The sequence below is a fragment of the Netta rufina genome (assembly GCF_964035555.1).
Source record: "Netta rufina genome assembly, chromosome: 9".
Lineage (NCBI taxonomy): Eukaryota > Metazoa > Chordata > Aves > Anseriformes > Anatidae > Netta > Netta rufina.
Window position 1 is genome coordinate 26,708,623 of NC_140132.1, and position 124,585 is coordinate 26,833,207.

Consider the following 124,585-nt stretch of genomic DNA (forward strand, 5'->3'; position numbering starts at 1 on the left):
CCCACCTCTCATTAATCAAAGGATAATGACACTAGCAAACAGGCAGCCCAGGAATTGCCAAGGCCTGCTTCTGGGTTCGGGATGATACGATGTCTGCCTCTATATTTATAAAACCCACTTGTTAAAGTGAAACAGTCTGGAATCCTTACTGGAGTTTGCAAAAAGCAACAAAAAATCCAAAACATTCACAAAACCAAACACATTTTGGTCCAACTCCAGGAAAAAAAAGATCAGCCTCTTGCTTGTTTAAGAATGATGCGTTCTATCTATGCAGGTAACAAAGTTGAACTGGGACCTCCTAACCTCCTAGAAGGGAGCACGAAAAATGAGAAGTGGCCCTCAACAGCAACAGAAGAAAACTTTCTCTCTTTCTCTCCTTCCCATGAAAAGAATCAGGAGGGAGGATGATGAGATCCATCCAAACGTCACAGAAAGTTTTAGCTATTTAAAAAGCCAAAAGCAAATTTACAGTCTATAAATTGCTAGCACATGCAAGGCCATGAAAACATTTTTGGTACCCATGGATGGCAGGAAAAGTATAAAGCAAAGTTCTGGTGTGGTCCAAATTCAGAGGGGCAAAGGCACTGTGAAAATAAAATAGAGGAAATATTTATGGAATTAAGCTAAAAGATGCAACATAAGCTCTTTTTAAAAGTATCTAGTAATCTAAGCAAACTCTATTAGTATCTAAACAACAGTCAATCTCACGACAACTGAATTAGGTTTTAAAAGGACTAAGAACACCCTCAAGTATGTTGTTGGTATGCTGACTGTAAAAAGCTGGTGAATATTCTTACTGGGAGATACAGCCACAGGAAACGACAGATTCAATCGCTGTATTCTATGCCTTGGGAAATTCAGGTATGAGCTCCAACTTCCTGAATTAAAGCTTCAAAGCAAATGGCGTGGAAGGCCACTTCATAGTTCAACAGCCTCCCAGGAATCCTAATGGAGCCCAAGGGAGGCAAGGCCGCCCCGCTCGGCAGGGAGGTGCCACCCCACCCTCCACGACCCAGGAGCCGCCCCAGCACGCCCGTTCGGAGGACGCCGCTGCAGCCTCCAGCGGGGCAGCCTCCTGAGCAGCCAAACGCCAATGCTGGCGATAAATCTGGGCCTCTCGTAAACAAAGCTGGAAAATACATTATTTCTACAGGAACTCGGAGGAACCTGGAGGGAGGAACACAACTCCAAACTGCCACCTACACAGTCACGCAGGAATAAAATACGCCGCGCTAGTACTTACGATGGGGAGCCCGCCGCCTTCGCACAGCACAAACGCTCCGACACAGAACCCCCTCTCCCCCCCGGGCGGGACGCGCAGCCAGCGGGGGCACGGGGCGGCGGCACGGGGCGGCGGCGCTCTCCCGGAGGACGCTGCCAGCTGCTGAGGCGAGGCGAGGCGAGGCGCCGGGAGCACGGCGCTCCGGCCGGCAGGGCAGGGCAGGGCAGGGCCCGGCCCGCGGAGCCCCCGCGCTCCCCGGGCAGGCTCCGAGGGGGCACCGCGCGGAGCCCCGGGGCCGCCCCGGGCACTCACCCCGGCAGCGACCGCGCGTGCCGAGGCGGGGCGCGGGGCGCCGGCGCAGCCTTCGCGGCTCCCCAGCTCGGAGCGCCGGCAAGGGGCAGCGGGCGGCGGAACCGGGGCTGCACCGCTCGCCGGGCCGGGCCGGGCCGGGCCGGGGGCACCGCGCTCAGCCGCCCCCGGGGTGCCGGCCCCCCCCCAGCCCCGCCGCAGCCCCGCCGGGGGAGGGGGCGGGGCCGGGCCGGGCCCCTCCTGCCCCCGCCCCCCGGCGCCGGCAGCGCGGAGGGGAGGGGAGGGGGAGGAGGAGGAGGAGGAGGGAGGCTGGGCTGGGCTGGGCTGGGCTGGGCCGCGCCGCTCGCTGCAGCGCTCGGCTCCGCTCGCCGAGGAGGAGGGAGAGGAGAGGGAGCGCCGCGCCTCGCCTCGCCTCAGCCGCCCGGCCCGCGCCGCGCCGCTCGCTGCCCGCCGCCGCCCCGCTCGCTCCCGCCTCCGCCCGGCGCCGAAGATGGCCGGCTGGCAGAGCTACGTGGACAACCTGATGTGCGATGGCTGCTGCCAGGAGGCCGCCATTGTGGGGTACTGCGACGCCAAGTACGTCTGGGCAGCCACGGCCGGCGGCATCTTCCAGAGCATCACGGTGAGGGCGGCGGCGACGCCGGGCGATGGGGCGCCCGCGGGCGGGCCCGGGGACGGGGGCACCTTGCGGGGGGCGGGGGGGGGGGGGATCGGCGGCCGCCCCGGGGTGTGTGTGGGGGGGGGAGGCGGGGGGGCGGCGGCAGGCCCGCGCCGCAGAGCCGCTGAGGCGGGCCGGGGGGGGCCGCGGCGCGGCGCCGCCTTTTTGTCTCCGTCCGCCCGCGGCCGCGGGGGTGGAAGGCCGGGGGTGGAAGGCCGGGCCTGGGCGCGGGGGCGGGGGCCGGTGCCGGCGCGCGGGGGCCGCGGGAGGCGGCGGCGCGGCGGGAGAGGCCGCGCGCGGCGGGGCTTGCGTAGGGCTGGCTGCGCCTGGGCCCGGCGCTGCGGCGAGGCTTACGTGCGCGGCGTAGGCGGCGTTCGTGAATGCCCACCTCGCCGCTGGCTCCATGTTTTCCATCGCCAAGATGGCGCACTGCCATTGATTCCTCCCTCCCTCCCCTCCCCCAGCCCTGCCCGTCCTCCCCCCGCTGCCGCCCGGGCCCGGGCCCGGCTCCCGCTGCCCGTGCGGAGGCGCCGCGCGGGGCGGGCCCTGCGGCACCGCGGCCCCCTCCCCTCCCCTCCCCTCGCCTGCCGCTCCGCGCCGGGCCCGGTGTCGGTGTCGGGGCCGGGGCCGGGGCCGGGGCCGAGCGCGGCGCGGGGCGGCTGGGCCGGGCCTGCCGTGACTCTGCACTTTGCGGCGGCCGCCGCCTCGTGTCGCGGCCGGGGCCCGGCCCCCGCGGCGCCCCCCTCCCGGGCCGTGCCGCGGCTGCCCCCGCTGCGGGGCCGTGCCCCGCCCGGCAGGGGCCGCGGCAGCCGCTCGGCGAGGGCAGGCGCCGGAGGCCGGCACCCGGCCCGGCCGCGAGGGGCGGAGGGCCGGCCGGCTCGCCTGCGCCGTGCTCGGTGTCGGACCCGGCTCCTCCGGGCACCGAAAGGCGTTTGGCACTTCGTAAGTTCAGCCGGCCGGTGCTTCCGCTAACGACGCCTTGGTACCCAGCACCATGGCCGTGAAGGGTTTCGGGACAGCAGTTCCACTGCTTCCAGGGGCAGCAAAGCAGCGCAATGCATACTCCTGATAACAAAGCAGTGTGTGCTGGAGTACTTCCTGGTGGGAACGAGGGGAAGCTTTCTGTCTACTCCTCTCGGCCAGGGACAGGACGCTTTTGAAATAGAGATTGGGCGATAAGATAAAGTAGCGCTAACTCTGGACTTTTTTCTTTGACAGCCAGTAGAAATAGATATGATTGTAGGAAAAGACCGAGAGGGTTTCTTCACCAACGGTCTGACCCTTGGTGCAAAGAAGTGCTCTGTGATCAGAGATAGCCTGTATGTTGATGGTGACTGCACAATGGACATCAGGACAAAGAGTCAAGGTGGTGAGCCGACATACAACGTTGCTGTAGGCAGAGCTGGCCGAGGTAAGCGGGATTTAATTCACTCGTAGATCATTCAGTTAACAGTATGGGCATAGGCTCTGGTTACTAAGTCCAAAATCTTGTATTTAATGGTTAACTAATCAGGGTGGGTGGCGGTGGTCTGGCTGATTAACTAGATTTTTGCCTATGATTAAACACTTGTCCTGGTTCCCCCATGTGTGATCACGGTTGGGTGCTAGGCTGTGAAACGGTTGACGAGATCTCAGGCAAGAAGGACCTGGTTATTGCAAGATAGTTGGCAAATTTACTCCAGCAACTGAAGTTTACAGTAGAATACCATAGGGATACATTAACGATTTATAGTGAAATAAGCTTTTACATTGAAAATGTCTCAACTGAAAGTTTATTCTGCACAGAAGTGAATTTCTTGTATGAGCTACTTCCACTTGCCTTTTAACAAGTTCTACACTAACTCTTCTTGCACTTACTATTGAGCTCTCTGAAGTCTGTCTTTGGGGAAAAAATGCCTGTCCAATTTGGTATCAGGGAGAAACTTGCTTTATGCTAGTTTGTCTACTCCTTGTGCTCCTCACTTATATTCCAGCAAAACATGCTACTGAGAAGGCATTATGCTCGAATGTTTAAAAAAAAAAAAAAAAAGCCTCAAAATACTGGCTACAAGCAGTATGCATTGTGTTCAGAATACCTAGCTTATCTGGCTGTAGAATAAATTCATGATTACTGGACTTCTGCGTATAAAGTTTTTTAAAAAAAAAGGCAAAATTTGTCTGTAAGTTAAAGCCAGGTGGCAAGTGTTTGCAGCACTTAAATAAAACAAGCAGAGTTCTGACTCTGCTGCAAATTATGAAATGCTAGTGAGAACTGTCTGTCTTCAGCCTTTTCTGAGCAAATTGCTATGGAGATGTACAATCACCTGTAGGTAGGCTGACTGCAGTATTTCCAATTACACTGTGCCTAACTTGGGAAACAATTGGGCTTCTGAGAGAACAGTCCTTAGTGTGTCTGTGTACCTGCTAGTGACATCTGCTGGCAACTTGCAGATGGTGTGTACTGCTGAAGAGCCTTACCATGTTCTTGTTGGCAAGACAGCTGGGACACTTCATCACCAGAGTTTTGAGATTAGTTGGAGTCAGCATTAAAATCTTTGTCTTATGCAAAACGTGAAGCGTGCTTTATGGTCGTATTATTGCATGATAAGTCTTAGTCCAGGTCTGACCCTATGGATTTTTTTGCTAGCAATAAGAGTTATTCTGGTTCTTAGACTGACTGGCAGTGTCCACTGCAGACATGACTACTACCTTTTGTGCTCCTCAGCATCACAGTTCTTCTACGTGTACACCTACTTTTGTCCCTGACACCGCTTTTTCTCCCCCTTGTTTTTTAACATGTAGCCAGGGTTTCCTGGCTGGGCGATAGCAGATGGTAGATAGGCACTATAGTTCTTTTTTGAGGAAGTTGGTGGCATTTCTTAATTTTTATTTTTTTTTTTAAGCAATGAATTCATGGCTTACCTGAAGAATAACCTGTGCCTTCTCCCAGCCCTGTCTACATCTGTATTTTTTACAAGATTTCTGTAAAACTAGCTTAATACCAAAGTACTAGATCTTGAATTTGAGTGTTTATTGCGCTGCCTAAAACTTGCATTATTTCCTTGTCTAACACACACTTTTAAAAACTTTTTTCTTTTCTCTTTCAGTCTTGGTCTTTGTAATGGGCAAAGAAGGGGTCCATGGAGGCGGATTGAATAAGAAGGCATACTCAATGGCAAAATACTTGAGAGACTCTGGGTTCTAGTTGCTAGGCAGACTGTTAAGTACTAGGGGAAGATTGCTATTAAACTTTCCTGGCGGTGAGCTTTAAACCTTACATTCTGGAAACTTTATTAGCAATGCAGGGTGATGGGGTATGAACCTGTGTCTCCTTTGTATCCCTTTGTTGGTGGGGAAAGGTGTTATTTTTTTTTCTTTAATTCTGTTCATTTCTGTTTTGTTTCCTTGTGTACTCCAGCATTGGTTATAGTCATGGGAAAGGAAGGTGTCCATGGAGGGACACTCAACAAGAAAGCATATGAACTGGCTTTATACCTGAGGAGGTCTGACGTCTAAGCAGCCTCTCCCCATCCAGCTAGCAACTGTCTTCATCACCATCCAGTTGTGTTCAGTGCTACCAGACTGTAGATGGTAGTTTGCGTTTTTTATTTACCCATTTTCTAATGTCATAATTCCAGTTACCCTTTGTTCATTTGTATGTTAACCACTGTGTGTAACCAAGTCCCGTATTTGGCACCATTACTGCACCACAAAGATGATATGCATGATACCTTGAAAAACTATTGGGAGGGGAATATGCCAAGTGTAGGCTTTGCTTTGTCTTAGCAATTAGTGTATATTGACAACTAAAACAACTTAAATACTAAACAAGGTGCCGATTGTACAATCTAATTTGATTGATGCCTCTTCAGCACTTTGAGCAATTACACAGCTCACTAGTCTTCCTTTCATAGAGCATGGTTGGGAGGAAAAAGTGCATGCATATCTTTATTTCTGTCCCTTTCCCCTCTTGTGTTTTTGTTGTGTTTTTTTTTTGTTGTTGTTTTTTTTTTTTTTTAATCCACGTATGTTTGCTTACACCTATTTTTATAGTGCCTGGTTTGTTTAACCAATTTGCCACTCAAAAGCTATTAATGTTAAATTAGTTTTGTTGTTGCACTTCACTGTAGGTTTAAGTCTCACTTTTTCTTCATGATGTATGAAGCTTGTACTGCTTAATAAGTGCAATCGCAAAACTATCAAAGGGTACAGATGCACTTCCTCCCATGACCTTACAACCACCATCCCAAATGAATCCCCAGGGACATTCCATCTTTGCAATAGCTCAGGCACTTTTTTTTTTTTGCCAGCTCCTGTTCTGTAGTTAAATTGTAAAAGGCTGCCATTATGGACATTAGATATCCCAACATAACCATCTGGAGTGTGTCTGGTTTCAGTTTTTCATAGGACCAATTTTAATTTGCAGCTTGGGTTGTTCTTTGTTTTTTTTTCGTTTTTTTTTTTTTTGTTTGTTTGTTTTCTTTTTTTTTTTTAAATTAAACTACAATATCATTGTGGAAAACTGCCACCTTCAGCTATTCTGGGAGTGCTGACTGACTCCAGTCTTTCTGCCAGATTAGTTACTGGTTAAAGAGTTCTGCTGCTCTGAAGCCATTATTCAGATGAAGGTTGGTAGTTTGAAAGCTAACCTGTCAAAATGATGCCATTTCAAACCTAAATTCTTCATTCGGCCTGTCACACCCTTGCTGCAGAAATCATGGAGTGAACTGCCTTGTGCACTAGTCATTTGAAATGTCTGTAACCAAACTCTCAGTTCAGGCACGGTACTAACTTGTATGTCCATTTAAAGAGAACTGCAGAACTCTGTATACAAAAGAATAAATGGGAGATGGTATTGGTTGGAATAACTGACTTGGCTGTCTTGTGATGAATTTTTTAATATGTATTCTGTGCCATACTATTGTTTAAAAAAAATGAACTGTTGCTATTGTGAGATGGATTTTAACTGACTACAAGGGTTTCTTTTGAATGGCACTACTTTAGGGACATTCTAGTATTTGCTTCTATTGTTGGGCCTTGTGGATAATGTACAGATTTAAACAAATTCTTGTTGCTGATTTGTCCATTTCTTTCCCTGCACTTTGTTACATCTGGGATACAGTCTAACTCATCTGATTTAATATGCATTTCAAAAAATGCCATAACTATTAAAAACACCTTGTTTACAGACAGATGAAATAAATTTATTCCAACCAAACAAAACAAGACTGTTTGTAATTTTTCCCCCTCCAGCTATCCTCTGAAGCCTTTCCTCATTGCATGGCTGACTACTCTAATACTTGATCAAAGTGCAGTTGTAAGGTTTGTGAAATAGTAATAGTATGATAATACCACTCTAGTTAAAGGACAAAATTCTAAGCCTTTATAAAAGGCCTTTAATGTAGATATATCTAAATTACCAGATTCCTTTTGGCTACCTCTGCGTTTACCAGACTAAAGAGGGATTTATTCCCAGCTGTTCTACAGCATTTCCCATCCTATGAAAACGTAAAAAAAAAAAAAATTTTTTTTAAAAAGGAAAAACAGAAGCAAGAGGAGACCTCTGCCACACAATCTATTCAGTAGGATTAGAGCTTGCTCCCCTCTGGTAGGGAAGAGGCTTAAGGTCTGCCAGCTAAACAGTATCTGTGAGGCTTCTGGTGTGTCTGCTACCAAAGTACTCTGAAAGCATGAGTCAGGTGAAAGCAGTGTGCCTTTTAAGATCTGATAGTAAACAATGGGAATTTGAGGGAGGGGGAGAAGAAAGAAAAGCCCAGACCTTAGATAGAGGTTAATCTTCAGCTAAGGTGATGCTTTTCCTAGTCCCGACAGTGCCAGTTACTTGCTGCTTGGATGTTACCATCAAGATGCCATTGCTCTCCCCTATCTCTCCCTTCATCTTAATCTTCAGTGTAACCGTTGCACCTACTTTTGCTCCTAGCGCCCCCTCTAACTGAAGCCTTCACATACGCAATATTTATCTCCTCTGGCTGCTTGAGTGGCTTAGGGTCTGAGCTGTACCTTCCACCTTTAATGTCTGTTATAGTGCTACAATTGAAACAGACTAGAACAAGCCCACAGCCCAGAACAAGTTCACTTTTGGTAGTTTCTAATACAGAGGATGCAAACCTCTCACTTTTCCAGTGAAATTGTTATATCAGAATGTGTTTTGCTCTGTATCTAAATTTTGCCTAAACCAAACTTAAAATTGCACTTACATTCTTATTACAGGATTTTTATTTTTGATTGAAATTTTTCAATAATGAGGCCATCACATCAGGAATTACCTGTAATGGCACCTCAGAGGCAGGAGTAACATATGCACATACCAAGTACTTACCCTCCCATTCCTTATTCAACCTAATGTTTCTTTATGCTCAATCCCCTGTTCTGAGCACATGTCCAGAGGAGGCATCTACATTGTCACCTAGCTATAGCTACTACTTCTTGTGAGAAATCGTTGCTGAAACTACTTTCCCAAATGCTGTTCGATTTCCACAGCAAAATGGTGTCTGCCCACATTATTTTAACAGAATCTACCTGAAGTATATTTCTTGAATAGCCTGAATGCTCATCAAATTTGACTCCATCACGTTTAACCCCTCTACTAATTTCCAGATTATATACAACTTAAAAACAACTTAAATTCTCCAGTGCTAAGAGCTTAATTTCTGACACAGGTTCATTCCACATTCAAAGTTGTTTTTTTTTCCTCCTTGCAGAAAGGTACTAAAAGAGATACAATAAAATACTTTATCTTAGACTTTATCAGTTTAATTCTATTGACACAACAGTCACATGCACAGCGATGTACTTACTGCCCTTCTCTTGGTGATTAGCAGCATTAACTGGCAGGCTAGACCCTGAACAGTGTAATGTTCCGCAATATAGTCCTGCTCCAGCCAGTTCTGAGGTAACAGTTTATTAGGTCATACCACTACTCACAATTCACCACTCAGGAAAATTAATACAGAGAAGAGGCAGAATTGCTTTAAAGTTGGGGTGGGTGTGTGGGTGTTTTTAAGGGTAGTTCTAAAGTTGTTCACTCTTCCCAAACTCAGGAAGGAAGATAATTCACTACTGACCAAACTGCTTCACTATTTTAAGATTCACTTCTCCCTCCTCTATCCCTAGTTCTTTATGCCCCTGTATGGCACACACTGGGAGATAAGGGAGAGCTGGATTTATGTGCAGACTACCAGGACTTTACAAGCTTGTAATGCTAACTTCCAGGCCATTCTAATTAGTCCCTTACTTTCTCTGAAATAACACTTCTGAAGTTAAATGCCAGCGTGTTCACTTTCTCCATCCTAATCATTCACTGGCAGGTTTCAATTATACCAGCCACTAGGACAGCCTTTTAGATGGTCATTATATTGATTTCTCACTAAATTCATTTTTTTTTTATAATGAATGCTACTTAGAATTCTGTTAGATGTTTCTTGCCTCTACTGAATTTTAACTATTTACAGAAGAAATTGCATTTTGTTTTAATATTCTGTTCTATTATTTTACACCTAGCTGTCCCATTACTACTGTTCATTCAAACATTGCCCTGGAGCTCTTCCAGTATTATGTACTGGTTTGTTTTGCTCATTAAATCCTTTCTCTGTTCCTTGGTGATCTGTTAAGAAAAACACTTGTCAGACTTGTCACTTTTTCCTGTACTCTTCCCACCTCTGAAAATATGAGCACTTATCTTTCCTTTCAAGGGTGAGTTTTAATTCCTGTCTTTGGCATCTTTTCAGAGTAGTTTATTCTCCTTATGTAATGAAAGGTTTGGTTCAAACTTATAAGAAGCTATTTATACTGCTCATACAAATAATTACATTTTGTGATAACAGTCAATGATACTATGCTATTTTATGTAGACATACACCTCAGAGGACTCATGAAGCATTTTAAATTCAGACACTAGTTATACATGTAGCTATCTACTAGATTTTTTTTTTTCAGCTAGGTAACCAAGCATGAACCTCTTTCAAGTACCAGTGTGCTATTTGGAACATAGCTAGAGACCGAAGTTGGATTGATGGGCCTATAATAAAGGGAGGAAAAAAATTATATATAAAAAAAAAAAAGCAACTGGTAGTCAGCTGTTTGTGGCAAGGTGAGGAAACTATGCTCCTTCACATGGTAAACCAGGAGGTCATAGTCCAAAGAAAAATCCATATTTATCTCTTCCTGTAGGTTTGGGAAGACACTGCCTTTTGGGACAGAAGATTTATCCAGCAAGTTTTAATGAAATATACAAGTTATACTCAGAAATGCAGCGATTCCTTTAATGAAGTGCTGTTCTTTTCATTCACATCCCCACTGGCAATGGCAACAGATGAGTAAACTATCTGTGGTGCAAGGCAGGAGGAGGGACGTGGGGGAGAAATGCCATCTCAGTGTTTACTACCAAGGCCTGCTGAAATGAAATTTACATTAATAGCATTAGGAAATTGGATGGTTTTTTGAAACATACAGTAGGTTTGGGATGGAAACAGTATCACTTGCTGCCTGCATTTCTCTATAGGATGGAGCATGGCAAACTAAGGTCTCCTTTCACTTTTTGTCATTGCAGCAAATACTACACTCAGTGTTAAATGTAGCATATGTTAAGAAGTTGACTTCTGTTCATGGTTCTGCATCTCTTCAAGTTTTGGGGTGCCTGAAATGCAATTATGAATAAACACATGCACTCATTACATATTAACAGTGGGAAACCTATTTTAAGAAACATCTTACAGCTTAGGTTTTCATATTTGGTCTTAACTAGACATATGCCATTTGAGGTGGAATTTTACACAGCAAAATCTAATACATTATATTTACCCCATGGATTGGCAGTGGTTTGTATATTAATCATTATTCTTCATTATCCTTTTACCATGCCTCATTCTGAAAATGAAACCCTCTTTGCTGTTCACCAGTTCAAGAGAATTGATTTCCACTACCAGGTGTAAGGAAGGAGGGTATGTAGCTGCACTGCACATTAAGTCAGAAATAACAAATGGAAACACCTCACCTGTAATCTCCTCAGCCCAGGATTTGGCACTTTCTGACTCTCAGAACATAAACACTTAGTCTTCAGCTGTAAAGGTGTTGGCACAGCAGACAGGAAAAATGAACAGTACTCTGGCCTTATTTCCCCCATATAGATTACATGTATAGACCTGGACTGTTTCAAGCTTCTCATCAAACTAAATGAACAAAAATTGTTTACGATGTAGCTTAGTTCCACTGCATAGTGTTGATCAGTATAAGATTTGTACTGTGATACACAGTACAACAAAGGTTAATGTTACTAAGGGATGTTCACAATTCCATGTTCTGGATCTTTAAAAATACCTTAACCTTACATGGTAATAAATGTGTAAGTACACAATGAATGTAAGGCGTAAGTTAAATAAAATCCTTTTGATACGTAAAGTGGAAAACATTTATTAACATTCTGTCAAGCTTTCCTTATTCAAGGCCATATAAAAAAAATCTCTGCATTTTGATTATACATGTGCTGTTACTTTCTACATAGTTACAGAGGTATTATATATAATTTACTTTTTTCATGATACACTGGTAAGTACTGAGTTCTGTTTAATAGTTATAAGCACTCGTTTTCAAATCAGGTATTTGAAAGGAACAATTTTTTTTTTCTATATACATAATTTAGCAGATTAATGTAGCACAAAATGCTCTTTAGTAAGAGGTGTATGACTTGAGGATCAATAGAATACTTACCTAAAATTCTATGTGGAACAAAACCTTCCCTGTTTTAGTCACCCTCTCCCCAACTCCCACATCATCACTGAAAACCAGACTACATCATAGTAGCAAACAAAGCTAAATTAACATGTTACAGATGAATCTTACCTTGTGAACCACTTAAAACTAAACATATATATATTCTAAGTTTCCTTATCCTAGGAACTGCTCAACAGGACTGCTTAAACTCAACTAGAGTGGCAAACTCCAAAGGATTATTTGGAATCAGTGCTTTGAGATAAAAGTGGAATTTCTTCTGCTTCGTTTTGATACATCAACATATAGAATATTGATCTGTTCTACCTTTTTTTTTTTTCAGTAGTGGTGACAGCTTTTAGGCAAACTCTATACAAACATGCAAATACAGTTTTTGTTGGGCTTAAGGGTTAACACATACCATACACATAATAAATATTGCTATTGGTATGACTCAGCTGTAGCTACAAAAAGGATGAAAATTATTTCCAGCTAAATCCCATTTCAACAGACACTGACATTTAAAGTAGTCTGTGTAATATTTCTAGTTATATAAACTATTAACATTATTCATTAGCATTGTGAAGTCCAGTTAAACTGTTAAAGAACACATGTGACTGAATACCTGAATCAAAAATAAATCTATTTGTAATGATTAAACCATAGTACTACTACATGAACCGCTACTGAAGAAACCAGATGGATTACAAATTAAAATGTATTACCTACATAAATGTTTGTGAAGTATGACCTTAAGAACTCTTTTGTTCATACACTATTAATCAATAGTAGTCTCAAACAATATTTGTCACTCTATAATCCCTTTCATCATTGGGCTGTAGTTGAACCACTATACTTTCTTCATTTATTCCATTTTCTGCATCACTGCTATCAATATTGTCATTGTCATCTTCCTCATATTCTGAGGACTCTGTCATGTTCTGATGGGAGTGAGATTCTGACAAAGCCCCGAAGGACTGAGTACTAACTGAGGCTAATGGTCTAAGCAAGGGGGTATTTTCAGATACTTCATTTTCTTCTTGACTACTGTCTGTTTCAGAGTCAGAGTCTCCCTGAGAAGGGACCACTTTCTGCTTACAAACGGGACATGTTTTTTTTGTTTTTGTCAGCCAGGGGTCCACACACTTGCAGTGATACGCTGTTAGAAAACAAAATACAAGTACGTTATTATCTAATGAAAAAGGACAATTAAACCTGCTAAATTGTTTCTGTTTTAATTAACTTAAATATATTAGAATTTAACTCATATTGAGAATTTTACTTAAAAGTTTGTTGGCATGTAGACTGTATATCCTTATGTACAAAACACCTAATAGATTAGGATCTAGGACCTAATTATTGACCGTTAACACTATGACAAATACTGCAGTAAATACCCATTTCGTCTATTGAATCAATCTGAGAGCAGCCCTGCAATGGGCCATGTTTGATAAAATCATCAACATTGGCTTTCAAGTGCAGTCAAGGCAATAATTTGTATAGCTTCAGGCTACAGGACAGACTATACCCACTCATCCACATTGTCTATGTCACTAGTAATCGACTAAATTAAGTTTTATGGATTAATTGTCTTGGAGAAAGTAAAAGCTTAGTTTTATGTAAAAGGGAACTCTGAAACGTACTTCCCTATTAAAAACAGACATTTAGGGGACAGTGTCAAGCCCAGATTTTTATTTTATTTTTTCCATATGCATATCCAAAGAAAAATGCAGAGTGGTAATGCTAGCCTTTTTTCCTTTTAAAAAGAAAAAAAAAAGTTTACTCTTTTCCCAATTTGTGTATGTGCTCAGGGATATTAGCAAATGAAAAAATTTATAGATTTGTCAATAAACATATTCAACTACAATTTCTAGGCATGGTGTTTTTGATAGCTATTTTAATACAAATACCAGACCTAAAATACAGCTGCTTACCATGAGAACATGGAAGGATTCTGAGCTTGTCTCCATCCTCATATTCATCCAGACAAATGGCACATACATCGTATTCATCTCCTACAGCACATAATTGAGAATATGTTTAACATTAAAAAATTTGCAACAGACAAACACATGCATATAGGTTCTCTGTTAGTTTCATGGGATGAAGAAACTATTGGTCCTCCCTGACCTTGCAATGGACTATACTATCTTTGAAGCTATACTGTTGACTTTGCTATATTTCTTTACTTATTAGGACTATATTCACTTTCCATTCAGGTTAATAAAAATATTTTCAACTGTGTGAAGCACAATTATTGTAATATTCTCTCATTCTTATTAATAAAGACACAGTGGTAAAGCATCCACTTTCAGGCCAGTTAAAAAAAATAAAAATGTTTTCTCAGGAAGGATTATGCTGAACTTCTCAAATACAGAGGCCATGAAACTATCTGACACTGCCTTGGCTAACTGCAACATTTTCCTGATTCTTGCCATGGACTTGTACTCAAGGCCTACCCCATCCCAGCATCTGGGTCCCATCTTTCAATTGCACACCAGATCTGAACAGGTCCTCTGCGCAACTGCTTCATCTGCATCCACCGGATTCCATCAGGTGCAGTCCACCTGCTCCACTTCCCCAACAAGTTACTAGAGAAATTAACTAATGTGCTGATTCTTGCTCTCATCCTGGCTTGGGGCAGAAAGACAAGCCTACACAGTAGTGAAGACCAGAACTGCCAGCCCTCCCCAGTGCTCTGAGACTCATAGGGTTTCTCTGTGCATCTTGGAGTCTCTACTACTAAATTAGTTAACACTATGTTAACTAAATTAGTTAATTAGTTTCCAAGTTATTTTCACCTCCATGACTATGTGCCTCTCAAAGAATGTAAGGTTTTACATAATAAGATGTAAAGTACAACATAAAATGAAGCATCTTGCTTAGATAAAGCAAGTGGAACATCTTCAGTCAGCAAAATTCTCTTTTACTTGACACAAACACAGTGTTTTCAGAAACAGAATTATCCATCTGGATACAAAAAAAAAAAAAAAAAAAAAAAAACCAACACCAGAAAAAACTCTGCCAAGACTCTAGCAGACCTTAGGACTTGTTTTGTCTATTAAACCTACACTGCACTATGCAGTTAGGCAGATGGGTCAGTAATGAACAGTAATTAGATCAGTTATGATCCCACTTCCAGGAAAAAAAAATAAGCTTAGGAATAACTGGTAAACTGCAGAACCACACATACTCTGGAGCAGATTTTTAAAAGACATTCACATACCACTACTACCCATTATTTCTCAATCGTATGCATCAACCTCCATATAGATGTATATACATAAAAATTCAATATCCATCATACTTAAAAATGTCTTTGCTTAAAATTATATGTACTCCTACAGCCTATTATTTGTCACACATGGGGCTTCCCCCCTGCGCCTATACATGTATACAACTTTGGGCAGCTGACTGCCTGTAATTAAGTTCATTTCATATTTAAGCACTTAACCAAACAGCTCCACTAAGTCTCATAGACATAGCAACTCCAACATTCTGGATACTTTATCACACATTTAGGATCCTAACCTTTGACACGGAATGTAGGAAAACTAACTTAATGAGTTTTTAATTTTTTAATAGTATGTCTGCATATCTCTTTCTTTTCCAGCAGTCTATCTTCTTACAATACCTTCTATTCTGCCTGTGTGAATGGTTACACTACCATTTCATTGCTGGTAAGATCTAAAATCTTTTCATCCTTGGCCTAAATTTCATTTTAGTATAAAGTTAAAGTAGTTTGGAAATAATATATTTCTGAAAATAAGTTGTATTCTACAATACATACCAACTCACAACATTTCTAACCTATATTATTTCTAAACTAATATTCATCAGAGTATTCAGGTTTCCTAATGATGGAATTATCGGAATATTATACGGGTTTCTTTTTTTTTTTTTTTTTTTTTCCTAGGCTCACTTTTGTTGTAAGAACATCACAAGGTGTATCAACTCCCATTAACTTTTATATGGCCAAAATGTAGTCCTTTTGGTAGGGAAGAACCACAACTGCCACAAAACACCTTCAGTGTAAAAAATAGATTTTGGACACAGCTAATTTTTAAAAAAAATTAATTTTTTAAAAGTTAATTTTAAATTAACTTTTTTTAATTTTAATTTAATTAAAGTTAATTTTGTATCCATAGCAATTTGGTCAACCCTGCAAAGGACAAAGTGTTTTGTTTGTTTCCTTGAAATAAGGTTGACTAACACTGCACAAAAACTGTATTCACTCAAACTGAACATCTGTTTTACACAGAGAGCAATATTATTAATAATGTAGGTTGTCCTTATCAAGGGCAAAGACTGGTAAGTGGTTCTATCCTTGAATCCAAGCATGTCCCCTAACACGGTATTCATACCTCAACAAATCCCTGAGGACTTGTAGTAATCAATCATTTCAATTTAGTAGTCTTTCCAGCATTAGTTCTTGTAACAGTTTTTATGAATGAACAATTGGATGATAAGATGGTAACATTTAAAAATCAAAATGGAGAAGAAAGATTGTTTCTACTCTTAAGAAGCAGACTGCAATAGAGGTGGTCTCGGTGCAGTTTTTTTTTTTTTTTATTTCATTCAATAAATTAACTTGCTACAGCTTTATTTCTGATCTCGTCATTAGATATTGCATACAACAAATTATTAAAAAGAATCACAACAACAAATATTTTGGCGTTCAATTTCAGTCACTCTCGCCTTCATAGAAGCCCTGTGATTCAATGATGGGAACACTCCTCTAGATAAGCAGGTAAATTATACCCACAAGATATCTTTGCTTTTATAATCTCTGCCACATCAGGCAACATACATGCCATTAGTATTTATCTAAGTCCAGACAAATTATAGGTATGATACACTACAGTGACTGACTGTTGTCATCACTGTTAATGACAGAGCTGCAAAGAAATTTTGGGGAATTTCTGTAATGAGTTTTTGACATTTTAAGCAATGTTTTCATTTTTTACCCACACTATGCATATGATGTCCACTCTGCTTCTGTGACAAAATGTTAGAACTCCGCTTTGAGTGAGAGCAGGGTCAAAACACTTTTTTGTGTGTGCTTTCTATTCAAACTCTATTGTTTCAAGCATACTCAAAATTATTTCCAAAACCCCTCCATTTAGAGATATTTGGTATTATAACAGTGCGTTCTAATTAGACAAAGAACAATACACTTGCCTTTCTTAAATTTATGTACAGGAAGTTTCTTAAGCTGATCCTTCCTAAGCCGATTCCTTCTTGCTCTGTGTCTGTCTTGCACAAATTTTGTGATCTGGAAACAGATGTTAGACAACGTGAACAGTAACTTAAAACAATAGAAGAACTGTAAAAGTTTCTGTTTATGAGCCTTCATTGTAAGTTAGTTAAAAGGGAACTGTGGCTCAAGCTGAACCACTGCTTCCCTTTTCTCGAGGATGGACTCAAGGATGAAGCCAAACAAGCCTAAAAACATTCTTGATTACCACAGCACTTGAAACTGAAATGACATGCAATCTTTTTAGGAAAGGGAAGAAAAAAATAAGATAATGTTCTCAATACATAAAAACAATAGCCGTTGCTGTGATCCCCTTCTGAGGTCCACATACAGATGGCACATTTCAGGGCAAAACACAATCCATTAAGCTTGACAGGTTTTACTTACGGCAGTTTTAGATTATTACAGCTCTTTTTGAAGATTATTTGAAAAGAGTAATTATAGAAAAGAATTTTTCTTCAAAAATAATTATTATAAGAACTGTTTTCATAGTATCACAAGTAGTCTGGGAAGCAGGGTTTACTTCAAGCCATGTCACTTGCTGTCTTCAGCCATACTAGAGATTCTGTTTTCCATTTTCTTTATAGTCCTTAAGCCTATTTCCACTCAGTTTCTAGTCCTAACACAATGATTTTATTTTATTTTTTCAAATACAGCAAAGTGGCCTTAACCTATGCATACACGCTGACCAGTCTTTTGAAAATTAGAGAGGTACTACACACTTGACTACACTGTGGATAAGGTAAACATTAAGTGAATATTAACATCATAAACAGCATTAATCTCTCTCACTTTAGGAATCCCTGAAAGTATTGTTGCGCTTTCACAAAAGATTTAAAAAAAGACAGTTAAGTATAAAGGTACTCTTGGGAGGGAGAAGGGGAGAATAAATAACTTATTTATCCTTCTGCATCATACCTGTCCTTCATTTTTAAGCGTATTTGGAACTAATCTGTTCACTCAGGTTCTTTTTACCTCACCTACATGATGAATTACACATATAGACTGCAGTCTTTCCGGTATAATTCACTTACTAACAATGAGATAGTTTTGCATTGATTTCTTGGTTAAAAACAAAACTTTCTGAAAAGAAATGGGGCAGAAACCACAAGTGAACACGGTCAAGATCCTACCTGAAATCTCCCTGAGATCAAGTTCACTGTCTGCATTAAGTAAATGAATTGAGTAAGATTATTTTTGAGATTCCATAACAGGTTTCAACCAAAGTGTTTTTCACATGGGAACACCTAAGGGGTGCTTTTATTAAGTCTACTTTGAAAAGTATTTCAATATTTCAATACACTTGCATATTGTTCGACCTTTCAGCATACAGGATATTATTTCACATTGCATGTAGGGTCAGTATACATTTGTAAATAATACAGTACACTCTTGAAAACACTTTCAATTACCTCTTCCCCTTTTTTTCTCATGGTTTATTATAAGTTTGAAATATCAAAATCCATCTACACAGCTTATGTAATCTATTTTCAAAAACATCCAAATATCTGTCCCAAATACAAAGTGTTAGGTCAGAGGTTGGACTAGGTGATCTTGGAGGTCTCTTCCAACCTAGACAATTCTGTGATTCTGTACAGGCAGCCCTGACTTGCAGACATACAAGACAATATTCTCCTGTTTCCTGTCTGTTTTTTGTTTATAATGTGGTTCTAAGACACGGAAAGGACCGTTCATTTTCAGCACTGACTACCCGTTGATACTAACAGGAGAGAAATTCAGGTCTCTTAGAGTCTTTTGTTTTTAACTGGAAAATATTTCACAAATTCTGTATTTAGGAAAATAGATTTTTAATCACACTTTAAAGACATTCCCCTCCCCCCCTTTTTTATTTAATTTCCTCACAGTGGACAAGCAAGAAAATGAGAAACAGGTCTAAGAGCCTCTGATTTTCCTCACCAAATATTTATTTCCTTCTCTCATAGCCAATCCTGTCTAGCACTGGTTTCTTTCCTTTAGATTGCACATACAGAAATTCTAAATATATATAGAGAGAAGAACTATCAGTAAAGTACAACTTTCAAAATCACATTAAATGAAAAATTGTTTTAATTCAGAGTAGTAGCATGCAGATGAAAAAAAGCTCTTAAAAGGCAAATTTAAAATAATCTTTATTTATGGTTCACTTACTTCTTATTTGCCCTAAAGACAAACACTATAGAAATTTATTTATCTCACTCCTGTAACACTTTTACTGCCACTTCTGATGCACATAACTGCTATTTTCACAGTAAGGGAAAAGCATTTGCAATTCTAAAGAGAGGTGACCTTTCAGATGGATCAGCCTTGTGTTTGTTACGTAGCTTTTGTTCCTTGGTAATATGTTTGGTGCAAAGCAGTGTAAAATTTAGTTCATTTTCTGATGGGAAGATGACAGTTCTGGAATGCATTAGGTTATTTTTTTTTTTTGCAACTGATTTATCATCACCTAAAAACAAAAGCAGCTGAACTGGTTTAAAAAAAAAAAAAAAAAAAAAAGAAAAAATATGAAGAAATACCTTGAGAGTAAAACACATCTCTCTTATTCCTGAGTTTCCACAATGGTGCACATGAGAAAAGTCAAGCTGCCACTCCTCATGACTACAGTTCTCATATGTCCCCCCTCCTTCACTTTTTTCTTTAAATATAATCTAAATCTCTCTTGAAACAAGAAGTCCCATAAGTATTCTTACTGACTCTCTTCATTTTGTAATTAGTATCATTTTGGAAAATGATGGATCAGTGTTTCACAGTATTTTGATAGGATGCTTTGATACTCTTCTTCATTCCACTCCTTTGATAACCAGTACCTTGATTGAATTTATAACTCAGGTGCACTGTAAGCAGACAGCTAGTGCAGCTCAAGTCAGAATTCTAATGGTATCAAAACAACAGATGTTCACAGAACATTATCCCTGGTGTCTGCCCTTCCTTTGTAACTACCATCTCTCCAACCCTCAATCTGTTGACCTTCAGAATACAAAGACAGGGCTATCCTTTCTCCTAACTAACTGGGACAATGAGGAATGATCAAGGTTATCACCAGAAGGTCAGACAAAATATTGGTAGATTTTACATTTTCTCTAGTAGATAATGTCTCTATGCTGGTTCCACAAAGCTGCTGTAATTCTGCTTGTGCCTAATGTGCCCAGAATTTTTAATTAAATACATAACTGACAGCAAAAACAACACTAGCACAGAGAGAAACATTTCAAGAAGTTTTACGCAGCAGTTGACACATTACTTCATTTTTATCAAAAGGTAAATTCATAATTAAGTCAGATCAGCAGAAATTCCAAGAAGTGGGGTGCAAAGTATTCTGAAATAATACATAGCTATGTTCTTTTACCTTTTATAGGAAACGTCCCCAACTCTACACATAATATATATGCTGTAAGATATGTGCAGCATACTATAATAAGTTGTGAGCTTGCTGTCTGACTACTATACCTATGATAAAAAAACAGCACGAGACTTGCATTGTAGAACAGTGGGATCAACATCAAGAAATGCAAGGTTGGTGGAGTGGGACACATTCTCAACGTACAAGACCACAGGTTGCTCTTCATAGAATGAAAAGGGAAGAACTTGTGCAGTGGTAGAGTACCAGGAAGGACAGTTCTCTGGAAGTAGTTCTATGCTGGATAGAACATCCTAGAGACTCCTGACATCCCTTTGCCACAAGTTTGCGTCTTTATTTATTGTACTGAGAAAAATAAAGGATTACAGGTAAGCACAGTATTGGTATATACAGTACACAAAGCTTTTGTTGTTCCTTTATTGAAACCCTTTATTTAACTTCAGTAGGTGAGCATTCTATGATGATTTATTTGTGAGAAAATATATTATTAAAAGAAGAAACTTACCATAAATATGACAATGAGAATAAGGCAGATCCCTACTATTATTAGAAAAGGGATTAAGTAGTATTCCAAAGGAAGACTGAACTCTGGGATCAACACAACATGGCCACTGTAGAAAGAAAGAGAGAACAGTTTCTAAAACAGGTTAGAATTTAATGAACAGTGAATTAAAGAATAAATGCAATGAAAGACAAAAGTTCATCACAAAACACACTAAAGGAATGTCCACCTGTGTACAACAATGAATTCAGCTTACATTTACATAGCTTATTTTATCATTTTGAGTTTATACTTTCTTAGAACACTTTTTTGAGTTAGAACTACTTACTGAATTCAATCATAGATAAAACTAAAGCAACCAGCAAAATAATCTCATAGCTTTGTTGACAGCAGAATGAGAAAATATAACCCAATTATCAACAGATACTGTGATCATTCTTATTTAATAGAATCATCAGAGAACGATAAAATGGTTTGAGTTGGAAGGGACCTTAAAGATCATCTAATTCCAATCCCCCTGCCACAGGCAGGGACATCTTCCACTAGACCAGGTTGCCCAAGCCCTATCCAACCTGGCCTTACACACTGAAAGGGATGCGGCACCCACAACTTCTCTGGACAACATGTTCCAGTTGCCTCACCACCCTCATAGCAATACTAAATGTTCAAAAGAAACTCTTTACATTTTGGATTACACTGCAGGTTTAGTCTCAACTCATGAGGCATTGTAAAACAGAAACCCTTTTCCTCTGGAGAGTCAGTAAATTATAGTACAGCACCAAAAATCTTCGCAGAGAATTTGATGTTCAGATAGCTGGCAACCAGATATCTGAATACTAGCATTTATTGATACATAAGGAAGTAAACTCCCATTATTATTCTGTTGGCACAAACAGTCAAACACCTGAGAATGTACAATGGCTACAAATGTTAGCAATTCTATTACTACTACTCATATGGAGTCACACTAGTTTCTTATAAAGCAGTTTCACCAGCAAAGTATCTACTTATAATACAGCCTAGTTGTTACAATTAAGTTACTGGAAGGACATCAGAGACCTGAAAAAGCAAGATCATTAGACTAATACGAAATATATCTTTTCCATTCTATTCAACGTATATTATTTTTTAATAAAAACATCGTGACAACCTGTGAAAGTTTTAAATCCGAAAGCAGAAAAGAGCAGTGCAAACAGTCGTGCAGCCTTATGGACTAGTCTCAAATGCAACCTGCAAATTCACCTTGCACAGAAAATTACCAATTAAGGATGATTTAGAAAAGCTTCAGTAACTTTATACTATGAAAACCTATGTACTCAGAAAGACGCCCAACTTCTATTCACTTTCTACATTTCTGAGCAAGGAATGCAGTGGAGAGCACCAGGGAAATCAATAATCCCTTTTTCTGTGTCTCTTCCAGAGCAGAAATGCACTTTAAGTCAGAGAAAAGTTAAACACTGAAAATGTTTAAACTGACAGCCATTTAACCTCAAGCTATCAACCAATGAATTTCTCCATTTCAGTGCTTATATAGATACATTAGAATGCTACAGAAAGAATAGATTAAGATATACAATTCTGTCTTATAAATAGTTTAATGACTGCATTGTGTCCAACATGCTTTCAAGATATTTATTTAATAAAAAGATAAGCACTTAGCTTGCTCAAACTAACTTGCTTAGGAAACTAACATGTATTCTTACAATTGATTGAGCCCTTAGGTCTGTAATACATATACTCACAAAAACCTCTGTAATTTTTAGAGCATTGGCTAAACTAATATAATTAATGTTATATGAAAATAAAAGGAGAAACATATGATAAATATTAAGGTAACCCTCTTGCAGGAAAGAAGGTTTTCTGCCCATTGCTCTCAGATAATTAATTTTCTTCTAAGAATGCCAAAAATGAACATGGTACAGTGCCTAGATGAAAAGGTGTTGAATCTTTCAGATTTGACAGATAACTCCATAATTCAAGGTTTTAACATATTTTGCCCCAGTTGCAAAATCCTGAGTTACTCTTCAAATATAGGTAGATGCTGAAGGCTTCTGCACTTCACTCAGAAAATTATGTATGCAGAAATAGTTCAAACTGTGGCTCAATTCACATACATTTATCTACAATTTCACCTATTTAAAGATCAAAATTTTGTATTAAAGTTTGCTTTCATGCATTTTAAACGGCTACACAATACAAAATAACTGTTTCACTTTGTACGAGATAGAAAAGCAACTGTGTACTCCTTCACCAGACTGCATTACTCAGAGATAACCAGATTTTGTCACAACAGAAAAAATAAAGAGAAACAGCAGAAACAGAACATGAAAATTATATGGCTCATAATCATCAACGATAACCTTTATAATGTATGGTTCTCCTATCAGATATTACATTTTAAAATGTCACCATCTGTTCAGGTTCACAGAGCTGCTGTAGAATTACCACCATTAGCCTCTGAAGGACTATGAGCATACTCTAGCACAATTAACACCAAGATTTGTTCAAGTCATTCTTATGACACTGCATGAAGTCGAGTTGGAGGCCACTAACTAGCTCCATACTCCAGGGGTCAATAATGAGTCCAGTTGAGCATAACATCTTCATTTATCATCTGGATGATGGGGCAAAGTGTACTCTCAGCCAGTCTGCAGAAACTGGAAGTACTAACAGATCTGCCAGATAGATGGTTGTGCTGCCATCCAGAGACACCTGCATAGGCTGGATAGGGGCCATCTCTATGTAGCCTCATGAGGACCTCTCTACTTGGAGATATCCACAAGCCATCTTGGACATGGCCCTGGACAACCTGCTCTAGGTGGCCCTGCCCGAGCAAGGAGGTTGGACTAGATGACCTCCAAAGGTCCCTCCCAACCTCAACGAGACTGTGATTCTGTAAACAGCGAAGAGAGAATGAAGAAGGATCAGGGAGTAAAAAAAAAAACGTGGTAGTAGTCTGGAAATTACAGGATATTTGCTTCACCTTAGAAAAACTACCTTTTTAAGACCTAAAGAAATTTCACACAATCAAAAATAGTTGAGATTTTAAGGGACCTCCAGAGATCATCTGGTCCAGCCCCACCGTTAAAGTAGGGTCAGGTATAGCAGGTTGCCTAGGACTGTGTCCAGTTGGGTTTTGAGCATTTCAAAGGACCGAGACTCTACCACTTCTCTTTGGCGATCTGTTCCTGCACTCAAACATCCTCACAGTAAAACTAGTGTTTTTAATATTAAATTGGCATTTCTCATACTTCAACATGAGCATATTCACAAATTGATCCTGAAAGGCTAGTAGCTGATACTCTAGAAACTAAAACTTAATTAAATCTGATCTTTTAAAGATCCTTCTAAAATTTTTGAAATACTAGTGACCAGTAAACAATGTCAATACATCTTTCTTACAACTTAGGCAGCCAGAAAAAATGCATAACAGCATAAACTTATTACAATTGCAAAATTATATAAATAACAAAAATAAATAGTATTTCTTTTAATTATCCCTTGTTCTCCCACAATACTAAATAAATACCAATGCTGTTTCTCTCATGGACAATGCTTTCAGATAAAACCAAGGGATAAAAGAACCTCCAATACAAAATCTCTAGCTATACGTACTTCCAATCTAAAAAGGAAATTGGATACCATATACTGTTCAGCAACCCTGTGGCAGGCCTGTAGCTTTTTCAGCGCAGCTAGAAACCTGAAGGTTTCTTTAGTCCATGTAATCCACAAACAAAAGTTCTGTTCATGTTACTTTTTAACAGGATTCAGGGTTCCCTCAAAAGAGGCCAGGGTCCCTGCAAGGTTCATCTAACTTGGCTGTTCATTTCCCTCAACCCCTGAGCAGTACAGAATGGCTGAGTAATTTCACTGTGATTCTCCATTTTTCCCAGACCCACTCAAATCCAAGTAGCTTCTAAGGTATTTGCACATCCTGAGTTAGTTTAAATTGAAATTTTCTACTAGTTTACAAGACTGAAGGGCAGCAAGCAGAAAACTGGAAATGTAAGAGAGAGAACTTGAAACGTAGTATTTAGCTTTACATGGCATTTCTTCAAAAAAAATATCCAAAACACAGTATCCTTTGATAATGCAATAATAGGGTCAAATATATCAAAAAGCTCGTCAAAGTAGTATTCAGGAAGAAAGGGGTCAATAAACAGCACTCAGTACATATTCTTCAAAAAAAAAATTAAAAACAAAAATTGGACTGATTTCATCTTTGGGGTATGAAATCAAATACCACTGCAGTCACAAATGACAATAGACAGTTCCAAGAACTTTTATTTCACAGTCACAGTTTATCCTCCCTACTAAAATGTTTAGAAACAAGTGGGTGCTTAAGGTACACGTTAACAGAAGGTAAAACTATAGATTCAGTGAAATCAGCAGCAAATCAAGGCATTTACTTCTACAGGCACAAGGTTTCACCTAGAATATCCACAGCCTCTGTTATCACAACTCATTGCCTCCTTTTGATATTTATTTCAAATAAGCTATTAATCCAAAGAATAACATGACTGCATGTGGGGGGGTAACTTACCCCTTTTCATAAGTAAATTCTTCCTTAAGAGAATTTGCTGATGCCTCTCCAATGAAGACAGAAGGAATGTCAATCTTCTTTAAAATTTCAACTGTATAAAAAAAAAAAAAAAAAAAAAAGGATGAAAAACAGTATTACACAGGCACTGTAAGGGCACTCAATGTAAGATTTGAACAACGTGACACTATCACAACATAAAGATATATTTTAATTTAGTTACAGACTGATGCACATGCATGCTACTACTTTATGTCATATAGTAAAGTGGTACTATTTTTCCTACTGAGTATCTATGAGCTTTATTGCAGGTATAGAAATCAAAATTCATAACGGAATATTACCTTACAAAGGGAGCATACTATTACAAAGGGAACATAGAATACATACTCTGACAAAAAGAGGTATCATTACAGTAAGTTTAACCAGAACATCAATCCTTACTTAGAGACTTGATAAAATCACATAGCTTCACTGATTTCCAGAATTTCTGTGAACTTACGATCTGGTACAGTAAATTTTAATCAATCTTTCTTCCCTTCTTTTCACCCTAAAAATGAATGAACACCCTGGAAAGGTCAAAAAGCAGAAAGAAAAGAACAAACAAATCCCCTATCTTTACCTCAGTCTCAAGAAACTGTAGGGAACTGTTCTCTCCCCTTCCCAGTTACTAATGTGGGCAAAAATAAACTCAAAAGATGCAACTGAAATGAAAAACCATTGAAAGAAAAATACCACATTCTAGATTTTTTTTTCCTTGGCTTCAATTTGTGTTGATTTTGCACCTCTCACTTATGCTTCACATTTCAGGGTCAAAAGCATCCTAAGTTCGTATCGAAGTATTCTGGTTCCCCAATGCAAAAGCACACATGGCTTAATGTCACTTCACACTACCCCAATTTGTATTTATTGTGAACTTGCTCTACATTTGATTTCATAGTGAACCCTGAAAATAAGTTTTATGTGGGTTGGGAACTCATTAGAACTACTTCCACACAGCTTACTGGGCTACTCATCTTCCACTTATTTTGATGAAAGTTAATGTTCTAGTTCACTCTATGGTGTTTCTACTTTGATTTTTTTTTTTTTGTTCTCATTCATGTTCTTGCTCCATATTCAGAAACCTGAAGACACTAGACATAATAAAGAAACTCCACAGAGAAAGTCATAAGAGTGTTATAGACAAAAAACATACCATAAAGCAAAATCATTATTTTGACTAGATTGCAAGATGCTTTGAACATAACCACTCGAAGAAGGATAAAGTCAGAACAGCTAGCATCAGAATAAATCAGAAAATGGCATATTGATCTTTGAATTCTTTCTACAAATGAAAAACTGAAAAAATACATACATGCGATATGCATTACAGAATGGCCAAGGTTGGAAGAGACCTTGGAAGATCATCTAGTCCAACCCTCCTGCCAAGTAGGATTACCTACAGCACATTGCACAGTATGGCATCCAGGCAAGTTTTGAGTATCTCCACAGAAGCAGATTTCATTTCCAAAGGAGTATTCATAAGAAATAAAAGAATCCATTTGTTCAAAGGAACAGAAAAATGCACTCTGCAGTTCAATAGCAAAACGGAACCACGAACCATTAAGTAGTCATATTTTGAAGTTTCATTTACTTCCAAAAGAGTATTTTTCCCCTGTATTTCTACTTAACAGTCAAAACAAATAATTAACAATACATTTGCTATCTTCCACATCAATCATACAAATCTATCTCATAAATTCAAATTAAAGGTAAACCAAAGACACGGAGAACATACAAACTCAACGCTACGTTTAATACACAAGTATACATGTATGTTCTTATACGAAGAACTCCCATTTTAAAGCATTAAATGCAGGAGGATTGGGGGTTTGGGGCAGTTTTTTTGTTTGCTGTACGTGTGCTTTTGTGGTTTTGTTTGCTTGTTTGTTTTCTTTAGGTTAAGTGGTTTTTGTTGGCTTTTGCTGTTGTTACTGTTGTTTTAGTCATAGTCCACCATAATACTTTATACAGATTTTCATACTGTTTGCTCTGGTGGGAGAAATGATTTTCAAACAGGAGAGAAGAAGTGATACCTGTACTTACTGTCGTTGGATCCCATGCTTATGAGGTCATCAGAATCAACATTGTGAACTATAGCTGCCTTGTATCCAGCTCTCTGTGCATTTAAAACCTGTAAGCCATACAGAGTACTTATTAGAAAGAATACTGCTTCAAAATGCTACCTCAGTAACTGCTCTGTCCTTTGTAAGAAAAGTGGACTTTCAGGATGTTATGAACATTAGCACAGTTACATTTTCACTTAGAAAACAACAACCACATTTCAAAACAAAATCAGATAATTATTACACTCATATAATTATATGCTATTCTTCTATTACCTAACAGGAAGTATGATTGAATCTCCTTTTAGTTCATGAAAGTCAATCAACAAATTGAAAATCTCTTTTTCTTAAAGCATACTTTGTCGCCCCATACATCAGGTTCATTCATAAGAAAATCATGTATTACAGCCAAATGCAAATCATTCTAATTTTGTATTTTTAAAATAACAGCAAACACTCTACTTCAGCTGCAGATCAAAGTTTGTACAATACTTTACAATATAACATCTAGCTGTTGTACCGAATAATATCATTCTCATCCTGCCACTTGTTTATGTCTGCCTGTTTCTGCTGGGCAGCACACTGTCTCCTCTCCCCATCAACCAACTGTGACTCCATAAAATATCTACCCTGCTGGGAGAGAGGGATTTCTAAGCACAATTCTAAAGTCCTTGGAAGCAGAAGAAAAAAATAAAGAAACACCTTACCTTGGTATCAAAGTTGCACTCAAGCCTTCGAATTAACACAATAAAAACACTGGTTGAGTTGTCTTTCAGCGGAGGGGGGGCTATAGGCTCACAAGCATTCTCTGGTTTTGAATTTATTAGGAATCCCTGAAAAACAGTAACAGGATATTGTCAGCTTCATTTCTTTGGCTTAACAAAACAGCTGACGGAAAGAAAAACATACATTTTCATACAACAGCTAAATAAATTCTTACTATCAAATCAGTCCTATCATAACAAAATTTCTGCAACATCCCTACTTGTTTTTATGAGAAATTTTGTTTCTGCAAAGAATTAGCTAAGAAGAAAATACATTTTTTCCCAATTTTATCATCTGAAGTTATTAACTCAGACTATGTGCTACAATCCACTATAAGAAGGAACCACTCTTGCGTTAATACTGTGGAACTACTGTCCGCAGTATTTTAATGTGTGAAATCAACTATTAACACTAAATTAGTAAACAAAATAGCTGATTTACCATGATATGCAAAGCCTAAAGCTCATGAAATTTGCTACAGTTGAAAGATTCACAGAAGTATGAAATTCTGCAAATACCAACATCAAAGCAACGTTTGGATTGTTGTGATAGTTAACATTTCAATACTGAAAACATTTGGAGCAAAGTCTCCTAACCTACTACTTTAATATTTGCTAACAAAAATTCTACAGCTTCTCTCAGAATAAATGTACTTGTCTGAACACTGAAAGCAGACACTAGTCACTCTCCATGATGTGATTTCAACATTAGCTACTCATTAGAACTTTCTACCCTGCAACTGCAAACACTCAAAATACCGCTGACATAAAAATTTATGCAAGATAAATGACAAAGAAAATGCATACCAAACAACACTATTTATTTTAGCTCCAGAAAGACCAGAACTTTGCTGCTTCTTTTTCTAGAATACTCTTACTTTTTTGGTCAAATCTCCAAATCACCCAAAGAAGAGCCTCCCAAAAATAGGAGCCTAACACAGTAGCTGCTCTGCTCATCTGTGCACCATTTTCCAATTTTATGCATTCAGTTGATGCAGTGAAGACAAACTTATAAATGACTGGTAAGACCCAAAGTCCAATATTTTAGCGTTAGGAACAGAATCAGACAAGAGCGCGAATGTAACCACTTGTCTAAACAGACTATATTTTCTTGGAAAATAACTTATGTTACCAGCAATAGGTAACAGTACAATCAGTTACCTGTTCAAGTTGTTCTGTTCACCAGTTTTGCTAGGTACTATTAAGTTGCATAAACTACTTTAAAAATAGCTGCCCTTTGTTCATAGAGAATACAAATACCCATCGCTCAGAAGAATCAGTAAGTTTTTCTTTACTATAGATTTAGGAAGTGTTGCACTGATTTTGCACTTTATCTCAGTCATGCAGTTTGAAAATCATACTCAGTTTAGAAAGTCTTGCAAAAGTTTCTTTGAATTATTAGCTTTCATTTGTCAGACTCTGAACTTTAAAATTCTCTTCTGTAGCTTTGTATACATAGATATATAAGGTTGAACATTTTATTAAAAGGTGGGAGGGAGAACATTCAAAGTCCAAAGCCTGTCTGTCTGCTTGGAATTATTTAAAACATTAATATTCTTAAGTATTAAAAGGTTTTTCTTTCAGAAAACCACACACTGTCAAGACTAACGCATACCAGGTAAAATGGTTTGACAACTTTATTTATTTTTTTAATAATACATCATCACACAACACAAACATTACATCATTAGGTCAGTATAAGATGTTCTTTATCTTATCCCATTCAGTGTCACCTGGATCAGTTAGAAAGGAGCCACAGCTGTGGGCCACAGTAAGGAAAAGTGGTGGTGACCCTGGTGTTAATTAAGAGAAATTGCAAAACAGAAGTTGATGAGGATCCTTAATCTTTCAGTATTCACACAAGACATTCAAATCCAACAGGCACAACCTTAATGTACCAAAGAAAGCACATTCTGTTACTCTAAACAAATGGCAAAATTACAGAAGTAACAAAAATCCTTCCAGGATTTTTATTTGTTAACTCGTCCCTCCATAGAATGCTGAAGTTGAAACCAACAAGTGCTACACACTATCTAATGGCAAAGATCTAATATAGATCTTGTGACTAGCAGAGGCTAAATAGCTGAGTCTGAAAAATCATTTAAAAGCTCTGACATTAACACCTCAGACCGTATTAACAAGACTAATACCTTCTGGAGCATTACCAGCCTATAGCTCAAAGGCAGCAATTAATGCATCAGTGGATGGAATTTCATTGAGGATCAGGGTTCAACTCACAATGCTACTGTAAAATTCAATTTTGATGCTTTGTTTATGAAGTAAGATATTAAGACTTCAAAGAACTTTGCTTACTCATGTGCCTGCAAGGTTTACAGCAATGGTCACTCTGCATGGTAACCCTTGAGTTTCAAGTCTCTTCTGCTGCTGCTTGTTGAAAAGCCTAAGGCTAACACTAAGAGACCTTTCCACAAAACGCCTGAACACACCACCCATGTGAAACCTTTGCAGTTCATATTCCCAACAGATTCATGTTTAAATGTTTTAAAACTAGAATGAATAACCTTCAGATAAATATAAGTAAAATGCCAGAAAATAACAGTAGAAGCATGTGATTTGTTTTATGCAAATAAAAATCATGAGACACTGCACTACCATGGACTCTAAAAATTATTGCTGCAAACCTAGTTCAAACTCTTCCACAGTATTACCATTATCTTAGTTAGATATATCCTTGAGAGCTTTAAACTCTCAGTTTTCCAGGATAGATTTTATATTTATATACACACACAACTTTTATTTTGTCCATAGATATACATTATTCATAAAGTTTACCCAAAAAAAGAGAAGAGTACTTTTCTTTTGAGGAATAGATTTTTATAACACTAATATATCCATTTTAACAGAGAAGCTGCACCAGCAATCCGTTCTTTGCCAGTTTTGTGTGATGTTGTTCCTGTCACCAGTCTGTAACAATTAAAAGCAATATCCATTGAAATTTCCACACTGTTTTGCTGACAGCTAAAGTCAGGTTCCCAAGCTTCTCCTAAATCGTGTAGCAAACACTACTGAGGTTATCTAGTTTCATGCAAAGCATTTACTCAATTTTAACAGGAGCAATAGGTATGTCTAGAACAAACTGTATTCTACAAAGAAGTTACACACAAATCACAAAACATCACATTGCAGTTAAGTAAATACATACATAGAAGCCAAAGGCTAAACATTACTAGACTTTCCTTAATCTAAAAGATAAAATATAGCATATATTCTCAAACATCTTTAACCAGGGAGATGTTCTTCTAAGGACACAGTGAAAGGGAAGCAAGCTACTAATATCAAGCAACAGCTACCTGAATTCTTCACCAGTGGAACACAGGCATAAGTGACTGACTACTTTAAGAACAGAACCCAAAGAAAGCACCTAGTTTTAAGCTTTAGCAACAGTAATTACAGAATCTGACATGCTGTGTTTTACAGGATGTACATTAAAAAATAAATCCTAATCATAAGCACTGAACAAATATAAAATTTTCATCCTATTTCAATCATTATCATGACACTTTTAAAAATAATTAAAATCTTGATGAAGACAAAAGTTTCTGTATCTATTTAGCACTGGAACTCATTTTTATTTCTACACAAGTGACTGCACCTACCTAATAGATAAAAAGTTACTTTTTTTTTTTTTTAAATCTATTTTTGATGTATTAAATTAGCTCACTACTTGGGCAAATCACTTCATCAAGCTCTGTTTCTCAATTTAATCAGTAAAGAATTATACTAGTGCTACCTTCACTTCCCCCCAGAATAAAACCCACTGGGCATGAAAGCAAAGTCCTTTTGTAGCTTTATTTGCTGAGGAATTCTTATACCAGTTTATTCCTCTTGGTACCAGAGGAACACCACCAAGTTAAAAAGTGATCCAGCCTTGCACAACCACCTCAGCTTCATTTTCATTTAAGTAAGGCATGGAGAAAAATGCAGTGTATGTTGTTTTTTTTTTTTTTTTTTTCCTTGAATTCAACATAGTACACCAGTATTTGACAAAATACTTGAGCTACAAACTCTCAGCAACAAACTTACCTCAGAAGACATGCAGACTATAACTGAATTGATATTCATCTAGCTAGTAAACACTTTTCTAGCTTAACAGCTTACAGCATCACCATATACTTTTTTTTTTTTAATAAATTATTTGCTATCTCCTGTTTTATTTAACTCAGATAAAAGTGAGTTTGTCTTTACAGCAGTCATTTACTACTGCCACCAGAAGATATGAATGGCTACTACCTTAGCAATGCAGACAAAGCAGAACATGCTTTTTCATTGAACAAATGTAGCGTTATAGGCAACAATCTTATTTGTAAGTAGTCCTTTCCCATTTCACCTTGATTTCCCTTCTTTGAATTTTATTCATCAACACATCTTACTGCATTTGAGATCTATTAAGTACAGTAGACACAAAGAACAGGCTATGGGATTGCGTTTTAGTTTTATAAAATACCTTCAGGCCTTCTGCTGGTAGTCTGTAGCCAAACCTGGCAGGTAGATCATCAAAGGTCTGGGTTCCATTTTCAAAGTTATACTAAGAGAAATAAATTTTGAAGAAAATTCAGGTTTGCAACAAAAAGGAAATATACAAGTATAAATACAAGTAAACAATATCATTTTTTTTTAATTGAAAACATTTATCAGACATATGACCTTGTGGAACCATGTCAATGAAGTCACAGAATTACTTCCACTGGTCTTCCACTCACACAACAACATCATTCTTATGTAGTTGTCAAAACAAGAAGTTATTTAGTAAATAATAACCCTATATGATAAATCTCTTTCTACTGTCTACAACTCCAATAACACCGTAGTTGCAGAATAGAATAAAAGAACTTTAAGTAAAAAACTGAACGTCTTTTTTTTTTTCCCCTTTTGAATTGACCTGTATACAGAGAAGGACAAACAGCTTTTACCAAGTAGCTTATTGTAGGCAAATAAAAAACTCCATATGTTGTCATCCCCTCTCAATGCCCTGGTATCTATTTAGGTTAGTAACAGAAAACTAGATCTACAGTTTTGTTTTATACTAACAGTGTGCTTTCATTTCCAAATAGTGGAATGCTGTAAAGACCTTAAGTCTGGGGAAGCTTTTTCCCGCTTCCTCGTGACACCTTTTGTAGCAACACGAGTTGGCTACTCAATGGAGAATCCATACAATAAAAAGCTGAAACTGTACGTATGCTAAAATACACATTCATTATAAGTTTTTTAAAAAGTTAATTTCTCAAAAAAGTTAATTATACAATGAGTTGAATGCGCATCAGTTGTTAAGTTTTATTAATTCTTTACTGACTCAGCAATATTTAACTGTTCATGATATAATTATTTCAGCGGCTTGAGCACAATCCTACAAATACATGTACTTTTTTGGAGGAAGTTATACAAGATATTTTACATTGGCAATGAATATTGCCAATTTTTTTTACCACTTTTACCACTACGGTCACTATACTGCCTTACTATTATCAGCCTTACATCACAAAGATTGTTTAAAACTCTACTAATACGAAATTTAGTTGTCACAGAAATTAACAGTTACTTTAAAATACATGTCTCTAGGTGCTGCATACACAAAAACTTTACTGTCAACACCTCCAGCACAGCCATACATAATACTAACCATGGGAAGAATTTATTTATTTATTTATTACTTTATTTGTATACAGTTACCCTACAAGATAGCAACTTAAGTTTTGGTGTGGATGTCATCTAAATCAAATATGCATGGAATTCATTTAAGAGATTTATAACATGCCACAGAATACCTGTTCATAGTGGAATTCCCTTAAAGTCATTTAAGGAGTGCTTTCACTCTCACGTTATCAGAGCACACAACATCTATTATATCATTTGAAAACGTGTTCTATTTTTGTATTAAACTTAAGCATTAAAGCAACTCTATTCTAAACAACCTGTTACCAAATTTACAGTACTAATTCCTTAATAGAATAGTTTTGAAGAAGATTCAGTTCTACAAAGATTTCATCTATGTAGAAAAACTTTCTTATACTTACTGCTAAAATATCTGCCTCCACTGGTAAAAGATTCAGGAAAGCAAATAACTGAACAGTCAAAATAGTGTATATCTGAGTGGCAGACAACATCAGCATTCCTATTGACAACAGCATATTTTAATACCTGCAACAACAACAAAAAGAGTTAAGACATATAGCAAATATTTTCCTCTGTCATTTTATTGGTCTCAACTACAACTTCAATTTCTTCTAAACTATGCAAAAAGTTATTCTACATTTAATTTTGAGACAAGTAAGCTTTAATTTAGATGATTGTTTTAGAGAGAGAAATCTCTTTTGCTAAGGGCATGTAACCTCTATGGGTATACATGCAAAGAACACAAAAGTTATAGTAACACTTCAACAAGGGTTAGGCAGCTTATGGCAATGGAAGCAGTGTACAGGAATGAACTTCTCAAGTTGTTAATCATCCTTAGACATTCTTCATTTTAATCTTTGCTTCCTCTAACATAAACCCAAATCAGCAAAGTTTCTCATGTGCCTGGAGTGATTCTACTAAAAACATTTATTCTAAATAAACACTTGCAAAACCAGTGTAATACCAGCAGGTAACAAACAGCAACTAATTCTATTAACTTCAGCAAAATGCATGAATGTTTAAATGTGATTCATGATCTGGACAGCAACAGAGTTCAGTTTGATTCAGCCTCCTGTAAAGTGTGTGTTTTTGAAACCTTTTAAAAAAAGGAAGACAAACATTCTCTAAAGCATTCTTGTATGCTTTTCACAAGCTAGTGACATTGTAAGAAAGTTATTTCTGCTTTGTTGATTAAAAAAAAACACAAAACAAAACGCAACAACTTGTCTCTTTGGAAACTGAAGGGTGTGTTTACTAACAGAAACCTTTTTTTAAAGCATCTGATTTATCATTAATGAAAAGGAAAAAAAAAGCAAGGAAAAGCATTAAGAAGTAAAGCAATCATTTTGATATTTTTCCTTTTCCATACAAATAGATTTTTTCCATAAAAATATTAAAAGTACAAGTTAAGGGCCTGAAAGCCTTCCTTGTATGAGCAATAGTACATGCACCCTTACTGAAGTAATTGAAATTACCACATTAACCTCACAAAAACAGAAATGTGAGTGACATGGAACAAATCTGCAACATTTGCAAATATCAAATTTATTTTGTTAAAACTGAACTCATCATCGATGCACCATTTCACCAAAGTGCCAGCATAACACGTTCTGCATCAATGACTCGCAAAAATAAAGCCTCACCTGCATAAGCATTTTTAAAGCGTTATGAGCAACTGACTTTGCTAGATTTGGATTATAAAAGAACATATTTTAACTACGCTATAACCTAGACCATGTAGCAGCAACACTTCCAGCTACAGAACGTAAGAGACAACTACTGTTCATTTCTGTGTCTCATCCTCTTACAATCTGACTGCACGAGTCTGACTTCTTCAGAAGGACAACTTCAAGCACACAAACTTAGAGTAAATTCTCAATGGGATTCCGCATTATGATCCAACTGAACAACTGACACATCGTCTGCTGGACAGGAGATTCAGTAAGAATGACAGAACTCTCTCACACTGAAAACATATTCCGAACAAAGCTACTAACAGAGGGAGGCAACATTTGAGCACTTAAATACTTTTTCAGTCTTTGAAGAGGACCGTCTTTACAACAACAAAAAACCTCTTCAGCATAAGGACAAATAATGGAGAATTACCTTCCCACAACAGACTTCCACTCATTAACCTAGGATACAAGACGGCAGGTGCGTACAGCCTGATCATCATTAATTCCCCAAAAATCTGACATCAGAAATAGCCCCATGAGAACGCAGTAGTCACTGAGACCCAGAAGTAGCAGCAAGGAACTGAGCCCTGAGCTTACGCTTCTAAATACCCTTCCCTGCAAACTCACAACTTGATACCAAAGATAGGGACCCACGTTCTCCACTGGCAAGTTACACCTGACAATTTCTTTATGTAGTGTTGCTACGGTGATCAACCAGTCTTACAACAGACCCTGATCAGCTGTTTAGCAAGGAACTTTCAATTCCTCTTAGAGTTAACTACAACGTGATCACATGCAGGCAATCTCTTTAGAACACAGAAGTACAGAACACATTATTTCCCTTGCAAAGGCTCACATTTAAATGTAATGAAGTAAAAACAAACAAACAAACAAACAAAACCACCATTCAAGATTCCAACACACAAAACAAAAGCCATGTGATCCAGCAGACCTCCTTCAGATTACAAAACAAACAACAGTTGAGAGCTACATTGGTCCGCTGATGTCTAAGTCTCTCTAGCACTTCTTCTAGCATCACAGTAAGAAATTACTTGAAATGACAAAACGAAAGGAGTGGTACAAACCTTACACAAAATGACAGCAAATACGCTGGATACAGTACGGCTATACCAGTTACAACAGAAATTCAGAGACAAGTTATAAAAGTAAATTGCATGTGCTTAATACTAGCATTATCAGAACATCTGGATCTCCTCTAACTAGTTTTATTAGCAGAATTCAAAGTACTTCACAAATAATTACACTAGGTTGCCCAAATTGTTTACATCATTGCTGAAAACCTACCAAGTGAGGCTTTTTATATAAATAGTTTTACGTGAATTTCATCATACTGAAAATAGCTCATTCTGAAAATCATGGCTTTGTTGACTTCAATAACGAATTTGATTTAATAATAAATTAAAATTCATTATTACTATTGGAAGGGAAGGAGTAGTTGTTATTTTTGAAAACAACTCTTATGATTCTCACTTCGTCATTTAAACGTGATACTTTGGGAAACCTTCAACCTGTTAGGAGAACAGAAGTTACAGTCACAGGAAGTTGTCATAAATTACAAAATCTGTGAATTTTTATTTCTAAATTAAGATTTACCAGTTTCTCTTACGTGTCATTCCTAACAACCAGAATGTCAGTGAAACTGAAGGGCACCCATCCAAAAAAAGCCATCTTTTTTTAATATGACAGAAGTAACACTTATAACTATTGCAGTATTATAATCAATAAATTCAGTACATACCTTAAAATGCACAAAAGGCATTAAAATAATATTAAGTGCTGTTACAAAATACCAGACTCAGTTGTTCATGCAAAAAACATGCACGTGCAACCTTCTCCACCAGTTCCACACAAACATACCCAAGAACTATTGCCTCAAATACAATCAATAAAGCCCTACAACTCCTGAAATTCCGTGGTTCATTTATAGACTAGACACTTAATTGAGCAGCTTATAGCACAGCGAAATACAGGTGTATGTAATTAAAGATTATGTTGTAAACAAAACAAATGAAATTAAACTTCTGCATTTATCTTGAGCACTTTACAACATCTGTTTTTCCAGACTATTGACAGGGTTCTCTGAGCTACTCTTGGCATCTGAGACTGCTTTTGTTTTTTTCCCCCTACCACGTTGCATCCCAGAACTCACAAAACTATGGCTGAGCAGTTGCACACCACCGTCACAGGACAGAACAGGAACCTCAGCTCAGAACTGAGGAGGGGAATGCATTGAGGGCAGCAAGACAACCTTAAGTAACTACATGAACCTAGAATACCTCAGACAAGGCGTTTCCTTTGAAGATAAGGCAGCAAAACAAATTTCTGATTAAGCTTTTTACCCAAGTAGAGAGCATAACACCACTTCTCATCTCAAGATTTCACTGCATAAAGAACAGCAGTTTTTGAACACCAATACACCCATTCCCATATCAGAATATATAACCTGAGGGAAAAAGGTTCTTCTAGGTACAGTCCCTGCATCCTGTCAAAATACTGGCCTCATATCCACCAACATAAACAAGCCTTGGGAGTAAACATATGACAGAGAACATGAAGAAACTGCTTGTTTTGGGACACAGAGCAGACAAGAAAATTCAGAGCTTTCAGCAACTACCCTCAAACCAAGCTTCATCAAATGCATACAAACATCAACTATTCCAAAGTGTATTTTTCAGTCAACTCAAAATTTACTTCACAGCAAAACACGACAAACATCAATTCCTCGCCCACATGCTTATGCTCATGCTCCAGCTCTCAAGAGAACAGCTGTTCCGCTTTCATGGAAAAAAAATATATATATATTTTTCACATCTGTATTTACCAGAATGAAGTTATATTTCAGTATCAAAGGGGACTACGAAGCCTAAAGCTATTACAAGCATCAAACGAAGATGATAAAAACTCCGTCCCACAACAAAATCAGCACTAGTGCAGGCGGGGCTGCCACGCCAAAACATAGCCCACGAAGCGCACCTCCCGAAATGCCAGGGGCACAGCACAAAGTCACCCGAGTACCAGCGACAGCTTTCACGGGCACCCCCAGTACCTCGCTGCCTGCGGCTTCCCGTGTCCCGGGGCCACCGCATCGTTGCTGACCTCCGTCCCCCGCGTCTGAGGCCTGCCCGCAGAACCGAGCCCCCGCGCAAAACGGAACTCGGTGCTGCAGGGCCGGGGAGGCGCGGCCCGCTCCCGCTCCCGTTCCCCTCCGGTGCCTTTCGCCCTCCCGCTGCGCGCCGCGCCCCGCCCGCGGCCTGCCGAGCGCCACCGTCCCCTCGGCGGCAGCCGGGCCCGGAGCGCGCGGGGCCGCAGCGGCCTCCCCCCGCTCACCCGGTCCCCCGCCGCGGGTGTCCGCGGGAAGCCCGGGCGCCGGGGCGGGCGGCGGCCCCGCCTGGCCGCTCGAAACCGCAGCGGGCGGCCGGGGCGGAGGCAATAAGCGCTGCGCAACCGACCGACGGCTCCGCAAGCGGCCCGGCGGCCGCGACGCCGGGAGGGGCCCGGGAGGGGCCCGGCGGCCGCCCCCCGCCCCCCTCACCTGCGGGCCCGGCGCGGGGCCCGGCGCGCAGAGCCCACGGCCGCGCCTAGGCCGCCTCCATGGCGCTCACCTCCGCCCGGCGGCCGCGGCGGAAGCCCCGCCTCGCCGCCGCGCAGCGAGGGGGCGTCGGCTCGCGGCAGCCCATTGGCCGCTCGGGCCGTCACTCAGACGCTTCCGCGGGACGCTGCGGGGCGGGCTTCCGCGGCCCAGAGCGAGGCCCCGCCCAGCGCGAGGGGCGGGCGGCGGAGGGCGGGGCCCGGCCGCGCCCTGCCGAGCCCCGCTGCGGGCGGGGGGCGCGGCGCTGCCGGGCGTTGTGCGGGGGGAGCCCCGCGCCGGCAGGCGGCTCGCTGTGGCGCGGCGGGCGGTGTGTGACAACTGCAGGCGCCCCGCTCGGCTCCGCGTTGCTGCCTGCCGCTCCGGAGCGGTTTCACGGCGCCCGTGCGGCCGGCAGGGCAGCTCGGAGCCATCGCTCCCTGCGTTTTGCCGCGTGGCTCCGCCCCGCTCCTTCGCCGTGAGGCGGCGGCTCGGGGACCCGCCCCCGCCCTCCCCGGTCGGCACCCGGGGCAGGGAGGGGGGCCCGGGCGCTCCGTGCCGGTACCGTGCAGCACGGCGCCGTGCGGGAGCCGCGGGCTCGTCGCAGCGCGGCTCGCCGCGGGCTTTCGGCGCTCCTCCGCGAGCCGACAGCCGCCCCGCTGCCGCGGGAGGCCCTGCGGCACCCGGCCCGCGACGCCCCCCGGCCGCCGGTGCCCCGGTCGCGGCGCCGGGCCGGAGGAGCGCGCCCCGCGGGCCGCCAGCCCCCCGCCTCCCCGCGGCCTCCCCCGCGGCTGCAGGCGCGGCTCCTTCCGGCCCCGGCCGCGGGCGGCCCCTCCCCTTCCCGGGCGTGCGGGCGCGGAGATGCTGCTGGTGCTGTCGGAGGAGCAGAGGGGGCACCTGGGCTGCCTGCCCCCCCCTGGGCGCCGCAGGTCCGGCGGCGCCCCCGTCTCTGCGGGGGGGGCGGAGGGCGGGGGGCGGGGGTGGTTCGGGCGCGGCCGCCCCGGGCCAGCGCCGCAGCCGCAGCCGTGTCCTCTCGTTTCAGCCGTCGGCGAGCTGGGGCGCCTGGCGGTGGAGCTGCTGCGGCGGGGCGCGGCGCCCAGGGCCTGCGAGACGGCGGCCAGTAAGAGCCGGGGGGCGCCGGGGGGCGGGCCCCGGTCTGGGGAGCCGGGGGCTGCGGCGAGGCTCGGGGCGGCTCTGCCGGAGCGGCCCCGGCCCCGGCCCCGGCCCCGGGTCGCGAGTGCGCGGGCAGCGGCGGGGCTGGCGCTGGCGGGCGAGCGAAGAAGGAACGAAACGGGGGCGGCGTCTGCGGCCGGGCGCTGAGAGGCCGGGAGCGAGTGCCTGGTGCCCCGGCCGGGGGCCGCTGCAGCGCCCTGCTCTGCTGAGGTGAAGTGATACTATCCGTACCGATGTATTGCTTGGCGAGCTGCTGCGTGAGCGTGCTGTGTGTCATACCGTAAGAGTCTTTATTTACTTTTTTATCGGGGAGTGCCTAACGTGACTTTTGGTCCCTTGTGTTACTGCTTGAAAGGTGCTCGACTGTCCGCTTTTATTTCTTCCTATAAATATTTTGCCGGTTAGCTTTGGATAAATTTGCAGTTTTGTGTGTTGTCACTGTGGTGGCTTAGTAAGGAATTAAAAGGTGTTTATGCTTTCTTTACAGGAAAACTTAACACTGGTGTTGACACCATACAGCATGGGGTAGAAGGACTAATGTATCTTCTTACTGAAAGCTCCAAGCTTATGGTAAGGATACTGTTGTGCGGTATATTCAGGAATACACTCACGTGGTGTCTACTAAACAATTCTTGTTTCAAAAATACTGATGAATGGGGAAAATCCAGTACAAAATTCTGATACAGATATTTATTTATTTTTTTAATGGAAGTGGTGTTTCTTCTGTTCTCTTACTAAAATGATGCATCTTCGTGAATGACTTCAGAATTTGTATTCAGTGTCTTTGACGCTAAAACTTAGCATTTTTTTACTGTTTATAGCAAGATATTTACTGTTTATAGCAAGAACATTCGGTAATTTAATCTGTATTAGAGAAGTTTACGCTTCCCAATTAAGGTCTGTTTACATAACACAACTTTAGTGAAGATGTTTTTTGTGTGTGCTGTGCTAACCCCCTAGTAAGTATTCCTTTTGTTGTCTGATAAATTAGGCTTGAGAGCTCCTAACATCAGCAGTTCAGGTGGATGTAAGCAGATATTAAAAGAATTACAGCTGGGTAATAACTCCATTGGGATGCCTTCTTATTATTGATACGGTAGAGTATCATTATATCAATGAGAGTACATGGAACAGGGGTGCAGAGACAATTGCAAATTAAACTCAAGCAGACATTGCTCTGAAGAGTAGGTATGGAGGAGAATGAAATACTGCAGAATTTTGCCTTGAAGTAAGGAAACTTGACTGACAGATAAATTGCAGTGGTGTTATGGTAGAATATAGTTGATCACAGAATACTTTTACTGGATGAATGCACTGTAACATATGACTTTCTGTATTGACTAAATAGCTGCTTCCACAGTGATGAACTGAGTTCATCAGCACAGACATTGACTGCACAGAATCAGTTTCTGAGGACTATCCTGAATTAATACAATGCAAAGCCTTGAAATCGTGCCTGGTGCTTTCTTACACGTATAGATATGCAAATCATTTCAGAGTATTTATAACTTGAGTATCAACATAACATTAACATACTGTTGATAATTTGATTATGTAGAAATGTGCTTCATTATGGCAAAGTTCAGACCCTTCTATTGCATTCTGTTTTCAAATTTATCAATGGGCGAATTACGTGAATGATTTGTATTTTCCTAGCTATAGACTTGACCTCACACACTCCTGCAGGAAAGTAACTGTGCTGTACCACATTTATAGCATTTACTTACAGTTTTATTTATTGAGAAAGAAATAACGATTATTACATAGTTCTGTAGTAAGGCCTGAATTGTTAATTTCCAGATTTCTGAGATAGATTTCCAAGATTCCATTCGTGTTCTGGGATTCTCAGAAGAATTGAACAAATTACTGCTTCAGCTTTACCTTGATAATAGAAAAGAGATCAGAAGCATTCTTAGTGAGCTGGCACCAAAGCTTCCCAGCTATCACAGTCTTGAATGGAGACTAGATGTGCAGGTAACTTCTATTATTTTATTGGTAATCAGTATGTTTTACTTTGTATTTTTTAACAACACAAGCAACTGTGAAGATACAAATTTATGTAGTTTCAAAGTAGTAGAGGCAGCAGTATTTTCATATATTTAAAACAGGTGCTTTAAGAACGTTAGCATATACTAAATATATTTAGTCTTAAAGTGGATCGGTATTGCTTAAAGATAAAATGGAATAATTAAATAATAGATAATGTATATCTTTAATGTGGATGAATATACAAGATTTTTACACAGGCCTGCAAGCAGGTCCTGTAAACCTGCTGTGAATTGTTGATATGAAAGTTGATAACTGTCTTCTTTTTTTTTGTTGTTGTTATTTGTATCCCTACTCCCATTTCATCTATGCTATATGCAGCTTGCAAGCAGAAGTTTGAGACAACAAATTAAGCCTGCTGTGACAATGAAGCTACATCTTAATCAGAATGAAGACCAAACTGCACAAGTGTTACAAACTGACCCTTCTACCCTCGTCCACCTAATCCAGCAATTGGAACAAGCTTTGGGGGAAATGAAGACAAACCATTGTAGGAGAATAGCACGAAACATGAAATAGTATTAATTCATGACTGTAGTATTACTAAGCAGTCAGTGTTTACAAAAACATTTCAATAAAAATAAACATCTGGATCAGATGAAATGCTTTCCTGGGCCAGGATCTTGAGCCAGTAATTATAGGCTGAATATCCTCTGGTGCTAACTTTACGCACCTGCCTGATATGATAGGTAATTGCTTTTGCTTTACTTACATGTAGAAATTCATGAAATTTCATATAGAAATTTCATGTAGAAAGTCAGCATGTTATACGAATGTTATACAAATAATTTCTTTATCTCTAAATTAGTATAGCTCTACTTTAAAAGCTTTTATATATTAAGTAGAGCTGTCTCAATATTATATGGGACTGGGCATTTATTTTTACATTTACTAAGCATGTTTTTTCTTTTTTTTTTTTTTCCTACTGCACTGAAATAAAAATACCTATGCTGGTGGGAATGATACTTTACAGGAATGCTTCTTCCATCTAGACCCATGTATGTGTAGAACAAATCTGTGGGACTGCCGCCCTTGTCCTCCAAAGGGTTCAGTCAACTCAGGCTGGCTGTTAAACCACTTCTACCATTCTCTTCTGCCCAACACCTATTAATTGTCTTGGAAACATCTTCATGAAGCAGTGGTGTATGTCATGAAAACTTAGTTCCTGGCTTTCTGGTGAGACCTGCGCTTCAGGAAAACTCATGTAAGGTTAGGTAGGCAACCTTATATTTAAAAAAAAAAAAAAAAAGCATAATCAAGCTAATACTTCCATTTAAGCAAAGCTAGCTGTAAGCTCTACTAGGCAAGTTTATGCTTTCTACAGGTAGCAGTTACTGTAGAAAACTCAGTGGCCCAAGCATAAGTTAGCATACTGATTATTTCTATACGTAAAGGTGATCTGAAAAGTTGCAAAAGTAAAATTGTTGCTTATTACGCCAATTAAGAAAAGGTTTAACTTCTGTTAAATCACATCTTCCTGTTGTGATACAACAATTTTTTCCTCTACTTAGATAGCGCGCTTATAAAGGAAGACTAGCTAGTAAATGAAGCGTTTCTATTTCTTGGAAAGATCTCAAAAGGTTATGTTAAAAACTACTTTTCATTTGTATTCAAATGCAGTATTTTGTAGCTTTTGTGACTAAGGTCAAATAGTATTACTAATTAATGTTCTACTGTCACTAAGTATCAGAAATCCTATAAGTTATATTGGAGAGCATAAATAGGCAAGAGAACCTTAAGATACAGATTCTGGCAGAAACTATGTATTTATTGGCCTCCATAGTGACACCGTAAATTTCTGTGGTAATTGGGTTCCCGCATTCATAATGCATTCCCAAATGCATTATTTTCTCTTTATTTAGAAATGCTGTCTTCGAGAAACACTGCTTCAAATGAAGCCTGAATGGCAAAAGTGCTGTAATCAATAACAGTTACTATCACTTAACAAAGTCAGTTTTCTAGAATGCAACATTGCTTACTCTTAGTGGCTTTACATAGCATGTCTACAGTATGAACAATCTCCTTTCCCATACATCAATCAGAAATGCGTTTCATGTGCTATCTGTATATGTTGATTTTTTTCTTCACATACAGTATGTGGTAAATAAATATGATAAAAAGTTCCTTACTTGAGATTTCTGAACCATTATATTTTGTTTGTTTGTTTTGATGTAATTCACCTATATTTTCAGGTGAAATACAAGAATGGACTATATGTGTTTTCCCTTTACCCATCTCTTCTTACTATAGCCATAGTCTGGAACTCATGGCAGCAAAGATAAAAGCTTGGATACAAGTCTTAGAAGCTTTTTATGTCTTATCTCACTATTATCCTATGAACGTGAACACATTTGTCTTTCTGTCTCTTAAGCTTTTTTTTTTTTTTTTTTTTTTTTTTAACTACTGACAACTAGCTGTCATAGAGATAGTTGATGTCATGGCAGATAGTGATAATTTCTGTATATGTGTGTCCTGAAGCGTGTGCTAGAAGGCAATGGGAGGAATTGCTGATAACGTGTAAAATGGGTGGTTCCAAGTGGATTTTGTGAATTACAGTATGTCATTAGAAAGCCTGCAAATTCCCTTTCTTGAAGCTTATTACAATAGCATACAGGTAGATATTGCAACCCTGACTGGTGTTGTTTAACAAAAATGAGCTGAATTGAGGATGGGCAAGATAAAGCTTCAAAGCAAGGTGAACACTGGAGAAACTCACACTCTGGCAAAAGCTGGGAGGAGTGGCTGACATGCCAGAAGGCTGTGCTGCCATTCAGCAAGACCTGGACCAGATGGAGAGATGGGCAGGAAGAAACCAAATGAGATTTAATAAGAGCAAGTGTAGAATCCTGCACCTGGGAAGGAACAACCCAAAGTATCAGTACAGGCTGGGGGACAACCTGATGGAGAGGAGCTCTGAGGAGAAGGACCTAGGGGTCCTGGGGGATGTCAGGGTGACCATAAGCCAGCAGTGTGCCCTGGTGGCCAAGAAGGCCAATGGGATTCTGGAGTGCATTAAAAGGAGCGTGGCCAGCAGCTCAAGGGAGGTGATCCTCCCCCTCCACTCTGCCCTGGTCAGGCCTCACCTGGAGTACTGTGTCCAGTTCTGGGCTCCCCGGTACAAGAAAGACAGGGATCTCCTGGAAAGAGTCCAGCGGAGGGCCACAAAGATGATATGGGGCCTGGAGCATCTTCCCTGTGAGGAAAGGCTGAGAGACCTGGGTCTGTTCAGCCTGGAGAAGAGAAGACTGAGAGGGGATCTCGTCAGTGTATATAAATATCTGAGGGGTAGGCGACAGAAGGATGTAGCCAACCTCTTCTCAGTGGTGTGTGGGGATAGGACAAGGGGCAATGGCTGCAAGTTAGAGCACAGGCAGTTCCACACCAACATACGAAATAACTTCTTCACGGTGAGGGTGACGGAGCATTGGAACAGGCTGCCCAGGGAGGTTGTGGAGTCTCCTTCTCTGGAGATATTCAAGGCCTGTCTGGACGCCTACCTGGGCAGCCTGCTCTGAGGAACCTGCTTTAGCAGGGGGGTTGGACCCAATGATCTTTCGAGGTCCCTTCCAACCCCTACAGTTCTGTGATTCTGTGATTTGTTTTGTAGATGGTGTTGCATTTTAACCTTAAAACAACTCACAAGCATCAATTAAATTCTGAATATTCTGTGAGGAAGTTGAATGTATTACTATTTCATCTTTAGAAACCTATTAAGTTTGGAAGATATTACCTCTTATCCTTATTACAGAACTTGTTAATGTTTTTTTGTTTGTTTTGTTTTTAATTTAAATAATAACTTTGTCTCAAAGAATTGTGTACATCAAGTAACTTATGGTTTTATGAAGTAAGCAACTTGTGAATGGGTCCTGGCACTTTTCTGATAGGACATTAAATACAGGTAAACTTTGTGCTGGTGCTGACTTTCACATGCATGAACAACTAAAAGTCCAAGTATTTTAAGAGTAAGATAAATAACTTTCTGAAAAGCAGAGTTAGGCTCAGCCCTTTGCTATATGCTTCTCATTCATACCTCAGTTTATTTTTTTACTGGTCTAAACAGCAGAGGGCAGAAAGTTGTTTGTTTGTTTAATCAACTAAGGAGAAGTTTCACTACAAAATCAATTTCAAGGCCTGTTTCCCATTAAGATTTGTTCATAGTTTCAGGACTCAGCTTGGAGTGGACTTCACCTGTTGTTTTCCAAATTCATGATCAATTTTAAACTGAAAACAATAAAACTTTCAGTATTTAAAATGGCTGTAAAAAATACTGTTTAGTTGTTTTTTGTTGGTTTTTTTTTTTTGTTGTTGTTGTTGTTTGTATGTTTGTTTTAATGTTTGTATGTTTGTTGTTCTTTTTTCTTCAACCTGCTAATAAAGAATTTGTTAAAACATTTAGCCAAGAACATAATATAACCCAATTCTTTAAACTCAGGATGACATTGTTCAGCATTGTAATATATTTGTATTCTTTTAAGCATTGATTAAACTCAAGCAACAATGCTGTTCTTCCTCTTTTTTCTTTAATCTTTTTTTAATGAAATATGTATGATCACTGTCCATTTTTTAAAATATACTAAGTTTCTGATCAAAGTTTCAATCAATTCCCCAATCTGTGAAGCACATTTAGACTCTCCTACAAGATTTATTTTCTTGTACTTCTTGTCTCTGTCACACCTTCTTGCAAGCTTTTAGAGTACTAGACCGAATACTCTTTCACCTTTCCTCTGTCTTTCCAATTCAGTAGTTGTATTTTGCGTTGTATGAGGGAAACTTTTTGTTTAAACAGGTATGGAGTTGGTTTACATTAACACACATGAATCAGTACCTGATTTTTGGATCAGGCCTAGGGTTCTCATTTAACAGAAAACCTTTCAAACTCTAAGATTTTGTCTTAAAATGATCTTTTGAATTTAATATTGAAATGTACTAGACCTGTTTCAAGTATATTACTGTTGATGAAATGTGTCCATGTACAGACTAAAAGGTATAAATGGTGATTTTGTTCCAGTTTGTATAAGAGTGCCCATTTCCTATACTGTGACTTTGTAATATTAACAATGGATAGTGTGTAGGAAGGGAAGTCCAAGATTAGGAATGACCTGGCAAAACTCCATGACTAAAACTGTTGTTTTTTACTTATCTAAATAAACGGAAGGAAGTCTCCTGTCACTCTGTGTTTGGCTTTGGGATAAGGGTCTGTCATATTACAGCACAATTTTTGTTAATACTGTTGCTTGTTCTATTTTCAAGATAAATGTAAATTGTGTCAATTTGAGGACTGCACTTATGTCTTGAAATCTGAAATTTCACCCATCAGATTATTTGTATCAACAGAAGACGCTATTTTTTGGTGTAGGGTTCTGTGGTTTGATTTATTTGTAATATGGTAGTTTTTAAACATTACCAGTAGTTGTACTGAAGCTTGAGTAATGAGCAGACTGCTTTTACATGCATAAAAGTTCAGTTTGTACTGTGTTAATAGAATTTTAGAATGCATTTTAGGAATTACCCAGATCATCAGCACTATGACCTGCACAGCTTATGCTAGATACATAAGGACAGGCAATCCTCCAATCTATTTATCAAATTACTGGAAGTTTGTAGGAGGACCACCACTTTAAATGTTTGCATCCTGGTTCTCCCAACATGTAATTAATAATATTCAAGCTAAGATATTAGCTGTAGTGACCAAATATCCTACAAAACACGGTAAATACATTTTTTTCATCATTAAATATGTAAGAACCTTCCACTGATCTTACTCTTTTCCTTTGCCTATTTATTGCTTTGTCAAAAATTTTCCTTTGTTTTGTTTGTATTTATTTTAGTTTTGTTTTTCGTTTGGTTTTTGGTAAATGAAAACTTAAGTAAACAGGATAAAACAGAATTTCACTTTATGGAATCTGTATCTTACTCCAAAGTGTGTTTGTGTGTGAACACTCAAAGTAGTATTCCTCATATTGCTAACATACTTAAAATACCAGAACTGCAGAAGTTGAGGAACTGCTCTACTTGACCTTTCAACCATCCTGTGTTCATAGGTCTACCATAAGATAACCCAAAAAACTTCTGTTCCATTAGGTCTGGTTGTAGCAGAAGCCATGGCTATGTGTTTCAAGAAAATTTTAGAGAAAGCCCTCAGCTGCTGCTTACACAAAACCTGTTGTAAGCAGTAATAGGGTGTCAGAATATTTAGCCTGTTTCAAATTGCCCAGGAGAGCTACAGCAAATCACAGGTGTTCTTTATTGGACACAGGAAAGTCAAACTGGAAGACTCTCCTAAAATATCAAATCTGATTTTGATTAAACAATTAGCTTTGTTTCCTAACAAAATCTACATCAGACAATCCTCTCCATGTACATGCAGTTTTTATTACAAAAAAATAAAATAAAATAAAATAAAATAAAATGAAATAAAATAAAATAAAATAAAATAAAATAAAATTACTGAATCTTTCTGCAAGTTAAATTAGTTATGCTAGAAAATAATACTTTTCCTGCAGTTATGATTCTCAACACTGCTCTATGCTACTCTCTTGCTGAAGTTTGCAGGCTGGAGTTTTTCTTCCTCTATAACTACTCCTGTGCATTTTAGTCTCATTAGCTAGCTAATTATTCTGGTATCATCATCAATGTTCACATAGGGAGCCAGATGGGCATAACAGTTCCAGAATGCTGACCAGTAAGATCATACTGGTTGTTAACTGTGTTAAACAATTCCTTTCTTTCTGCAATTCTGGACACTTACTCTGAAACACCCAGAGCAGATCAGGTGTCAGTTTATTTTACATGAATATTTTAGGATTTATTTATCCCATAGAACTTGGACGAAAACCATCTTCCATATCTGTCTTGAATATCTTAGATTTCTAAAAGCTAGCTGTTTTACTATCCTTACAAAATTACCCCCATTTACACAGATGTGAATTTGTCTCCTAATTCATTTAAGTATGAAGTCAGCTGTATTAGCAAAGCTCTTTTCATCAGTAGTTTAAGCTACCTGAAACAAACCAATTATGGTATGCCTGTGTATTTTCTTCCACTATCTTCTTGGGAGGAGGCATGATAACCTCAGTACAGAAGCTGAAACAAGCAGCTCTAGTGTGGTGACATCTGACATGGCTTCGGCTGTTTGCAAACTAGACAGTACAGGTTTTTCCAGATCACTGTTCCAAACTGTTCAAGTGTTTGACTGACTCATACTGATGTGGATGAGCAGTGTTTGTATGTCTCATTCCACCAACTTTGCTGTAAGGAGAATAACCTCTGAGATACAAATATTGGTGTAATTTTTTGGTTAGCATAGCTGTTTCTGAAATGAATATCTGAGCAGTTATCTACTATAGATATTCACATAGCTTTCTTGCCAGTAAAGTTACATTAACTTACAAAACAACGTGAACTGAGCTTTTTTTTTTTTTTTCTTTCTAGCAGACTGTCTATGGTATAGGATTTGCTGGCTTGGTGATGTTGGCTGGGGAGATATGCTGACATAGCCGTTCTGGTGAAACCTGGTAATATATACCAGGTTTGTGTATTAAATAAACCACTTCAGAGTTAGCTACATAGGCTATGCATTGCATACTACGGAGGTACAGAGGTACCAACCAAAGTCTAAAAGCTGTTAGCTAGCTGATAAACAAATAGTTTTGAACACACAGATAAAAACAGAATCTTAAGCACCAACGCCTTTGTTAAAAAACACAATGCATTTACTTAAGTATACCTTTGCAGCAAGAAGTCCCTTGAAAATTAGGTAAATGTAGAACTATAGTAGCATAATGCAGAACAGCAATAGCATAATATATAAAAATGTCTAATAAACCATAAACAATTGCCATGAATGCAAATAAAAAATACTGATTTGCATGACAAACTACATGATGTTTTAGTTTTAAATATATGCCTATTAAGTGCATGTATACCTTTGTGTAGTGAAACTTTGTGTAACGTATTTAGTTTCACTTTATTTTTTGTTCTCTCTTATTTACTTTGGAGGAATATAAGCTTTCTTTTTATGTATGACTGCTCTTTGATAAAGTATATGAAAGCAAGTAGATGTAGTTAATCACCACTTAATGTCTCTTTGTACAGCACATACCCAAACAGAAGGCAGGAAGTGCACACACTTTTCCTGGTCTGCAGTGTTCAATTGTTACTTAGTTACCCATGAACCATCAGATTTTTCAAGGAAATCCTGAAAGTTTTCTAACAGATATCATACATGGATCTTCACCTATGCTGTCTTTCTCAGAAAAAATAAAATTAATGTATGTTGGGCTTTGGTACAAAGCAGCGATGGCTTCAGATTAAAAATGTCAACATGGTCATTTTCTTTAAGTCATTAGATGCTCATTACCTAAGGGTACATTTGAAAGTGCACTTACTTCTTCTGATCTGTTTGCTTGGCTTTCCACTGAAGTATAGACTGAATTTGCTGCTAGAAGAAACGCTACAGATAGGGTACTTTTGCAGGACTGTATATTTATAAATCCTTTAGTTAAACAAGAAAATGACTGTACAATTCAAAAAGATTTGGATAGCACATGAAATTGAGATAAAATAATGGTATGCTCTTATATTTTTATGACATATGATTCTGTAGTTAGAAAAAAGAAGTAATGATAAAGAGGCTATCTACATCGTATTTTTAGTTCGGTTCCTTTGTCACTTAATTCCATACCCACTGAAACGCCATTGCCTTCCATGGACCTGAGCATATTGAATCATTTCCTTTAAGTGCTGGTGGTCATATCCTATCTTTGTGCCTAAAGAAGGAAGTTATTCTTCTTTTAAAAAGTAATAAAAACAACACCATGAGAATTTGTTCTTATATTTTTAATCACTTTCAGACTAGTGAATGAAGATACTTTAGCCTATACCAAGTGGTACAATAGCAGCTAATCATTCTGTTCAGTAAAAAGTGCGACTGAAATACTAGTATCTGTCTGAAGAATTTTCTAGCTGTAATAAATACCTCTTACATTTAAAACAGATGGGCATATATTTACTGTTGAGATGCAATCCTGTCTCATGGAAGTGGTCTAGTTAATGTAGATGAGATCTCACCATGAACGAGATTGTCAGAGCATTGCCTTGAACAGACATGTCATTTGGAAAGGAATGTAATAGGCAGATGGGTGTGTCTTTACTCAAGGATACAGAGGCCTGGAGGAAGCATAAAAGCCCTTGTAAAAGCTGTATGAAAAAGCACTCATGCTCAGATCATTATCTGTACAACAGACCTCATATGCACATAGGCAATCATCTAATATCCAAGGGTTTTAAACAAGGAAATTGCAGAAAAAAATATCATATGGAATATCTGCATAATCCTGGAGCAGGTGTTGTAATTAGCACAGCTGTCCGAGCAAGTAAAATGCTAGCAAGTGGCCCAGTAAGGAAACACTAGAAGAATGGTACACAAGATAGCATGGAAAATTCTCAGGGAAGGGAAGCATGAACAAGTCTCAGGAGTACTGGATTTCCTGACCAGAAATATAGCAGATGTGGCAAAAAATACAAGGAGGAGATCTGCCCAGTCAATGGAAACATGAACAGGAAGTATAAGAAAAAATAAATAAGTGACAGAATATTTGTTGAAGCAAGGAAATGATGAAACACACAAGCAAGATACGTTCCTAATCCCGAGTTTATGTACAGGCTTACACTCTGAATCTCAAAATCTACATTTCCAATATTCAGTGTAACTGATCAAGGGACAAAGAACAGTCAAGAGCTGTGTACAGGTTCTAAGCTGGAGAAGCCAAGTGAATTTCAGAACAGTTGATACTTCTTAAGTATAGAAACAAACACAAGATCAGTTCAGAAAAAAAAAAAAAAGAAAAAAAAGAAAAAAAAAAGAGAGAGAAAAAGGAGAAAAAGAAAAAAGAATGGACCTACCTGAAACTTTTCTAATATAGATTCTGATTACTGAGGAGGATGTGTTCTTAGTTCTTACTAACCAGCACAGCCTGGTTTCTGTCCAAACTACTGAAACAAAATGAATGAAGACATGCATTACTGAAAAATGTTCTATGTAAGTACAGCCAATGTGCGATATCTCTATATGTGCAGTCATAAAGACACTGTATGCTTCCTATTGTAAAAATATGCACTGAAGTTGTAAAGTGTGTGACATTATTCCTTACAGATGCAGCTACTGAATTACTGATCACAGCTTTGGCTTCTAGCTTGGACTTACTGGACAGTGAGCAGGTAGTCAGAACAGATCCAAACAGAATCACAGTTGCATTTGCAGTATCACCAATGGATAGAGTTGGGAAGATTCATGAGACAACTCTGCTAAATTCATATATGTCAGCAAAGGGTTAAACCTTTTCTCATTTACAAAGGCGTTGTAGTACATGTCACTACGAACGTTTGCTCCCTTTTCCCCCTCCCGTTATGTGCCCCCATTGGCAGGTGATCACTAAATTATGCTACGATTTGCTTATTATGCTTGCTATTATGAGCAAGCTTAGTTAAGCATCGTCTTGCTCACATAATACTGCCCGTGAGTTTCCTGAACGATGGGTTAAAAACAAAGCTAACGAGGTTGACAGGAGTTCTCTCGGTGGCCTTAAGGTGACAACACGCCCGACGGATCCCTGAGCACGAAGGCGACGCTTTTCGCCCTGTGGCACGACGGCAGGGTGCGGGGGCCTGGGCCGGGGCCTGGGGCAGGCGCTCCCGCGGGCCCTCCGCGGCGGCCGTGGGTCGGGGCCAGGACAGCGGGCACCGGAGCCGCGGGCAGCGGGGTTGCGGCCCAGCGGGGCCCCGCCTGGCGCCGCCTTCCTGAGGGCCTCCGCGAACTTCGGCGGGACGGGGGAGGCGGCGGCCGCAGCGGAGCGGAGCGGAGCGGGAGCGGTGGCGCTGACAGAGCCGGGCTGTGTGGAATGCCCCTCGGGCCTTGCGCCGCCACGCCGCGAAGCCGCCCGCGGCCACCCCGCGGACCCGAAGTTTCCGAGGCCGTTGCATAACCGCAGGCGGGGCGGGGCGGGACGAGGGCCGGGCCGCCGGGGGGCGGGCGGAGGGGGCCGGCGCGGCCCTCGCCCCGCCGCAGCCCGGCGTGGCCCGGCCCGGCCCGGCGCGGGGGAGGGCGGCGCGCCGCCCGGGGGCTGACCCGCCCGCCCCTCCGTCGGCCGCCCGGGACTCCGCCGCCGTCCGGGACGCGGAGGCATTGTCCGCGGCGCAGCTGCCGGGGAGCAGCTCGGCCGGCTCCGAAGGGCACGGCGCGTCCTCGGCGGCGGCCTGCGGCGGGGCCGGCCCCGGCGACCGCCCGCGCGCCGAGGCGTCCGCGCTCGCCGTCGGGGCGGACGGGCGGAAAATGAACCCCGCTCCCGCGGCCCCGCCGCCGGGGCAGCAGGTGATCCACGTCACGCAGGACCTGGACACGGAGCTCGAGGCGCTGTTCAACGCCGTCATGAACCCCAAGCCCAGCTCCTGGAGGAAGAAGATCCTGCCCGAGTCCTTCTTCAAGGAGCCCGACTCGGGCTCGCACTCGCGGCAGTCGAGCACGGACTCGGGCGGCCCTCCGCCGCGGCCCGCCGCCGCGCAGCACGTCCGCTCCCACTCCTCGCCCGCCTCTCTCGTGGGCTCGGCCGCCGGGCCGCAGCACGGGCACCTCCGCCAGCGCTCCTACGACGTGACGGACGAGCTGCCGCTGCCGCCCGGCTGGGAGATGGCTCTCACGCACACGGGACAGCGGTACTTTCTCAAGTGAGTGCCCGCGGCGCCGAGCCGCCGCCGCCCCGGGGCGGAGCGGGCGGGCGGGGGGGCGCCGGGGCCGGGCCGGGTCCCGCTGCGGAGGGGTGGGGGGGGGGCCTCCGTGCGGGCGGGGCGCGGCGGGGCAGCCGAACGGCCCCGGCAGAGCGTCCCGCCGGCGACGTCGGGAGCTGGGTGGGAAGCGGCTCCGTAGGCCCGGAGACGGTTTGCGACCGCGGCGGGGGCAAGGCGCCCGGCCCCGGCGCCGGTGCGGACGAGAGGGCGCCGCTGACCCGGCGGCAGCCGAGCGGCCGGGGCCGGGGCCGCGGAGCTCCCTCGGGCCGGGCGCGACAGCCGGCACGTGGGCAGCGCGTGGCGGCCCCGCGAGGGCTGGGCGCAAGTTGGTCGCAAAAACGGGGGAGTGCGGGGCCGGGGGCCGTGGAACCCGCGAGGAGCCCAGACCTCGAGTTGCTCCGTACAGAGGCTGGGTCTTTGCCTCTCGCACCCCGAGCTGCCAGCACAGCGCGAAAACGCGTTCCTTCCCGTGCCGCCGTTCCGTACGCTGGTGTGTGCGGTGTGTAGCACCGGGAGCACGCTCCCCAGGGTCTGGATTTACCGGTCTTTCGTTGAGCTGGGGTATCACGTAAAGGAGACGTTGCTGCTTCGTACTTCGGGCGCGCTTTTCTCAGTAGAGCACGACAGAGAAGAGGAGGCTTGCTGGTAGGAGCACCGCGACAGACTGCTCACAAACTAGTATGTTACATAAATTCTTCCTAGGGCTTGACCAGCAAGCGTTTTCAAACTCTGACTGAAGATCAGATCACATAATCTTCATCTGCCATTCAGCTTTTGCCTAATATCGAAATGCGCTCACATGGTTTCACCTTCACCCGCTACGCATTTCTGGCACAGAGATGGTGTTTTCCAAACTGCGGAATTCTTGTTGCTTAGGCCAAAAAATGCAAGTCCCTTGTTAAAATAGCTATGGATAAAAACCGAAAGCATCTTTGATGTTGACAGGATTTGGGAAAAACAGCAATACTCTGATTAACAATATCCTTTTTAATATAAAATAATGTTTAATAGTGTGTCGTTTGTTACCTTATTCTATATAGTTTCCCCAGTTTCATTGACCCAACAGAACTTTTCTCATTTTTTTAAAAATTAATTGGAATAATGTATTTCTTTATTACTTGGTGCATTTTGTGGTAATACTTACGAATGAAACGGTCATGTTTGAGTTGCAGTGGTTTGCAAGCTATGTGATGTCTTTCAGCTGAAAATAGCATTTTCTGCAGAAATTTAAGATTGTTAATGGAAAGCATCATTTAAAACTGTGCAATATTATGTAGAGTTCACATCAGACAATGAGTTTGAAAATCCTATCTGGTCAAACCAAGCATACCTATATTGAGGTGCTGTCTGTTGGAAAAAAAAAAAAAAAATTATTTCCAGCATACTGATAAAGATTTGTTCAATAGTCATTAGCAAAAAAAAAATTGAGAAGGAAATGAAGAGCACATAGCCAGACTAGGTCCTGTTAAAGCCTTTAAGGTCTGCTGAAGTTTAGCAAGCAATTTCTCTTACTTGAACGTGTAGCTCATGTTTCCAAGAGCTACTAGAAGAAAGCAGCAGTGGTCCTCTCAGTCAGTGGTGAGCCATGGTTAGCGCTGTTGACCAGGAACCAGCCGGGACTTGTCGTGATCACACTCATGCATGTCTGTTCCTGCAGAAGTTTTCTGGCTGTGGCTGGAAGAAACATAAGTAGCCTGGGGACCACTCCACCCTGTAATTAAATACCAAGCCACAGAAGTGGGGGATGGAAAACAGACTAATAAACACACACTCGCTTACAGCAATGTTATCTAAAGCATTTTTCTCCGTGTGCATGCATGGGAAAAAAAAATTTAAGTGTGATTTATTTCTGATAAAAAAAGATTTCTGGAAAGACAGGCAAACTGCCTTGTGTAGCTCTTATGTTGGTAAGTGGGAATATCAGTTGCGTATCGATCCACATGCTGAGCTGTGTACACATATTCACTGAAAAGAATTTTTCAAGTATTACTTTCTACCGATTTGTTTTTAGGTGCTGCAACCTCATATTTCAAATGCAAAGACTTACGTTTTAATGTTTTCTCAGTGTGTGTACAGTGCTTCTTGATCAGGGTGTAATTTCATTCCAGAAGGTAAACAGAATACAGGGAGTATGGTGTTTGCACTGAACAGATTTGTGAAACTTGTTGCGGCTGTTATCTTTAATACAGTGTTGTTTTTCTTCAAATGTTACAGTGAACATTTGCCATTCCAGGACATATTTGCCAATGAAATTCTCTTCAAGGGGGAAGAAGGCTAGTCACTTTCAGTGTTTGATTTGCTTGACCTGTTCAAAGTTTTTCCTGCTAGTTTCTATTGGTGGAAAAGCTTGATTTGATGCACAGTCAATTTTATATTACTGAACAGGTTCAGCAGGACATTGAGACAAAAATTAATATAAATGCTATGGAAATACTTCCTCCCCCCCCCTAAAAAAAAAAAAGTTGAAGTGCCCAGCTCGTTTCCAAATGCAGTCCTTCCATGAGAGCAGTTCATGGTAGTTCTGCAGGGTCGCGATCGTTTTCACATTGATTTGCTAGGTGCTGTGGGGCAGAGGAACTTCTCCACCATGGGAGCCTGGTCATACAGTACAGGTGGGAGACGGGAAGGACAGTGCACAAGACCATTACCCTGCTGAGTTGAGAAGTGATGAAAAATTTGACACCTTCATCTATTCATATGACACTTACAGTATTGGTCCACATTTATGACCAACTACTAATGGGCAGGAGGCAGACCCCGGAAGGTGGGGCTCACATCAGTATAGTTTCCTTTGGTCTTGGTAGAAAAACAGTGCCAACCAAGAAGCCACGCATCCTTGCTCTTCTTGGAGTTGTGTGTTGGAGAGAGGTGTTTGCAAAAGAACAGAGCTTTTAAAGCTTTTCATGCATGCTTTGGGCAGTGTTTTTCCCCTGTACCTAGTGGTTGCTCAGGTGGGGTCTTGGTGGTTTCCTTACATCTGCTGCCCACGCTGCTCTTCTCACCAGTATTCCTTTGTTAAAAATAAGTTATACTGCACAAGACAGTTTTGAGATGCATTGCTACTAATGACGTCTGTATGGTATTGATGCATATATTTACTGACTTTTAAAAGTTCTTAACAGACAGGAAAGCTGTGATAAAATCACACAGAATAACAGAATTTCTAGGTTGGAAGAGACCTCAAGATCATCGAGTCCAACCTCTGACCACAAAACAAAACATGAGTTTTGTTTAATGGATAATCCAAAACACCACATAAACAAAATACGAGTTTGTTTAATGGATATTCAACTATAGCTCAACTTTCTGCCTCATTTCAAAGATTCTTAGGAAGTACTGAGTTTTGGGATGTACCAAATTCATGAGCTGTGATTGACAACATTAAAGTGCTATCTGATTGCTCCTTTAACTGGAGTCCGTGGTTCAAATTCTGTTTTAATAATGTTGTTACAAATCCAGAGAACTTCCTTAACTTTTGTGCAGCTGAGAATTGGCTCCCTTCTTATACAGGGCCAGCACGATGTATGGAACAATTTTGGCCTCTCAGTTTTGAGATAGGGCTAGACCTCGCTCTTGGCAAAGCGGGAGGGCTTGGGCTTTGTCTAGAGAAGTTCTAGTGCCGCCAGGTAGGAGGGAGGATGAACACCAAAACTCTTCAGGCATATGCAATTAGGTGATTCAATTCCTGCGAATGATCATTTGAAATACAGGAAGTACAAAAATATTAAAAATACTAAAAATATTTTCAGAATCATAAATTAATTAGTATATTTGATTTAGTAATCTCTGGTACTGTATGCAAGCAAGAAAACCAATGGAATTTGAAAGCTGTCTTTCAAAACAGAAATTTGCTCATTAGTTCATCGTCCTTGATAGGATTTGTGCCTGACGGAAGACAGAAGGATTTCAGAAATTCACCTTATACATTGTTAAGGAATAACTGTCTTATTTCACTGCTAAATATTTCTAAGTTTCTTATAAGGTAGGCATATAACTAAATTTGAATATGCTCCAAAAATTAGGCATCTATTTTTTTTTTTAAAGTACAGTAGAAAAGCAGAATTGGTAATCACAAGAATATTTAATAAGTTTTATTAATGGACTGCTGATACTGAAAGTCATTACTGGGACAAACTAATAAAAGCCACAGACACCAGACCATATCCGAGCTGTTACTTTTCAGGCTGTTCTGCTTCATTAGAATTGCATACCTATGATTCCAGTCAGAACTTGCATTCCAGCCATCACAGCTTTAAGTTTCTCAATTTAATATATTTGTATGGAGTGCAATCATATTTCATGTATGTCTTGACTTTTTATATAAGATTTAATTACTGTATTTGGAGTGTATATGAATATATATATATAAATGTATTTAAACAGAGCATATACACTTTCTAAGAAAAGTTCTGTATGACTAGCTCCTAAGTACATCATGGAACATTACTGACATGACATTTTTTTTCTTTTTTTTCTTTTTTTTTTTTGACTTGGAAGTTTTAATAGATGCATTTCCATAGTTGGTGCTATATTAGACCTGCAATAGATTCCACATTTAAAAAGTTTGTAATAATGTAATATATTTGTGTTTTTATCAAAGGAGCATATGGAAGCAAAAATACTCGGAAATAAAGGTTAATTAAAACGGTGTAACAAATGCATAGACAATAAATTAAATCAACTTGGTTTTGTTACTTTATGAACAAAGTGCAAGCTTGGATAATTTTTGCTGTTGGAAGTGAGACAGTTGTAGTTTTTTCTTCTTAGATGCTTCTCTTAAAGTAAAATGGCTGAACTGTTTCATTAGTTAAAATTTGCATTTTTCATAATCTTTAAAGTCCAGTTTCCCTTAAGTGAGTACACTTGCTAGCCTACTTTTTGGAAGTGGAGCATAGCCTTTTTTTTTTTCTGGTGATCAAGCCAAAAGTCACATTTGGTGTATGAAAAAGTTTTGACTATATTCGGGACTTGTGTATCGCTACTTTGGGAAGGAGATAAAATCATGTCTGTCGTAAAATTGATGCAACTCAAAATTCAGACCATACCATCATTCTCAGCACAACGGCGCTTATGAAGTGATGAGTTTTTCCTTTTCACTGACCTTCTACTGGATGCGGTGAACTGAAGGCCCTGCCATTTAACAGGAAGTTTCAGGCTCTTATCATACGAGATGTGATCCTGTGGTGAAACTTCTAATTAAAAAGCTGGTTGCAGGACATCATATCTGAGCCATGCATGTTAGAATATCTGATCTTTGTATTTTTCTTTAGCTAACATTTTAATAATTACTGGACTATGATCATTATTTAACCAATTTGGTATTTTTAACTTTAATGGTATTTTTAACTTCAAAAGTCAAGAACGAGTTTAAGCATTCATTTGCTGGCAGGAGGCAACAAATAGTATTTTCGCATTACTTTTAAAACTTTGTGCATTCAAACTAAGTGGGGAAACACCGGTGGTTTAGTAGATTAACAGTTTTGTAATTTAATATGCATATTAAAAATAATTATAAAAAAACACAACGTAAAAATGGACCACATTTTGGCTTATGAATTCAAATTTTTCGTTTTGGATCAAATACTCTTTTTAGGCTGTGACTGCATTTGTAGTCATTATATGCAAAGGTACATAAATGTGTCAAGCATGCAGCTTTAGTTATAACAACAATGGACTTGTAGCAGAAACCCAGTGAAATGTGAAAAATTATTTCTAGGATCTTTGGATGGTTCTTTTCAGAGTTGGGTCACATCCTGCTGACTGATACATGTCTATTTTAGATCTTGACTGAAGATAGTCAAAAGAACAGTTATAAGGTATCGCATTGCAGGCTGATTGTTGCAGATCTGCTGCAGCTGAAGCAATGGATTGTGTTTACTGACACTCATTGTAATGGTCTGTTTGAAAGTGTCTCTTCTGAATACAAGAAAATCTGCCAGGCTTATGCTTTCAATTTACAGTGAGGTTAGAAAACAGTTATTCATATGTTGACTTAACTTTGTGGAAATTAAAGTGTCTCTCTCCATTGATAGTTACAAAAGGTTGGAATAGATTGTTTAAAATCAGACTGAATCACTGGAGGAAATTTTGACATGGATAAATAACTTCTTTTGATATAAATTTATAAAATACTGTTGAAGTGAAAAAATAACCTAATTTATCTGTTGACATTATAGCCCCTCTTGAAAAAATAAATAAAATTAAAAAACAAAAACACTAAGGATCTGTAAGTCACCTTTTCCCTCTGAATTTGGGGATGGTAGGAATACCATCCAAACAGTAGGAATGGCTGCAGTTCAGTTTTCAATGACAGTTGATAATTATTAATTTTCTAATCCAATATAGTGTCTTTTTATGATCAATAGGGTGTTTTCTCAAAATCTAAAAACACATCAGCTGCAGTGCTTAATAAAAATTGCTGGTTAATATGCTGCTTAAAATGTTGAGCTTAATAAAGTCTGAGGGTGGAAGCGGATCTAGAATAAAACTGATTTGGGGATGTATTCCTCTTGCAAGGTTCCTGGGTTTTCTGCATTAGGATATGATCTACATTTTCACTTAGTCAGCTGTAAAGTGTCAGCAAAGAAAGCTTAATGCAGGACTGTGTTGACTTTAGAAGTGTTGCCAAGAAGGGTTCCTTTGAAGAAATATATAAGAAACTTGTGTGAAGGGTTGTCCAGACACGAAAGTTGTATTAAATTTAAATAGACATACTCCTAAGTAATTTAGGAAATCAATGAAAACCCTTCTATAGACACTGTTGTTTTGATGTAAAATTGATTGTATTGGACTGATGTACACTTTTAAGCTAATCAGTGAACAATTATTGTGCATGCAGAGAAGTGCAGTGGTTTAGTGAAATGTGTCTTAAATCCACCCATTAGTCTTAGTTTTAAACCCAAAGCTCAGCATCAGATCCAAACAATCACACATTCATTTCATAATATAAGATTAAAATATGATTGCTTTAAGCATAAATCATCAGAAAAGAATGTCAATTAGTGTACTTTAGAAAGATGTGATAGAATTGTGGTGTATGGAATGAATCTTGGTGTAGAATCAGGTGTTAATGCTATCGTGAGAACATTCTTCCCCTGTAGATGTTTTCTGGAAACATATGCAAGGGAATTGGCTTTATGAATGGTTTGGACTGCTCCAGATAGGAACAGCCAGTTGTTTTGCTTTCGTGCTGTTTGTGAGCTGCTGTAGGCGGCATCTAGAAGACAACCTGCCCTGCCCTAACCATCTTCACTGCACAGTCTGCATAGAGGTCAGCATGCAGAGCCAGCTGCTTCTCTGCCTGCCTGCTGTACACAGCCCGTCCTCACCAGCCCACACTGCTTGCTCCCTCACATCCTGCGGGAGTCAGCAGTATGGCCTGGGCTTGTCTACGGCTTGGGTGCTCTGGATGAAGGTAGAAACCTGTTTATTTCACTTGCTCTGCTTGGTTTTAGCCACATGTTCTTTGCTCTTATTATGGAGGTGGGAGGAGTACAAGAGCTCCTTTGTAACAGAGAATATTTTGTGCTCTGGGACCTAGCGTGACTAGCAGATGCAAATTGTGTGGAAGCAATTAGATCCAAAGGAAACGTCATGTGGGCTGAATTTCAGCATACAGTCTTGTGGCATTTTCCCCCCTCATTTCAGAGAGAGGGGGAGTGATAGGGGGTCAGGTTTTTGTTTGTTCTGGGGGATTTTGTTGCATTTGGTTAAGTCAAAGCCCAGACCCAGAGTTAATTCCTGCGGCTGCTGTGTGAACTCATGTTACATGGGATGCAAGGGTGCTGCACGGCACCACAGCGTCCCCTCTTCCCTACCTTTGGCCATTTCCAAGGTGGGTGTGACTGAAACTGCTGGGCAGGGACAGAGCAATGCCTGCTTAGAGAGCTGAGCAGAACATGACACATTAAAACTGAAGTAAAGCCTATAGTGCCTAAAGCACAGTGATGGAAAGGGAGGTGAAGAGGAATGAGCTGGCTGTCCTGCGCTTTCTGGTGGCTGGTGGCTTGTGCTTCAGCAGCTGCTGCCTCGTGTAGAAGGAGCAGGGCTGAAGTCTGGGCATAGCATGCCGGCAGTGGGAAGTTCTTTGTCTGCCCAGACCCAGTGTTCCATTTGTGGGTACCTCACTACTTTCTTGGCCAGAATGCTCCTTTCTTTTCATCGGGTACCAATCTGTCCCTAGTCCTTTTTGGGCTCAATATGCTGTCTGCCCTTCAGGTTTATGCGTAGAAGGATGCTTCCATTGATTGTCTTGAGTTTTTGCCCTACACTACAAGTAATCCTTTTTTTCCCCATCTGTGTTCAACTTTCCTGGTCTCTCAATTGCTGTCATTTTTATTAAATGCTCTACATAAACTATTTTTCAGCAATTGGTTGATGAGCAATGGTGTGTCACAGAGTGAAGCAACAGTCTTATGTCAAATGAATAGTTTGTGCAAACTACAGTCTATACCTGAAAGCTTCCGTAGAACAGAATTTACAGACCTATGGAGAAGGCAGCTTCACTGACTACAGTGTGTTAGATCTACAGACCGTATTTTCAAAGGTCACTTTGCCTAAAAAGCAATTTGTTTTTGGTTTAGTGGTTTTGGAGCCTCCTTTTGTGAAAAGAGAGAAAGAGAGAAGGAAAAAAAGAAGGAAACAAAGAAAGAAAATCCATTATGTGTAACTGTTTTGCCTAAGCAGACTTTTGCATATGTCAAGGTGCAAATGCGAATGTTGTCTTCAGAATTTTCTCAAAGTACGGTATTTTCGAGGGTTTCAGGAGTAAACGTAATTACCGCTTAGAAAGGCTTTGGATTGTCTTCTTAGTTGGACAGTTTGGACAAAAGTAGCCTCTCTAATCTCAGCATTTGTTCTGTGTGATTTTAGAGCCACTCCAGTAGGTACATTGTGTGGATTCATTTCTCTTCAGCCTCTGGCCGGAGCTGTGGTTCACATAGGTTGGATATTTGGGGAACCACACAAAAGCAGACTTTGCATAAGTAAATGACTGCAGCCTGCACTGTGTGGTCATCACTGTACAGCTTTGTGGGGAGTGTAGTAAAAGGTCAACATTTCTGAGCTTACAAGAGCAGGATTTAGCGTGGGAGTTCTTCACAAAAGTGGTTTTTTTTTTTAAATTTCATATTTGTTTTTGGCACTACATTTTCATAATCACTTCTGACATTTTACTCATTCTACTGTATGTATTCAAACAGAACTGTAATGGTTTTTGTCTTGAGAGGTGAGTTGTTTTTTTTTTCAAATATATGTGACAATTGCACAGGCATAAATCAAAAATGAGGATTTGATGTGTTGTGAAGTTACTGTGAAGACCATGAACCAGATTTTCATGCATTGAATAAACGCATGTAGGTGCAACCTGCAGCTCCTGCGAGTGAGCGGGCAGTCATGTGAGCAGGAGTGGTATCAGGATGCTGAAGACTTTGACATCCCTTCATATTGCATCAGGTACAGCTGGCATTTCTGACAGCTAGTTCTTTAGTGAAGATTTCCCCAGTTAAGCGATGATTTTTCACAGATGCTGCCATCACTGTATCTCAGCCTTGATGTCACCCAAGTGTTAAATTGTACTTTTAGACAAAACACTTTTTTTTTTCTTTTTTTTTTTTTGGTGGGGGAGGGAGCGAGGGTGACCAAGGGTTCTGCTTCTTCGTTCACGTTTTGTAATAAGCATTTTGATTTAGCCTGCCACTGAAAGACTTCATGGTGGTGGAAAATCAATGACACTATGCCACTGCAAAAGAGTAGACAATGTAAAGCTGAATAAAAGAGATTTCTACTAAGATTATTTACAACTCACTGAAAGTGGAACATTAAAAAAATTATGTTTAGGAGAAATTAAGGTTTTGTTGAAGATTCAACACTGAGGGTAGTCAGTGAAGGTTTGTATGTTGCAAAAGTATCTTCTGAAAGCTAGGAAAGATCATTTTCTGTGATCTGAGTTTCCCAGGGTTAAAAAAAAAAAAAAAAAAGACCTTTCTGAAGGTCTTTTATGAAATATGAAAACAGAAAAATCTTCAATCAGTCAGCACATTAAAAGAGAGGGGGAAAAACATGCACATTTCCAATTAAATAAATCTCCTGGTTATGAAAATTTCTGGAGGTACTGATTTTACTTTTACTTTGATTATGTTCTGTTTACATTTTTTTCATTTATGATTTGCTCTAGGTCCCCTCCTGCCCCCAAACAGAACTTTAAAAGGGCTGTTTCAAAGTTGTTATGACAACCTTGTAAAGGCCTCTGTAGACAGTTGCTACAAGGACTGTGGATGTGATCAGCTGCAGTGGAGCCTCAGCTGAAGGTCACCCAGCCAAAATTCTGTACTTTTTTCCAGCCTTGGGAATGCTTGTTATTGTTCCTTTTCCCTTGCTTTTAATTTACATCTGGACAGGGAAAATGAAGTTCTCTGCAAAGTCTGAGACATCAAGCAACAGATCATTTTTTAAGTGTTACACTCAGCCACACATAATGGGACAAATGTTTTATTTTAGAATTAATAGTTCAAATAAAAAAAAGTTCAAATAAAATAAAAAGCTTTCTTGTATGAAAAGTGCTTTTGGACTTGTTCTTTTATGACCGTTTATTTTATAAGTCAATGGAAGAAAAACAAGTTGATGCAATGAAAAGGCAGGAGCTTAGCTGTTCTGATAGGTATTTTAAGTGTCTTTATCATGCCTACAATCTAAAAAAAAATAAAAAAAAAAAAAAAAAGTGTTGCAAAATACCGAATTAGGTAACTTGCCAGTACAAAACCATCTCTTTTTGCAAAAGATGCTTTGTGAAATGAAATTGTCTAAGTGATTGTTGTACTAGTTTCTATTCTTGGAAATGAGAATTTTGATCCTACAGATCCATAATTGAGGCTTGGATTACTCTTGTGAGTAGGAATTTAACAATGCATTGTCAAGATTGAGTCCAGAAGGAGAGGACCCAGACCCTGCTGCTTTACCAAGGCATGAAGTGAATGATGTAAAACACGCTTGGTGGCCCAGGTGGGATGGAGCTAAGAGTGCATTGTGCAGGGACAGGCTGCCCTGCAGGGCCGTGGCTGGGGCTCACAGCAGCCCCCACCGCACTGCCCAACACAGCCCTGTGTCTCTCGTGCAGGGACCGCAGGACAGAGAGTGTGTCATGCTGCAGGTGGCAGTGCAGTGTGTCAGGACCCTGCTGGTGTGCTGCTGTTTTTGTTTGGAGCATGTGAGTCAGTGAGAATATGCCTTCTAACAGAAAGAGGTCCCCCTCAACTCTTCCCAAGGAGAAAACAGTCTTGTAACGTTGCATTTTGAATCGATGGACTTGTGTCCTTACTCAAGAAGGACTAGATGACCGTAGCTCAAAGCACACAAATCAGAATTGTGTATGGAGAGCCCTAGTGGAGTGACTCCCCTGTGGGCTCCAGCTCTCAGCATTCCCTTCTGCGTTCTGAGCAGTTGGCTTCCTAGCTGGTTGCCAGTGACCGTGACTGGACTTTGATTCCCCCTCCAAAAGCAGAGAAAGTGTGACGTGGAAGTCAGGAATGCCCTTCGAGTATTTGTATTCCAGCCTGTCAGTTCCCTAACAGAATGCCAATGTGCTCTAGTGTGGGAGATGCACTCACAGTGCACTTTATGCTTCGCTTTGCCTTTGGAGTCTGTGTGTAAATGATGTGATGATTTTAGAGACTGTGTGAAAATATATTTCTCCACTAGCTGTGAAGGATCAACAAAAGCACTTTTTAACCTTTTTTTTTAATATTCCACATACTGGTTCAAGCTTTTATTTCAGTTCATTATATGATACTGCCAATATTCCTCATCTAATGCAAATAAGGCTTCTCTAATCACTAGATGGTTTTCTTAGTTGCAGAGGGTAGTTCATGGTTTGAGGTGGTAAATTCTCCAAGACTTCTGTAGGTTATAGTTCATACTGCAAGTGCTTAACACTTGCTAATATGAGACAGAGGTTTATTTCGGTGAATTTATTTTTGGAATTTCCATTTTAAGTACCCAAAATAATGATTATTTTTTCCTACAAGAAGCTGAAGTAAGAGGATCTTTGTACTGATGTGTTTCGTAGCCAGCCCAGCATAGCATGGAGACTTCTTGGCTAGGCCTTTAACCAGATGTGCTTGGCTTTTAAAGTTAATTTAAATAACTCTGTTGACATTATGAATAATCTGTTTTTGTTCACCAGTGCCTCTATTTGTCTCACCCAGCTGTATCATGCTGTTAGATAATTTCTGTTCAACAATGATTACAATGTAGGATATTTTCCTCCCCAGGTTCAATTTTATTGTGAGGAAAAAAAACAACTCTTAGGATGCTGTAGTAGTTCTCACCTCAAAATTCTGTGGGTTATATTTGTCATATTTTCAGTGGATTTCTTTCAGAGGTGGAACACATAAACATAGCAAGTATGCACATAACAAATGTATATTTTCTCCTTTGGAGTATTGCGCTTCGTGAGAACAACATTGCTCTTTTAGGATAGGCAGAGTACCTGATTTCATGGAACTAGTTATAATTAATTAATGTAGTTGTGTTAGACCACTGAAAAGGGACTTCATAAATGCTTGGTAATTTTCCTGAATTTAATAATTAAGTAAATAGTCCATTTAGAGGTACAGTATTGAAATACTTACTCTAATTCATTCTACAGGTTTTTCTTTTAAACAGAAACAATTATATTGGACTTCTTAAGATCATGAGATAGAGTAAGAAAGAATAAAAATAAAATGAAAAAGAATAAAAATATGTGTAGAAGTTTTACTCTCTAGGTTCAAGAGCAAATACCATTTTAGCACTGAGAAGTACATAAAGTCTGGACCCCTGTTAGCAGAATCTCGAGTCGGTGATACAGGTGTGTAGAGGGGTTTAAGGCTGGCCACTGCCTTGGAGCATGGTTTACCCTGGAGGTGCGCCTGCAGGTTATGGGGCCAACCATCAGACTGCTTTTGAGTGAAGAAAATGTTAAATTCTCATCCATAGGTTGCTGTATTATCTTAATGAAAGCTAATGAAAAGCAGAATGCTTCAGCAGCTCGTTAGTCTGAGTAACTTGAATTGCTTGCCCCAAGATTAGTCATCCAAACTGTGAGCATATACATGTCTTTGCCATTCAAATTTTCAAGTGTGGTAAAATTACCGAACTGTAAGGGCTTCTTCACTGAGGCTTTTCTGACTGGAAAGACAACTGCTTTTAAAGCAGAAATAATGAAAATGAAAAAGGTATGTAAATTTTCCATCTCCAAAATCAGCACAGTATCATCAGGCGTTATGACGTACAGCTGCACATTCTCCTGCTTTTCTTCTGCATGTATTAGACACTGAAGGCAGTGCTAAGACAAGAAGAGATTAAAACTGACTTGAGTGTAATGGAAAGTGTCATCCAATCTCAAATAAGCAATTGGGGCCTTTGTAGCTTCCCGAAAAATCAAGTGTAGACCAGAAGTTTGAAAACTTCTTTTTTCATGTAAGCAAATTACAGGAGTGTTTTGTCAACTTCATTTGCTTATGACAATACATAAAAACAACCAACCAAAACCAAAAACAAGCAAACCAAAACAAACAAACAAAAATAACAACAAAAAAACCACCTTGTGTTCTTGGGAATGGGAAATCTCATTCATTGACAAAATATTGCAAAAATTAAAAAAAATGTTATGGAACTATTCAATGTAAATTCTGGTTTACTGTGGTCATTTTGTAGAAACATAGGATGTAGTTGGAATCTAGTCCAGTCCCCTTTTATTAGAGATAACTCCTTCATATAACACATATTCTTATATTTCGTAAAAACTGCTTATTTTTTTAAGCCTGCTCTTCCTGTTAAGATAATTGCAGAAACTTCAGATAGGAAGATAATATCCTGACTTTTCACAGTCTCTTTCCTTTTGTACCTAATGAGAATATTACATTATGATATAGAAGCCTACAAATTTATGTTCTACTTGTATACCATAATTCGGTGTACGACAGCTTCTCAAATAACTTTGCAGTTCTTTTCAAGTCCATAAATTGTAAAGGAGAGGCTAACTCTTAGTACATGCTAATACTCACCCAAATCTACATGTATATAGGAACTAGAGGAATGTTTTTTTAACCAGTCATCTGCAGTGACTTGATGATTTGTATTATTAGGTGTATTTTCTTCCTGTGGTAGGATATTCTCTGAAGACAGAGGGACGATCTAACTTTGGTTCCTTAAATACCGTTTACATGTATCAACAGCTAGATTTACCATTTCATGTGAATTGTTTCATAGAAGCAGAATTATTATAGCATTCCATTGGCAACCAATTTGATGCAGTTCAATGCTTCTGTGACAAGTGTCACAGAATATTTAGTGTTGCAGCATGAAAAAATATTTAGTGTTGCAACATGAAAATGTATGAACAGTTTATGGCACCAGAAGTGGTTTCATGAGCTATACACATCCAGAAAGCAGCTCTTGTGTGATCTGGGGCAGTGCTAGGGTAAAAGCAGTAATGCTATTCACGTCTGATTGTCTGCTTTTTTTAAAAAAACAAACAAAAGAAACTTGTATTTAAGAGACACATTAGATTATCATATGGAGCCACCTGTGTTGATTTTCTTGTCAAACAATTGCCAAAATTTGGGCACTGTAATTGCTTATGGTGTTTGGTGCCATATATTTAGACTCAAAAACTTCCCAAAGCATTCATGAAATTTTGATGTTTTGATATGCTATTTTTTAGCAGTTACCGCAGATCTTTCTTGTAACAGTGAATAAAATTATTGGAGAAAGAAGCATAATCTTACTTATAAAACGAAGATGTAATTAAGACACGGGAGCACTGCCAGTTACCATTCTGTGCTACTTTTCTTGTAGATATAGACATATGTTTGCATTTATCATAGTAGTTATGGGATACTGTCTGGTATGCTTTTCTAAACAGATGTCTTTTGCTGAGGATATTGTCTCATGAACATTTCCTTTTTCTGTCAGAATGGCCTCTATTAAGAACTGTATTTCCAGTCGTCTTTTTTATCTTGAAGAAACAAATGTCTGATTCATTTTCCTAGAAAAAACAGGAAGCTGTAAAGAACACAGACTGAAAAAGAAATGCATGCTATTACTCACAATGTAATTTTTTAAGAAAAAAAAAAAGAATGTTATTTGTCAGGCACTGATGGGATATTACAGTTTTACTGTTTTCCTCCTGCTGTCTGAACCTCACGTGAAAAACAATTTAAGATGAGCTTGTTGAAAACAAACAAAAAAGATCTGCACATATGAAAACCTCAAATTAAAGCAGCTTCAATACAGCAGGATGTGGTTTGAAAACATCCAGTCTTTGCTTCTTTGTGAGCTATGGTACCTGTCAGTGATGTTCAGTACTACAGCTGCACTATGACAGGTACAGATTCTGGCTATAACTAAGTATTTTTCAAAGCAAGAGAAAAAGAGAAAAATGTAGAAATTTGTGTTGACGATTCTTTCTGGCCATGTATGAGTTTGAGATTTTTTTGAAATGGAATTACATGATTAATGAATAAGATGTTCCAACTAATTTCAGTAGACTGAAAAAAGCCTGCATATTAATAATCATGTTACTAATGACATACTGTATAGCTGTTTTTGCTATTTGAACTTTTTAGAAAAGTTCAATCCTAAAGGCAAATTCTTCTCAGATTTGCATTAAAGAAACCTGCCAATCTGCTATTCTGGTTTCCTACCTACTGGAAATACCCACTAACATTTTGCACCCGTAAAAAGCAGAATGACTGCATGCTGAAAGTGGAATATAAAAAATCATGTTCTACAGTAGCCACTGCATTAGGATGATGCTGATAAGTATATGCAATTAGTAAGTGATGAGGTATTGATACTTTTGGGTATCACCACTACCTGTCTTGTACTCACCTTGCCATGCATAGCCTGGTCCTCCACTCTAGTAGCTCTGTTACTGTTCTTTATCCCGAGGGCAGTAGTCTTCCCTGCTCCAGTGTGTGCTGGTGGAAGTTCTCCCTGTAACACGTGTTGATGAAACTTAAAGATCAGGCCTTCTAGTTTAATACCCGTGACAGAGAATGGAAGCTTAGAAATGTAATAGGAATGCATCCTAAGAAAAGTCAAGCTAAAAGACTTCTGTTAATGTCATAGTTTTACCTTCTGACAGATACGAGGTGAACTGCCTAAAAGCTATAGTGAAATTGATATATTGAAAGCATGAAATTCAGTCTTTACTTCTGCAGATAAATACTCAGTGGGAAGATCATCTTGACTGTAATTAAAGAGTGCTTGCAAAGTGCAAAACCATCAGAAATTAATCTGATCCAATGAGCTGAAGTCTCTGAGATCTACCTTTGTGGTAATGCTGCAAGAAACTTTAGATTTGTGTTCAAATAAGGAGTGATGCCACTTGGCTTACAGTCTTTGAAGATTCATTGCACAAAATAATTCAAATACATTTGGTAGTTTGTAACTGCTGACAACCTGCATGACCAGTGCCAGCTAAACTGCCTCAAGCATCTTAATCCCAAGCTCCTAAATTGCTTTTAAGCTTTTGACTGCAGAACACAAATTTTCTCCTAATAAATACATTTGGCTACTTTTTGTTTGTTTGTTTGTTTGTCTGTTTGTTTTTCTTAGTGACTGTAAAAGGAAGAACAGGAAAAAATGTCTTAACTGAAATTGTTCTTAGGGTCACAGGGAAAGAGCATATCACTGCAAAAGTTCTACCTGATACAGAAATAGCATTTGACCTGACTTCTTGTTTGCATGTTATGCACGTCAGTGTTGCAGCTTGCTTTTGTAGATAGTGTTTCAGAACAGAAGGGAAATATTTTCTCTGAGACAAAGCTATGACAGTCATTAAAATTCTAATCAATAAGTGAAGTTTTACATAAATTACAGCTTTTTAAAGTTCTTGTTCACTGCTGAGAGATAAGCAGTTATGGTTTATTCTATCCTAGTATTCCTTTGACACTGTAGTTCCAGAGGGATCTTCACAAAGAAGGCAATAGAAATACTGTTCAGTTATCCAATATAAAGATAATTTTGACTTTAATTATGTGTTTGGAATTAAGAACAAAGCATGCATAAATCCTCATTGTCAACTCACATTTATAGTCCACATTTTAAATAAGCATAAGAAGTTGATGACAAAGCCATCTTTCAATATATTTTGTAACGTATTGTTAGTCCAATGTGAAAAATTCTATAATGTATTTTAGCATATTGGTTTCCAGTGGTTAAAACAGGACTGAGAGCTAGCTGATCAGCGTTCCATTCCAGTCCATCATTGAAGGATGATTGAATGCAACACTCTATGTCCAGTCTTTTTGTTGGTAAACTGGGAAATTTTAATACTAATTGGGATCTGGAGCTAGCTGAATTTGGCTGAGTCCCAGAGGTATTTAACTGGAAAGTGAGTGAACGATTATTTCAACTGGAAAGTGAATGGGAGATTATTTATTGTTGTAACTGGGTTGCAGGATTTTTATCAAACTGCCACTGAAATCGATGGATATGATCCATTTTCTTACTAATTTTGAGTCACCTTTAACAGATGTGTTTTGGGGGGTTCACATCTCTGTGAGATCAAAATAGCATTTTTTTTTTTGTTGAAATTACATATTTATTTGGTGTAATGACTAGACTCTGTCTTAGTCCTTAATCCATTAGCATTATTAAGCATCCTAGCATCCCACTTCTACTCTCTTTTACTTTTGCATAATGCTCATCTGTTTAAAATAATCTTAATGTAAAGCAAGATGGCAATCACGTTAAACATGGGCTAGGCATGCATCCTTGTTCTTCAGTTCACACAGTTTGGACTGGCCTTTCTTTTCTGTGTGGTCAAACCTCGCCTATCAAGTCAAATTAGGCCATAAAAATTACTACAAATTTAAATCCATAGTTGATAAATGACATGCCTTCTAACATGATTATATGCACGTGGAGTCCATGTTCTTTTTTATGTTGAATAATACCATTTTGTTAAGACAACTATGTACTGTAGGAACATATGCAAAAATTACTTGTTCTAGGAATAACTATCACTAGTTCTCTGAGCACAGAGTTGTAACTGAATTGGTTGGACTGAACCTGAGTTCAGTTCAACTGTTTGTTTTTGCCAAAGATGCCATTCTCCTGCTTGGGTTTTGTAGTTGGATGCCTCTTAGCGGAATTAGTTCTTGAGGCAGATGTATCTCAGTGAAACATAGGGTAGTTGTCATCCTTGTAGGCAGTGCTTCATGCTCCGTAGATTTAGCAAGCTAACTGTCTGCTATGAAATACACCAGTAAATGAGTTAACTTGTACAGTCATGGTCATACTGAACTCATCAAAGTTTAATTTTATTTGCTGCAAGGTGTACTGAATAACTTACTGGTCTTCAGCTGACTACACTGTGAAGAGTCTTGCTGGCATTTTAAGCCTTTTTTACATACTAGATGTCTAGCAACTTGTTTCCTGAGAAATAGAAGCCAGACATGCATTCCACATGAAAAAAGAACAGGGGGACTTGAAATGCATGTTTAGCTTGCAAGCAATTTTAGTGCCTGAACAGTTATGACATCTCAATCCATTTTTTTTCCCCTCCTTTTTCTTATATAATCATAGAATACCCTGAGTTGGATGGGACCTGTGACAATTATTGAGTCCAACTCCTGTCTCCACACAAGACTACCTAAACATTAAACCGTATGTTTGAGAGCATTATCCAAATGCTTCTTGAACACTAGCAAGAAGAACCTCAGTCATTTATGTTTATAGTAACCAGACCCATCAATCTCTTTTTTTGTTTTTTTCCATGAAAGTTCCTGATGCTTCATTAGGTCCAGTTCTTACTTCCCTATGCAACATTTATTTTGACCCTTTGTAAAATCCTTTAGCTCTATAGCTAAAACTGTCTTTAGTTAAGCTCTTGCATATTGTTTCCCTGGCTTGTTGACTCATTCACTGTACAAGATGAAGAGTTCACAGTTAACTAAATACAGCAAGATACTTAATTTTATTTCTCTTTTTGTGTTTTCAGACCTTACTAACTGCAAACTACAATTTGGTTTCTGTGATGCCCTTTCGTGAGTTGTGCCAGTCCTAAGGATGGCCTTGTAAACTTTCTCAATTTTTGCAGTTCTTTTTATGAGAGATTGCCTGTGAAGCAATGATTGAATCTGTAGGATGACAGCTTTGAGGTTCCAGGTGTCTCAGGTAAAGTAAGAAAGGAATTCATCATCTGGCTTTCTGATTTGAGGGCACAGTCAGACAACTACAAACTTAAAAATGTTCTAATTTAAAATAATATTTTTTTGTGGGTGACAAAACAGTGTTGCAAATTACAGGCACAAAATAGTCCTTTTTTTTTAGCAGAGACATTTGAAGTCAAGTAATTGGGTGGCATGTAGATTGTTCATTAAGTCTAGGGGATCTCAGCAGAAGCTGTCACATGCAACGTTCATTTCACGTTGAACGTGGACAAAAGACTGTTCTGTTTTTTTCCCACCATATGTTCACTTTTGGTAGAATAATATGCAGTTTTCCATTTCTTAAGATTTCTGTAAGAAAAAATTTGGTGTGTAATATTGTGGGGTTTTGTCTGTCTACTTGTTTATACTTCAGAGTATTGTTGCAGTGTTTCCAGAGAGCATACAGAAAAGTTTGGGGGAAACAATAATTATAGGGAAATACTATGGAAAGTTATTATTTGTCTCAGGTTATGTAATGACCTTTATGACTTTAGAGTCTGGAAGACCAGGAGAGGATCTACAGCTTCCATTTTGCCCAGGATCAGGAGTTTGTGGCAACAGAAAATAATCAGCTGCCATGACAAAAAAAAAACCCTGCAATTCTGGTTTCTTTCCTGTACCTGTTTTTCTTTATACATCTTATGTCAACAACTTAGTACATAATGTTGTATTATATGATGCAGTCTGTCTTAACAGGAGTTAGTATAAATACTGACACCAACTTTGATGACAGTAATAGCACAATATTTTACTTTGTAATGGAAGATAACTGTGATATTGCAAAATAAAAAATAAAATGTGTATAGTCACTTGAGCCCAGTAGATGGGTGAGACCGGAGCAGATTTTATGTGAGGTACACAAGGTAAGCTGGCCTTTTTTCCTCCATTTTGTGGTCTGGTTGGCAGTGTCTGCATGCTGCCCCTCCAGTTATGTGTGATCGGCATTGTCATTTAATGCAGAATGATTGTTCTTACCTGTCAGACAGGTAACATTCTGAACACTTTTGTTATTGTAAATTATGAAAGTACCAACAAATCATTAGATTTTATCAGATACATTTTAAAATAGTTATAAATAGTTTTAAAATAGTTTATTTTAAAAAATAATAGATACTGCTTTATTCCTCACCTCTGAATTCAGTATGCAAATAAAACATCACAAACCTTTACTAAGATGACAGAGCTCCTTGCAGGGCATATCCTTACTTGCATTCTCACAAAGTTTCTTTTGCCTCTTCGGAGTTTAATTTTGGTCAAGAGTTCATGTAATATTTTACTGAATTTGGATATTACAAATTCTTTGTCTTTTTGAAAGACCACAAAGGATTTTAAGGCTTTGAACTAAATTAAAATACAGTCTATATTTGTACTGTGACATAATTGCACCTTTATTTAATAGGAAGTCCAATTGAAATGCAGGGAGATTGTTTTCCAGGTGAGATGTTAATCCAAAATACTTCATTCCTACTGTATTTTAAAAATCATGTTTGAGAGACCAAATTTTTGTTTGTTTGTTTGTTTTGCAGCTTTAGGAAATTTACATAATTCTGTAGCACTGCCTTTTCATTTTATTTTTTTTAATTAGTGTCAGCACTTCTTGTAGCTGCAGTACGGCCTTCTAATGTTCAAAAGACAGTCACATTTTTCCTGAGTATAGGAAACTTTTTTCTCATTTCTTTTCCCTAGAAATTACATTTGTTAGCCAGGTTTAATATGTAAGCTAAACATAACCTGATCAGTCACTCTATTTTGCTTTACTAAATAAATAGGCTTAGGATCCGAGTCTTAACTAGTAAGAATTTAGTAACTATGCTGCTTCAGTATCACATTATTCTTTTTACATACAACACAGTATATTCCTTGAAAATATATGCAGCTTCTCAGAGTTGTACCAGTAATCCTCAAAAAAAGTGTGGGTTTGTAATTCTTAACTGAGCAGTGTACTCCTCTATAAATAAGTGGGATGCACCTATGCTGTTAAGTGATATTTTTGTACACTATTCTCAGCTTAAGGGAAATAAATCTTGCTCGTCCACATGTGTACTTAAAATTTTAAAAGATAGCTTTACTTTCAAATAGAATGTATATGATCGGAATATTATTACAGTGTCAGAATTGACAATTCCTTTCCAACTAAATATTATTTCAGACCCTGGTGTCACTTTAAAACGCTCCACTTATATACCAGTGAGCACCAGTGCAGAACTGTCACCCTTCTTCAGCTGAGGTCAACTATCAGCTAGCAAACATCGTATCTTTATTTTGGAAAGGTTTTGCTTGGGCAGAGATTTGGTCTTTTAACCAGATCCTGCTTTTCATCTGTTTTTGATGGCAAACAATCACATTTCCCAACCATTTGCAAACAGTGACTGTCTGGCAGGATTTCCTGGATACACAGTAGTTTTGGATTATAAAAGGACAACTTTCTGAATTCCAGCGATTAGTATGGTTATTTGTACGGCCTTTTCTTCCATGGGAACTAATCAGCTCATCATATGGAAGGTAGAAATAGGGTCCAAGAAAAATTCATCTGCTAGCTAATGACCTCCTCTGCCATGAATCACAAAGAAAAAAAAAGTAATTGAAATAGGACAGCTCCTGACCTTTTTGTACTAAATGTTCTGAAGAGCAGAAACTGAAATTTTAGGAATTTTTGTAAAACAGTCCTGAAAAAGCTATTTAGAACCTGATCCATTTTTGTGTAGCAGAATGAGGTACCTTGCAGCACATAACCCATGAGTTAGAAGTTGTGTGAGCAGAACACAATGGATAATCAGAACTGAATGCGAAAAGAAGTATTTATTTATTAAACTTTTTTTTTTTTTGTATTCTGTACTTTTGTATTTTGTATTATTTTGTATTTTGTATTTTTTTTTGTATTCCAAGCCATCCTTCAAAATTAAAAGCAAGAAGGTAATAAAAACATGTAAATCCAAAGATGCTACAAGAAACTAGACCAATTTTAATTTATTTCTTGTGAGTCAATTCACTGGAAGAAGCAGTGGGATTTCTCATTTCAGGTAAGAGATGAACCCTTCACCGGTGTTCCAAGGGCACCTTCTAGAAGGGTAAGTATGGAATAGTAGAGAAGATATTGATGAGAGCCAGACTTGATCCATTATTTTAATGGAAAATGTCTTCACATTATGAAAATGGGTGTGTTTCTTGAATACCAGGAGTCCTAATGTTTTTTTTTTTTTTTTTTTTTTTTTTTAATCTTAGGGGGAAGAGAAAAGAGTTATGCTCCATTTTCCTTATCACACAAAAGTTGATTTTGATTGATGGCTTTCCCACTTGAGGGGGAAATGTCAAAGACGTCCTGATATCCTCATATCCTCTTTCTCTGCCCATACTGTCCAGAGTATTTTTTTTTTTTTTTTTAACAATATGAATGCGATCTAAAAGTTTAGGGGTTGTATGGTTGTTTTTTTGGGGGTGGAGGTGGTGTGTGTCTGTGTATGTTTGTTTTAAATATGTATGCATTCTCCACCAATCCGGCTGATTTTCTGCAAGATTGTCATCTGCATGTAGTTAGCTAGTGACTAGCAGGCTGATCTGAGTACAGATGCTGGTGTGGGAGGGCAGGATTCTCAAACCTTGCAAAGATGCTTGGGCTGTACAAGTCTTTCACATAACTCGATGTCTGCATCCGCATGTACATTTTACAAGTTATAAAAGCAATTTAGAAATGTTACTTCAGCCTCTGACATGTAGGCTTGAAAATATGCTTCTTATTCTACACCGTACAACACTGAAAGGAGAGCAGGAACCAAAAAAGAGTTTGATGGTTAGATTCACAGCATAAAGCGCGCTTTCTTTCTTATCCCTCTAAGCAATTCTGTACTCTACCAAAGCTTCACTCCCAGTGAAATCAAAGGATTTGCTTCCAAAAACAGCTGGTGATCTTGTAATGCAACTGTGAGCTGTCATTTTTATCCATGTCTGCTTCTTTCATTAAATAAATCTGCAAAAGTGTGATGCATCTCATCAGTGATAAGTTGACAAAACTTCAGTGCTTACTATTAAAGTTACCCTTAGCACTTCAGTTTTCATTAAAAAAGAAACAAAAAAAAAACCCTTCTGAAATACTGGGAGATTAAGGGAGGTTTGAAATTTAATATAATTCTAGCTTCCTGTTTACCACTATTGTGGTAGCTAAATAGAAATGTAAAATAATTTTCTTCTACTGAATATTGATATCTGTGATTAGAAAGAACATACACAAGTGAAGCTTGTTGAGAAACATTGTTCATTCTTCACTTCTTCTAACTAAGTCTTAGGAGAAAATGCCCTTTCCAAAATAATTTTGCCAAACTAGTTCAAGTCTTATTGACAAGATTTGTATCTTGGTCTGAAGAATTAGGGATTTGGGGCTTTAAGGGAAAACAAACTGCTGCCGTGACAGCAGAGAAAATATATTTTAGGTCCGAGCTTTGCTCTGCATCTGTTGTGCTGTAACCATTGGCATCTGTGTTAAAATATAAAGACTGCTGCAGATGAAGTTCAAAGAGCAGAAGCTGTTCTGACTTTTTCTGGAGGTTAATAAATGTACTGACCTGAAAGTTGAGTTTGTGAGAATGATGTCTGAGTGAGAGCTGCAGTACCAGGAACTGCTTTGCACAAATGTGTGTATTTTGAGCCAGAGTTTTGTTTCCAGTGAAGGCAAATCATCTGTTTGGGAAGTGTATCCCTCAAGCCAATTTTTGTTATCATTTGGAAACTCTGACCAAGCAGAACTGGAAGAAGAAATCTTGTCATAGGAAAAAGTTAGAACAACTGCTCAGCATTTGTGAAAAGAAATTCTACAGGCTGTGGTAACCTCAATTTTTTGTCCTTTTATGAAATGCTGATCCCAGTTGTACAGTATCAAAAACAAAGATGAGACCACCGATGTGCCTGCTGTGAAGTTCGGAGTAGAAATTACTTTTTTTCTGTAGCTAAAAGCCTTCTTTAAAAGTGTGCTTGAATGAGTTGCATTTGTGCAATTGATTTGCAGATCAGTTGTATTGACCTTGAAGTGCTTTACAGTTATTCTTAAAATTACAAAGAGAAGACAGTCCATGATGGTTAGTTAAATAGCACAAATATCAGAGTTTTATTGGGATTATAGATAAGATAATGATAAAGATAACTCCATATATTTTTTGATCAAATATACACTGGTACTAGGAAAAAAATCCAAATTTTAATATACATGTACACCCAAAATGTACAGTGCTCTGGAATTGTAAATGGTGAATTTTCTGACAGACTCAGAAAGCACAATGTGAAATAAAAGTTTAGGCTGCAGGGAGCTCTTGGGCTGAATTCTGCAATGCCATGCATTTCTCTGTCTCTGGCTGATGCAGTGCGATACAACCATAAAGGATATTTATTCTTACGTCCGATTTTGTTTGAGGGTGTTTGTCTAACAATCTGTTCTTACATGAGGGAGATTTTGATTATTTTCCTATAAGGGGATTCTGCATAGATACAGAGCGTTCTTTTTGTTGTTAGTGATTTGTTTTGGTTTGGTTGTTCTTACTAGAGCACAGAATATGTTAAAATATTAAAGTTTTGCCTAGAAATGCCACCTTGATGGTAAAAGAATATTTATTAGATTGGGCTCCTCCTTTTCTTGTTACAAGGTAGCACCGTTCTATATTTTGTTTAGATATACCCTGATTGCTCACAAATATGTTAACTTTTGACAGAGGTTTTCTATTGGTAAGTAAAGAGTTGCTGTCACAACAAAAGATGGTTACAGGCCTCTAGCTCAAGTGGAGGACAGTTAATTATTTTTCATTCTGCAACCTATTTAAAAATTTCTGTAACTTCATGAATCTTTAAATGTCATGTGTCCCTTTCACGGGAGCATTTGTTTTCAGATTAATACATATTTCCCAAAATAAAATAAATATGTTTTTTAATAGAATCATTAATATGTATCTTTAAATATGAATGATACAGACATTTGTCAAGCAAGCAAATATGCATTAGCACCATTATATATTGTATACATTAAAAAATCCCATAACAATGTTCTCTATAATAGTTTCATTCATTACCCTTTTTTCTTTCTCTCAAGAACTGGGATTTCATCCAAATTCTAAAGGTTAAGTTGTCAATAGAACTCAAAGGGGTTTTGTTTCCATCTGTATAACTAGTTTAAAGTCTTTTAAGTCCCCAGCATATACTCACAATAGGATCAGTCAGTTACAGGGAAGCTTAGCAGGGCATTCTTAAAGTTCTCTTCATGGTAGCAAGTAATGTTGAAACTAATTCAGTAAAAGAGCAACTCATGTCATTAAAAAGTTATTTTAATTAGTACTTAACATGGGATAATAAATATTCAAATAATTATGTAATGTTCCGGCTTCAAGATTAGAAATTACAATGAACATGCAATAGGGAAACAAAGTCCATGGTTCAGTCCATTTAATAATTACATTGTGTCTCCTCGTTAAAACTTCATGAAATTTTCATGAAACATTATCAATGTCTGAAAAAGCAAGTGCCATGAATATTACTAGCTAAATCGTCAAGTTGAGCTATGAGGTTGTTACATGTTTGTGTGCTTCTATAGTGTTATCATGAAAGATAAAATCTTTTTCTTTCCAACTGTTGAAATAAGCAGTATAACTAGAATCACTAACATACAGCTTTAACCTCTTCAGCCTAATAGGTATTCTGTCCTCTCATGTATATACTGTGTGTATGGTCTTTTATAAAATATTAGTAACATTTTGGTTTTTAATAAGACAAACTTTTTTTGCTTTCCTGATTAGCAGTGAATACTGCCAGCCAAAAATTAAAATGCTGAATTTAGAAAACAATATTTAACAGCCATTCTGGAGGATATCAAGAAGGGCCACCCTGAGTGCTTTGCAGTGGCTATAAGCATGGGCTAACAAAATGAGTTTACTCCGAAGTGCTGGTGAGCACTCTGAGTGCCATAGGCATAAGTAGTATCTCCTATATTTAAGGGAGAGGAGTTGTAAGAGATTTTTGTAGTAAAAAACTAGTATAGCATGTGGTTTTTGATATCTGGTTTTGGTATAAAACAAAAATGTCACTGTTGACTTTCATTCATCTTTCCCATTCTGCCCTCTATCAGAAATTTCTAGACCAGAGCTGAGTATGAAATAGACTGAAAGTAACCCAGCTATTTCACAGTTCAATCTATTCTGACTGCAGAGTGCTGCTGAAAGGAGCAGTCCAGCCTTGACCTTACATTCCCTTCTGCATATTTCCAAACTTTTTTCTGCATTTTGTTTTGTCTAGCATTCTTGGGGTTGCAGGGTGCACCAGATCAATTTGTTCATCCAGCTGAAAAATAATCAGCAGGGTTTGTTTCTAGAGGTTCAACAAGTTGACAGAAGGGCTTGGTCACTTCACCTTGCCCCAGCATGGTCATTAGGCCTGACACAAAGAAATGGTGAGAGGGTTCCTGGAGCTGAGAACCTGGCGGGCTGTCCCCTTCCGTATTACGATGGCCATGAAGCCAATGTTATTCTGTTAGACAAACAGAGGCTACCTGCTTGTGCTTTTTTTTTTTTTTTTTTTTTTTTTTTTTTTTAAACCAGCCTGCTGGGGTTGAATTGTGACCTTAAGATGCCTCATGTATTTTTTGTGATCTAGAACCACAGAAATTGAGAACAGACCTTAAGTCTGTTTTTTAATTTTATTTGCAGTAGTCCACGTGTCCTATGGTCTGACCCAAGGGCTTGGAACATCAAGAAACACCAGTGTTAGTCAAGTCACTAGTGTTAAGAAGCAAGCACACTGTGACCGTCTTAATTTCCTACTTCAAAGTATTGTCCCATGAAAGGAGAATCTTACACATTCGTTGCTAGCCAGCACTGTGCCATATGCCTGCAATGTGGCACTTGAGGTAGGCCAGTGTCTATGTCAGACAAATTCTCTGTGCCTGTACTGAGCCTGTTGTACACACATATGTTTTACCTACATACTCCGTTGCCAACAGAGTCTGACTCATCCTGTCTAGGTTCTTGTCTGCTATTAGCCGACATTGTGTTTTTACAGTAACTCATTATTTTTCACATATTTTCCTATAGGGGATGAAGCCAATCTAAAAATAAATGTGTATTCCACTTACTCCACTTTTACATATGAATGAAAAAGGAAATAGTATTATTCTTCAAGTACCTGGAACAGAACAAGTTCTGTCAACATTTTTATATGATATTGAAAAAATGTCAGACTAGTGGAGAAATATTTATTCTGCAGAGAATATTCATTTTTGACATGGCTGTTACAGGTGATAAAAGATAAGGATATGCTAAATATTGTTTGTGAGGATCACAACTTTTACCCATTGTTTACTACAAATTGAATCATTAAATCAAGCTTCATGGAATCATAAAATGGCTCACGTTGGAAGGGACCTTAAAAATCATCTAGATCCAACCTTCCACTAGATCTGGTTGCTCAAAGCCCCGTGTGTATTCACAAGATAGCCTAAATAAAGGCTCTATTCTTTCATCCTCTGTTCATCTATTTTAGTTCGCACTGTACAAAAAAAGGATTTTTAATCTCCATCAACCTGCATGAAAGGGTGTATATGTTTGAGAGAAAGAAGCCTGGAAGGAGCATTTTTTTTTAATATTCTACATTTAGGGAGTATAAAGCAGATTTATTCTGAAAAGCTTTTATGTCAAAACTGTTTTGGATATAGAAACATATTTATGTTTATGGTGGTATCTTTTAACACAGAGTCTAGTGTCTATTTGGCACTGAGTGAAATCACTCTTCAGAATTCATTGTCTGTGGAAACCTGAATCAGCTGTTCTTCAACTCTCTCAAATATAACTCTTTGTGAAAATCTAACCAGAGTGTATAGTCCAAGAAGAAGGATCTTCCCTATGAACATTGAGAATGCAAGATGTATACTTTTTAAAAATCTTTTCTTTATTTTTCTTAGTAAGGATTTTTCCCATCTCACAATCTGCAAGACAGCTGACAAAATTCCCCAGTCTGTTTGGCTGCTTCCCTTTTAGCATAAAGAGTGGAATTTGCATAGGATCTTCAAAATAAACTGCACTAAATGCCATCTAGAGCTGATTTTTTTTTTCAGTCATGAAGTCAAAACCATAGTGAAAGGGACTAGAGTGTGAAATAAGTTTAAAACTAAAGCAAAGGAGAAAATCTAATTGAAATTGTGACTTAAGAGTTTTGAGGGAGCTCACAAGGTAAAACCACATGGGATGTTTATCTTAGTGGACGGAGTTGGAAAGAAGAAAGCTAGTGCCTTATCTTTTTGGCACAAGTTGTTGGAAGAGAGACAGTTCAAGCACAAGTTAGATGAGCAAAGGACATGGGAAGGGGAATAAAATGAGAAATTGCTGTGACGGTAGCTGGCTCAAGCACCTTGACAGTACTAAAGTTACAGGAAGTAATTTTGAACTGAACCTGACATACCAGAAAACCAGTGAAGGTGTTTGCAGATAGAACTGATCTTGTAAAAGATACTACTATAGAAGAAGTGCTTGAAAAGATGAAGGAAAACTACTCTAATTCAGTACTCCACTGTAGAACAGGAAATGATGGACTCTCTCCTTCAGTAGCAGTTTATGGTCTGTGCTAAGGCAGTTGACAAATTTTTTTGGAGAGCCATGAATGTACCAGGGCTAAGGTGTAAAGGAAATGATTGGTATTTGTCTTCTGGTCCAAGTTGAGATGCACCTACTAGGTACCATCGTAATTAATGAGCATGCTACCACACATTATTTCTCAGTCAGTGTATACAAGATGAAGTCTTAATTTGGTTTTCAAATTCACTATTCTTTTTTTTTTTTTTTTTTTTTAATGTAAATGTACTGTAATGAATCATTTCCCAGTCAAAGAGTTGTTGAATATTTGAATTAGGCTGATTTTTTAAAATAAATTTAATTCAGAAAATAATTGGAAGGAGTTTCTCTTGATTCTTTTTTTTTTTTTTTTTCCTCCACAGAAATGTGTTTTTGTGGACTCAGGAGCACATACAAGCACACTTTCACTTAGCAATTGCCCATTGTGTTGTGGGGTAATTGTAAGCTCCATTTATCCATTTATGCAGTGGGTGCCTAAAGATCCATAGAGCACAAAGTATCCTGGACATACCTTAGCTGCTGTTGTAGAAGAAATGAGAGTAATGGTAATAATACAGGTTCATTTCATCTCTGCCTTACCACATGATAATAGATTATAAAAGATGGTTGCTGAAAAATAGGTGAGAGGATTTTGCATGTTCAAAGGCAAGGAAATCCAACTGCTTGAGCCTACATTTATCTCCTTTGTATTTATTTTTGAACAACCTATTGTACTAGCTGAGCTGAGGAGATAGCAGAGGATGGGCATGAGCAAGGTGCAGAACTGTTGGTGATGTTACGTTTGGCCTCACCAAGCATACTGCAGACAGGCAATAACCTGAAACGCTGCTCGATCTCTCATGTCATATGAAGGGCTGAATGCTTGGCACCTGTGTGGGTTAAGTTCCTACACCAGATTAACAAAAATGAACATCATTTTTTCTTTGTTAGTTGTATTCCTGCTGCACTGGGGTCATGCTGAACATGTGATCACAGCTGCTGCTGTGGGTCTTGGTCTCTCAGGGTTCTGGGTCAGCTGCCTCCTGGCACTGGTCGTTGCAACCACCAGGATCACATAAAGCGGGCCAGAGACAGTAGTGACTGCCCAGGGAGAGGAGTCACTCAATTTTGGAGCCTGGGTGTGGTCAGCTGTGGGGCAGAAATGGGAAGCTTTTCTTGTAGTTACCAGGAGCATGTCTGGTTTGTGTGAATAGTTTTTTTTTTCTTTGTAGGCATGCTTTAAAGCAAACTTCTAAGGCACCAAAAGCTGATAAACATTTTCACTTTTGCTGCTAGATCTGTCATCCTACTTGTTGCTGAAATATTGTGTGGGTTGGATCTGGCTGTAGTTCTATAGCCAGAAATTGCATTTCAGTACAGTGAGCAAACACAGAACAGACTGGGATGTTGTGGCCCCAAGGTCATTCCTTTAAAATTTCAAGAACTGTCCATTTGTCCATTTAAAAACTGCTCAAGTATGTCTGCTACATCATGCAGTGACAAAGCATTTCTGATGGAATCTTATTTGAAAGCAAACTTCTTTTTTGCCTCTTTTTTGCTTACAAAGGACAACAGAGTGAAGTTGGGCAATGATTTGGTTCTGCGTAGAGTGAAGTAAGCAGATTTCCCAATGTTCAATAATGATGGAAGTGTACGTCTGGATGTTCCCCAACACAGTATGAGTTATCATCCTGCTTGGAGAAATTAATGAGTCAGAACATACAGGTTGTTCACGTTAATGAGTCATCAACTTCCCACTTGCCCTGAAGCAGCTTTACTTTGATGTAACTCAGTCACAAAATCCCCTCTCATAGTCCCTTTGACAAAGGCCTGATAAAGAACTCTATACAAGCACTACAGTGTTAGCTAAGCTCTAAGTTTGTGTTATTTCAGGTGAGAGCACGCTTATGGAATAATACATTTCAAATCAGTTCTTTCTTTTCAATTCTCCTTTTTAAATTATTAGGTCTGAATTTGCTGATACTAGAAAAATATACGGTCATGAAGTAGAACTAGATATTAGATAAAATATTAGAACCTAGCAGTTAATAATGATAATATCTAGTAGAATAATAATTATAATAATACCTAGTAGAATTAGATGCTAGATCTAGTATTACAACCTAGTAGTTAAAAAATGCAATACACAGCAGTAGCTCAAGTTCTGAAGAACATTCTCATTTCAGAGTGAGAAGCTGACACCCAAACAGGAAACATTTACCAAAAAAAGCCTTAGGTACAACAGGAGGAACAGAATCAAAAAATCCTGGTAAAATACGGATTTACTTAAATCTGAAGTATTGCTTTTTTTTTTTTTTTTTTTTCCTAATGAGGAGACACCATTAGGATGCAATTTACAGCTTGCCAAGCTTGTGCATCATAGGACTTTGTGGTTGCAAATGGTTTTGGCAACTCGGGGCAGTGTTTGTAATAGCATATCTCTGTCATACTTGACAGATAGTTGGTATCTCTTTCAAGTTGTAAATACTTTACTTTCTCTGATTTCAGTAGGAAGTGTTAACCCTCAGCTAAGCATTCTTGAAAATTATATTTTCAAAACTTCGCTAATAAAGACCCCCATCAGTTTTCCATGTGATTCAGAAAGAAGTTAAAATGAATGTCTCTTCTTTCCCACTGTGCTTAATTATGAGTAAAGACCTTGTTGAGAAATAGTCTGCTCTGATGCTAGGATTTATAATGATAGGAAAAGCAAAGATTGCTTGTGAAAAAAAAAAATTGAAAGTGAGAACTTCAGCATGTGTTTTGGGGCTACCTTGTCAAGTACTTGAATGCTCCCCAAATCAAAATTCCATAAAAACAAGCCTTTAAAGTTCATTACATTTCTGGTTAGCAGTTCTCTGTATCTCATACTAAAGCTTCAATTTTATTGGTTAGCCAAGATATCCTTAGAGTTTGGGGCTCTTCCTCTTTAGATTCATACACAGGTAATGGAGACATATATCTTCACAATTTATAATAAGAAACCGTTTCACCAATTCTTTCTCAAACTCCTAGACTGTTTGGATAGTATGTATTGATGATGAACAGAAAATGGCATGCAATAAAAGATTGCATTGGATTGCGGCACTCATAAAATTGGTCTTTTTCAGAATTGTTCCAACCTTGAGTTTCATGTTCATCTTTAGTTGAGCACTTGATACAAGAATACCTTTTTAAGAAAATGTATGTGAATGCAATCAGCATTTTTTATTCATATACATTTTAAAACAAAAAATGTGTTATTGTTCCATCTTGTATTTTCATAACAATTACAAGAGAAATTGAAATATATAATTTAATATATAATTTACATAACTTTGGAGCTATTTTATGAAAACCGTTAATCAATTAAAAATTTATTATAATCCACAGACAAATGTGCAAAAATTAAAAGTATAAGGAAGAAGAATTTTTTCTATAGTTGCTGTTTTAGGGAAGTGAAGGCAGATTCTTCAACAGAATATATCTATTAGGACTGAATGACAGAAAGATGTTTTCATAGTATTTATTAATGTTGACAGATTTAGTAGAGTGTCTTTCTGTATAGGTTTCACCAGCGTGCAAGTAGAGTATCTTTCTGTATAGGTTAATTCTGTTGCACCAGAATGAAATGCTTAAAGTGATTTATAACAATATAATTCCATTGTTAAAACTGGTAAAGCTATCGTACAGACAAGGCCTTAGGGGATACTTAGGTCAGAGTTTTAATTCACTGGTGCCTAATTCTCAGTGATACTGGAGGTTAAATGCTTAATTTTTCATCAGTACCAGTGTAAAGCTCAGATTCTGGAAGAAGCAAAAGTTCTGTAGTCTTCCAAGGCTTGTCATCCATTCAGTATAGTTTAGCAATGAAGACAAGATTTCCTGTGTATATTATTTACCTTTGTCTGAAGCTTTGTTTTCTGTCTCATTGTTACAGGCTATGTGATGTATGCCAAGAAAAAAATACTTATGGGATTAGTATTTCTAGAAATAATAAAATAAGAAACAGATGGATTGATACAATCCCAGATAAGGATGTTTAGTTGTTTTCTCCATAGTGTTGTTTGTTTGTTTTTGTGTATAGAATCACTTAAATGGTTTTCATTAGAATGAAATTTCACATAGAATCATAGAATTGATCATATAACCATAGACTGGTTAGGGTTGGAGGGGACCTTACAGCCCACCAAGTCCCAGCCCCTGCTATGGGCAGGGACACCTCCCACCAGAGCAGGCTACACAAATCCCATCCAACCTGGCCTTGGGCACTGCCAGGGATGGGGCAGCCCCAGTTTCTCAGGACAACCTGTGCCAGGGTCTCACCACCCTCACAGTGAAAATTTCTTCCATCTAAATCTACCTGCTCTCAGGTAAATTACCCCTTGTCCTATCATTACATGCCCTTCACAGAATCACACAGAATCACAGAATTTTCTAGGTTGGAAGAGACCTCAAGATCATCGAGTCCAACCTCTGACCTAACGCTAGCAGTCCCCACTAAACCATATCCCTAAGCTCTACATCTAAAAGTCTTTTGAAGACTTCCAGGGATGGTGACTCCACCACTTCCCTAATGTAACAAGTCTCTTTTTATCTTTCTTTTAAGTCCCCTCTAAGTACTGGAAGGCTGCTATCAGGTCTCCCCAGATTCTTCTCTTCTCCATGCTGAACAACCCCATCTCCCTCAGCTTGTCTCCACAGGAGAGGTGTTCCAGCCATCGTTATGCCTTCTTCTGGGCCTGCTCCAGCAAGGAGCAGAATCACCTCCCTCGACCTGCTGGTTGCACATTTTTGATGCTGCCAGGATACAGTTCATTTTCTGGGCTGCAAACACACACTGCCAGCTCATTTCCAATTGTTCATCCACCAGTATCCAGAAGTCCTTCTCCATAGGGGCTGTTCTCAGTCCATTCATACCCCACTCTCTACTGATGTTTGGGATGCCCTAGCCCAGCTGCAGCACCTTGCACTTGTATGCGTGAAATTATTTTTCCAGGCAGGATTAAACTAAAGAGAGGTAAAAGGGTGTGGTTTAACAGTCAAAAATCCTGCTTTTCTGCCACTAAGGAGCCGCATTCCCTCCCCCTTCATTGTGCAGCCCTAACAGCTGTTTGGATGAGGTTCCACCAAAAATAGAATTGGCAAAAGAGAAAAGAAGAAATTATTAGCCAAAAAAGCATCATACTTTCAAAAAAGCAAAAGAGTCCTGTGGACAGTACAGAGCTAGATGCTCTGTTTACAGCTGCTCAGTGTGACTGAATCTGGCCTGGCTGCTCCATATAGCAGAGTTACCGAATGTTTATAGTAGGCTTGTAAGTGGGAGCCATGGGTCATCTACTGGTCTTAGGCTGGTGGCTGCCTGTTGATGGATTTCAACAGTGAAGATCCTGAATTTTAGGGCAGCATTCTACATGCTGGTGTTTGAAATCTATCTGTAATGTTCAGTGTTTTACCTGCTGGCCTTTAAGGAAAAAGAGATGGTTCTGAATTTAATTTTATCAGTTCTAATACCCAGGAGGCTGTAAGAATGTAAAAATAAAATAAAATATTTTATTTTATTCTCCTATATAAACGAAAACATACTAGGTCAAATTCTGTTATCAAAGTATAAATCCAATAATTTGAAGTGGAGTGAGCCAGCACCCGTTTCTGCAAAGGTTTAATGTAACCTTTTCCAATACCTGTGTAGAAATAAAGGGAGAATGTTTACATAAACAGTGGAAATTTTGGCAGGGCAGAAGGCTGCTCTGGCCTGTAAGCAAGCCTTTTAGTTTAGAGTCTCAGTGCATTCAGTTAGGGCATTGTTGGTTTCCTGGTTCTGTTTTCTTAAGTTGTTAGCCACTTGGGGATCCCAGCTATGGCTGTTGAGAGCTTATCGTGTTTACACAGAAAAATTCCTGTGATGTTGTTAGTTTTTAATGCAGTTAAATCTGTGCAGATAGATCTATGATCCTTATGTTTTTGACCTTTTTTTCAGTTCTTTTTTATGTTAAGAAGTATTGCCGAACGGCTGATGCTGCCCTGCTTCTTACATGTGTGATTACAGTACAGATCGTTTTCTTTATAAAAAGGAGAAAAGAGGTGTTGAACAAAAGCAGTATTAGTTTTGAACTACAATTTCATGACCAGTTGCTTTGTATGGTGATTTGCACATTTTTCTCTTTTCTTATAAGTATTTCCCTGTCAGAACAGGCTGCATGAATTTATTAAGACCTTTTTGAATTTATATTTTTACTTCAAATGAAAAATAAAATCTGCAGGTTATGATAACTTCTGTTTAAAGTGAAAATATACAATCTAGGAAAACAGTAGATTAGAAAATACTGTCTTGTTCATAGATGCTAAATGATGATGTGTTTCTCCATGTTTTTGTGTTGCCTTAATTCTGTCTGCCTTGTGGTACCTATAACTAAGAAAAGACACACATTTCAGAGAAAGCAAATAGCAGAGCTTATAAACCTTTATAGGCTGGACATTTTGAGTAGGAATGTTAAAAAAAAAAAAAAAAAAAAAAAAAGAAAAGAAAAAGAAAAAAGGAAAGGATGGAGAATTGGTTCATGGAACTACATAGAAAAAAAATCCTTTACAGAACTAAAGCTCATTTTATCCTAATTTGGTCATCAGAAACAAAGTGTTTCCACATGCAGTGTTAGGTCAAATGTGTTCATAAAAGAGTAACTATAGCTTGATTGTGTGGCATTTCAAGTATATTAGCATAGTACTGTTCATATTTTTTTTGTTTTCAAAGTCACTATATGGACAATGTTTTGCTGACCTTATGATAATATCATAAGCACTATGTCAGCACTATGTAAACTGTATTGCTGAAGAATATTTGTAATGACTTCTGTCAACAAAACTCTGTATGTTCTTGTTTTTACTTTCTAAAGATACTCAATAAATACATTTTTTTTAATTATTTCAGTAGAGTGAACCCAGCAAGCCCGTATTAAAAATGCAAGACCAAAAAAAATTGTAGTTATGATAACTGACTACCAACTGCAACCAAGCACTCCTGATATCATGTTCTTTTCTAAATATCTGCTGTGCTGTGAGGCTGTGCAAAATTATTACCCACCTTCCATCATCATGTGTGGCAAAACTTCTAGTGACTTCAGTTTTTCAGGATCAAGGCCTAAGTGAAGATTTCTATCTCTTGATCAATATCTGGTTTTGCTACTTGCTGACCTATTTTACAAAGAACAGCAGATTACTTTTTGCTTTTCTCTATGCTGCATTTTCTATACAGTAATAGCAGCATTGAGATGTTTATATATAAAGTATTTTGTGTTATAAGTAACATCTTTCAATTCTTGCATGTAACTAAATATAAAGTGCAGAAAAGAAGGTAGCAAGAAAGAAACATTGGAACAAACAGTGCATGTTCTAGTGGTTCGTTAACTCCAGTTGCATGAATTTTGTGGTCATCTGAGTTCATTGAACAGATTTCCCAGCTGCATTCTGCCCAGGAGATAAAGGCCCTTTCTCTTGGATGCATCCCTGAATATGGTGTTTCAGAGCTTCTTGGAGCCTCTTCAAGGCTAGACAAGTGTAGCTTCCAGTGTGGAGTTCTTCACTGAGCAAGTGACTGTCCATTTATTCAGCAGGAGGTAGTCCAGGAAAATGATAAGGATGTTTTGAAGTCAGCGTGGGTCATATTTGGGCTACTAGGTAGTCTTGTTCTCCTTTCCTAAATGCTTAAAATGAAAGGATCCTCGAATTGTAAGTACAAGTTCACATGCATGACACTGCACGTGTTCATAGCTCTCCCCCAAATCAAAAAATGAGTGATCATATTTTATTGTCTTTTAATGTCCATGAAATAGGAGGATGTTAAAGCTGAAAGGAACTTTGGTGATAAAACAGAATTTCAAAGCTGACCATTTTGGTATTCTATTGTGTTTTTAAGAGCACTTCAGTTACTGCTCATTGTACGTGATTGGCAGTTGTAGTTAAAGGTTTCAGATTTGTAGTTAGAGTGAATAATATGTTCAAACAAGTTACTGATTGCTTAATAAATATTTTAACTTGTGCTTCAGATTTTCCTAACAGGAATTTATACTTTCAGTTTCTACAGACGAATGTTACAGGAGAAAAAAAAAAAAAAGTCTGATTTAATTTGAATGTTTTTTCATTAATTTAAACAGGGTTTACATGTAAAAAATGTTTGAGAGTGAGAGATCTGTTTTGATACAAGCTATGTAAAGGCAGTATTTATTTAATCATTAAAGCTCATGCTTAAAAGAAATGTTTCACTATTTGGGGAATAATCTTTTCTATTATATTTGTTTATGGTATTTGTGTTGGTATTCCAAAATTCATAGCTTTGATTAAGTGTAGCTTCTTTTTTTGAATTAAAATGCCAGAGAAACAAAACAATGGAACTTAAAAAAAATATATATAACTTTCATCTCATTTATACACAATTAGTACTTCAGAAAACATTGTCCAGTCTATTGGTATACCAGCATCTTTAGTTCAGAATGACATTTTATAATTTTGGATGAAAGATCATTTAATTGAGCGGGATACAAGAATTCTTGTGAATTAAAAAAGAAATGGTTTCAATGATAATAACAATGATAACAAGTAGTAAATATTCCAGAAGCTATGAAGAAATGAAGAGACTTAACTGCTTAGGACCTAGGGTTTAGACAAGCATAGAAGTGAAAGTGTGATCTTTGGTTGCAGTTTTGTAACTGTACATTAAATGTAAAATATTAAGAAAAGGAAATGGCCACAGACTAAATAAAGACCGTGTTGCTTTCTTCTGTTCTTTAAAAAATGTCTTGGGTTGAGGGGAGGTTGTATTTTTTTGTTTTTTCCTGCTTGTAATTCACATTATTTGGTAATACCACAGACTGACTGTAAAGAGTTTGGATATGTTAACATGGCAGTAGATGGAAACTTGCTTGTGAAATACTGGTGGCCAACTGAGTCTGAAGCTCTGAGGTGGTCACAGCGTTAATGGCAGTGCTACCATAGGTAAAAATAGCAATGCGAAGTTTTGAGTTAGAGTTCGGTAAAGATGAAGTTAGACATTGCTTTTATGAAAGGTGGATTAGAATGGTTTTCCATACACAGAGCATTTAAAAGTTTTATCCTTCTTTACATGTTCTACTAAAAGACTTTCCTCTTTTAAAGTTTTCTAGAAGGAAAAAAAAAAAGAGGAAAACCTATTTGAGTACAAAAAGTAATTTGTGATCTGTTGCCTGGTTAGTCAGTTGGGCAAAAAGCTGGATGTGCCAAGATGGAACCACATGCAAACAGAGCATCACTAGGTATATACCAGACCGGTGATTTGGTGATTGCTTTAAGGTGATTCCTTTGTTGTTTTTTTTTCTTATTTGTCTTTCTCTTGTTTCAAATCGAATACATGCTGATACTTAAAATCCTTGTCCTGTTAAGTTACTGTCTAAACTGATACATTTCAATGAAAACACAGTCCCTTCACAATACTTTATTCTGTAGCAAAAAAAAATTTGTAGAAATGACAGGTTTTAGTTACCTCACTGTATTTTTCAGTGTAATATGGGTACATGAGGCTTTATGTAACTAGAGTGGTGGGTGCATTGTTGACCCACATTGTCTATCTTTCAGTAAAAAATGTTAGTGCCTTTACAGAGAAATTAGCAGTTACACATTAGTCAATAGGACATAATCTGCCCCTTTTGGCAATGAGAATATATTCTGATATTCTTGGAGACATATGGACAGACTAGTTTTTCTGGGCTGGTAAGGAATAAAGCAATCAGATCTAGCAAAACACGTTTTCAAAACTCAGCAAAATGACCAACTATTGGTTCATGAATAATGGCCTTGTATATGAGTGTAGAGAAAAAGATGGCTAGATCAGGAATAAAATTTTTGGATAATTAAATAGTCTGGAAGATAAATGTCTATTACAGATTTTCAAAATCACAATGGATATCCCCATTTGTTCAAGTAAAAGTAACTGATACATGAGTAGCATATGAAGTACTAGAATGGCAAAGGGTAGAAGATCAAAAGAAAAAAAAGTTCAAGGGCTAAAGAAATGACAAGATGGTAGATAATTTCAAATGGTTTGGGGTGAGATAAGGGTAGAAAGATACAGGATAAGAAACACAAATAGGACTTTCATGGCATTATGCATTACCATGTATGCAATACACTTGGGCATTTTCTGTTAAACTTATGCTTTATCTTTACTTTCTCAGTCACATAGAAAAAATTACAACTTGGCAAGATCCTCGAAAAACAATGAACCAGCCACTGAATCACATGAGCCACCATCCCGCAGCTACTTCCACACCTATACCGCAAAGGTCTATGGCAATGTCTCAGCCAAATCTCGGTGAGTACTGGATGTCGTTTCTGTGGTGGAAATTCAAACAAGAAAGGAGGGCTACCTTTTACGAATTTGTTTGCCAAATTAATTTTTGGTCCAAAATAGGTAGCTCCGATTCTGCTATCAAGCCAAACAGTATGTTCTCTACTTTCTTGTTTTTTCCTTCTGCAGAGTTGGCAGCAAGTGAATTTGCACTGCTTGAAGTGTTTGAAGTTCTGACATTTCATGCATTTTATTTTAGAGCTTCTGTGAAAAAATTTTGATGTAGTAGTGAACATAGTAAAATAAACTCTTCCTGTGCTTTTTCATTCAGAGATGGTATAAAGCCTCTACAAGCCTACTATATCATTTTCAAAGCTTACTGCATTAAGTCCTGCATTAAGAAATCTGTCTCTAGTCTTTCCTGTGTTTCTTCAGGTTAGGGGTTGTAGCTGTTTTTGTTGTTTGTTTGTTTTGCATAGTTAGGTTCTGTAATGGAATCTACTTGCAGAATACTAGAAATTTATTTTGCAGTAAGAATTAACTGAAGACCTTCTGTAAGTTGTGTGGTTTTGTTGGTGTTCCTGCTTAGCACTTCAAGGTTAACTTTAAGCATCAACTTATGTTCATCTGAAGTTGCCTGTTATAAATCTTAGTGAAAATAAAACCATGAAAATTCTGAAAATATTAAAGAAAAAATGTAAATGGAAGAAAACCTTTTTCATGTATAATTAAGAATGACATTTTTTCTGTAATTTTTTGCTTCTGCAGCTCAAAGCCCAGTAGTTTTAACTTCTCTAGCTCTCAAGAAAATGAGGAACAGATAGGACAGCTTACAGGCTCAAGATCACAAAACTGGGTCAAATAGGCAGTCATAAAACCACAAACCTGATTCTTGTTCAAGTTAATTTTGTTAAGTGGATCTCATAATTTCATGATTACTCATTTGCAGTTCATTGGGGTTGTCTCTTCACATTTACCAAGAAAACTTGAGAAAACATTTGGTTGATGATAGTCACCGATAGCAGTAATACAAACTGCATTTTTATTTATGTCTTGAATTTATACTAAATATCTAGATTGTTCCCTGAAGCAGATCATTTTAGTTCATACTTTCTCTCAACAACTGTCCTGCTTGTCTGTATTCACTACAAAGGCATTGCTGGTTACGCTATGTGAGTCAGCACATAGCAGCAGGTGGTCATCATAAAAAAGCTGAGTGGTCATCGTAAAAAAATGAAGTAAAGAATGAAAGGCTAGGGTGTACTGTAGGCTGTCATACTACATGGCAAAACTAACAGTTGGTCTGCACGTTATTTCAAACCACAACTGCTTTATGTTGATCTGGCCATCCTAATTTTGAAATGGCCAAGAGGTAAGAGTAGAACAGGGTTTTTTTGTTTGTTCATACCATCTCCTCAGCTTACATTGACATCTGTTCACTATAATTAAGAAACAGAGGAAGTCCCGTAAATTAGCACGCTGTTCAACAAGCTTTTTCCCCCAATGCATCAATGGAAGTGAAGTGAGGTTAATCAAAGACAAATTGTGTACTGAAATACTTGCATATTGAAGCTTGGAGGAGGGTATTTCTCCTCCAAGAGATTTCTAATCATACAAATGATTAGAAATAGAAGCCAATATCTAATTAAGAGTCTGTTCTTGAAGGGACTTCAGATGCCCAACAGGGTTAATTCCACAGACTTGAAAATCTGTCACATCAACTACAGACAATATTTTATTCAGTATCCTTCACATTATAGACAAGGTACTGTTGTTGTTAGGTATTTATACGGTGCTTAGTATAGTGGTTCTGGTCTGCAACCAAATTAACTAAACATTAGCCCACTACAAAGATACAGAAATTTCCATAATGTCCATATTTATTTAGTCAAGAAAATATTTTATCAACATGTTTTGGTGAGCTTTTCCTTGTTCCTTTGGCTTTCTAAAGGAATGCTGTGACACTTCTTTGGAAGCAAAAAACTGGTTATGCAGTAGAGTAACACTTTCTGCACCCTGTTATTAAATTCAGCATCACTGTGCATGATTTTTCAGTCCACCACCTGCTTGAACATACCAAGTATAACATTATTTTTTTAAAAAACAGAACAAAAGATTTTATTTAGAAATTGTGGATATATATATAAACACTTACATATACATCATCACAATCTTGTAATTTCTGTGTGTACTTATAAGTACTTACATATCTGTACAGGATGCAGTAGCTTCTCAATTATTCATGTGACCGTTTAAAATACGTATGAGTGCAGTTTCTGGTGTTAAAGTAGAACATCTCTGTTTTGAAATTATCCTGGCCAAAAGGAGGGGGGATACCTTTCTACTCTTCTGTGATACAAAAGTTTAACTTCTGAAGTTGTTTTCTTGGGTCTGCTCAGACTCTGAACTGAGCAGCAATTCTTTGGTCTGGTGGTGAGACCTCTAGCCAGAAGTGATTGTGCCAACATCCTTCAGACATCAGAGGAAAAATGGAAACTGAATAACAAGTTAAACTCTTCTGGACATAATTTGTAACTTTTTAGTAATTGAAGTCTATGCATCTGTCTTTTGCCTTCACATTTTTTGGTACTGTAGGAATTTAAAAAGTTTTCTTTTGAAGATGTGCCACCTACAAGAAAACGATCTAAGTATTCCAGGTCTGCATGCTGGTCTGCACTTTCAATTACTAACACGTGCTTTCCTTGGTATTCTTCTTATAAAGAGATGGAAAATACTTTGTGTTCTGTACAGCTTGTTGCTTTGGTTTATAAACTCCTTTCAGCAATACTTGCTGGGAAGTGTACAAAGGCACTTATAAACATTCTGTCAAAAGCACAGTGTGGCTAAGTGATACCACATTGTAATATGCTTATGCTTGAGACAGAGAGAAACCTGTAGTGAGAATTCACTCAAATTGGTAGACATACCTTAAAAAATCTGCTGTACTTTTCTACATTCTTACTGCAGATCTGTTATTTCTGTTCTGAGCAAATGGCTTAGAACATTAGCATAATGGCTTTCTTATAACATTAGCAGTGTTTGTTTTCTCACCAACATTTAAAGCATTGCTTTTTAAATGTTGTATAACAAAGGCATCTGAAGGCATTTCTTTCTTTGATGCATCACGTTAAGTTTACGTAAAACTAATAATACATGGTAGGTGAGTTTCTGTGTTTACTTACAAAAGACCACAAAATTCAGTGAAGTTTCTTGAATGGAAAGGGAAATTTGTCTCTGATACTGAAAGCATATTGTTGCAGGTTAGCAAATACTCAGACTTGTTCGGTCTAACCTTTTTAAATATTTTACCTTTGTTGTTTTTCTAAGGAAAGGGCAAAATTAACAGCAGTCTTTTAACTATTTTGTTGTTGGAATGCCAGATGGAAAATGATCAGCCTCTGACTGAAGACAACCAGAAGCACTGCATTTTTTATTTCTTCATGAGTACTTCATAAATGCTATTTACTTCAGTTCTGAATCTGCACATGGATATGTTGTCTGCCCAGTCTAAAACATGGCCTTTTCCAACTGATTGATAAACTATTACGTACCTACTACCAGTCAGCTCCGTTAGTGTTTTAGAATCAGACCCTGTGTGGAAGGAGAAGTATTTGTGCAGCCTCGTTTTTGGCACCAGATGTAGATCCCTGAATTAGGAGACTAAGCTCCATGGGCTTCCTGTAAATGAAAGGAGGCAGAGAGCAGCTGCAGTGCACCCAGTTTAATGATCAAACTACTGCCTCACTTAAGTGACTAAACTGTTCTCTGTAAATGCCTAAGTCCAAGGTAAGGAAGCTAGTCTGCGTTAATGGCAGTCACTGGAAAGTCACTGAAAAGAGATGGCAGTATGTGTTTTGTGTGTGTGTGTGTGTTTTTTGGTTTGGTTTGGTTTGTTTCTTTGTTTTTGTGTAGCAAAATTTAAGGGAAAAAAATAGATCCTTATAAAAGTTTGTCTTTTGCAATTATTTTTAATTAAATTCTGATTGTTTTGTAGTTTTTCTCTATTCTACATTATGCAACGCTCAGAAACATTTTTATTTTCATCCTGATGCCTTCAGACTGTTTTAAAGAGATTTCTTTTGTCATTGTAGTTTTGCGTGATTGGTGAGAACAGCCTGATCTTCATTTAAATGCTTTTTAAATTTTACAGTTTGCAAGTTATTCTGAAAACAAACAAAACAAAACAAAAAGCTTATAGTTTTCTGTAATGTCTTCTGTATCAATTGACTTGAATTTATAGGTGTGAGTTACTTCAAAAACCTCGTTACTTAAAAACCTTAGCCATCACAGAACAATTCAGGTGGGAAGGGGCCTTGAGAGGTCTGTAACTGAACCTTGTGCTCAAAGCAGTCAGCTTTGAGGTCATACCAAGCTCCTCAAGACTTCATGCAGTCAGGTCTTGAAAACCTTTGTGACAGATTTGAGGTTCCTGGTGCAGTTCTTAGCTTTCATTAGACTGGAGCCTGGCAACATAAATAAAATGAGTGCTGAATGGTAGAGTTTTAGAATGTGTAATATGTACATAATAATAGACAGTGATTTCTGGCAGAGGAAGAAGGTTGCTATATATACTTTTGTCTGCTCTTGATACCTGCACTTTCACCTGATTATATAATGTGTAAATACAGACTGTAAGAAAAATAAAACATCGTGGCACATCTGTGGTAGAAGCTGGTAATATTATCTCCATTTAGTAGGTCAGGTTTTTCAGGCATAAGACAATGGAAGGCCCAATGTTAATCTGTTCATGGTCAACGTATGCATTGATTCTGAGATGAACCATACTAACTTACTGAGTTAAACTCCAAATGGAGAATTGTTTGATTTTTTTTTTCTTCCTACTGAAGAAGAGAAAGCTTCTTGCCTTAGAAGCTTACTCTGTCAATCAACTCTACATAGTTGGACCAGGGATCCAGAAGGGAGGTTAGACCAGGTGATCCAGAAGTCCGTTTCAACCTCAGCCATTCTGTGATTCTGTGATGAAATTCCACCAGTAGATATGATCCAAGTGATATGAGCAGGATACTTTTAACTATTAAATACACTGGTTCTGTAATGTGAAAGCCATTATGTATTACACAATAGAGTTTAATGTGGAGAATCTCTTACACACTGACAACTGTTTCTGTTCTAGAAATTCATCCACAAATCTAAAAAGTTTAGCTTTCAGCTGTATTGCTCTAGGTAATTGAACTGGGTCTGGACAAACAGGTTTTATGGCACTTTGCATCTGCTTTCCTTTTTTTTTTTTGAGTCAGTCAGGAAATCCAACCAATAAAACAATGCAGTATACCTGTTTAAGAGCAATAAACACATGAAGCAAGGTTTCCATATCCTGCCAGGATAAAAGAGGTGTAGCTACTATTGTTTGAAGATGATAAAATACAGTTCTGGTTACTGTGTCAAAGTGATCTGGAGATAGGAAACCCCTAAGGTGTTTAAAAACAGTCAGTATGTATTTTAGTGACAACTATCATACATTAAATGGTCTAGATTTTGCAATACATCGTTTGCATTGGCTGGAAGTGTGGCAACAAGTAGGTAATATTGACAGGAACACATTTTCCCCCTCTGTAGCCCATACCCACACACCACCTACATGGTGGAAAGGCTTCCTGTTTCAGGTCATTTTTAATTACCGGACATCCTGAAAGAAGCTGACACAACCCAGTTATGGTCAATGTGAATAATTTTGGCACCTGCTTCTGGTTAATAAAATAGTTCTTACAGGAGAGCTGGATTTGTTGTAGGGGACTAGTACATTCTGTGGGAATATCAGTTTTGCAACACAGCTCTGGGAAAGACTTTTCTTTGTTGTTATTTATAATTAAAACCAACAACTGATTTCAAATTGAGAATTTGCATGTGTTTTGAAGACAGAGGCTAGCAGCTATACAGATTAACAGAAATTAACTTCAGTATCAGGTAAATTAAATTCAGATGTGTGTATGACACACAGAATCACAGAATGTTAGGGATTGGAAGGGACCTTGAAAGATCATCTAGTCCAATCCGTCTGCTGGAGCAGGAACACCTAGATCAGGTCACACAGGAATGCCTCTAGGTGGGTTTTGAATGTCTCCAGAGAAGGAGACTCCACAACCCCCCTGGGCAGTCTGTTCCAGTGTTTTGTCACCCTTACTGTGGAAAAAGTTTCTTCTCATGTTTAAGTGGAACATCCTGTGTTCCAGCTTGCACTCACCGCCCCTTGGCCTATCATTAGATGTCACCAAGAAGAGCCTGGCTCCATCATCACACTCACCTTTACATATTCATAGACATTAATAAGGCCACCCCTCAGTCTCCTCCAAGCTAGAGACCCAGCTCCTTCAGCCTTTCCTCATAAGGGAGATGCTCCACCCCCTTAATTAACCTTGTGGATCTGTGCTGGACTCTCTCAAGCAGTTCCCTGTGCTTCTTGAACTGAGAGGGGCCCAGAACTGGACACAATATTCCAGATGTGGTCTCGCCAGGGCAGAGCAGAAGGGGAGGAGAACCTCTCTCAACCTACTAACCACAGCCCTTCTGATACACCCCAGGATGCCAATGGCCTTCTTGGCTACAAGGGCACAGTGCTGCCTCATGGTCATCTGGCTGTCCACCAGGACCCCCAGGTCCTTTTCCCCTATGCTGCTCTCCAACAGGCCAGTTCCCAATTTATACTGGTGCCTGGAGTTGTTCTTACCCAGGTGCATGACTCTACACTTGCCCTTGTTATATTTCATTCAATTTTTCCCTGACCAACTCTCCAGCTTGTCTAGGTCTCACTGGATGGCAGCACAGCCTTCCGCCATGTCAGCCACTCCTCCCAGTTTAGTATCATTAGCAGACTTGCTAACAGTACGCTCTATTCCCTCATCTAGTTGTCAATGAATATATTGAGTACCTTGTCCCATGAGATTTCCCCTAGCAGTTGGTTGAAAAGGCCAAACTTCGCCCTAATGAATTCCACGGTTGTGATTCTGGTTTGTATTCTGTTTCTGCCACATGAGATCCCAAACTCCACCATCTCATGGTCACTGTAACCAAGGTTGCCATCAACCTTCACTGCTTCAGCCAGGCCTTCCTTGTTAGTGAGGACAAGATCCAGCGGCGCTCCTCTCCTAATTGGCACACCCACCATTTGCATCAGGAATTTTTCATCAATGCACTGGAGGAACCTCCTGGACTGCAGATGGATGGCTGAGTAGGCCTTCCAGCAAATGTTAGCATAGTTGAAATCCCCGAGGATCTGTAATCAGGATCTGTAATCATAAGGCTGCTATCAGCTGCCTGTAGAAGGCCTCATCAACTTCCTCATCCTGATCTCGTGGTCTGTAATAATAGACACCCACAACAGTATCACCCATGCCAGCCTGTCCCTTAATTCTCACCCACAGACTCTCAGCTCACTCCTCATCTGGCCCTGGACAGTACTCAATACAAGTAAGCACTCATATAAAGAGCAACTCCACCACCTTGCTTGCTGGCCTGTCTTTCCTGAGCAGGACATAACCATCTATGACAGTCATGTGAGCTGTCCCACCATGTAATTGCCACCTCTGTAATTGCCACGGGATCATAATTTCCTGATTGAACAGGGATTTCTAACTCCTTTTCTCCTTTTGCCTATTCCCCATACTGCATGCATTGGTGTACAGGCACTTCAGGGAGTAAGCTGAGCACGATGATTTCACCCTAGGGACTGCATGGTCCTAAGACCTCATGGTCTCCCTCAGTGCTACAGCACGGCCCCACTGGTGCAAGCCCAGCTACAACCCTATCCATCTTCGAAGCTGCTTTAAAGTTCTCCAAATGAACCCTGCTAATTCCTGTCCCAGAACCCATTTGCCCCTGTGAGATAAACCTTTCCTGCCTATTACACAGATAAAGACCTTTACACCAGCAGCCAACTGTCTAGTAAATCTGAAATGTTAAAAGTTGATGTGTTTAAGAAATGTTGGTATTTTTTTTCAAAATCTAGCAGTTTTTAATTTCAACATCAAGAGGTTCCTGTTGTTGTAAGCATTTCCCTTCAGGGTTAATAATAATCTAAACACGTGCTAGTGAAAGACTAGTCATTTTCACAGTTGAAAACTAGATGGAATGTAAAAGCTAAAGATTTCATGAAACAATTGAAAGCAAAAAAAAATATTTAATACATATTTTAAATAATAAAGGTTATCAATAATTGGTCATTAACATCAATGCTGTCCTTCCTCAGTCAAGCATTCCCCACTGTTATTTGTTGTTTTTTATTAGGTGATTTAAAAGGAAGTACCTAAGTTCCTACATAGTCAATCTGTAAACTTCGAAATAATTTCCTGCTAAATCATAGCTTTGATGCTGCACCTGCATTTATTTTATTTTATTTTTTTAATCTTGACACATTGAAGACAGGAAAAAGTAGTTACATGTGCATATCATAGAAATGAACATTACGATTCAAACTGTGAGAAATTTCTGCATAGCTATTTTCTGCCCAGAAATCTGAATAATGGACTCTATATGTACTGGGTCCATAAAGAAAGTACAACTGCTTAGTACAACTTTTTGGTTTAATACTTCACAGATTTTTGGAACAAAATGCACTAGAACTGAAAAGCAGCATTTTTTGCTGACCTTGTTGGAAGGCTAATGCTGTTTCTGGGAAATAAGTGAAACAAGCAGTTCTTTGTTGGCAGAAAGAGAGAGAGACGAGGAGGGGAGCCTAGTCTTTTTTTCCTCACAATATCGTGACTAAGTCAAAATTGTAATATGGCTGGGTTCTTTCTTTTTTTTCTTTTATTTTTTTCACTTCTATAGACGTGGTTTTCATCAAACGGTGTTGTGTAAAGGACACCAGGCACTGGCCAGCTCATATGAATTAGTCTCTGGACTGCCCATAAACAGCGTAGAGAAAAAGATCCTGAATTGCATCGAGACACTTCTGACCCTAAAATCATAAAAGTTGTTACAATCCGTTCAACACGTGTGTCAGAAACAATTTATGCTTGCATGTTTTGGCTTCCATGACTTGCAAATTGTCTTGCCCACAAAATAATCCTTGCTTAGTATGTACCCAGAACTTAGTATGTAACAGAAAGGTCTCACACAATGCCAGAAAACCTGATTTGTTAGAATACCATTATTAATTTAAAAATAAATAAAACCAATAAAATAATTGTTTCATGTTTCATCTAACTGGAAAAAGGGAATTACATAGGACTAATCAAGATGTGAAATAAGTCTTCATAATTCCATGGACTGCAGTGCGACTGTGACGAAATACTCCAGGTTTGGAACTTAGCTCTACATTTTTATTCACTTTAATTTGAGCTAGAAAGTTGTGTAACAGCTGTTTAATGAAGAGACTTATTTCATATTACAAAACAAATTTGTTTCTCCCAAGAGAACTGAATTCAAGGGCACCTTAAATCAGTCTGCTATAAGGATGACTACTTTTGATCTGCTATGTTATATCCAATCTCCTTTACCACATGGTGGTAGAATTTTTCTTCTTAAATTTTTTGTTTGTTTGCAGAACCTTAGAAATCTTCCAGTGGGAATAGCAAACCCTGCCTAGGGAATTTAAGCTTTCTGAAGACGTTAGTTATCCTTGGACCCCTCGGAATCAGTCCAGAAGTTCTAAGGCCTCCCAAAACACAGGCTGAAAAGAGCTGTTAAGGCATTACTTATTTATTAGATGTGTCGTTGAACTGAAATTGGTATTCATATTGGGCAACCTAGTCTGAGCTTAAACTGCAAGTTTTTCTATTTTAACTCAAACTCTGTTATGTTCCTCATAATATTCTAATGTAAATTCAGAATTCAAATATAACAGAGCAGTCAATAATAAAGCCAAGTAAGTAGCACAAAAATGTGGCGTATGGTTATATCCTATGGAACAGAGATTTGTAGAATGTTGTTGTACTGTTACGTTGCACACAGCAGTTGGCACAAGACCTTCCTTTGACTTGGCTGGGCTCATTCAAACCTTCATTGACAAAGAGTTATCAGCTACATACAAAAAAGTGTTACTGGACTTTTCAGTACAGGAATTCACTTGAGAATGGTAAAAGAGAATCAGTAACAGTTTGGGCTAGTTCCAGGAAAAGCAGTGAAGTAAAAGACTTTTCCCAAAATAAGCTTGCATTTATACCACCCAGGGGTGGTTTTTCCATTGTTGAGATTATTTTTATTCCAACTTGTGTATTTACAGATTCGCTATTAATTTTAAATCTAGGCAATATAAGACATACCAAACATGCCTGAAGATATTTTCAGGTACTATAATTTTTCATTATGCCTATGCATATCATTGTAGCTTGCCTTTCAGAAAAGCAACTTATTTTCTTCTCAAAAATATTTTTCTTCTTGTTGTTTGAAGAACTCACATAGTAAGAATTTGAAAGCAGTGAGAACTCTTGGTCTTGTAATATGTGATCATACTTTGCCACATATCTTTTGAAGAGATTCTGTCTGGATGGTGGTTTTTGCCCAGGTAGATAGCTTTGTGGGATAAGACCTACCTGGTGTTACATACAGTGTTTCGAACAGGAAATATGAGGCACGGAAGAGGGTAGGGAAGGGAAGCTGTAGAGGAAAAAGAGGGGGAAGTATTTTTAAGTGATCATAAGTGTTGCCACAATTGTATGGTAGATAAATGTGACCACAGATTTTGTTGGTATTGATTCTGTAAAGAAAATGTCTAGAAGGATGCAAGTAATTATATATGAAAGCATGCATGCTTAATTATTAATTACTGTACTAACTAGGGTGTAATAATAGCAAGAATCAAATAGTCTGTTGAGACTTTCGGAATTGCCCTGTCTAAGGCAGTTTTAATTTGCATGGATTTGTAAACCTCAGTGTCATTTTCACAAGCATAAATTAGGTAAAAATACGTGATGATGCTCAACACAAAACGGGTCACAGAAAGAGTTTCCAGCAAAACTGAATCTTGCTTTTAATTTATTCTACAGAAGGTTCAACCATATTAAATGTATCATTTCAGAGCTTCCATAGTTTTTTTTGCCGCAGTGAAAGGAGGCAGTCATATTTTCTGTCATAAAATGTTGAGAAGCATACACAGGACCAGTATGATCAGATTGTTTAGCTTTACAATGTATAAAGATGTTTTCTGTAACAAAGAAGATTGGTTTGGGGTGATAATTTTTCATATTTAGCAAAATGCAAATCACTTGCTAGTTTATTTCGGTTTATGCCCAGATTTGTTTTGCCGTGGTCACTGTGTGCAGTCAAAAAGTTCGAGATATTAGACAACATCTGCAACCTCATCTCCGGTGGAGAAGCTGCCTCAGTGGAGTTGCACTATGTCCATTTGTCTCTAGATCTGGCTTCCTTTTTTATCCAGACATCACTTGGGTAGAGCTTAAAGATTTTTTATATTTGTTTTGAATTATGAGTTCCGGCGTCCTGACTGGAAGGTACTGCAGGCTACACCAGATCAGCTATATTGTACCTGAACTGAAAGTCCAGCACTTGACAGAAACATTTAGTGTCTAATGCATTTGCTGTGCTTTTGTACTGTGTTTAGCTGGGACGGAATTAATTTCATAGCAGCTGGTATGGTGCTGTGTTTTGGATTCCTGACCAGAACAGTGCTGATAACAGAGCAGTGTTTTGGCTGTTGCCGAGCAGAGCTTGCACAGTGTGGATGGAGGCTTTCTTCTTAACCCCACTATTTCCCACCACCACACACAGCTGCCCCGCCACCAGCAAGCTGGGATGCACCAGAAGCTGGGAGGAGACTGCTGGCTTGAATTGATCAAAGGGACATTCCATACTGCGTGGCCTTGTGCTCAGCCATAAAAGGCTACGGAAAGGAGGACGAAGGGGGGGACATTAATGGTTGTGGCATTTGTCTTCCCAAGTAACCTGTGCAAGTGCTGAGGCCCTCCTTTTTAGGAAGTGGCTAAACTGCCTGCCAATGGGAAATACTGATTATTTTTTTTTTTTTTTATTATGCTTTGCTTGCATGCACAGCTTTGGTTCACTTAATAAACTGTCTTTATCTCAATGCACATTTTTTTCATGCTTTAATTCTTCCAATCCTTTCCCCCACCCCGTTGTGTGGGGCTGGGGTGTGACAGGGTGGGTGTTTAGTTGCTGCCTGGGGGTGGCCAACCCACCATAGCATGGTGACTGTGATTTTCAAAGCTCTGGATGGCTTTAGTGCACATTCAGAACACATTGAACAACCCCTGCCCAGTAAACTCCAAATTGTTGTATTTGTCCCATGTACTCAGATGCAATGTGCAACATATGCACATTTCTGCCAACCATCTCAAAGCTTTGTATCCAACTATTTGTGTAATGGAATTGTTCAGTCCACTAAGAAGTCCTTTTACCCTTTCTTCATCTGTCAAAACTCCAGTGGCAAATGCCATTGTTTGCAGCTTGAACAGCACTACTTCATTAGGTTTTCTGATGGATCAATCATTCAGTAGCTTTAACTGCTCTGCCAAACTGCAGGATTTCTGGGCTGTTAGTTCATTTAGGAAGACTAAGAGAGCTGGAAGTTTTGCATTAGTACTGCCAGCACCTCTCTCTGTTGCCTCTGGATTTGTCTGTAACATGATGGCATTTCCTTTCTGTGCATCATTTATCTTGAGTATTCCAGCTACCACTAAGTCTGCAGGGAACCTGGAAAGATCACTTATCGTTGGTAAACTTAATTTATGTTCTTTGACCTGGATGTTTCTTTAGGTCTCCTGATTTTCTCACGTCAGAATTTCTTACAGATAATAGCTGTTGATGTAGGAAGCTGCAGTTTTCAGCACAAGCCTGTCTGTATTCATGTAGTATAGCTGTCTTTAACTTAGGAGCATCATGTAGCGAACCACAAATCTGAAACTGTGTGAAGATCTAGCCCAGGTCTCTTATGGTCCTCTCAAAGCTGGTGCTAATGCACTTCCACAGAATGAAGTGGGTGGCTCTGTGCTGCAGTCTGTGGGTTCCAGGAGGCTTTACTTGGGGATCAGATGACATCTACATTGCCTCTGGAGAAATCACATTGAAGGACACACTGGCATATCTGTGCTATACTCTCCAGAACTTCTGATTCTGGAAGCACATTGCAAAGAAAGTTTAGATATGTCTGCTTGCTTTCCACAGGCCCTGGAAGGATTTACTAGTGTGGGCTTTGCACCACCTACAGGTAATAAAGCTCTTTCTAGACCCAAACTAGGTATAGCACATGAGTAATCCATGCCTATTAGATATGGCTAGTCCTGATCTGCAGAAGTAATAAAATAAATCTGCACCATGACTAAACCTTACAGTTGGCACTTTCAAAATTCACTGTATTTCACTCCGGACCTATCTGGATGTTATCAATGCTGGATGCGATTCTTAACGCTATGAACAAGAAGAAGCTAAGCATGGAAGTTGAAGACACATTCCACATGCCATAGCATTTGAACTGCTGGTATAGAAAAGCTCTAAAACCTAACACATTAAAGGCTTGTTCATAACAATGTATATTGCCTTTCAGTTGAACTGAAGCAGAAGAACACTTGCAAACCTGCTGTTATTTAATTACACATCAGTTCATTCCCAGACTCAGCTGTTTTATTACTGTACAAGTAACATTTTGACCCTTCAGATATATTTTTAGAACAGCTGAATGCAGCAGTTGCTGTGGAAAGTGCTGTGGAATGTCCCAGATTTTAGTTTCATTTTGTTTTCTATAATGAGTTGCATAACAGTTTTACACTATTTTTATTTCCAGTTAATATTTGTTTTGAGCTAGGTTAGATTAATTTGCATTATGTGTCCATGCACACACACACAAACTAGACCTGTCTTTGCAAAAGTAGACCACCTGGGTCCTACGTGAGTCCTAAATTTGCCTGTGCAACGTGATCGTGATGCACTCAAGAATAATTCAAGTGGCACAGTGCTGTTATGTGGCTAATAAGATCTAATAAGATCAAAACCTGGGCCTTAACATCTGTGCATTTATAAGCTGGTTTTGAAAAAAAAAAAAAAAAAGTGATTTTATCACTGTATCAATGCTACATTTTAAGATAGATTTTGTCATACATGTACTTTAGAAGATACCTTAACAAAACTATCTGTACTCATTTGAAAGCACAGACACATGGCTTCTCTATATTTGCTGTTTCTGAGTCTATTCATAAAGTCTGCTGCTAAGATAGGTGTCCGGTATTGAAAGTGAACGAAGAGTTACCTGAATCCCTTTTTTTCTTGAAGCAGCGTATGCTGGAGAAAAATGTGGTGTCAGCAGGTTCAAATGACATCTGGTGAATTTGTCCCTATTACTCAACTCAATGGCTTTTTAGAACTCATTCCAATTAGTGGCAGTTTTGAACAGAGCTGTTTCTCTCTGGACGTATGTCCAGAGGTTTCAGACCTACAAACCTCTGAGAAGAAAGGCACTGACAGGAACAGGAGCATTGCCAAAAAACACAAATGGTATGGAGTTGGTTGAGGATCGCTCCTACCTAGTCCTTTGCCTTCTATATATCTCCTGTACTGAAACTTGTAAAAAATTCTCATAGCTGTAGCTTTATCAAACACAGATGATGTAAGTCCCTTTTATTGGAAGTAGCATGAATTTTTGTTGTTTCTTAGAAATATAACCACAGAAAAAGGATAACATGAGGAGGAGGAAGCAGATGAATGTGCAAGAGGTGATAGCAGTCAATAACCCTGGTTTCATGTGGAAGCATGATGTCATTTGTGTGGATGCAGCTGTTTGTGAGCCACACATACACTGAATCAGTAAGAACGTTATATTGCTGCAGAGCTGCTTTTAGCTTGGATTATTTATTGAGCTGAATTTGCTTCTGAAGCTAAAATGTCATGCAGCTGCACTCCCAAGTGGTTCCATAGTGCTGTACCTACGTGTTGCTGGATCACCCAGAATTTAAAAGTCAGTTCAGATCTATGTGAGCACATGTCAATAAATTCGTCAAATGAAGCAAGGCAAAGTTTATGCTGGCCCAATGCCTGTGTACCTGCTTTATTCCAACTGCAGAAAAACAAGCAACACCTAATTTGGCAAAAAACTAACTAGCAAGAAGTCAACCTCTCTCTTTTTTTTTTTTTTTCTTTTAATTTTTTAACTTGGGACTAGTAGAGTGAGTTAAGATCAATATTTTGCATTGTATGGGTATCATACATTTGATCCAGGCTTTAAAATCATCAACCCATTTCTTTCAATGCACACTTTCAAGAGGGATTGCTCTACCATATCCTTCAAGGTCAGTGATATGCACAACATTAATATCCAGGTCTGAGAAGCAGAGAACTGAGTTGAGATTTCTGTTTTCATATGGTAAGAGCAATGAGTGAAAGACAAAAAGGAAAATACAAATCATAGTCCTTTGGAAAGAAAGACATTGTACCTTTTTTAGGAAGTATTTTAGTACCTGGGATATTCTTGTTAAAACAGTAGAGCTTTGTTAATTACATTATTGCCTCACTAGTGAAAGAATCCTTGCACAAATGTCAATTTTAAAGCAGTATGTGGGTATCACTTGTTATCCAGACTGGCTTTAGGCACTGTATGTATTTTTTACTGGAAATGTGGAGGAAGAAAAGAACTGTTCATTCTATGGCACACAAAAAGGCATTGCATTGCTGAGAACTGATGTATTTTACTCAAAAATAAAATGGAGGTCCAATCAAACCTAACTCTTAGAGTAACTTACTTTTCTTTCTACCAATACTAACCATTGTCACATACTATCAACAAAATGGAGGTACAAAAGAGGCTGTGCAGCCACCCTGCTTTGTCTCATTTTCCTCCTGTTTTTTTCCCACTACAAATAGGGAAACATCTTCAGAGAGATGGGATGTTTCTGTTTCTATGTACAAGTGATACCTCCTGGTGAAAGTTCCAGTTGATTATTTTGGCTTTGTGGCATGATTACCAAAAACATCTAGCTAGCTCACTGCATGTTATAGGTACACATTTATAGAGAAGTTTTCAATTAAAAAGTTTGCATATCATTTACTACCTATGACTAGGTAAATATTTGAACATACCAGGATCATAGAATCATAGAAGGGTTTGAGTTAGAAGGGACCTTAAGGATCGCCCAGTTCTAACCTGCCTTCCATGAGCAGGGACAACTTCCACTGGATCAGATTACTCAAAATATGACTTTAAATACTTGTTGTATCTTAAGTATTTAAATTTCATACACATATAAAATATTTCAGATTATTTATTAAGCAATTACTAGTATCAGATCTTGCCAGGTAGCATAGTTCTCTCGATCATTAGAAGTAAATAATTCTAATGATGCTATACTCACTGTAGATGAGCAATATGTGTCGTAGGCATTCTGTTACCTTAAAGTACAATTGTTCTTAATCAGACTTGATTTCTTTTCTTTCCCACAGTTATGAATCACCAACACCAAATAACACACAGCACAGCTATCTCACAGCAAAGTCGTCCTCCCCAGACCCCACAGCCAGGGCTGTTGAACATGCCCAATGCACTGACCACACAGCAGCAGCAGCAGCAGAAGTTGAGGCTCCAGAGAATCCAAATGGAGAGGGAGCGAATTAGGATGCGTCAGGAGGAGTTACTGCGACAGGTAACACCAAGGATACGCTTCTATTCTGTTCAAGAGCTTTTGGTTCGATGCATCCAAATTTTTAGCAGGTACAATTAGTAGCACTGTTAATTTATGTCAAGGTTAAACATTGCTTTAGGTAAGGATAACCAAAAAACTAATACAAATAGAGTCTTCATGAACAGAGAACATTTCATTTTTTCTCTCAACTAGCATTGAGCAGAGCACAAAATGTCATATAGCAGTTCTTGGAAAACAAAGTATAAGGAAAGAGACTCAAGAGTCACAGGCCTCAACTGTTTCTTACTCTCTATGATGGCAATGTAAAGACCAAATTCTGTTTAACAGCTGTTTATAAATCTAGAACAACTATCACTGGTTATTTCTCAGTCTACTTTGATTTCCGTAAAAGACCATGTTCATGCTTCATTGAAGATAAGGCAGAACATACAGGCTTGTTCTTGAATCTGATCCCAGTTTTATAATTTGCAACCTTTACCTTTAATTGAAATAAAAACACATTCATATATTACATGAGTACCTCAATTTTGCTGACTTTTCAGAGATGTGTTTCTGTAGGTGTTTTGTTTATTTTTCTATTTCATAAGTTTTAGCTCTGTATAATGACTCACATTGAATAAAATAGATAGGTAGTTTCCTTTACACTGCCTTAAGGAAATAAACAGAGTCTTTTATTCTGCTAGAGACCACTCTACTGATGATATTGTGCTTTGCACAGCATATTAATCAGCTTCCTTAGAGAAAATAAACAACCTGTTTCCATTAGGAACAATGTGAACTAAGTAAATTTTACCAAGGATATCACCATTATGGCCAGTGACCTTGTAAACGCTACAATTACAGGTCCAAGTAGCTTTGAAAATGGTGACTTTCACAAAAATCAAAGAATCACAAATTGGCCTCACACTAGACATCATGCCACTGGTCACCACTCTCTGGGCTCAGCCATTCAGATAGTTTTCAAACCTCACCTCATCCAGCCCACACATTAACAGCCTCTCTGTGAGGAAAATATAGGGGACAGCGTCAAAAGCTTTACTGAAGCCTAGGTATACAATATTCACTGTTCTTGCCTTTTCTCCCAGGCCAGTCACATAATCATAGTTGTTTATCAAGTTGGTCAAGCATGACCCTCTTGGGGAATCCATGCTGACAACTCCTGATGATTTTCTTGTTCCTGGAAATGTTTTCCAGGATTAGCTGCTTCATCATCTTCTCAAGGATCAAGACGAGGCTGATCACTCTGTAGTTTCCTGGGTCCTTCTTCTTGCTCTTGTTGATGTTAGGAGAGACATTTGCTTTCCTCCAGTCTTTAGCCACTTCTCCCAGTCACCATGTTTGATCAAAGCTTATCAAGAGTGGCCTCACAATGACATCTGCCAGCTCCCTCAACACTCATGGCTACATCCTATCAGGGCCCATGGATTTAGTATGTCCAGCATGCATAATTATTCCCTGACCTGGTCCTTTTCCACCAAGGGTGCATCTACCTTGCTTCAGTCTTTTCTTCTGGTCTCCAGGACCTGGGATTCCTGAAGGCCAGTCATTCTGGTAATGACTTTGCCAAAGAAGGCATTCGGTAGCTCACTTTTCTCAGGTCCTCTGTAACTGGGTGGCCAGTGTAATTCAGCAGTGAGCCCATATTTCCTCTGGTCTTCCTTTTGTCACATATGTAAAGCCCTTCTTTGTTGTCTTTTACATACCTAGACAGATTCAATTCTAAATGGGCTTTAGCTTTCCTGATGTCATATTTGCATGCTTGGACAATGTCTCTGTATTCCTCCCGGGTCACCCGTCCTCACTGACAGCCTCTATGAAATTAATAATTCTGTGGAATTACTATTTCATGTCTGCAGCTCTTTTGCCTTTGGGTCATTTCAGGGTAACAATTGTTTATACTGTATTTATAAATACAGTGTGACCAGTCTTGGCAGCACTTAAAAACATGTTTGTGACCAGGATAAAGATGACAATAGGCTGAACTTTTCTGATGTGTTAGAGTACCTTAAGTTGCTGTAATTTTTGGAAATAGTAGTGACTTCTGTAGAATGCAAAAAGAAACTTAAGAAAAATCCTCACACTTAGATGACCTTTAAGGGAGAGTAGCAGAGTCTGTGTAAAGGATGGGTAGCCACAAGTAAGTGAAGAGTGGTACTCACTCTTGTTCTGACAAGTTGGAGGAGAATTAGTGAGAAAAAATATATCAGTGTTGAAAACAGACTGGAACATCTAAATGACCTCTAGTAGGCATTGTAGGGTAGCAAAGAAAAGGGGACATACCCACTTAGTGGGTGTGAAATAGAGTTCTGGATGATCAGAGCAGATCTATCAAAAGGGAAATATACTCACAAATAATTTGTTTTATTTTATAAGCAGCAGTCATGAAAATCTTGAATTAGTGACCAGTGTTTTGGTTTCCTCTCGGAAAAAAAAAAAAGAAAAAAAAGAAAAAGGAAAAAAAAGCAGAATTGCAAAAATTTTAGTGAGAGTATTTGTAAAAACAGTTTATGATAATATATTTGCAACATTTATATTTTTACTCTTTTATCTCCTTCCTCTAAATGTATGTATAAGAACTTAAAGAAATTCTCTTTAACAAAATTAATTAAAATTCATTTATAGTTTTTGAATCTGTACAGCGCTATCTAACAGCATTTGAAAATAAGGAAAAAAGAAAAAAAATTAAATTATGTTCCTTTTATAAATCCTGAGGAAACACCTATTTTGCATGTGATTATTCCCAGCATCTTTGGTGAATATTTGTACATGCTCAAAGTTAAACATGTGCTCAGTGCTCTTGCTGAACAGGCATGTGAAAGGCAGATACAAGTCCGTTAATGTCTCTGAAATTTTTTATCTACTTGTCTCAGGGCTGAATTTGACTTTTATGGTTCAGACCTGAGTCTAAAAACTGTGCCGACACCAATGTCTTGTGCCCATGATCAATTTCCATTTACCTTAATTTCTGGGAACTACATTACATTATATCACCTGTGTGTGCAGAATAACTGCGTTCAAGGTAGTGTTCTCTGACCTGATCAGTAATCCCAAGTCTTGCACATACATTCTTTACTATCAAGAGCTCAGAACGTAATAGTGCTGGCCATAGGAAGAGAGTGGACCTAATTTGCTCTGAGTTTAGTCATATTGTCATCATGCTAATAATGCAGCTAGCTATTTCTACTTTCTTTGGACCTGTTTTTGCTCCAGAGCAAGAGCAAATTAAGCTTCAGAACAGTTGAACCATTAACACAATGGCTGGTTTCCCTGCCCTGCTGACTGTTCTACTTTGAAACTAATACGTGTAAAACATTATGCAGCTGTGCTGTGCTTAATAAAGTCTTCAACTTATTATGCTTATTATGCTGTGTAGCACCCTGCACTGATGCTCTTTGTTTAAGATACGCATTATATAAAGCAGGACAGTATCACTTTGCATTACGAAAATTTCCAGAACTGGGTTAGCTTCTAGGAGACAACATATTTGCAACTCGAGGAAGGTAAGATGTAAAATCTATCCTTTGCAACAGAACTTTGTACACTTCCTGCCATTAGCCTGAATAGCAGTGAACCCTGGCATCTGAGAAGAATGTGGCAAATCACTCTGGAACAGGACCCTTTGCTACTGTTTTTGCTTTTTTAGTGTGACCTATCTAAGGGAAAAATGCTGACTAAAAGTGTGCACTGCTGCTAGGCGACTCCAAGGAGGTGCAGAGAGCTTGAGCAAGATGGGAGGAATTCTTTCAGTCTTTAACAAATCCGATTTCAGCCTGGCAGCAGCTGCTGGCTCCCTGTAGCCACTCCTGGCTGCAGCTGCTTGGGTGGAGCAGCATACCCAGCCTGAAGGAGCATGTGGTCCTGGAGGCACTCTGCTTAGGGGATTTGTTTACTGCTTTGTCCTTCTCTGCATTAGTTGGTAAAGCCGCTAGAACAGCAAACTCAGTGCATGCAGGAAGGGCGTTGTGTTTTGGCAAGCCAGTATGACTGAACTTCCATTTAAAAGTTTCCTTGCTCAGTTTTGTCATTCTGGAAAGAGTTTTCTTTCTTACTGGTTTGTTTTTCTCAGCTTTCCAAAGGAAATGGGAGAAATCTGCTTGCTGCCGAAGAGCTTTCTTGGAAGTTGAAGTAACTAGAGTTGATTTCAGTAAAAAATCTCTGAAAGTGTCATATAGGAAAGATATCCAAGTGCTCTTCTCTTCATGTACAAATGCCATCTTTCAGCTCATCTGGAAGGGCAAGAATAGTCACAAAAAAGCAACGCATCTCATAGGTAGCTTTCTAATCCCCTTATCCTATTCCATAAATGTGTGTATGGAAAGGTACAGGGGCTCAAAAGCAGCTGTAGAAGGAGTGGTGTATGGGGACACAGATGAAAATTTATCATGGTTTTGTGGCTCAAGAATAGAAGGTCACTTGCATGCTACAGCCTGCACAGAAAAATTTTATTACTTTATTTTTAGTAATAGCATTTGATTTTTAGAAATGACAGCCAAGTGCTAACAAACATGTATTTTACATATTGTCAAACTAGGGGAAAGGCTTTTATTTCTTCTTTTTGTTCCATTCTTACCTTTTTTAGCGTGGAACTCTCTCCAGTAAGATTTGAAAATTCAATGCCTAAGTATTAAAGACATGAACTTTATCTCTGGATTGGACTTTTAACAAAAAAAAATCTTGGCAAAGTATGTCCTGCATCATTTTCGCTGTCTTCCTTTTCATCTTTCTTCCTGTATCTTCCTGTATTTCTTTCTCCTTCCTTCCTTCCTTCCTTCCTTCCTTCCTTCCTTCCTTCCTTCCTTCCTTCCTTCCTTCCTTCCTTCCTTCCTTCCTTCCTTCCTTCCTTCCTTCCTTCCTTCCTTCCTTCCTTCCTTCCTTCCTTCCTTCCTTCCTTCCTTCCTCTATTTCTTTCTCTATTTCTTTCTCTCTGTCTTGCTAGTGTTAGTTTTGCTTGTGTTGTTGCAGTTGCTATTTACTTCTTATATTTAAAAAAGTATTTTCACCATCTTCATGTAGACAGTTAAAAAAGCAGGTCCGCCCATTTTCTGAGATTTGTATATTTTCACAGACATACATAAGCTATCATGCGTAAACTATTAAAACTATTCAGTCTGTGTATTTTTAGCATTTATTAAATAATTACATAATCTAATGGAGATTACTATTTATCAGTCAGTTACTGGCAATTTGATTATAAGTGAAGCATTATGATAATGGGCACCAATAGATTTTAGTTCCCAATGCATAATGGTTGCATTATTAATGCAGAGACCAGACTGGTCCTCCTTAGTGAACAAATCAATTGCAAACATAGTAAAGCATTACATTCTAGCCTCAAAAAATTGTTTATTTTTCTGTATTTGGGAGAATGATTGAGTGACCGATTCAGCAGAGAAAGGTTTTGTACTACACTTTAAATAAAACATTTATTATCCTTATTTCATAAAAATATGTAATAATAATTAGGTTGATTGAAACAGGTTTACTGATACAGCTTCAGTATTTTTAAGGTCTTGGGATGTTTGGAACATCTCTGTGGAGCCAAACAATAATTGTATTAGAACTCTGTACCACTAGATGTCATGGTTGTTTCATGGAGCTACAACAAGGAGGATTTATCTTCCAGGAAGAGTTGAAAAAAGTTTCCTTTGGCTCTAATTGCTCGTTTGTCATTTTTAAGACAGTATACAAGAGACAGATCATTAGGCAGATACTTATTATTAAGCAGAGGGTTTGTTATTGGATTAAATTCTTGGTTGCAGTGGTTTTCTTCTAATTTGCTAAGTACTTTATGGTTCCAACTTGGATTATTCTGCTTTGGTATCTAGCAAATTATATCATCTAGTTTGTCATCAGAAGGGCAACAAAGATAGCGAAGGGTCTGGAGGGCAAGATGTATGAGGAGCAGCTGAGGTCCCATGATTTGTTCAGTCCAGAGAAGAGGAGACTGAGGGGAGCGGGCCTTGTGGTGGCGGGCTGCTCTCTCACAAGGGGAGCAGAGGGGCAGGCGCTAGCTCTGCTCTCTGGGGACAGTGACAGGACCCAAGGGAATGGCATGGAGCTGGGACAGGGGAATGTCAGGCTGGATATCAGGCAGAGGTTGTTCACTGAGAGGGTAGTTGGACACGAGAACAGGCTCCCCAGGGACCAGGTCACTGCACCAAGCCTGCTGGAGTTCAGGAAGCATTTGGACAAAGCCCTCAGGAATGGGGTTTAATTTTTACTTAGTCCTGTGTGGAGCTGGGAATTGGACTCAGCTATCCTTGTAGGTCCCTTCCAACTTGGGATATTCTGTGATTTCATAGTTCTAACTCTTGCCCAGCAGTTTATACTGAGAGCAATTTCACTTAAGGTAAGATGTTAGAAGAAACACATGAGAGATTAAATTTGATGTTTTAAATTGTTTTATTATTCCTACTCCAGCTCTCAGAGTAGCCGACCTCACTGAAAAGTAAACTGAAATTATAATTTGAATGTTGCACAGCTCTCATAGACACGTGAAAACCCTCAACTGGATTTAGCTGGCCCTTGAAGTGTGGACAGGCAATTAATAATTGGTGGTAATGTGCAGACCTATCAGTGTTTATGGTGGGGCAACATACAAGTTGTCCTAAATTACAACATAGGTAGTTTGACTTTGTAGCTATTATCTCTGTGGCTGCAAAGCTGTAGAGTTGTCTTCAGTTACATTGTTTAGAATTACTTTCCTGAATAAAAAGAGGTATATATATTGCAGGTTCTCTTTTGTGAGACTGCAGTGATTCTGAGCTGTTGGAATAACCTTTCTCTTTTATTTATTTGCCTTTTCAGGAAGCTGCACTGTGCAGGCAACTTCCCATGGACTCAGAAAACATGACCCCAGTTCAAACAGCTGTGAGCACAGCAGCCATGACACAAGACATGAGACCTGTTACAAATAATGGATCTGATCCTTTCTTGAACAGGCAAGTTCATGTCCTCCATATTAGACAATCTACACTTTTAAAGTTGTCTCTCTAAAGCAATTTCTGTTTCTATTTATAGTGGGCCATACCATTCCAGGGAACAGAGTACAGACAGTGGTTTGGGATTAGGGTGCTACAGTATACCAACAACACCTGAAGATTTCCTCAGCAACGTAGATGAGATGGATACAGGTAGAATAACCTGATTTACCTTAAAGTATAATGATATTAATAATGTCTTATTATAGCTAATAATGTTTTATAATTGTGTAATTTTTTAAGGTAACATTTGTAGAGGATAGGCATTATTTTAAATGCTTATGGGAAACAGGGAGGGTAATTTTTATATTAAGTGTGTTGTTTTAAATTACTTCTAAGAAGAGTTTGGTATAAAAATTCTTCTTTACTTTTCCCAGGAGAAACTATAGCACAGACAACAATGAACATAAATACACAACAAACACGTTTCCCTGATTTCCTCGACTGTCTTCCAGGAACAAATGTTGATCTTGGGACATTAGAGTCAGAAGACTTGATCCCTATCCTGAACGATGTGGAGTCAGTACTCAACAAAAATGAGCCCTTCCTTACATGGCTGTAGTCATCCATTATTCAATGCTGATTCAGCCTATAATGTAATTCAGAGTTTCTTTTTCCTCTTTAGATAGAGGTAGAATATCTGAAAATCCTCAGAGATTACTGCGTTAATGACTTTTGTTAGTTTAATCTCTGCGTGGATTTGATTGACACTAACTTAAATGTAAAATACATATATGGATACACATACATAAATATCATACATAAATATGTATTTCTTCCTCTTCAGAAGAGCACACACTAGTTTACGCATTTGTATAATTCTTTTACTTTTCAGATCAGGCAGAAATGTTTCACTTTAAGGACAGAAATTTAGTGTCATTTGTGCATGTCTTTGACTGATCTTCTAGGTATTGATTAACATCACAAACCCTTAATGAATCACAAAAGCTAACTACTAGGTCACTTGGTTCAGAAAACCAGCACAGCAACAGACCATGTAAGCAGTTTTATTACTATATTTATGACAATACTATCAGAGGCTTTTTTATCAACTTCTTTAAGCTTTAAAAATATTTTTTATTATTAGCAAAACTGTGCTGTGTGGACTATAGATTAAATCTGATCCATATCAGCCATAGTAATTCTCATTATATATTTGTAAAGGCACAAACAGTACTATTGCAGGTTTGTTTGTTTGTTTTTTCAGTATATTACTGTATAGTTTTCAGGTAGTAAATATGCTTTCATTTTTAAAGTACCAGGATTGTTCAGCAACAGTTTCACACTGCTATAGTGTTGTAAAATAAAACAGACTGGTACTAACTGCACACTTTTTAAAATAATGTGTTACAAAAAAGCAATTTTTAATGGATCTTAGATTTTGATGTTTATTATATTAAACACTACAATTTTGTAAATTAACACATGAACAAACAATTTTTATGTATAAAAATCTGGCAAATAATGCAAAAAGCTGCTGTTGAAATCAAGACAGAAAAATGTGGCACAACTTGGTAATATCATATGTAGTGGGAAAAAGTGTTCGCTCATACTGTTTTCAGTAATGTGCTTAACTGACAATGTCAAACTGTACATGTAGTTGTATACATGAAAAAAGATGGTAACTTTATCAGGGCAAAGCTAAGCAGTATTGTTACTTGTCTTGTAAAGTTGCATAGTTCTTAAGTCTTTCAGTTACTGTAATTTGTGTACAGGACACAAGGCATAATGTTCTCTTTGCACTTCTACCTATTGTATATCCTACAAATACTTGTTTCTCAGAGGTTTGGGACTGAGAAGGCATCAAGGACATAAAGCATCTAGTTCCCCTGAAATGCAAATGAAGTCCTAAAATTCTTAAATATTTTGAAGATATATTATTTATAATCTATGAATTTAAGCTTTTTATATTGAAAAATGTCTTTTTATGAAAAGCGTGAAAACTTTTCTTTGAGCTTAATCTGGGTTGTGTAGAGAGAGGAAGAGATGTAGCACTCAGTGTAAATGTGTGTTTTTCAGATCTAACAACACTTAGTAAGATATTACCAATGAGCTAGAGTATTGATCACTAAAGACTTTTTTCCATCTGGTGGGATGAACGTAGGTGAAAAGGTCAGAGATGAAGTTATGGGAGCATGAGAAGGCTTGGAAGTAGAATGATTATGTAACAAAATTTGATCCATATTGGGAAGGGTCACTGCAAAATGGGATACACACCAAATAAGTCACCAGCATTCAATAGAAGACATAGTAGAACTTGATACAGTAAACTACCTTGCAGTTGATGAACTGATGAGTGTACATTATACCAAAAGTTGAAACCTAAAATTCTCACATCAAAATTTAGAAAAAGGAGAGGGAAGGCAATATCTTACAGTCATGGAGTTGTATTACATAATGAAAAGTAGCTCTTTTTGTATATATATATTTTTTCTAATATAAAATGCAATGTGACAGCAGAGATATGTGTGCACAGAATTTAATTACTGAATGGTCACTGTGTTTCTTTCATTCTTTCGGGGGGTCTTCTTTGTTTGTTCATTTGTTTGTTGGTTGGTTTTGTTTCTTTTTTTAATTTCTGCTAGTGCTGTTGAAGTAACAGAAATTTCTTTTCCACAAACAAGGGACCGGGCAGGGCTGACCAATGTTGCTGTAGCTATGATTAATCTCTTTTAAGATTACTTCAGGTTGTCAGCCACAGTGAAAAATAGCTTTGTTCTTTGGCATAACTCACTGTATGAAAAACTGTGGTGAAAGAATTTTTGGTGTTTTGGCATCTGGTTGTGGCGCCAACTTGTAAGGTCAGCTCTTCAGCACTGCATTATTTGCCTAACAGACTGAAAGACATCAGTGCTAGAACAATTTAAAATAGCTGCAGATCAATGCTCCAGTATGATTCGGTTGATAAAGCTCATCATTAGATTATATTTAGAAAATGCAGTTTGTTAATTTGCTAGTAAGTAAGTACTACTGTAAATTTAAGTTTTGTCATAATACATCATATTCCAAGCAGGTCAAGATTTCATCTGGTGTGAATTAGCTAGCCTGTACTGGCTTCTGTTTGGCTACACTGATTCTCATCAAATGGAGGCGACAGCTCTTACAATGAAAACTGATACAGTTTTCTGTTGAAGTCACATACGTTTATCAGAATTACAAAGCTGGAAATTTGATTCCTCTTTCAAGTGTTTCAAGTGGTTAGGTGTCTATGTTCAAAAAGTTAAAGAGGTAAAAAATCAGAAACCGTGTCTTCCATATTCTGTAATAAAACAACAAGAAGGTGCTACTATGTGAAACATTATTGTCAGTGTAAAGCAACTACCAGAATCTTAGGTTGGATCTTTACTCAGTCATGAGCCAAACCATGGTTAAGTTAAAAGTGATTATTTATACTGTAAGCTTTTATTTCTTGTAATGGAGAGGATATATAAGATGAAGCACAGCAACAGCAAAATCTATTTTAAGTTCTTTTTTAAAAACAGTTTCTAGCTTTAAACAGGCTTATGGTAGAACTTTTATTCAAAGCACATTTAATTCTTCTGAAACTTAATTTTTTGTTGACAATATTTTACTGTACTATTTCAGGTTTTGAACAGTTACTTCACTAAATGTATGCCATCTACATGTAGAATAAATGCAGTATATGTGCCAGCTGTATACCTGCACCATCACTGAGGGTGGCATACAGAAGTGTTGATGATACAGAGTAATGGAGTGTTGTTAATTACAGTTTGGTTTTTGGTAATACCATAAGAATGTAATTTGGGGAGGGATTGGGTTTGACTTTTTGAAAACAAATGCTATATGGGGGAAGGAGAGGGTTAAAATGTCTATTTTGAATACAGAAAAACATGAGCGTTCAAATAAACTTCTTTCCTAATATAGTGCATCCATGTACATGCTAATACTTTAACTTTTTATTTACTTTTTCCATCTTGTTATATGACGTGTTATATTTGTTATTAATTTAGAGTACCTCGCAACCGATTGTATGTATCAAAAGCAATCAGATCAAACTGTTGTATTGAGGGTTTGAATCTGCTTTTTATTATTATTATTTTATTTCTTTGATGTTGTACCTGAAAAATAAAATGAATTTTAAAATTCTGGATACGTATTTGTTTATTAATTATTATTTTTTTTTCCTTTGAGGATTTTACTGTATGCTTCCTGGAGAACTGTACATGCTTGTAATAAAGGTAAAGGCATCTATTCTGTGGAAAAGATATACATTAAATGATTGGCACTTAGCAAAAGAAATGTTATTTTACGGTTTCAGTTTAATAGTAGTTGTTTTGGACATTGGTTACAATTACAGTTTTACATGTAATACTTCCAACATGCTCCCAGTGCCACCACTACTTGTTTCTTTTTGTGGTCCCTTGTAATTCACTAACACAATGGCTTGGTTACAATCTTTTTAATAAAATTTTTGCTAAGCAGAAAAGTCAGCACAGAGTCCATTTCCATTAATTTCTGTTTGGAGGACTTAAATAGTGCATTGGTCTCACTCTGATAAAGAACAAGAAGTTTCTCAAATTCTGCATAAAGAAAATTACAGTCTTCTTTCCTAGGAAACAGCCATGAAACCTAAATATCATGTGCTTGTATTTGAATATCTTTTCTTTACTTTTACATAATAATTCTGAAGATGTCCTAAACTTGAGTCTGTTGATGCCTAATGGTTTTAATGAGAGTTGAAATGCAGAAAAAGAGATCCAATCAATCAAGTGTACTCAGATTTTCAATAAAATTTTAAAAGGCTGCTGCAGAAACAGAACTCTGACACCATAAATAGAAATATTCACCTATGAATTGATGACTGGTTTGAAACACTGTAAATAGCAGCAATAAAAGGATATGTTGTCTCAAAAAAGTTGTGCCAGGGGTGTTTTAGGTTGGATATTAGGAAGAACTTCTTTACTGAGAGGGTTGTGAGGCATTGGAATGGGCTGCCCAGGGAAGTGGTGGAGTCACCATCCCTGGAGGTCTTTAAAAGATGTTTAGATGTAGAGCTTAGGGATATGGTTTAGTGGAGGACTTGTTAGTGTTAGGTCAGAGGTTGGACTCGATGATCTTGAGGTCTCTTCCAACCTAGACAATTCTGTGATTCTGTGAAAAAGAGGTAGTATCAGTCTCTTCCACAGTTTGCACAGGGAGTTATGCTATGGAATGTACTTGCAATGATCTGGAAAACAGGTGAAGAGTGAGGTGAAAAGTTTACAGATGGTATGAAATCATGCAGTATAATGAAGGCTAAATCTTATCACAAAGACATTTGGAAGTATTCCGTAATAGAGAATGACATGGCGTTGTATTTCATTTGAAATGTACTAATAAATTTGCAATAATGTCTAAGGGAAAAATTAGGCCTAACAAGGCATAAATAATGCTGTGCTTTGAAGTATCCATTATTGATTGGTAAAGAAATTTGGAAGTGACTGTGTCTAGTTCTGCAAGAGATTAGTTTTGTTATCAGAAGGATTAAAAACAGCAAATTACAGAACTGTATACTTTATTATGTGAAGGAAAAGGAAATACAATTATGTTCTTAAAAAAATGCCATCAATCTGATCAGAGATAATGACACATTTTCAATATTAGACAAGACTAGGAAGGCCCTTAACATGAATGCGGTGGGAAGGTAACAATGAAGAATGAAAGTTACCTGATTTGATTGTTTGGTAGTAGATTTTAGACAACAAAAAAAGGGGGATTTTGTCCCATAGCATGTAATTAAAATGTAGAATGCAAATACTTTAGTACCTTTCTCTGGATCAGGAGACTGCTTTTTGAAGTGAATCTCTCAACTATCTACTTTGTTTGCATTAATGGGATTCACTACAAATTTAACGTATATAGAACATTTAATTCAGGAGTGCATCTACTGTGCCCTTACAACTAAATCAGGCCAACAGCCCAAGCTGCAGTTAATCTGAAACAAAGCCACCAAAACGTGTGTAGCATGGACATTGAGCCTCGGGTACTGATTTTTTCTATAGATCCACTCTACAGCATGTGCCAATGTATGCACACATCCATCACCCATAGATGCCATAAAGGGGTTCCCACAGAGCCCAATTCAAGGCCACCCACCTATGGTTATTAAGCCCATCAGTTCTACATGCAGTCTTTGGGTTTAAAATCTTTTAAATCATAGATGGCTGACCCAATATGGGCATTTTGGGGTTCCCAAGACATCAGCTGTGTGCCACTGTATATTTTATAAATTACTGTGCTCTAACACATGCTGTGATTTATGTCCACATACAGGTAGTAATCTAATACACTCTTGAAAGCAGGTCTATTGCTTAGTGTTTTTAACCTACCTGAGAATAGTTTTGTACAACTACCATCTAAAATAGCAACATTCAGATTAACTTATATAGCAATTCTTATATTGTGTAGAAAAAATTTATTTGGCTCTTAGGTGATTTGAGATTCAATGTAACTGTCACTGTTAAGTAAACATAATACTCTTCCTAGAATCATTTCCTAACACAATTTATTCTAATCAATTGTTAGAATGCTTGTAACAATATCCTCTGCTTACTACGTGAAAAAGCCCTGGAATCTCCACCAAACAGAAATTTAAAGGTAGTCATTTATTTTACTTTAGTTTTAACCTAAAAAAAAAAAAAGGACAACTATTTGCAGCTTCTTGCTTGGGGGTCCTCATAATAAATAGTATGTGCAATATTTATAAACAATTCCATTTTAAGATACCTTTTTTTTTTTTTTTTTTTTTGTTCCAAAGGGAACATTGTATTACTTCATTAAAACAAACAAACAAAAACAAACAAACAATCAAACAAAAAACCTTAAAGATGGAAGACGAGTATTAGCCAAAATATTTCACCCATTTTAGGGTAAGAAAATATGGGGCAATACTTGCTTTCCAGTTGGATGAAAATGTGCTTTTGGATAAGGTTATGTATGGCATATGCCACAGACTGGGGCAAAGAGCAAAGGGCAGGGAAAATGAAGAAACTGTTTTGTCCTCTTTGCTGCAGATTTACTACTGAGGTTTCAGCAGTTCGTGTCATTCCTCTGAATGAGTCTTTCCACATATAAAATGGGAATACTTTGTTTATATGCTTACTTCACTGTTGTGCGTTTGCAAGTGAACTGGTCAGTGGAGAGAAAGCACTCTCCCAATGTAGGACTATGCCAACTGGTATGCTATATATGGGCACCAAAGCTCTCAGAAATAGTGTCTGAAATCACCCATTTTATGGAGGATGCATCACACAGACTTCTGAGGATCTCCTACATTTAGCAGGTGTAAATATAAATGTAATGTTTTATCAGCTTACTTTGGTCTGTCTGGCCTTCTTATACATGAAAGTATATGAATCTAGTCTCCAAACTGAAAATGAGTGTTTATCCAAAATTAGACTCTTTGCTCTCTTTCTGCATTTTTTCCCTATCAGTTGCAGCAAAGCAGGGCCCTTTTTCTTAACACTGAACGACTAAGAAGTTTATGTAAATCTACAGAGGATTTATATGTATCTTCTGGTTTGCTGATGCAGCTCAAGATGACTTAAAGAGATGTTTTAGGTGATCAACTACAGAACCAGAGTCTTCTGTGTATGTAATTTTATAGAACATAAGTGATATATACCATGTCCCTAGGCAATAATACTGCATTAGATTGTGAACCTGTTTTGA

The 124,585-nt window shown here is 38.6% G+C and overlaps 4 protein-coding genes across 9 annotated transcripts; 3 read left to right on the top strand and 1 right to left on the bottom strand.

Moving 5' to 3' along the window:
• Positions 1 to 1,841: 1,841 nt before the first annotated feature.
• Positions 1,842 to 7,394, top strand: PFN2 (profilin 2). Of its 2 annotated transcripts, none has more exons than XM_084292308.1 (3): positions 1,842 to 2,153; positions 3,408 to 3,600; positions 5,276 to 7,394. In XM_084292308.1, the coding sequence occupies exons 1-3, from the start codon at positions 2,022 to 2,024 to the stop codon at positions 5,371 to 5,373; spliced, it is 423 nt and encodes a 140-aa protein (XP_084148434.1). In that variant the 5' UTR covers positions 1,842 to 2,021; the 3' UTR covers positions 5,374 to 7,394. The 2 variants fall into 2 exon arrangements, with proteins under 2 accessions (XP_084148434.1, XP_084148435.1); XM_084292309.1 differs by having other exon boundaries at positions 5,587 to 7,394.
• Positions 7,395 to 11,571: 4,177 nt separating this feature from the next.
• RNF13 (ring finger protein 13) lies at positions 11,572 to 39,385 on the bottom strand. Of its 5 annotated transcripts, none has more exons than XM_084292272.1 (10): positions 39,281 to 39,385; positions 34,453 to 34,576; positions 32,886 to 32,966; positions 28,364 to 28,489; positions 27,637 to 27,724; positions 25,555 to 25,645; positions 21,015 to 21,120; positions 17,076 to 17,169; positions 13,829 to 13,909; positions 11,572 to 13,053 (listed from the first exon to the last, which is right to left on the bottom strand). In XM_084292272.1, exons 2-10 carry the CDS (start codon positions 34,564 to 34,566, stop codon positions 12,689 to 12,691), a joined length of 1,146 nt encoding a protein of 381 aa, XP_084148398.1. In that variant the 5' UTR covers positions 34,567 to 34,576; positions 39,281 to 39,385; the 3' UTR covers positions 11,572 to 12,688. The 5 variants fall into 5 exon arrangements, with proteins under 5 accessions (XP_084148398.1, XP_084148399.1, XP_084148402.1 ...); XM_084292273.1 differs by having other exon boundaries at positions 39,351 to 39,383; XM_084292276.1 differs by lacking the exon at positions 39,281 to 39,385 and adding an exon at positions 39,076 to 39,250.
• Positions 39,386 to 40,059: 674 nt separating this feature from the next.
• Positions 40,060 to 44,585, top strand: COMMD2 (COMM domain containing 2). The gene is made up of 4 exons (XM_084292394.1): positions 40,060 to 40,433; positions 40,974 to 41,056; positions 42,287 to 42,460; positions 42,854 to 44,585. Exons 1-4 carry the CDS (start codon positions 40,175 to 40,177, stop codon positions 43,049 to 43,051), a joined length of 714 nt encoding a protein of 237 aa, XP_084148520.1. The 5' UTR covers positions 40,060 to 40,174; the 3' UTR covers positions 43,052 to 44,585.
• Positions 44,586 to 53,673: 9,088 nt separating this feature from the next.
• On the top strand, positions 53,674 to 121,023 carry WWTR1 (WW domain containing transcription regulator 1). The gene is made up of 6 exons (XM_084292221.1): positions 53,674 to 54,253; positions 93,263 to 93,399; positions 109,735 to 109,934; positions 116,742 to 116,875; positions 116,955 to 117,067; positions 117,292 to 121,023. The coding sequence occupies exons 1-6, from the start codon at positions 53,862 to 53,864 to the stop codon at positions 117,474 to 117,476; spliced, it is 1,161 nt and encodes a 386-aa protein (XP_084148347.1). The 5' UTR covers positions 53,674 to 53,861; the 3' UTR covers positions 117,477 to 121,023.
• The last annotated feature ends 3,562 nt before the right edge of the window (positions 121,024 to 124,585 follow it).

Excerpts from the sequence above, each read along its gene's own strand:
- RNF13 (XM_084292272.1), bottom strand. The coding sequence starts at position 34,566 with ATGCTGTTGTCAATAGGAATGCTGATGTTGTCTGCCACTCAGATATAC. Across the intron at positions 28,490-32,885 it reads TACCAGCAGAAGGCCTGAAG|GGATTCCTAATAAATTCAAA; the intron begins GTATTTTATAAA and ends ACTGTTTTTCAG. Across the intron at positions 13,054-13,828 it reads AATCCTTCCATGTTCTCATG|CGTATCACTGCAAGTGTGTG; the intron begins GTAAGCAGCTGT and ends GTTTTCTAACAG.
- COMMD2 (XM_084292394.1), top strand. The coding sequence starts at position 40,175 with ATGCTGCTGGTGCTGTCGGAGGAGCAGAGGGGGCACCTGGGCTGCCTG. Across the intron at positions 41,057-42,286 it reads CTGAAAGCTCCAAGCTTATG|ATTTCTGAGATAGATTTCCA; the intron begins GTAAGGATACTG and ends GTTAATTTCCAG. Across the intron at positions 42,461-42,853 it reads AATGGAGACTAGATGTGCAG|CTTGCAAGCAGAAGTTTGAG; the intron begins GTAACTTCTATT and ends TGCTATATGCAG.
- PFN2 (XM_084292308.1), top strand. The coding sequence starts at position 2,022 with ATGGCCGGCTGGCAGAGCTACGTGGACAACCTGATGTGCGATGGCTGC. Across the intron at positions 2,154-3,407 it reads GCATCTTCCAGAGCATCACG|CCAGTAGAAATAGATATGAT; the intron begins GTGAGGGCGGCG and ends TTTCTTTGACAG. Across the intron at positions 3,601-5,275 it reads TGTAGGCAGAGCTGGCCGAG|TCTTGGTCTTTGTAATGGGC; the intron begins GTAAGCGGGATT and ends TTTCTCTTTCAG.
- WWTR1 (XM_084292221.1), top strand. The coding sequence starts at position 53,862 with ATGAACCCCGCTCCCGCGGCCCCGCCGCCGGGGCAGCAGGTGATCCAC. Across the intron at positions 54,254-93,262 it reads GGACAGCGGTACTTTCTCAA|TCACATAGAAAAAATTACAA; the intron begins GTGAGTGCCCGC and ends TTACTTTCTCAG. Across the intron at positions 117,068-117,291 it reads CGTAGATGAGATGGATACAG|GAGAAACTATAGCACAGACA; the intron begins GTAGAATAACCT and ends TACTTTTCCCAG.